This window comes from Chrysemys picta, chromosome 2 (assembly GCF_011386835.1).
Source record: "Chrysemys picta bellii isolate R12L10 chromosome 2, ASM1138683v2, whole genome shotgun sequence".
Lineage (NCBI taxonomy): Eukaryota > Metazoa > Chordata > Testudines > Emydidae > Chrysemys > Chrysemys picta.
In genome coordinates, this window is record NC_088792.1 from 198,878,558 (window position 1) to 199,022,736 (window position 144,179).

The 144,179-nt window shown below is 39.1% G+C and overlaps 1 protein-coding gene across 1 annotated transcript; it reads right to left on the reverse strand.

The window, feature by feature from the left end:
- Positions 1 to 17,420: 17,420 nt before the first annotated feature.
- On the reverse strand, positions 17,421 to 117,530 carry LOC101940684 (cadherin-7). Its single transcript, XM_005282707.4, has 12 exons — positions 117,169 to 117,530; positions 107,789 to 108,182; positions 65,437 to 65,731; positions 58,279 to 58,398; positions 54,621 to 54,788; positions 53,139 to 53,326; positions 37,391 to 37,644; positions 32,805 to 32,941; positions 31,479 to 31,600; positions 29,057 to 29,174; positions 25,940 to 26,191; positions 17,421 to 18,415 (listed from the first exon to the last, which is right to left on the reverse strand). The coding sequence occupies exons 2-12, from the start codon at positions 107,996 to 107,998 to the stop codon at positions 17,922 to 17,924; spliced, it is 2,358 nt and encodes a 785-aa protein (XP_005282764.1). The 5' UTR covers positions 107,999 to 108,182; positions 117,169 to 117,530; the 3' UTR covers positions 17,421 to 17,921.
- Positions 117,531 to 144,179: the final 26,649 nt, after the last annotated feature.

The following is a 144,179-nucleotide window of genomic DNA, read 5'->3' on the forward strand; positions in this document are numbered from 1 at the left end:
TCAGACTCTTTTTTTTTTTTTTTTGTACTGGTTGCTAATGACTTACTTTAGCTTAGATTATGCAGAAAGAAACAGAGATGAAGACAGCCAGAAGATTGATAGTTTACCATTCATTCTCTGTGCCCGTACTGAGAGGGAATTGTGCATGGTATTTATATAAAGGTCTATGACTGAAAAAAAAAATCAACGAAAATAACTAATTGGTATTAGAGATGTTGTGGGTATGAGTGTCTTTCTGCATCCCTTGAAAGTTACAGCTCCTTTTGGGAATGACAGTTCAGAGCGGCACATTGTGTTACCTCGGAAACAGCAGTGGCGGCATATGTATATTTAGATCGAAAGTATTTATTTTCCTGCACATTTCTAATACAGCATTGACTTTTGTTTAAGTTCTTAATGCAGTCAGTCCTTTGCTGTCACAGCTGCTCTTTACTACTCTTTGGTCAACCACTGTTGCCATGTGAGCAAAGTTTTATTTATTTATTTATTTTTACTGATTCACATGCACAGCTGCATCTTTCTTAAATCAGAATGGTTTACAGGAGAAAAAAGAAAAGAAAATTATTTACACGTTTAGGCCCAGAAAGGTAAAATCCATGCAGCATTGTCATGACATGTCAACTAAGAACTGGCCTATACAATGGGGTAATCTGACCGATGGGTGAATGTGTTTTCTAAAGCACACTAACATCCTGAGCATTAATTGGTCCATGTAGACGCTGCTGGCATGCACTAAAGGTTCCCTACTGTGCTTTAACATATTACTGTTTGAAAAAGTACCATGTTAAAGCATACTGTGGAACCTTTAATGCACACCAGCAAGGTCTACACCACCAATTAATAGGCAGCATATTAGGGCACTTTAGAAATCAGCCCCCTATTGAGTGCATTTCCCCAGCATGTAGACAAGCCCTAATAAAAGCATAAAAGGCGGACTCCATTTCCTCTTATTTCACATCAACACTAAGCAGTAGGATATTTGTCTACAAGAAAGATGCTTGGCAGGAAAGAGGGGACAAGGAGCAAGGAATCTTGGGTTCTAATTTATGGTTCTGCAAATGAATTGCTGTGTAGTCTTTGGCAAGTCATTTAAATATTTAACATTGCCCAGTGTCTAGTGGGATAATAAGGCACTAATACCTACCTTACTGTGTTAGGGGAAGCTTGCAAAGTGCTTTGAAATCCTCAGAAAAAAAGCTCAATATAAATGTACAGTATTATGATCTTAATTCTCATACTTATATCAGCCTTTCCCTGATGAAGGTTTACATTATGGTTTTAAAATATAGCATGATTCATCTGTCAGAGAAATAATTTTAATATTCCAAGGCATTAACTTTTTTCCTTTCCTTAGATGAATGGCTTTACTCACAATAAATTATTTTTGGTAAAAAGGCTATTATGTACAAATTAATGAACACTTGCTCAAAGTCAAAAATACAAAAAACCCGCAGCCAATTAAAGGTAGAACAAGTTCCTGACTACCATCCATATCAGAATATATCAGGAAAAGATATTGGAAAAATAAAAACAAAAACCCAAAAAATAAAACATGGGCTCCTGTATAGGTGGTCCAGACCTTCCCATACTGGCACACCAAAAAGCCTTGGGGGAAAAACAATACAAAAATTGCAATAAAATTCAAATGGATCCCAACTATACAAATCTCCTCTCCAACTCAACACCCAGATTCTCGTTTCAACTCAACACCCAGATTCAGCTCAACACCCAGATTTATGTTTCCTCTTTCCTTACTCTCAGTCTATCAGTTTTTCCTACCCCCATAGATCCTCTGCCCTTGCTTTCACTGCTGCTTGCCTGTGGAGCACGGGAGGAAGAGGAAGGTGTTGGAGTTGTGCCCGTCACTGCCGCATGATATCATATACAAAAGGAGCTCTGTCTCCTCATTTCTCTTCAACACCTCCAATTCCACAATGAGCTATGGAGCAGGAGTAAGTATAGCTGAGAAGCAGAGAGCCCCATGCAGAGCTGTGAAAAGGAAGATACTGCCAGGATGACCTATTTCTTGCCTATCAGCTGCAGGGAGTGTGGCCCTCCGTGTCAGGCAGAAAGTGAACAATAACAAAAAAAAAGGTTCTGACAGGCAGCCAGGAAAGCTGGAGGTAGTGAGAGGTGAGCCAAAGTGTGTGTAAAGACAGAGAAAAAAGCCAGCATCTCTGGCCAAAAGCCAGGGACTTGGCAGATATGGTTATATGCAGCCCTCAACTAACTATAACAGCCAGAATATTATTCTTTCATGTCCTAACTTTTGCAGTTTCACACACGTTTCATGGCTGGGCAAATGAATTCCCTTGGGCAACAAAATAGAATGCAAGGGCCTGATTCTGATCCTTGACAATATTTATATCAGTTTAACTCCATTAACTTCAGCAGAGTTACTTTCACTATACGCTTCAGAATGACAAGGGTAAGTAAGACTGGAATCTGGCCCCCAAAGATTTAAAGGGTCTCTACACCCTACAGATCCACAGATATTATCAATATGTTTATATATTATCAGAATATGAAGAATAAAGTATTGTCTAGTGCAGTGTTTCCTAAACTTGGGACACCGCTTCTGTAGGGAAAGCCCCTGGCAGGCTGGGCCGGTTTGTTTACCTGCTGCGTCCGCAGGTCTGGCTGATCGCGGCTCCCAGTGTCCGCGGTTCGCCGCTCCAGGCCAATGGGGTGGCGGGAAGCAGCGGCCAGTACGTCCCTAGGCCTGCGCTGCTTCCAGCAGCTCCCATTGGCCTGGAGCAGCAAACTGCGGCCAGTGGGAGCCACGATCGACCGGACTTAAGGACGCGGCCAGTAAACAAACTGGCCTGGCCCGCCAAGGGCTTTCCCTACACAAGCGGCATCCCAAGTTTGGGAAACACTGGTATAGTGGCTAAAGCACAAAAATGGGAGTCAGAGAATCCAAGTTCCATTTCCTGTTGTAACATTGATTTGGTGTCTTTGCACAGATCAGTCAACTTATTTGTGTGTTTCAACATTTGCAAAATAAACTCAACAGCCTTGGCAGTGCTTGACATCTCTGTTGTTTGGTTGGTAAGTTGGTCAACAACATCTGAACATCTGCAGTTTTTGTAAGTTGAGGTACAAAGCTATAAAAACCAGAGAATGCTGGAATTTTAGCCAACTGTAATAATGTTGTATTGTTTTTTAAAAGTGAAATGGGTCCTTGGCATAAATGCTAGTGACTTGAGGCCTGCCTTAGAACATAACTGCTGGATAAGTTTTGAAAGTTAAGCATGATAGCTGATTAAATATCGGAAGAGTTTTTGTAAGTGACCATAACTTAGCATGAGTTGTCTTGGCCTACTCAGCTGTTTTACTTCCCTTGTTTTTGCATTGCTCATGAAAGATGTTGAATTTACCATCCTTTAGCATCTGAAGTCTTATGTTGCTCTTGCTGAGCAGGGGCTAGTACCCACCAATGACTCAAAAATGAGCTGTAGGGAACAGTTCTAAGGGTGAGAAGATAGTTTAGTCTCTGTATCAATTCAGTACTTTCCCTCTATGCTGAAATTGCCCAAAAGGGTGCAAGTTTCATGGTCAAGTTGTAATGTGGACACTTGTCCTCTATGAACTGGACTCCTACAACAAACATTTCACACAGACCACACAATAATCCCCATGCAGCTCAGAGACTATTGACCAGTGCCCCATTCAAATGAACATCTTATTGTACAAGGGAAGTGCTATTAGGTACCGTAATTATTAGTTTGCTGAGCCATAACCTCCTGTTAGACTGTTAATCATTTCTTCTACAAAGCAGAACTATTTTTGAAAGCCTTTAGGATACAAAGATAGGAAGAAAGGCAAGAGTAGATTGGCATGTATTTTTTAAACATCTTGACTCAATCTTCCACTTGGTTAAAAACCAAATTTTCTCCAGAGTTATACCAAATACAACCTGTGCAAATCTGTGAAGAATTTGGTTCTAAACAACCCTAAGAGAATGCAGCACTTCCAGAGGCACTGATTAAAGGACCCAGGACTGCAGTCTAATTCTGCAGCCCAAGGATTTTGTTTCTGTGTTAGCAAGTGCGCCTGGTAAATCTTAACCTTTATAAGACTGAGTGTCTGTACAATAAAATCAATGTATTATGGGAAAAGGAAAGGGGAATGCAGAGAGGGAAAAACAGAGGGAAGGGTGGAGGCGTGCAAGAGCAAAGGAAGTCTAAGAGATCATGTGACTAGCTATTTATTTTCATGCCACCAAGGTGGCAACCCTATAAAATACTGATGGACTACCACAATGATTGACCTCTAAATTGTCTTCTCATATTACACTGTGTATTTATACCTATTTTAGAGCTGGGAGAAGGTTAGATTTATTTGCCCGTAAAATACAATTTATACTCTCAGTCTCCTGTGCTCCGTTTTACATTTTCTAAAGTGCACTAAATTTAATACTTCCCAGTTAACAGCTCTCTGATGAATACAGACAGATGTAAACAAGACATCCTGTTTCTGTGCTGGTAAGAGTTGTAGCCTCATATTCTAACATCATGTCACCCTCATAGTTCTGCCTGTTGGCTGAAAATGACGTGTCACTCTGACTCCTAAGATAATATGTATAATGGTACTTAATTCACTTTGTGTCTTCGAATGTAAAAGTCAGCAAAAATAAAAGCACTCATTTATAAAAAAACAGCAAAAAAAAAAAATCAACAAAACAAAAATAACCCAAAACATTATATGGAATGGTTGATGAGAGATAATCGTATACTGTACACTTCTAAACCTAGCATGCTCGTTATGCTTCTAAACCAGAAAGATGTTTGATGTTAAAATTTGGCTCACGTTGTATGTCAAAGCGACTAGATTTATAAAAACTGCAAATAAGAAAGAGAGAAGACGTATTATTTGACCTACCATATGTCTCCTCATGCAGCAGCTGGAGAAGGGAAGCAGGGCAACTGAAAAATAATTAGAAATCATAAAAGTTTTCTTTGTAAGCTACCAAAGATCCCCAAGTAAGATCAAGGGAGAGTCTTCAAAAGAATTTTAGGTTATGTGGCTTCAGAGGGAATTGTGCAGCTGAAAACTCATGCAATCCTTTGGACATATCAGGATAAAAGGCTGATATGATCTGTTTCACTATAATAACATAACATGAAAAGGTGAAGATTGCATATGACCTCCCTTTTTTCTACAGTCAGATCTCCTCAGACTGAGAATCTTGCCATATTTAAGAGAGTAAGCAAAGTTAGACTTAGTCAATATTTCGTTGGAAGCGCTCTAGGGAGTGTCGGTGATATTCTCCAGAGCTATTGGCTATTTAGTGTTGGTGGCACTCTGCCTTCTGAGTCAGTATTGAATAATTGCCCCAGCACACAATTAAAGAATGGTATTGCACTACTAAGGGTGTGTTCTGCTGGATGAAATATAAAACCAAGACCTTGTCCCCTTGTGGTTACTAAAAATCCTACTGGACTTTGTGAAAGAGCAGGGCTGTTAACCTCCTGTGTCCTAACCTAAATTCCTCTTGCATTTTGTTTGGATATAATCTTCTATAGAGCAGAGCTCATAATAGAAAACATGTCTTTATGGACAGTCATTTTGATTTGAAAATAATTTTATTTCCAATACTTTTGAGTTCTGTTTCAACCAATATTTGAGCGTTTGAGCTTCACCAGCATGAATCCTCATGAAAAAGCTATTTTTTACCTAGAAAATTTCCCTCAAATTGTATATCTGACTGTAAAATTCACAATTTGAAACATCTGCTGTATTGGCCATGTTGTCAAATCAGAAAACAGATGGGGGGGCATACAACAGCGGCCATGTGCGTTTCCCTCATGCTGCTTGCTAACGTGACTTGTCGGCCCCAGGTACAATACAGTTTCTTTTTCTGGAGAGGCTCAGCTTCCAAATTTTTGGGAATTGCTGATTTATATGACTGAACTGCAGGAAGGATTAAATTATTTTCCTCTGATGAAGTTGCCTCCTCCCTGAATCTTTAATTTATTCCCTCTGAGATTAATTCAACCTGGGGCTTACAAAAATACTTCTGAAGAGCAAATATTTTGGTTTTGGAATGACTTAGAACAAATATCAGATATTACACCCCCCTCCCCCCCCAAAAAATGCAGAGGAGGATACACTCAAACCCTTCTCCCCGGTCATACAGGAAGATATGTTTGCATTCACTGGTTTAGATCACCAATTGAATATTGGTCTTTGTTCATTCATATACTCAACTTGTTTCTTTTTTTCAGGGACAAAGTATAAACTCTTCCTTAACACTGCCTGTATCAAGAAAGCTAGGGCCAGCCAGCTCTGTTCAATTATCAGGCCCAGCTGGGAAAGGATTAGAATGATCCCTATAAAGGGCTGAGAGAGCTCAGCTGAAGGGAGATCTGGGGGAGTGGGCTTGGTTTGGCTTGGCTTGGCTTTGTAGTGTAGTAAGACTTGAAGCAGGGGTCTAGGCTGGCTTCACCTTCTTTCAACATTGAGAGGCAAGGGATAAAGCCTCTGGGAGCTGTAGCTAGTGTGGATAGAGGACCTGCTTTTCTATTGTTCAAACATAAAATTTAGGCAAAAGATCAAAACACTGTATCCTGGGGCAAGGACCTGAAAGACTTGGGGCATAGCATTGTATCCAACTCAGCTGAGCAGACGGGCTAGCATCTGACATTGGCCTTTATACTTCTGGGGGGCCCATGGTGTTGATTTCTTGGTTAGGGACTTGAAAAAGTACTTGAAAGGGAAAACAAATGAGTAGCTATCCCAGCCTCTCACCTTTCCCCTCTGAAAGTGTATGGGACATGGGTATATCAAGGCAAAGAGGGAATTGTTTTGCAGGAACTTTTGAAATAGCTAAAGCACCTCCTTGCTCCTGTTATTTGTTTTTCCCGCTATGTCCCTTGGCACGTAAGTTGCATTCATTTTGAACACAGCCTAAATACCAGATCAGTTCAAGCTATGCACCTTTGCCACTTACACACATTTGCTGCCCTATATCCAACATCTAAATTATACTGTTGCTGAATTTGACCCTGAAGCTGCTTACTCCAGCCTTATACTGGAGCTGAATTTTACCCATTATTATGTCTAGTGGCTTCAGTTAAAAACTTGACAAACATTGTTTATTTGGGGGTACAAAGCCTTAGTATTTCTAGTGTTGTAACTATAATTAGAACACTAACTCATATTCAGAACTCTATCTGTAGATTTGAATATGGAAGACACAGAGGAGGGGACATGCCCAAGGTCCCACAGCAGGTGAATGGTAAGACTGGGAATACAGTTCAGGATTTTTTACTCCAAGCCCAGGGGCCTTGCCACTTGATCATTTTATTAATTGCTATTTACCTAGGAGCCCTAGACATGGACCGGGCCTCTATTGTACTAGGCACTGTACAAACACAAAATAAAAAGATGTTCCGTGCTCCAATGAGCATATAAAATAGGGACAACAGGTGGATACAGACAGATGGGGATAGGTTCTGAAGGGCCTTCAAAGTGAAGACAAGCAGCTTATGTTTGATGCAATAGCGAAGGGGGAACCAAGGGAGGGTTGCAAAATGAAAGGTGATATAGTCAAAGCGATGAGCTAGGAAAATGACCTTTTCAACAGCATTCTGAATGAGTATGAGCAGGGCAAGAATGCATTTGTCAAGGCCAGAGAAAAAGATGTTGCAGTAACTGAGACATGAGATGATAAAAGCGTGGACAAGAGTTTTAGCTGTGTGGATGGAGGAAAGGCCTTACCTTACAGATGATATACAGGAAGAATTGACAAGATTTAGACACAGCCACACATTGTCTCAATAAAGAATAACTACAGATATGCATTTATGTGCTTACAGAAATAGTAGACCTACCACAGTTGTTACCTTTACCTGTAAAATGTTGCGGCAGGTATTCAGTTGCTGTCAACCTGTGTAGCTTGACTGAACTCAATGCTTGCTGATATACACCAGCAGAGGACACAATCATGTTGTCATGTTGTGAACCTTGATGGGCCTAATGACCTTTATTCATACACTATATTAAACATTTCTTACCTGTTACATTTTATTACTGTTTTCTAAAGTGTCCATGACAATTTATTTTTCTCTGTCCTTCTAATCCACCATCACAGTGCAGTGAATCATCCCCCTTTCATTGTGAGGCTGATGACTTTTTCCACTATAGCATCGTTCAGGACTACAATATAATTCCTCTTCCAGCCTCCAGGGGTTCTTTACAATGCTGTTCAACTAATCATCCAATTGCAGCAATGCTCGTAGGGTCAGATTTTGCCCTTAAATATAGATGTGCACAGCTGCCATTGAATTCAACTCCTTACCTCCAACTCCATATGAAACTATTTTCCTCCCTCAAGGAAAATGGAAATCCTAAGGCTGCTGCCTATCTCAGGATCTTTCCATGACATTGCAGCACTTTGAGTTTTGATTCATCACCAGGTCTACTGCTAGCTATTTGAATAAAAGTCACTTCACACAAGTGATGCAGCATCTGGACCAGAATGTCTAGCTTAAACTTTGGCTTCCAGTTATTGGTGTTGATATTTGGTTCTTATCATTGGTACTGGGTTCTGCCATGTCATAAGAATTGGATTATGGTTTACTCATCTATTTTTATGATTAATTATTCACCATTATTAATTTTTATTATTATATTTTTGTATTGTTGTAGGATAATTTCCCCTACATATTTCCATACTGGAAATATGAGCATTTCATTTCCTTGCAACCAGTTTGCCAATATCACCCAATAGTGAAAAGGAAGAAACTATTAAATCCCCTTTCTTATTTCCAAGCTTCAACTGTATTGCCTGCTTATTCTACATTCACCCTCTACACATTCACTGCAAGGGAGAATAATGAATAAGTACCCAAAGAAGAAAAATGATATCTAACAAAAACCTCAATCATATTGTGTCTTGGGGGCCAACAGGAATTGGACAAAAAGAACACAGAAACAGACATCTTTCCACTAGCCTATTTAGTTCACATGAGAGGAAGCAATTTTTAACCTCATACATTGCATGAATCCTTGCAATGTCCTTGGATGTACCATATACCATCAGAGGAAGAACACCTTTTCATCCCTGTGGGTGTTTGCTGTATGCTACAGTCAAACACTGCTAGGAATTGAAGGGAGAAAAAAACAAAACATCAAAAGACATGGAGCTATTCCCTACTAAATATAGAACAGCATGAACAAAATGCATTTCTTCTGAGCACTTCATTCATAGATAAGGATCAGTGTGGGTAAATATCCATTGGCAAGAACTTGTTGCTTTTGGTAATTTCATACTTCCCATTAAGCTTGCTATCTGGTATCATTCCTATTATTATCCATTATTAAGACTGGAAGTGTTTACTCCATAGGGCAATTTCATTTTCCATTGGGGAATTTTACTCCTGCAACACTACTCCCTTTTGTCACTGGATCATTTTTGAAGCAATGAAAGCACCAAGGCAAAACTTTTCTGTTTCATGTCTCTGTCCTCCTCTCTTCACCCCCTTTTATTTATTTTATTTCATTTCATTTATTAGAACAAAAATGACAATAAAGTTACCCCTCTCCCCCCCACCCACACCCACACAGAAAGGGGCAGCTTGTGATACACTTGAATAGTACTTTACCCCACTGGTAGTCCCACTGAAGTAAATGGAATTGCCTGTGGATTACTCAGTGCAAGTAAGGACATCAGAATCTGGCCCTACATGAAGCTCTCTTACAGCATCACAAGGCACATTTTATGGATTTTAGAAAACACTGAACTGCTATTTTCCCAGTCAGCATTGTACATCATGCAAAAATATAAACCTCTTGCAACACTATTCGTATTTAGTGTGTGCAGAGATATCAATCTTCAGAAATGACCTGTGAGAGCAAGTGTATTGTCTGTAACAGCAAGGTTAAGTGTACTCTGTTGAAAGCAACTAGATTATGCCATTAAAAACATCCTAGTAAGATACGTGTAGTACCATAAAATATGTGGATGATGCTTGGTTGATGACAGGACATAGAAAAGTGACTCCTAATAGAGGAAGGGGAATAAAGAGATGATAGAAAGGAGAGAGCATCAAACCTGACCAACTATCCTTTCTCCTGCCACTTTCAATGGTCATTTTATCACTCTCCCTTTACTATCCTTCAGAGAGGGTGATTTTACCCTTCATCTTTTGTGTCTTAATGGACACTTCTTTCTTCCTACCACCACCTCATCAATGTGATATTATTTTTCATGTAGTAGGTTTTTTTTAATCACAAAGGAAATAAAAAGATTTAAAAATTCATACTGCCCAATCTTGTCAGACTCGAATGATCTAATGTGGCTTGAATGTCTAGTTTGATATCACACTTATGCCTAGTTGATGAGTAGTTAGTCCCAATAAGAGGAATAGGGGAGTACTGAGGCAAAGCAGTAATTAGAGGAAAGCAATAAATGTTAGTGTACATAGGGCATTTTGCACATGTGCTGGTTCAGTTTAATTTTATATCTTTTTTTTCTCTTTCTGCACATAGCTAAAGTGAATGCTATAAATGCTAGTGAAGAAACCATGTTAAAGGTAATGAACCTCAAAAAAGCTTAAGGTTTAGTTTTGCTAAACACCTAAATGTTATTAATAAAACTAGTAGAAAATGACACTGTTCTGAAGGTGAAGTATTAGCCCTAGAGTACCATAAGAATGGTGATGTTAATGACAGTTTAACCTTATCAATGGTTACTATAACACCTTGGCATCTGATGCTCTTTTGTATATAGGTCTTTCTCCCCAGCCCCTGAGATGACAGTAGGAGGTGCCTTTCCTCTTACTTCCAGAAGAGGAAGGATGGTTCTTGTGATTAAGGAACAAGACTAGTATTGGGAATTTCAATTTAGGATCTGCCACAGAATCAGCGTGCTGCCTTAGTTACTCAGTACCTCCCGTCCCCAGCCGTAAAATAGGGTTCAAACTTACCTCCCTCCTAGAGATATTGTAAGAATAAGTTCACTAATGTTTATGAGGCAGAAAAGTAGATGGATGAGCTATGCTGACTCATGATCTTCTCTCTCTGGGAACCAGTAGAGGAGAAGTGGGGGTCGGGTTGGTTCTTGTCTTTCCCTCATCCCTTATAGTTGGGAGGAGTGAGGGGCCCAGCAACATACAAGCTGTTGAGTCTTGTAACTAAGGAGAGCTAGGATCTGTTAGGCAATTAGCATTGTGGTTTCTGGAAGAGCGACAGGGTTCAAACCAAATCCCAGTTGCTTCTTCCTGCTTACAATTCTCTTGTAACTTAAACTGTGACGTGTTGCTGGGTGTAAAGTAAAATGGCTAAATCATTCCATCTCAGAGGAACTTCACAGTTGTGGTGGGTAAAGTGAACTACTCTGTGTTCTTAGTTTGAGACTACAGCAAGTATGCAACAACACAAATGGACTATAAATCTCCTGGGAATAGGAGTTCTAGAAATATTTCCAACACTTCTTGAATTCATTTGTGTCAAAAATATTATAAACATACCTGATTTTCCTGTCAAAGGCAATCTTAGCCTTTCTGGGGTGGGCCTGAGATGTAATCATTTACATGTGTTGGTGATTGTTCTTCACTGCTATCACACCATTATGCATAGGGATGGCCTAAGGTTTTAGGGAAGATTCTTTGAACTGATTCTTTGGAATACACACTGACGCTGGGTGCTTTTACATAAAAGAAAAGTGTGTGGGATCGTTAAATGCACATTTAATTGCAGGAGATGTGTTTTCCCTGCTGGATCTAAGGAGAATAAAGATAAGATGCATCATGATACATGACCCCATTGGCTTCCAGTTCTTTAGAACAATCTGTATACATAGATTAAGAAATATTTTCAATATATTTTATTTGACAGCAAATATTCCACTGATTTGAGAGTTTATAGAGAGCAATATCTATGTTTACAATCTTTGTTCTTTCTTGTGATTTCCACATATCCCTTTCTTTTGTTGCAGAATCTTCATAATAATTTGGTAAGTTGATTTCTTCAGGCAATACATGTCCAGTTGTTTTCTGATAGTAACAATATGATCTAAGAGTTCGCAGATTTCATGTAACACCTCACAGGTATTTTCAAGTATCCCACTCATCTTGTAGCAAATGATTCCCTAGCAAGTCAAAACACAATTTAAACTATGACATTTTTGCCTAGTCAGCATGCTTTACTACACACACTGGTTGGTAAGCTTGTCTCAGATAGTGAATTGATCCATTAGAGCAGTGGTTCTCAAAGCCAGTCCGCCGCTTGTTCGGGGTAAGCATCCTGGCGGGCCGGGCCAGTTTGTTTACCTGCCGCATCTGCAGGTTTGGCCGATCGTGGCTCCCACTGGCCGTGGTTCGCCGCTCCAGGTCAATGGGGGCTGCGGGAAGCAGCTCGGGCCGAGGGATGTGCTGGCCGCCCTTCCTGCAGCCCCCATTGGCCTGGAGTAGAGAACCACAGCCAGTGGGAGACGCAATCAGCCGAACCTGTGGATGCAGCAGGTAAACAAACTGTTCCGGCCCACCAGGGGCTTTCCCTGAACAAGCGGTGGACCGGCTTTGAAAACTAATGCATTAGAGGATATTCTGAATAAGGCAGAGTCCTGTTTTGATCTCTGACTCTTGTAACTCAGAGAACACAAGGACAATTAGTCATCCTTAAAACCATTTTTGTGAACAGTGCTGAATGTTTCCTGCTGCACTTGTGATGAATCTGAGTTAGACACGGTTGTTTATATGCAAGACTGATCTATGCGCTGAGATGGAGAATGTGGGAGGGATGTGATGTTATGGCCAGGGCTCTGAACTGGGACTCAGCAGACCTGCATTCTATTCCTGGCTTTGTCATTGACTTTCCTCATCTGTAAAATTGGGATAATGATGTTTCACTCCTTTGCAAAGCATTTTGAGCTTGATGGATGAAAAAGTGCTGTATTACAATTAGCTGAAATAAGGATCACACATAAATGATACCTATCTGTGCTGATGTGAATGTGAAGCTGCTTAGCATTCCTCAGATCAGTATAACTATGCTCAGATTTTTAAAATGAGCATAGCCAGGAGCGCCGTCAGCTTTTCCTCCGCCCTAGGTGGTGGAAGGTCCTGCCCCGAAATGCCGCCCCCCCACAGAGGCGGCGGAAGGTCCCACCACCAAAATACCACCGCAGTCGCCGCCCCCCAAATCGCAGCATCCTAGGCAACTGCCTAGGTTGCCTAATGGGTTGCGCTGGCCCTGAGCATAGCCCTTCAAGGAGAAGTGCTCTATACAAAAAAATCAGCCAAGTGATCAACTACAACCATGAATTTGATAATAGATTTGCTGGAAACCACAGTCAACAGCATTGTGTGTTCCCATTTCAGCTCTGCAATATTCTTACAAGTGCAAACAACTATGTGGTTTAGAGTGTATTTGCTTTTCATGATGACCAGGTTAGAAAATACCACTTGACTTTGTGTCATCCAGTGGTGAGTACTTTGGAAACATAAGTAATTGGTATTTTATATTGCACAACATGGCTTCACCCAGAATCTGTAGAAGAAAAGAGGATGGGAAACGTTTTGATATTGACAAGTGTGCATACACAGAAAATCAATAAAGAAAAGTAATTTAGAAGGGAAACATTGATTCAAGAGAGAAATCCGTAAAGAAAAAAGTCTCAAACAGTGAAAAAGAACAAACACAACAGAAGCAATAATATCTTTGATCCTTAATAATCTGTTTTCGTCACAGCTGATGTCATGACACCTGGTAAGAGTATTGGAGTGATCACGTCAATCCATCTAACAGAATGATTTATTTCAAGAAGGAATGAGATCTATCTTGAATATTAGTGCTGTGTAGATACTGACCTTATTCCTTTGATAATAAGAAATATAGGGTCAGATTACTCACTCCATTACATCAGTTTTACACCAGAGTAAATCCACTGATTACAGTGGATGTACATGTTCATAGCAGAGTGAAGATCCTGGCCCATAATCTCACCTGAGTGTGACAGCTTTACCCAGACTTTGTCAGTAGTCCTGCTAGACCAGGGATCGTCAACCTTTGGCATGCCCTGGCAGGCCGGGCCAGTTTGTTTACCTGCCGCGTCCGAAGGTTCAGCCGATCGCGGGTCCCACTGGGCGCGGTTCCCTTCCCGGCGCCCCCATTGGTCTGGAGCAGCAAACCGCGGCCAGTGGAAGCCACGATCGGCCGAACCCGTGGACGTGGCAGGTAAACAAACTGGCCCGGCCCGCCAGGTGGTTACCCTGGCGGGCTGCGTGCCAAAGGTTGCCGATCCCTGTGCTAGAATATTGTAGAGGCCTCAGGGAATTTCAGCTAGGCATACCCACCATACAACTCAGTTGTGACTTGGTGGGAACAGGAAGGAGTTAATTATGGGTGGCTGGTTGTTTGATATTCTGCCAAATGAGGGCTTCAGTGAACTCTCATTAACTACAAGAGCTAGTTAGAAATTTTCAAAATTCTCATGAAAACTTTGTAAAAAATTGTGAAGGAAAGTCTGTTCAAAAGAGCGCTTATAGGAATGTTCCATTGTACTTGTGGGACACACAGAAAGAAGTAATACCCTTTACTTTCACCATTTAGAACTGGAAAAGTACAGAGGGGCAACAAACATGAATAGGATTATGGAACGGTTTCTGTACGAGGAGAGACTAAAAAGATTGGGACTGTTAATCTTAGAAAATAGATGATTAAGCAGGGGATACAACAGAGGTCTAAAAAATCATGAATGTTGAGGAGAAAATGAATAAGGAAATGTTATTTAGTCCTTCTCATAACACAAGAACCCGGGGTCAACCAATGAAATTAATAGGCTGCAGGTTTAAAACAAACAAAAAGAAGTATTTCTTCACATAAATTAATCTGGGATGTCATGAAGGCCAGAAGTATAACTGAGATAGAAAAAAAATAGATAAGTTTATGGAGTATAGGTCCATCAATGGCTATTGGCTAAGATGGTTAGGGATGCAACTCCAAGTTCCGGATGCCCTAAACTTCCAACTGCCAGAAGATGAGACTGGGTATCAGGGGATGGGTCATTCAAAATTGCCCTCTTCTATTCATTCCCACTTCAGCATCTGGCTCCGGTCACCGTCAGAAGACACTGAGCTAGATGGACCATTGGTCTGATCCATTTTAGCCATTCTTATGATCTTATATTTAGTCAGCCACTTAGTCTTTTATAAGGTTTTCAACATAAGGCTCCGTAAGAACAACAACAACAAACCCCCCTAAAATAAAGAATTTTAATCCAATGAAAAACTATGAAACACCATAAATTGATACTGTGAAGAATCCTTTTAAAAATTGCATTATATGTACTATAGTAACATCTGTCATCAAATATTAGAGACTTTTAAAATATAATAATTTTTATACCCAGCAGACAAATGTGTGTAGTGTAACAACAGAGTTTCAGGATCATCTTCAAATTGTGTAATGGAAAATGAATACATGCAAGAATTTTCAATGCATTAAATAAAGTGGAACAGATTTCTTCCCATAGCAATGCAAGGCAAAGCTGACACATTTTTATGAGAAAGGGGATATAATTTATTTTTATAAATATAAAACAGGAAAAAAGCAAGGCAGTTGTGCTGTTTACTTAAATAACACTGAAATCTCCTTTGAGTGATATGTGCTAAAATCAGCACTTTTGACTTCATAATCCAAATGCATGAATTATTTTATCTTACCACCAACAAGGAGATTATTATAAAATTGTTCTCCCATCACCTTGTTGATTTAACACCAACATAACACCTTACTTTTATTGAACTGCATACGCTTGATACTTTTTTCACTTTCTTTTATTGAAAATCTTACATATGTGACTAAAAGTCATGGGTAATTATCTTTCAGTTCCATTACAAAATCGGTCATCTATCTATCTATATATATATCTATATATATAGATTTAATACAACTATAAGCAAATCTACTGAATCATGAAGCAATGATTGTCTACAAAAATGTTATCCAAATTAAATAATTGTGTTGCAGATGATCAAAATTACGTTTTTAATGAGGCTGAAGGCCACTTTCACATAGTTATTGATAATACTGGATTGCAAGAATTACAAAATCTTGAGGATATTTCCCCCCACCCCCATGTGCAATCCATATATTAGGATTTCACTTTAAGGGTCCTCTTTTCAGAAAGAAGCACTTTCAGAGTGAACCTTATCCACTATGGAGTGACTACTCACTGCATACTTAGGCCCTAACCCTTCAACACTTATGCATGCCTCTGAAGTCCTAGCAAAGTCAAGTCACTGGAATTTAACACATGAATAATGTTTGTAAGATTGGGTCCTTATTTAGGAACTCATCTACATATGCTTCAAAAAGAAAAAAATGGAAAGAATATTAAAAGAATACATTATTATTACTTGAATATATGCCTTATTTTCTAATAATAAATCATGAAAGATGAAGTATAAATATTGTCAGAATTATAAAAAAAAGTCTTATTCTAAGAAACCCTACTTCAAAATTGTACAATATTTTAACCTACTGCAATTGTCCTTCTATTTTGGCACTCCTGAATCAGTGTAGAAATTATGTGTTGTGAAGTTAATTCCTCTGGGGAAAATACTTATGTGAGTCAGGATCAAAAGATGGATTCTGGAGTTTATAGCATTACATTGCTTAACATATGAAAGAAATTTTTAACAGTCTTTTACTGTGATTCATTAACAGCAAAAGAGAAGGGGAGAAAAAAGCACGGTCTTTAAAGTCTTCCAAGCGCATAGGACATGTGACCTTGAAAACTAAATCTCGCACTAAAGACACTCCCAACTACCTCTGAGTCTTCTTTCGAAAATGCAATGTACAAATATTTTATTCAAATGCCTCAGACATGGTAATAGCTCAGAAGAATGACTGTGTGTCCTTGTAGCTGTGCTCCTTTCTGAGAGATGAATGGTGGGCTCGATCGCTTCACTGTAATTTCTCCATTTCCATGCTTCATTTCCTTCATGTATCTGAGACTGGAGAAAAATCAGCATGTTCTGACGAGTCTAATACCATGAGGCAGTAAAATGGACCTGAATTTAGCGGAGACTGGAGCTCCAAAATAAATATAACTCTATGTGTCAAATTAAAAAAAAAAAAAAAGATAAATTCTCCTGTACAAATCAGAAGAGATAATAAAAAATAACAAATAGACAGCAACTTTTTGCATACCTACACAGGCATCACAAGACCATTTTCAACTTTAATAATTCCTTTTCATGGTTTTTTATTTTATCTGATTGTAAATTATTTCAATAAGCTGATGACAAACATTGCAGGTTTTCTTAGCATGGTTTGCAATTATTTTTGTTTGTTTTGATAACCTAGGTATTTACAGAGATTTCTGATTAAATAGCTCTTTTAACCACCATCACCACCAATAAAAATATTCTGCTGGGTTTGGTTTTTTGTTTGTTTTCTGTCTTGTGTTTGTTTTTGTTTTTTGAGCAAGCAAGCTGCATGCAATACTGTAAATAAAATTTGCCAAAAGATTTTGTATCAGAAAAGTACACTGTATATTGTAAGACTGTTTTGAATGGAAGATTGTTTGTTTGTTTGCTCTTCTACTTATCCCTTATTAGAGATTTTACAATCTAGACATGACAGTACTGTGAAGGCATCTATAGGGTATCATTGGCTCATTGAAGTCACAGTGCACTACATACTCTTAGAAGTTAGTTGCCTCTGCAGGTATATGAGGGTTGCTATCTATTTGGATATGGCTGAGCAGCTCATTTTATCAAAAACGCCATCAAATGCTCAGGATCTGTGTGGTCAGTGCAGTCCCTAGGACAAGTCTAATGAAAATATGCTTCACCAAGGCAAAAAAACCTAAAAGGTTAAAAATGGAGAAATATTTACAACTTGCCTTAGTCCAGATGTTGAGTTTTTGTTTTTCTTCAGTTCATTTACATAGAAAGGTTCCAAGGCTATGAGTATAAGCTGTCAGGTCCAGTTCCGTACATATCCGCAAGTCGTTTAAAACGAGGCCCCCAGTCACTGAGGTAATCATAATTCTGATCAGAGTTTGAACTGATGGAATCTAAAGAGCTGAGTGACTCAGCCACTGAGCCATTTCCCTCAAAGGCATATGTCTGCAAGGAATCATATGGCGGAGCACAGGGATCCACATCAGCCTCTTTTAGTCTTTCCCAGATAAATTCCCTAAAAATGACATTATCTGGGATACTTTTAAAAGTTGGTCTGCTCAAGAACTGAATCTCGGGAGTCACATCCCTTCTGGTCTTGGTGTCTCGGATGATGTTGAGGTTTCTCAAGGCAGCCATATCAAAAGCCTCCGTGTCTTCTTCTCCGCCGCCTTCATCATCATATCTGACTATGTTTTCCCTGATATCTCTCTCCTCATCAAAAATGAGTGGCTCTTTTTTCCGCCGTCTCATGGTGACAATCAGCAAGACCAGCACTGGAACACAAAAGACGAAATTTTTAGTGAAGCTGAAGTTTGAATTTATCCTCCGCTCAGATCTTTTCCAGTAGTGGAACTATTCCTCAGTTTATACCATACAGATCCTTTCCTTATCCAGGGAACACAATGTCCACATCATGCAGTTAGATTTCGAATCACTAGTAGGTTCTAAAATGGCTTTTAAACAAAGACCTTTTAGATATTACAGAATCTATTTCTATTTCCACAGTAATTCTGACTTAATGTCTTCATCTTTAATGCTATATCCCACACTATCTGCTAAACATAAATTTAAGAGCCAGTTGAGGCTGATTATTTCAATCTTACAGCCACAAAATGAAAAAAGAGACCTTTTTCTGAACTCCTAATTGCCCAAGCGGTAAAAGCACATTCATAAAGATACTGCATGGAGTTTAACAACCGTAGTTTGAGAAGGGACTGAATTAAAGTATGCCACCATAGGTTCACTGATAAAATACCTGTTCCTTGATTGGGAAACTCTGAGTAGTTAAGTAATTTCTAATATACGCCTGTTTTGAGTTCATGGATTAAAAGCATCTCTATATTAGACTGCACTTTGCTTTAATGTGCAAAATACTATAGTTGGTGCCTGTGAATTATGTCTGATGAGAATTGCTAAGGCTGCTTGTGTTTATTGGATCAACCCCTAAAGGTAATGGTTTAAAAATATCTGATATTTCAGATTTCTATTTTTTAAGCTTAAAATCAAAGATTAATTTATAGAGACTTAACCAAAGTACAAGGAGGAGATTCACTCCAGGCATATAATATACTTGCAATCATTTACAGTTTAAATATGTTTTGGTAAACAAACAGGTACTATTCATAAACATAATTTGAAGGGGCTAATGTGAATACTACATTCATGTTTGAGAGATGACAGACTGTTACTCATCCTCCTAAAAATGATTATTTTATTTTAACATTGAAGCATCTGAATAACTTTGATGGGATTAGTGGGAGCTATAATGTATACTTAAGGTTATAAAAATCAGAAGACATTCAGTATTAAAGCTGCTCTTCCACCCTATCTCATAGCATTGTGCATTGGTGCTATTTTTAAACTCTCCTAAGAATATATTTTTGTAAAAAAATACATGATCCAAGGTTATATTCTTTGCCCCACAGCACTCACATACTTCTGCTGGATGTTACACAGACTTCCTGAAGGGAAAAGTTCCTGAAAGCTCATTTAGATCAGTTTTGGTTTAAAGGAACTCAGTTCTCCTTTGGCTGATTCTTTGCATGCCATGCTTCTTCATGGACTGAACTTTTGTTTCAGAATGCAAAACACTGAATATAAGCAAAAAGAAGAACAGGAGGACTTGTGGCACCTTAGAGACTAACAAATTTATTAGAGCATAAGCTTTCGTGGACTACAGCCCACTTCTTCGGATGCATGCATCCGAAGAAGTGGGCTGTAGTCCACGAAAGCTTATGCTCTAATAAATTTGTTAGTCTCTAAGGTGCCACAAGTCCTCCTGTTCTTCTTTTTGCGGATACAGACTAACACGGCTGCTACTCTGAAACTGAATATAAGGTTTTATAATATAAACAGAAGCACAGCCAGATATGTAGCGATATTAGGGCATACCACAATAATAAGAGTAGTTGAACTGAGATACTACCTAATGAAATATAAATTAGACACCATTAACCCAAAGACATATTATGGGTATTAAATACATAAATAACTACCTTGGGGCACTCCCCAACTACGTGAACTGTCCCCAGGTATTCTCATGTGTGACATCAATGCAGTACATAACGCAGGATTGTCATCCTCATAAGAATATCTTTTCAGGGAAGTATTTTCTACAAAGATGTCAATCTATACAGAGGGCATAATTTAAGATGTGGGTCAGGTGGTAAAAATACCTAAGCAACTCAAAGCCATTCAGACTGCTTTTCTGTTTAGAAGTACCACACCATCTTTCTTATGTAGCTTTTCCAGTCCAGTGTCAAATTGGCCTACAGCACAATCAGACTTCAAAGACGGGTTTTTGCAGTTCCTTCCTGGGCACATTGTGTGTCTTCTAAAAGTAAGACTGAAACAAGTTTTCTTCCTGAAGTTTTCTCTTTTTGACAAATATAGTAAGCAATACATTATTTTTCATGTAGTAGCTACAGGGCACGCAACTAATGATCCATCTATTAGCAGATGCCTTGTGATTGTGAATTATTGCTGCATCAGCCTATATTTTTTGTATGACATCTACTGGCATAAGAAAGACATACATTACTTTAAGGCGGCACTGGTTTGGTGAACACTATTCTGAGCCACGCTTACATCAGTTTGAAATATTAGGAGTTTGACCTTTAAAAGGGATTTAGAGTACTTTCCAAACATTTTTGTGTTAGCAGAATATATGTTTTGTTGTAAATTACAGTATGGTGCACATAATATGTACACTCCCTCTCTCCCTATACACATATATATATCTCCTAGACACAATGGTTAAATTTCACTCTTAACAGGTTTTCTTACTAAAAGTGATATTTTTAAATGAAAGACAAATTATGTTGCTATCAGTGATAAATTTGTGATTTAATTTAAGATCACTATAGACAGAACTAAGGGTTTTCTCCATCTTTTAGTTCTTCTTTTATATTTTTACCATGTCGGTGCGACAATTTTTATTGCCATGTAACAAGCATCTAATCACTTCCTTTACTCAAGTGTAAATGTGTTTTCACACTCCTGTCATGCTGAGCAGACTTCATTTTGAGATTTAAATACCTGCTAATAAGTGAAAAATATGAAACTTAGTAGATATGCCTGCCTAGAGGTACAATAAAAATCAAGATCAAATGAATGTTTTATGTAGTATGCCTTGTACATCCCACTCTTGCTTGAAGCCAAGAAAAATATGAAGTCTTTCAAAAGGTTAAACATTTTAGCATTTAGATGGCTTTAAGAGATTATTAATTTCTAACTACTCCAGCAGCTATGAACAAGAATGTTTAACCTCTAAATGAACAAAGCCTTAGCTGCATTGCAGGGACTGTGGAGATTATTACAGGCCAAAACCAAACATCTGTGGTACCTAAAGCAAGCACGTCTGATTTTAAATGTAGTCTATTTCCCATTATGGCCTATTTCCTTTCCCATGCTCATCACAGAACCAGTGATCAAGGTGGTAAAGTGTGCCTGACTGAATGACTAGAAAAGCTAATTTTATAGATTGTACAGTGGAAATAAAAGTATAGTACACGCATTTAGGTATACATATTAACACTAAACAACGACACAGACAATAACATCACTGGTTGTTATATTTAATAAGCAAAGCAGCTAATACCAATTGTTACAAACAACTAATCCATGAATAACCAGAACAAATAATGGCTGGGACCACACTCGGATTTTGTACCAATTCAATTAGCTTGGTAGAAAAAGCAATTGAGTTAAATTATTACAATGCCCTTATGTGGATGCAGTTATACAGATATAAATGTATTTATATCAGCACAGCTTGTTTGGATACATTTTGTCAAAATCAGCTATGCCGATAATTAACACCTTTCTGTCACTGCAGCCATAGTAAGGGTTGTAACCATTTACCTTAATCTGTTTCCGAACAAATATAGTTCAGTCAATGCAAAAACTGTGTGTAGACCAGTCCCAAGTATATTCCTGTGTAAGTCACTGCTTCTCAAAGCCATTGTGCAATGTATGTAAATTTGAAGTTCTTACTTACCTTAGTAGGCTGTCACCCAGCATGTCTCCCTGTCTCTCTTTTCGTTCTAGACTTTCATTTTGTACTCAAGGCAATTGCTGTATCATTGTAAAGATGTAATAATAACCAACAGACAATCCGGAAGAGAGGACTACAATCAGGGCTATAAAGAACGGCATGTAGCTAATACCCACTGCCATACAATAGTCCCTTTAGCATGTTCTCTAATATAGCAATAAACCACATCAGGCTTAGAATGAGTTGAATTGGTTCATGCCTTGGATGTATTATGAATCCTGGAGTTAAAGGCTGGGTACCTTCAACCATCTAAGAAATGCCTCAGTAGCATTCTAATTCATACACTCTCACGGCTAGTGCAATCAGATAGCTCTTGTGGTTAAAGCAGATTGGGACTAGGAGATCTGTTCCCAGATCTGTACAGGTTTTCTGGGTGTCCTTGAGTAAATCATCCTTGCCTAAATTTTCAAAAATGACTGGCAATGTTGTATGCCCAATTTGAGAGATCTTAGCAGGGGATGATTTTCAGAGAACAGGTTCTTAGCACCATCTGAAAATCAGCCCCCCTTCAAGGTATCTCAGGTTGGGTATCCCAATATTGACTCACCCCAAAACACCATTTACTTAAAAAAAATATAGGCCATAATCTCTTTATGAGTCAGTTTCAGATCCCGTGTCCATTTTATCTATTTAGAATGTAAGCTCTTTAGGACAGGGACTGTTTCTTACTATGTATTTGTACCAAAATTGCACAAAGAGTCTCATATCTCCTTAGGACCCATGCATGGTACAATAATATTAACAATTAATAAACAATTTTATTTTAATTTTTAAATCTACTTTTGGAAATGTAATTGTATTATTATATAATATAGCATATAGTAGTGTATATAATGAGGTGCAAAGACCTTTTTTTAGTATGGGATAGGAAAGTGGGTGCTGGTGGTGGGTTACCGTTTCAAGTATGGAAGCTAAAAGTAGGAAAAGCACATACTACCTCACTGCTGTTTCAATGTAATGGAAATTCCTGAGCTCTGGAAATAGGTTATGTGTAACTTTACATGCAAATACTTCTTTTTGTGAGCTTTTACATGTACATATAATAAAACTGTAGTTACACGCTATGTTAAATGCTTATTATAAAAACAATTATTATTGCATCTGTGAGATGTTAACTGAAAAATAAATTACACTGAATGAAATTACCATATAATTTTCAAAGGAGTTAAAGATTTCCTCTCTTATTTCTTAAAATAATTATGCACAGTATAAAGTGAATGACACCCAGCATGGTACTTTTCACATGTTCTTCGTAGTATAAATTACAGCCATGTTTTTGTTGAAAACAACAGCTCTGCTGCAGAGTTGATACTGTGCAGCTTTTCTAAGTAATCGACTGATTATTGGAACTTTCTTGTGCAACAGAGTTTAGAAATCAATCTTCATTAGTCAAACTAGGGGGGGAAAAGCTCACCCCTTTGACCGCTCCACTTTGAGGCTCTAACTCTGGCATTCACACAGGACTACATCTTCAAAGCCAGCTGTTTAACATGCACCTGCAGCTTTGCATGTAAGCATTCAAATGTGACTTTGTAGGCAGAGAGTGGTAACGAGCTCAGCCATGCAAATGTTCATTTGGACAAGCAAAAGTGAGCTTTGTGGGGATATTCAGATGGCCAGTTTTGAAAGCCCACAAAATGCAGTGAATGTCAGTTCTTTTGACACCTATGCTGCAGAACAAATTATTTAGATAATATGTTCTGAGATTCTCTCCTCTTCTCTTTGCCAGTGCTTGTGAACTGTCTCAAAGGGATGAGAAAAAGCACTGTGGTGCCATAAGTTATCTGCTGCATTCCAACCCCGTTGCACTGAAGAGAATAAACAAGTTATTACCTGGCAACTTGACAACTAACAAGTTGGGTCTCTACTGAATGATTTCCCTGAGAAACACTGTCTCCTGTTTAATAAACGCACACACACACACACACACACACACACACACACACACACACACACACACACACACACCCCAGTCCTGTAAACCATGGAATATTTTTACAGGTCTTTGAAAATAACCGTCTCATTTATTTATATGCCAGAAATGATGGTATGTCAGTGTTGGGTGAAATGGCTTTCTATGAGTACAGAAATACAATTTCTGTAAAGTACTTTGGGCCAGATCCCAAATTGTGCAAACTTGCATTACTCTGTCAACTTCAACCAAGCAATGCCAATTTATACCAGATAAGGATCTGGCCCTTAGTCACTGATCCAAGTGTGCAAATATGGGAGGGCATGTATTCAGGAACTTTCTTTAGTCATGCTGATGATCAGGGTAGTAATATTTTTTTCCATATGGCTCCATTCCATTTTTAACCTTATTAACCCTACATACTGTTCTTAAGTATTGATGGAGCAATTTAAGTACAGCAAAATGAGTAAAGAACAAATTTGAAAAGCTCCCTGCTTTGTTTGTCACAGGCTTAAAACACCAGAAACAGGAAACACTACAACCTGTGTACAACCACTGTGTAAACTGACTGGGTTCTCCATACTGTTGTTATTTTATTGTTCCGTTAATAGTGATCCAGGCAGTCTCTGCCTGTTAGTTTTGAGCTTGTCTGGGCTGTCCAGAGTACCAGAAGATATGATGCCTCAGGGAGGCACAAGGCATTCTTTGGGGAGGTGTGGCCTGCTCTCCACCATTTCACCTAATTCACTCTGCAAGCTCCTGCAGGGGAGGAGAGGCAATGGACTGCATTTAGAGACTTCAACGTAGTCAACACCAGGAAGGGCACACTGCTGGATCCGGTTTGTACACACACAGTGGAGGAAACTACAGTAAAAGCCTATTGGTTGGAGCCACCTAAACTGATTCTGTATTTTAGCTACCTCTGTGTCTACGATACCAAACTGTGGACATTACAATCTCCCCACGCCTTTTGGGATGATACGCTCACCAAGAGTACTCCTACAAACCTTGACTGAGCAAAGCACTTAAGCATGTGCTCAGCTGGGGCCTCAGGAACACTGGGACTCTGACTGCACCAGAATCTTGCACTAGGTGTGAAAATATTAGGGAAGCTCCTTGGTTCCCCTTTCTACTCCACAATCTTGAGTTTTTAATACTGTCACGGCCTACTCAATTTCACTTCAGTCTCCAGGGGGAAGTGAGAAATCCTGATACAACTCAGCTTCTAGTGTGATTTCACAATTTCCAAATCAGTTTTTCTCCCTCTCTTATCTAGTTTCAGTTTTGCCACGGAATGTAAAATGCAACTTTGCTAACAGCTGCAGGTATAACAAAAGGACAGCATGCAAATGCTACTCAATTAAATATGCTAATTCTCATCAAGAAATTAACTTGTGACATTTGCTATATGTCTTTTGCTCTTTGCAAATCAATAAATATTATAAATGAATATCTTTAAAAGAAACAAACTGTTGTTTATAAATTTGCATATTATATATTCAGTAAGTAATGTGAACGCTATCAGCTATATTATGTTCAACAAGAGAGAGACTTCCATAAATGCATTTTTTCACCTGCAATATCTATCTATAACTATTGTATCAGTTGCAACTGATATTATTCCTTCTACCATTACTTTCTGGCAGATTACCTTTCACATTATTTACCCAAATTTGAATAGCCAAACTAAATGGCTTTGTATGGCTCATGTTATAAAATGCCTCTGAGGATATAAACAATAAACTGAGGATATAAACAATAAACAAGGTTTGTTTGTTTGTTGTTACTACTGTACTTTGGGTGTAAATGAACAAAACACCAAAGACATACCTAATAATGTCAGTACACAAGCAAGTATTGCTATAAGTGCACCAGTGCTAAGTCCTGCAGGCAAGATGTATGCTTCTGCATTGCATGTTTGGGCTATGCCGTCGGCATCACAGTCACACACTCTGATAGTGAGGGTATTGGTGCTACTAAGTGAAGGTGAGCCACTGTCCACAATGAATATTGGCAAGTAGAAAACAGACTGTTCCTGTCTCCGGAATCCATTTCTCCTGGTTAGCACAGATGCGGTGTTGTCTAGAGGAAGAAAAAGACAAGTGTAAGACACTCAGAATTTCTAGAGCAGTGGTTCCCAAACTGGGGTTCGTGAACCCCTGGGGGTTCACGAAATGTTACAGGGGGTTCTTGGGAAAACATTCCCTAATGGCGGACAGAGCTGTCCCTAAGGATCCCGGAGAGCACGGGGCCAGCAGCCTGGAGCCTCTGGACTTCCAAAAGCTAAGCAGATCAAAGCATGCATAGCTATCACACTGAGGAGATTTAAACTTCAAGACTCCTTATAAGAAATGGAAAGGGAGGTGGATATCTTTTGCTGTTTTTAAAATTAAATAGGCAGGTAGTCTTGTTTTTAAAATTATGATGAACAAATGTAAGCTTTGTTGTAACGTGCATTGTTTGCCTGGACTACTCAAGACCTGAATGCTTATGTAGGAGGAACTCTTTGAGTTGGCTTCTTAAATACCTTCATGCTGTTTCAAATCTGATACTCCTTGATGAAACATAGGAGCCTGGTCTTATAACAGGCTTATTCAAAGTGATACAAGCTACGGAAGTGAGATCTTGGAAGAGTGTTGCCGTTTTCATAATGTAATAAAAATAGTGTAATTATAAATGATAATTAATAATAAATAGTATGTAATAAGCATGTCATAGAAACAAATTTTATATTTCCAAGATCACTGCTTTTATAATTTATACTCAGGTAAAGGAGAAAATCCCTGGAAATATTCATTTTTAGGAGGGGTTCACGACATTTGACATTTTAGTGAAAGGGGTTCACAAGTTGTTAAAGTTTGGGAACCACTGTTCTAGAGGAATAGTCCGCAAGTAAAAATGCATTTTTTTTCTGTCTGATGGACTTTAAGTTTTATATTATTTTATTAACTTATACTTCCTGGCCATCCCCCATAAAGTGCTGCAATGATATGATCTGCTTGAGATTCTAGTTCTAGCTCATGGAAAAACCATTAAGGACTGTATTTACCAGTAAGGCTTATGCTGGAATTGTGGAGGCCTATAAATTTTAGTCACACTTGCAGTGCCACATTCATGAAGCAAAATCCCAGAAGGGGTGGGGCACAGTAAATGAGATGAAAAAGTTTGCACTTCACTTGTTACTTTAAGTAGCTATACAGTATATCAACACACATTTCACTTCTAATTTTACAGGCTCTGTTTCCTCACCCTAATTGTGCATTGATATTAATGGAAGTTAGATTCACACAGGAAGAGGAGAAGAGTAGAATAAGCCTCAGAAATCCACATTGTCACAGCTTGGGTCACTGTGTATGACTACCAAAAAAAAAAAAAAAAGCATGGCAACCGCACACACAAACACGTATTTGTGTGTGAAATGCACAATTAGGTAATAGCACATCTAATTATTTGTCTGCATGCACAAAGACCCATTAGTGTACACAAATAATGCAAGAATCTGCACGTATAATGGGAGCCTGCACTTGTTTCAGGCTTACCCGGTGTACAGGAGTTTAAAATTGACCTGGAAATGACAATTAGTTTATATATTCAAGGTCACAAGTGAGCTCCTCAAAATGGTGCATCTAGTGGCTTAAAGACATATGCAATGGAACCAATCACTTCAAAATCCATAATCACATCTCAGATATCTTTCATAAGAAAATAAAAAGCTATATAGCCTCTAGTGACAATCAAATAGTAGAATAGCTGAGATTTAATTAACAGCTCACAAGCACCCAAAGATAGGTTTTGAAAACTTTATTAAGCTGTTCAAATAGATATGGCGGTCACAACTGATTTGTAATGTTTAGTACTAAGTTTTAAAAGATCTTTACGTCATGATATAGAAAATCACTTCAGCATATGCTTACTTGACTTCACTATTATTGTTCATATAAGTAAAGTTAAGCACATTGGAAAAACAAACTGTGGACAGCTGAATAAGGTTCTTTATCAACAGACTGATTTTTTGTATTGTGGTCCAGGAAAGACACTTCATTTCATTTTATATTTAGTTTGTATTCTTATTTTTATTCGGGAAAAAGGTGAATCGAAGTGTGGATACAGTTTGAAAAATAGTCCATAAAAATAGTGCCTTTTCACTTAACTTATGTTTAATCATTTATTTTATTAACAAGAGCAAGTTTTTTACTCCATTTCACATTGCAGAGCAAATAGAGGAGTGCAGCAGTGAGATGGGGGTCTATTTTATTCTATTTGCTTCAACCATTAGCTAAGCAGACTGACAATGTCCAGCTGCCACACATATACAGCAACTAATGAGAACGCCAATTAGGAGTGTGTTCTCATCTCTTTTCACCAGTGGGAATGTGATGCCAATGATGGTCCTTTGTGTAGATCTTCAGGGAAATACAGTCCTAGAAAGTACGTGTAAATATTGTAGGTAGCCTAAAAAATGAGCACTCAGCCTTCACCTCCAAAAACATCATTCAGTTGCTGAAAAGGTGGAGGTTTTTTTCCAAAGGAACTCTCATTTTCCCATGTCTTTGGGGCTCATTTCTTTATGCCCTGAGTTATATTAATAAAACATGAGGCCCAGGACATTTTTCAGTCACTGCCCCCAAAGTAAAATCTAATTTGGATAAAGACCTATAAATACAGGGAAAAAAAGTGAAAAAAGGCATTTGGGAAAAAAAAAAAGATTCGAAGCCCTGCTGTTTAGCTCAAGGCTCAACATGATTTAAATAACAGTTTCTTCCTCTTGACAGATAATCTCTAGATAAAAGTTATTTTACGGGGCTGATTGCTCTTTAATTAATGTCCTCACTGGCAGGGAAGTTCGCCTAAATGATAATCACCATGTTTCTGAAAAAAGGGCGGTGGTCACCTAAGGCACCTAAGTCAGTGCTCACCTAAGGCACCCAACCACATTTGTATTTTTACCTTTGTTGTCTTGCAGAGTAAAGTTGTGGTTATTTGCTGCTTCTGCTGTCAAACTGAAGTAGAACTGGTGACCGCTGGGTGGGTCATCTTTATCAACAGCACTGATTTTCTGGATTACCTGAAACAAGAGAGTTAGTTTGAAGTTATATTGGGTTTTACATTTTATATAATACAAAGAAGTATATACACACATGCCCTATACATACAGTGCTCATGGTCAAGTGATAAATTACATTTGTCATGCACCTTCAGCCACCTGACTTCCGTTCTGCCCCCTAACACCTTGTTCTAACATTTCAACCTCGTAAGCAATTTTAGACACCATTAACTTTAGTCTCCCATCTCCCCACTGAACACGATGCAAGATAAATATTTTTCCTTTCCTTTCTCTACCCCAATCTGCACTGGCCCGAGGCACTACGTGGCCAATATTTATCCAGTGACAGGTTAAGATCTACTACATCACCACTCATTAAGGCTAGGAATAAGAGTTTTATAGTGTTGGAAAGGGGACACCTTATGTGTGAAAATAACAGTGGATATAATCTAGCATTAGAGAGAGAGAGACAAGCCTCTCACAATTATTTGTGGGTGCAATTAATGTCACATTGTGTCTGCAAACCACAGGTGTAAAAGTAAAGGCCAGATTTTAGAGTTAATTAAGGATGAATAAACCAGAATTGAGTATTAATTTAATCAACATATTCTGAAACATGACAAACCATACAAAATATAACAGACTAGACCAGGGGTCGGCAACCTTTGGCACGCGGCCCGCCAGGGTGCTTACCCTGGCGGGCCGGGCCAGTTTGTTTACCTGCTGCGTTCGCAGATTTGGCCAATCGCGGTTCCCAGTGGCCACAGTTCGCCGCTCCAAGCCAATGGGGGCGGTGGGAAACGGCAGACAGCACATCCCTCGGCCCCTGCCGCTTCCCGCAGCCCCCATTGGCCTGGAGCAGCGAACCGCGGCCAGTGGGAGCCGTGATCAGCCAAACCTGCAGACGCGGCAGATAAACAAACTGGCCTGGACCGCCAGGGTGCTTACCCTGGCGAGCTGCGTGCCAAAGGTTGCCGATCCCTGGACTAGACCACTGGTGGGCAACGTGCAGCTCATCAGGGTAATCTGATTGTGGGCCGCAAGACATTTTGCTGACGTTGACCATCTGCAGGCCCAGCCCCCGGCAGCTTCCAGTGGCCGTGGTTCGCCATTTCCAGCCAATGGGAGCTGCAGGAAGTGGCGGGCCACAGGGATGTGCTGGCCACCGCTTCCTGCAGTGCCCATTGGCTGGGAATGGCGAACCACGGCCACTAGGAGCTGCAGGGGGTGTGTGGATGGTCAATGTCAGCAAAATGTCTTGCGGCCCGCAATCAGATTATCTTGATAGGCTGCATGTGGCCCACAGCCCACAGGTTGCCCACCACTGGACTAGATTCATGTCTTTGATGTTTATAAGTTATATGTGGTCATGAGTATCTGGAATAATTGTTTAGAGCCAGGGACAGTGTGAGCAGATACTCATATGCAATTTGGTCAGTCCATCTGAATTCTCATGGCTTACAAGACCTCCGCTGGTCCAGTTCTAGGTTTCTTTTGAGCAAATGCGGCTAATCATGCTAATTCATGTTGTAATTTTAAATTTTGTTGTAATTTTGAAAAATGGACAGAACAGTGATGTCTTTCATGAAAGAGGTGGAAGGCTGAGACTCTGGGAGATAGCACAGAGGTGGAAATCCTCCATGCAGAGGGCCATTGCATCCAGGGCGGTGCATGGATGCTGTGAATTTCAGGAATAAAACTGCCTCCAGTTTCCTAGGGGGTGAGGGGTTGGAGAAATGTGAATGCTCTTGGGGTCTCTTTGAGTCTGATTTTCAGAGGTACCAAGGACAAACATTGAAGTCAATATGTGCAAGGAGTGCTCAGAACCTCTGAAAATCAGGCCTTGTGAGGGAAACCTTGTGCAAGTTCTAATACAAGAGAACCGTCACAGGGGATATTGTGGCCCTTGGACCCTTTTTTCCTAACTCAGCCAAACTTGTGCCACCCACATTTAAGTTTTAGGAGTGCTAGAGGATATAGGACTCAGTCATGTGAAGTGCTGAGCACTCTTACTTCGTAGTGGGAATTAAGGGTGCTCACCCCTGCACAGAATCAAGTTCACATAGCATCATTTTGCTATGCAAGGACATCTGGAGTTTTACACGGCTTGTGCACATCTGATTTTTATTTCTGCAGCTCTTTCACTGTAGCCAGTATGGTAGAGTTTTTAGACTTTGCTTAATATTTGTTTATGCTGCGCAGCCCTTCCAAAGTGTCATTTGTATTGCAATACGCTGACTGTCTTTTATCTTAAAGCTGGCATCGTTTCAAAAGAAATTACTGCCTAACCAATGTGAATAAACATCTGGAAGTATTGATCTGCACCTGGCCAGGCTGAGCATTTTCACAGACAGTGGTCTCGTACTCCATGGCAAACTCGGGGGCATTGTCGTTGATGTCAAGGATAGTGATGGCCACATATCCTCTCCCAATCTGTGCTGGGTTCTCTGTGCAAAACAAACAAAGACATAAACAAACACATAAACAAAGACCCTTTACAAGTTTTTGTTTTTTTTGGCTCAATATGCCTTTCATTTGCATTTTTTCTTGTGCACAAACCTGTCAAAATCAATTAAAATACCCCTTAGAAACATAATGTAAAATAAACTCTAGGGTAGAAATCCTGGCCTTTTTTCAGACAATGGGAGTTTTGCCATTTACTTCAGTGGGACCGTATTTCACCGTAGGGGTCAAATTCAAATTCCAATGTATAAACCTCAGGAGCAAAAAGTCCCTGGGGTGATGGGAATAAGGTGACATAAAAACCCTGCCACCTCCTGTGGGCTCACAGCCAGTCAGCATAGTACCATTCACCTAGGATGGGGCATGATTTGAATGGATATGGGACGCATTTATTCAGTTAATTCCCCTCAGTAATTTAGGGGAGGCCATGACAGAATTTATGGCTTCCCTGTAACTGTGTGAAGCATAAGAGAAGTACCATCTACACACTCAAGTCAATCTCCTTGCAATTCCGTTACTATTAAGAGTGAATCTAGCTCTAGGAATCTAGCACCTTTACTTGCAGACATGGTGTAATTCTTCTCAAACCTGAATTACATCCCCAAATTGAAGCAATCATGGATTTTAGCAATATGGACCTCTACTTTCTACTGGTGTACAGGACAATTGCTAATCTGTGGTGAAAGGGGTATTGCACAGTAAACTGATAATCACAGAGTTGAGAGGACATGTGTCTTAATGAATAAAACACCTGTCTGCAATGAGACAGGTCTAAATGACTGCACAAGGTGTTAGGTCTTTATCTATCAGATAAGATATGGAGATATACCTATCTCATAGAGCTGGAAGGGACCTTGAAAGGTCATCAAGTCCAGCCCCCTGCCTTCACTAGCAGTACCAAGTACTGATTTTTACCCCAGATCTCTAAGTGGCCCCCTCAAGGACTGAACTCACAACTCTGGGTTTAGCTGGCCAATGCTCAAACCACTGAGCTACCCCTCCCGCCTATTTAACTATCTATCTATCTATACCTTATTTACAACACAGTCCTCATCACATTATCTATAGTAAGATCAGGTATATAGGTCTAAATTTTCATATTTTTATTCAACGCCATCAAGCAATTATTATAACTGAACCTGTAGCTTGTGTTCCTTCTGTGTATAAAACCTTTAAATTGTAACTTACGACTCTCCATAGCCAAAACAGTGATGTTATGAACAGCATTAGTTTCTCTATCCAAAGACTTGGCAGTTGTAATGACTCCACTGTTGGCATCAATATTGAAATATCTCTCCAGGTCTGTGTTTCGGTCGATTGAGTACCTAGGTGAAAGATTAAAGAAAACTTTTGATTTATGTTCAACTATAGTTTGTTAAAATGTTTCACTAATTTCTCACTAGATTGAGAGAGCACTCATTGTTTCCCCCTTTTTGGACTCTTTTTGTCCAATATCGCTCAGGTTTCCTGGAAGAAGCAAAGCTGTATATGCAGCCTCTCGATGCTACAAAGTGAACTGTGCTGAGAGATGCTGGCTCTGTTCCCATACACAATGCCTTCTTAAATGAGGTTACAGGTATTGCCTTCTCTTTTCTTACTTTCCTCCTTAAGGTAGCCATTCATTTATTCATGGAATAGCATATTCCTGAACCCAACCTAATGTGAATCACAATTGGAAGCTTGCCACAGGGCTGTATCAAATTCATGCAGCTCCCAGCAGAGCTGGCACTGAGAGGAACAGAACTTCTGTCAGTAGTGGAAGAGCTCCTGTCTTCTCTGTGCTACAAGGCTGGGGAAAAAATGCTTGGAGGAGTTCAGGGGATTACATATTTGACTGCCAGCTCCTGGTGCTTTATTGTCATTAGACAAACACATTGAGTTTCTTGGCTTAACATATTGTTTGCTAGGAAGGGGGACACAGCTCAGCAACAAACAGAAAACAACACAGAGGAAAGGGAGAACCTGTTCACTGTTTACTTTTCCTGTGTGAAAATGGGAGATGGGATTATGCAGTTTTAGGTTTACTAACAATGACGCCTTGACATACCATTCTTATTTACTACTCAGTGTGAGATAAAGAATCATCATCTGGCCAGATGTTATAATTACTGCCGTAACAATGCAACTACTTCACTTTTGGTATACTACTGATCAAACCTTTTAAAAATGTGGAAGGTCAAATTACAGTAGCTATCTCAAAGAGATCACTTCCCAGATATAATGACCATATACCATTATGCATTTGTACTATATTGTACTATGCCAGTTTGTTCTGTGCTGTACTGCATTGCTTTCATCTGTCCCTTTAGACTGCAAGTTGTCTGGAGCAGAGACTTGTTATACACTTGGTGTTGCTTTACTGTATAATATTATGTACTGAGGGTGCTACGTCAACAGAAGCACTAATCAAAACTTTTTGGCTTTCATCATTTAGAACTTCCCCTCTCTCATCAGCAAACACTCCTTATTATTTTATTGTATTTCCTGTCTTTTCTATTTCAATTTTCCCTTTTCTCCATGCCAGAACTGCTGTGTACTTGGTCAGCAGTGCTCATCAACTGTTTCATGGCTGGCATGTTATCCCTAGAGAGTATGCTGTACCTGTCATTTTTGCAATGCAGTCAGTCTTGCCAGCAGCAGTGATTCAGTCCCTTGCCAAACCCCAGGTTTTCCAGTTATTAACACTATCGCTGAGCAATCTGATGAGCCAAAGATTTACTGTTTTAGAAACAATGGATTACATAAATTGCAACACATATGTGTAGAACAAGAAGAAAAATGAATGTTCTTTAAACATTCTGAAAAAGAGATTTTCCCTAACACTGACTTACAAGTACTGCATCCATACTCAAATTCTAAAAATCTATTTCAATGTGATTTAATCTTTTAATTCTTTAGTATCAGTTGTATTTGAAAATTAGTTAGGCAGGTCCTTTGTCAAAGCTATTTCAAACCTCAATAATTCCCATTACCTTTTGAGATAACTCCTGCTTTTCTTACCACATCCTCTATTTTTCTTAGATGTCAAGGTTTAGAAGTGTCTAATCTTATAATCACACTATCCCACCCAAAATTTCAAGACATGTATGTTTCTAAGCAATTCAGTTCTTTAGTCAATATCAATTTTCCTTCTTGGAACATACATTGTTGAAATAATCATATATATATAATATCAATATATATATTGATCCATTTAGGAAGTTTATATATATGATTTATATATATAGATGGCTGTTTTATGCTCTTCCAATCCTGGTGAGTCTGATCCTTTATGTAAATTTTAGCAGACTCAGGACACTTTAATTTATATCAGTGTTTTCTCCTGGTGTGATTTCGGCACCCAGGGATTATGATGTCATTGGCACACCCTGGCTATTTCTGTATTGTTTTCTCCAATCACATCCCCTCTGTGGAGCTGAGTTAATAACTGATTTTTTGGTTCACTTGTAATTCTGAAAAACTGAAAAAAAAAAATAAAGTTTTGGGACAAACTTTCAGAAAATTGAAATCAAATAATAAAATGTAATTTCCATTTTGAGCAGTGTTTAAACATTTTTATTTCATTATTAAAATTAAAGGAAATTTCAAGAGGAAATCTCATTTTGAATCGAAAAATCAAAAAAAAGTTTTGTAAATGTTGAAACAAAATGTTTCAAAGAAAGGGTGGTGGGTTTTTTTTTATACAAACAATCTGGTGAAACTGAAATGAATAAGTGAACCATTTTGATGTCGCTGAATCTGCTTTTTTTTTTTTGCAGAAAAAAGTTTTATCTGAAAAATTTTGGCTTGCTCTACCCTTGAGTCCTACGCAACCTTGAGATGCCTGGAGAGATCATCGAGATGCCAATTAAGCTAGTTTTATAGCTGCTTTGTGCTGCTGTAGTGGTGCAAATTGACAAAAGTGAGATCAAGAATTTGACCGTCACCTTTTTACAGGAAAAAAAGAGTACACTGAGGATAGATTGTGTATAGATGGAAGTTGGAATTAACACTAACCCTTGCAGTTCTACTAAAACCAAATTTTATAAACCAGATGCTAACAACACTGCCAGAAAACACTGCCATGGCAGAGAGAGCTTAGTGAAGATAAATTTCAGAAGTAAATCCATGCCAACTCATCCATCTAGTACTTGTTTGTACATGTATTTTGAATCTGTTGCTAATCTATATTGAGAAAGAGAGAACACATATATCACCTCTTCAAGTGAGATACATGCTTTATTTTTACATATTAGGGTTGCTGCATTGTAAATTACAGAGCCACAACATAGTGACAAAATCACCTTTAATAAGTGTAAATAAAAATTAGATAACAGAAAAGGTGAAATAATTAATTAGCACCATATAAGGTTTTCAGTGCGTATGCCAAATGAATAATATTAACAATAATAACACTTAACAGCAACTTTCTCTTAAATAAATTGCCCTATTTTCCACGGACCTTGAATAGGTTAGAATTTCTGTGGGACAGAAATATTATATAAAACTTTTATTTATACTGTCTGTATCCTGTGGATATCATTCTGACATCTAGTATTAACACCTATACAGTACTTAGAAAACGAATTACAGTGATCTGGCTGTGTTTTAATTTATGTGATCATTTTCTGTCCCTCTCTCCCCACACAACCACAAACATAAAATTCACTCTTTCTATATGCGGCTCCTTGTCGTATGCTCATAATACTTGGGTCCCAAGCATGATATTATGGAGGAATGGCAGATTCTCCACCTAAACATGCACAGAGAAGGGAAATACCTGAAATAGATTTTTCATTCCCTCCTTCGTACGAGGGAAATGTGATCACATCTTTTCCTGTGGTGATGGCAGATATTTGACCTTAGTGGGACCAGTCAAAGGCACACAGCCAACGTATCTGAGCCATCCTTTCTATCCTGTTTAGGACACCATTATACTTATTGTAACCCCCTGCTGAGTCTTCATTGCCCACATGCAACCAAATATGTTTCTTGACTCTGTCCATTTCTATGATATATGGACAATCCACACTGTGGTGACGATATGGGGAAATAGTTGAAATTGTTTGTGGAACCTCAGGTCCAAGTTTCTGAACTACAATATTAAAATGTTTTTGTTTTTACTCAGGTATCAGAGGGGTAGCCGTGTTAGTCTGGATCTGTAAAAAGCAACAGAGGGTCCTGTGGCACCTTTAAGACTAACAGAAGTATTGGAGCATAAGCTTTCTTAGGTGAATGCCCACTTCATCAGATGCAAGACATATCTTTCACACAAATAGTTATACAAATATAATTTGCTAAACAAATGAACCTCCAGTTTGTTCTTCTTGTGAATACAAATTCTACAACATACACATTATCAATGCATCCAGAAAATTCATCACTTCTTTTTTTTACATAGTTTTCTCTGTAATAGGTTTGGCATAATTGATTTAATAGAGACATAAGCTATGGTTTGTGGATTCTTCCCAACCGCTGCTGAACTTGGATAATCAAGTGATTTTTTGTTTCAGAATCCTGAATATATATATATATATATATATATATATATATATATATATATATATATATATATTTTAAAGAGATTTAAATAAATTGATCAAAGCTACTGCAACACTGGAGTCAAAATAAGCAAACAGCACATACATATGCCACAAGGGAAAAAAACGAAATAATCCTTTCTGTTACAAATGAATAATCCTGCAATATAGTGGACAAAATGACATCAAAGGACAACATACATACATATGTACGTACGTACGTACATACATACATAAACAAAGCCTTATAATTACCTAACAGGGCTATTCGAGACATCGGGGTCATGGGCTGCAACTGTTCCAATTATGGTGCCAACCTTTGCTGCTTCAGACACTACCATGGAATACAAACGGGAGGTAAATACAGGGGGCTCATCCACATCCTCCACAATTATCTTCACTGTTGTCATATCGCTAAAGGGTCCCAGACTTTGAAAGCGAGAGTCAACATGCTTATTTGCTGCTTCTATCCTCAGTGTATAGCTTGTCTTAGCTTCGAAATCCAGCTCCTAGAAAGAGAAAGTTATTTTGAAATTTAATTACTAGTTAAAGAGATGGTGCAGCAAAACTCTTTCATTGACAAATGTCAGTATGTATATAAAGAACTTTGCCACTGGTATCCAGGCAGCATTTTTGACTGGCAGTTCATAGAAAACTACTGATTTTTACCATTTAGCTTGCCACTATTTGCAGTATCTCCTTCCATCTAATCCAAGATATTTTGATTAACTCCAAGGCTGCCAATTAAATGCTAAAGTTATTTTCCATCAGTGCATTAATTCTGTAGTTATAAAACAACATGCAACTGCCAAGGGAAAGAGCAAAAATTCAACAGGAGAAGCCAGTGCTGCTTAACCAAAATGGAGTAAGAGTACAAACCGAAAAACAAAACTTTACCATGTGGTTTTAATGAATCCTTGTTGTAGCATATAAAGGCAAATGAGATGTATTGTCTGAAGGGGATTTTCAAAAATGCCCGGCATTGGCCTACTCTGCTTCTACTGAAGCTGATGGCCAGTAATGATTATTTTTGAAAATCCCTCTCTAAGGATGAAATCCCCTTGGTTTCCCAGGGCCAGAATTTCACCCAATGTTTTTAATGTGTGTGAATCCTTCATTTTGTGTTATGAATATTTACCATCAATATAATATCACCTTATAATTTCCTTTTTACTGCACTGTCTAGGGCTATACGTTTGGCGGAGGGGTTACTCATTAGAAATTCTCATTTAAAAGACTACAACAGTTGGACAGAATTTTGAGACAGTGTTAGAAAGATACCGACCAATGAGATGGCCCAAATGCAGAAGCAGTTTGGATACAGTGCACCACAGCAAATCAACATCACGCTATATTGTCTGCATCATAGCATATTGCATCTGGATGTAGCCCAGAGAACATTTGATCTAGACTATTTATCAAACAGTCTATGCAAAAGTTGCTTCGCTTGGTTTTGCCTCATCAATATCCACTATATAAATATATTTTTCGCAGACAATTAATATCATATTAGAAGTCACACAGAAACACACAGCACTCAATATTCCAGACCCAATCATCTTTTCTAGAACACAAGGATATGATTTGGAGAGTAGCCCCCATGAAACTAAAGGACAAATTTGACTGATGATGATTTGACATCCTGCTGCAATAGAAGACCCTGGAAGAAAGAAGTGAATTAATATCAGCGATATGCCCATACTCTACAATGTAATGTCTCTGGCTACCCTGAAGGTCTAAGCCTGATGGAGTCAGGATGCACTGAGTGCCTCGCTACCTAGCTACCTTCTACATTACAGAAGTATTCATTTATAGACAACAATGAAGAGACTGAAGCCTTGCTAAGTCTGCAGTTTGGTTAATCAGCTACACTTTCAAACTATGTTCACGAGACTATAAATACTTCCAGAAAATTGGTTTGATTGTACAGATACTGGAAAAAATTGTTAGCATCTGAAATGCCCTGCCACAATAACCTGCTGATATCTGCAAAACATTTTTATACACACTTGGAGGAACAGTGTTTATGGGAATTATTAGCCAAATCAGAACCAAATCTGCTAACCTGCATACACTGTGGGCCAATTACGCTGATATATATATATATATATATATCCAGAGTAAGTCCATCAAAATCAATGATGTTTACATTAATTTTACTGTACAACCTGTAACAGTGTATACACCTGCATAAATAAGAGAAGAATTTGGGTCATTGTGTTCAAAAGGAGCTGATGGGCACCCTGGGAGGCTAATATGGGGGGGAAAGGAGTCAAGGACAGATGGCTCTATTTTAAAAAAGCCTTATTGAGGGTGCAGGAACAGATCACCCCAATGTGGAGAAAGAATAGCAAATATGGCTTAACAGTGAAATCTTCTGTGAGCTTAAAGGAAGCTTACAAGAAGTGGAAACTTTGGCAGATGACTAGGGAGGAGTATAAAAATATTGCTCTAACATGCAGGGATGTAATCAGGAAGGCCAAAGCACAAATGGAGTTGCAGCTAGCAAGGGATGTTAAGAGTAACAAGAAGGGTTTCTACAGATATGTTAGCAACAAGAAGAAGGTCAGGGAAAGTGTGGGACCCTTACTGAATGATGGGGGAAGCAACCTAGTGACATATGATGTGGAAAAAGCTGAAGTAGACAATGCTTTTTTTGCCTCTGTCTTCACAGACCAGGTCAGCTCCCAAACTACTGCACTGGGCAGCACAGTATGGGGAGGAGGGGAGCAGCCCTCAGTGGTGAAAGAACAGGTTAAGGACTATTTAGAAAAGCTGAACATGCACAAGTCCAATCGGCCAGATGCAATGCAACCAATGGTGCTGAGGGAGTTGACTGATGTGATTGCAGAGCCATTGGCCATTATCTTTGAAAACTCATGGAGATCGGGAGAGGTCCCAGACGATTGGAAAAAGGCAAATATAGTGCCCATCTTTTAAAAGGGGAAGGAGAAGAATCCGGGGAACTACAGACCAGTCAGCCTCACGTCTGACCCGGAAAAATCATGGAGCAGGTCCTCAAGAAATCCATTTTGAAGCACTTGGAGGTCAGGACAGTGATTAGGAACAATCCAGGGCAGGACATGCCTAACCAACCTGGATTGCCTTCTATGATGAGATAACTGTCTCTGTGGATATGGAGAAAGCAGTGGACGTGATATATCTTGCCTTTAGCAAAGCTTTTGATACGGTCTCATACAGTATTCTTGCCAGCAAGTTAAAGAAGTAAGGATTGGGTGAGTGGACTATAAGGTGGATAGAAAGCTGGTTAGATCGTTGGGCTCAAAGGGTAGTGATCAATTGCTCAATGTCTAGTTGGCAGCTGGTATCAAGCGGAGTGCCCCAGGGGTCGGTTCTGAGGCCGGTTTTGTTCAACATCTTCATTAATGATCTGGATGATGCAATGTATTGCACCCTTAGCAAGTTCGCAGATGACACTAAGCTGGGGGGAGAGGTTGATAGGCTGGAAGGTAGGAAATTGGTCCTGAGTGACCTAGACAAATTGGAGGATTGGGCCAAAATAAATCTGATGAGGTTCAACAAGAAGAAGTGCAGAGTCCTGCATTTAGGATGGAAGAATCCCATGCACTGCTACAGGCTGAGGAGCGACTGGCTAAACTGCAGTTCTGCAGAAAAGGGCCTGGGCATTACAGAGGACGAGAAGCTGGATATGAGTCAACAGTGTGCCCTTGTTGCCAAGAAGACTAACAGCATTGGGCTGCATTAGCAGGAGCATTGCCAGCAGATCGAGGGAAGTTATTATTCCCCTCTATTTGGCACTGGTGAGGCCACATCTGGAATATTGCGTCCAGTTTTGGGCCCCCCACTACAGAAAGGATGTGGACGAATTGGAGAGAGTCTAGCGGAGAGCAATGGAAATGATTAGGGGGCTAGCGCACATGACTTATGAGGAGAGGCTGAGCGAACTGGGCTTATTTAGTCTGCAGAAGAGTGATGCGGGATTTGATAGCAGCCTTCAAGTACCTGAAAGGGGGGGTTCCAAAGAGGATGGAGCTAAGCTGTTCTCAATGGTGGCAGATGACAGAACAAGGAGCAATGGTCTCAAGTTGCAGTGGGGGAGGTCTAGGTTGGATATTAGGAAAACTATTTCACTAGGAGGGTTACCTCCATCCTTAGAGATTTTTAAGGCCCAGCTTGACAAAGGCCTGGCTGGGATGATTTAGTTGGGGTTGGTCCAGCTTTGAGCAGGGGATTGGAGTAGATGACCTCCTGAGGTCTCTTCCAACCCTAATCTTCTATGATTCCATGATTCTATGTTTAATGATTTGTTGAATCAGGGCCTAAGGCATTCAAAAATCATGTCCAAGACAGTCATTCTGAGCAGTTCAAGTATTAAAATAAAGCAGATTCTCTTGATCTACTGTAATTTTGATATATGAGTGGACTGTTTTTAATTTTTATTATGGAAACAAATAGTTATTTGAGTCTCAACCTCCATTTGGTTTTACATCTGAAATACAACAATCTGAGGAACCCACTTCAATCAGCCATTAAGTATCAGTATGCATGGTGCTAGCAGGGCTGGCTCCAGGCACCAGCAAACGAAACAGGTGCTTGGGGCGGCCAATGGGAAGGGGCACACATCTGGGTCTTCAGCAGCAATTCGGCGGCGGGTCCCTCAGCCCCTCTTGGACTGAAGGACCCGCCGCCGAATTGCCGCCGAGGAATGAAGCAGCACGGTTGAGCTACTGCCGAAGTGCTGCCGATAGCAGCTTTTTTTTTTTTTCTTTCGCCGCTTGGGGCGGCAAAAAAGCCTGAGCCAGCCCTGGGTGCTAGCATGATGTAGCCTGGCAGGAATTGTGGTATGTATGGTATCTAAGAGATGTTCCAGAAACAGGGCAATGAAGCAATTGATATAATATGCTGTGCATCAGGCTTACAGAGAGAACAAGAAACCTGCAATGTGTTAAGGCTATTCTTATTTTCTAGCGCAACTACCCATACAAGTGAAATAAATTAGGTTCCAAACAATGTCATAGAGAGGAGGGAGAAAATGTTAAAGATGAAAAGATGGTATGTTTTGAGCAAAGCCTGGGAACTCTGAGGCAAAGTGCACACAATTCTGTAGCCAAGTGTCTGAATTCTGTGGCGCTGTGCTGTGGCAGTGGCAGCTTCATTTAAAATTAGAAAATTGAGGTTTTAATGAGCTAGCTATGCAAATGAATAATACAGTCAGTACACTAGCCCCATTCTGTTTATTTTGATATTAATTTCAGTTTAACATGTACTGTCCCAACATTTTCAATCTGCTGCAGGTGATTGTACTGACAAGGTTTAACTGAATCATAAAAATTATCATGGGAGTAACTGGAGCTTGGGGCAGCTGGACAAAAGTTGCATATTTCTGCTAAAATTCTCAGAAATAAAAGAATTAACATTGTTGATATTTAACTTAAGATTTCAGAGTTTAAAAACCATAAAGATGACTAGGGCAGCTCACACCCCTTAGAGCTAGTGTTTTAGGCTGTCTGAAGATTTAGGAAAATGTTGATCTATTGATTTGCACTTGGTTCACATTTTCAAGCCTATGTTCACTCTCAGTTATGAGGCCAGAAACACAACTTCAAAACAGAAAGAAAAGATTTTATTCTGGAACATATATCTGTAGGTTTTAAGGCTAGAAGGGACCACTGTGATCATCCATTCTGACTTTATAACACAGCCATACAATTTCCCTGTATTTATTCCTGCTTCAAGTCTAATAGTGGTGCATGAACTAAAGCATACCTTCTAGGGGAAAAAAAATCCAATCCTGATTTAAAATATCCAGTTATGGGAATCCCTCACAGCCCTTGATTTTTTTTAAAAAAGTGCTTTCTTTCTAGTCTGAATTTATTTAATTTCAACTTCCAGTCACTGGTTCTTGTTACTCCTTTGTCTGATAGATTGAGAAGCCCTCTGTCACAGTTCCAGGGTTAACTGAACTTCTGTTGCCTCTGGGATCAGCTCAAGGGCTCTCCCATAGGTCTCATACTTCCAACCATCACGTCTTTGAGTGGGGACCTTCTTCCCTCTCCCTCCAGACTAGGGATTTAGGCTTACTGCCCTCTTGCAAGTCACTATGATTATCCCAGGGGTCTGACCTTAGTCCAGCACCAGCTGTTCTGCTCTTCCAGTTAACAACCAGCTTTCAGAGCACAGTACATTTACTTAGGAAAAAATCGTTACAGAGAAAGTATATCAGAAACAGAAAACAGTCTATACACATATTAGCTTACCAGGTATTACCCATCTTCCACTTGGAGATCCTGGTAAGTTGGCAGTACTTTAAAACCTTCCAGGAGGGTTTTGCCCTCTAGGTTACAAATTCATACCAATTTGAGGATTAAATGAGAGGCCCTCAGACAGTTCAGAGTGACCCTTTATACACAAAGCTCTTTCTTTGACTCCTGGACCTCTTGAACATGGTCTGAATCAGTATATGCAATTACCCCCAGGGGGTGGTAATTCTTTGAAGTTGTTTACCTGTCCTGAGATTTGCAGTAATTACACCCCACTGACTTTAATTCCTGGAGGATGCTTGGTAACTCTCCTCCATAGAGCTAGAATACAATCCCTAGCTCACAAATGTTTATAAATATTCCCTGTGACAGAGTCTGGCACATCTCAATATAAGTCTTTTGAAGTTTCCATGCTTCCCAGGTCTCACATTTGGTACACACACACACCCTTATCAAATTTCTTTTCCTCATGTAAGTACTCACAGATGCTGAAAAAGTCATCCTTTTACCTTCTCTTTGTTATGCTAAATACAGCGAGTTCCTTGAGTCTTTTATTATAAGACAAGTTTTCCAATTAATTCATTCTGTTGGTTATTCTCTACACCCTCTCCAATTTTTCAACATCCTTCTTGAAAGTAAGGACACCAGAACTGGACACGGTGTTCCATTAGCAGTCGCAATGTGGCAGTGTCAAATACAGAGGTAATTTAACATCTCACTCTATAATTCTGCAACAACCAATACATTCTGTGGGTGAAATTCTGGCTTTATTAGAGACAATGGCAAAACATCCACTGACTCCAGCAGAGCCAGGTTTTCACCCTATGTCAAATTCTGATGCTGCAGAATCAAGTAATACACAGGGCCATATTATGAGCTAGAAACACTGGACGCAAAATTTATATGAGGGGTTTCTTCATATACTATATACCACCTATTGCTAACTCTCTGCTGGATGGTACTGGTAGCAGTTATTTAAAAAAATACATTAGTTTTATGTTTCAAATGTCCCTTTGATTTTAGAATTTTAGGTTGGTTTTAGGTGGTTACGTTACTTCAACAATAGAATATGTTGGAGTAAGATGTTTTAGATTACAGGAGGACTTCATCACACATGTGGAAATCTATTACCAGGATGCAGAGTAAAATATCTTTTTATTAGATATTAGTGACCAGCTAACATCACTGCCAAAGTCAGCACTCCAAAGAAAAAAAGGTTCATAAGGAATTCCATTTTAAAAGAAAATGTGTAAATAGTACAATATACTGCATCAGATAAACTCTGCAAAGCCTAATTCAAACAGAGCAGGGCACAACAAGTTAAAAAAAAGTATGATTCAAAGTTCAATTTTTACAGATATTCCTGTTATGATGTGTAGTTCATAAAAATGATTTAAATTAAAATTTCTGGTAAGTTTAAAAATTAAAACACATCTTGGCCTTTGTTTTGCTAACCACACATTAATATTCATTTGACCCACTGACATGTACCTTTAATTTTTTACCATTTATTGGCCTCTTTTCCTAAGGGAAGAAATTTACTTCTCTTTTAGATTGTAATTCAAGGATACAGGAGTGATAGAAGATTCAATGTGAAACAATAAAGGGCAAATAAAATACATATTCATGAGAGGGAGGTATTTCATTACTGAGAAGGATGGATGAATAAGATCATGTAGTTTACATATGTTTTACAAGCTGGCTTACTAGGGTATCTGAAGGGCAGTGAGACTGCAGTATCGGACATTCCGTGCTACCAATTGTTTCCTAAACCTACAGGGACCTTTGCTAAAGAAATATGGTCCAAAAACTTTTAAAATACATTTTTGATGGGAAAATGCATTTAGTAATATAGTGTAGACTTTGTTCACAGAAATAATTATACATTTTTAAGAAAGAAATTGGGCTCATCATTAATTCTTGTGAATTGCCAGTCCTGGAGGGTGTTGGGAACCTCCAATAAGATGATGGAAGCCTTCAACTCTCAAAGAAATCAGTGGTAACTATGGTAACTAAGCACTCTGAAGAGGGTGTTCAACAGTAGACCTGGACAGAAAAGGGCATTTCCCTCCTGTTAAAATTTAGAATTTTTGAAAAAAAAAAAATCATCCCAAATCAAGACAAAAGGTCAAATATTCCAAATTTTTCACAGAATTAAAAATTGTGAAAACTTCTGACAATACGGAGTAAAATTCAGTCCTGAACAGGTGGCCAGCAGAGGAATTTGTACTACTCTACTGTGAGTAGTGCCACACAGACGTCAATGGAACTACTTACAGTAGAGATTAAGATGTCTTGTTTTTCAGGCAATGTCTGGGGCTTAATTCCTGACTATCACAAACTTCCTGTGTACCTGTGGCATGTCACTTAATATCTCTGTTCATCAATTCCCCATCTGTAATATGGAGGTCATAATAACTCTAGTATGAGTATTATATAGGGATAATAATATTGTCTGCCTTGTCTTTTTAGATTATAAATTCTTTGGAGCAGAGACTGTCTCTTTGCATATATGTGTACAATATACAGCAAAATGATACCCCAATAATAAGATGAAGCAGCAGCAGAAGGAAGCATTTATAGGATCTAGCCCTAAGAGTTTGATTCTGACATAGGATATACTTCCCAAACGCTCATAAATAGGACACTTGTGCCTTCTATGGCAGGCTTTAAGGCAGAAAATCAAGCTACACACTTTAGGTAATCTGGGAGGATGGAAAACCCTTTCTCAGTTATGATAGAAGCAATAGATATTATTACTGACCTGGAAGAAATATGTGTTCAAAACAAGGTTAACTTTCAATATAGAAAATGACAAAGATACTGCACATTACAGACACTAATAAAAGGCAGAAAAGTACACTGGAAAGATCTGCAGGTTTGGCTTTTTTCTCTTTCTATCAATCTAATTAGCATTGATGCTAATATTATACAGAGCGTCATTTATCTGGCCTTCAGATTATCCCCTCATTACTGCATGCTATAACAGAAGCACATTTTCAGTAAAAGAATACCGAGCCAAAAGCTTACAAATCACTACATCAGTGTTGAAGGTTAAAAGGACAATGTATACGTTAGCTCTTCCTTCAGTACAGTGAATAGAGCTTGACAGCTTCATTAATATCTGTGCATTAGTGTTATCTGATTAGATCCTGTACAGGCTCCATTCATCTTGTCTTTTTTTTTTTCTTTCTTTCTTTTTTGGGGATAGGGATTTTGTCCTATCTGAAGGAAATTACAAAACAAGTCATCCATAGTACAGAAGCTGGATATGCAGTTATCCTTCACAGTAAGCCCATTTTTGTAATGCTCATTTTTTTACTGTATGGTAACTTTGTAATAATGTACTTTACAGAGGTGAAAATCCCATTTTTAAGCCCAGTTGAGGTCTCATATTGAAAACCACAGTACATCAAACAAATGCACATTGTATCTCAAAGGAACCAAGAACAGCTCAAGTTCTTACATTGTAAACTCTGATACAGAATTGAAAGCAAATTTCCTAGCTGGAAAAAATGGAATGTTAACACTCAAAGGCTCACTCATAAAAGCCCTCTTTTTATAATTGCCAATATTACTCTTAGAAGCCAGCTCAGGTTTTAAAATAATCACTCAACAGCAATACACACACACACATACACACACACAAACTACTTTGCATCACTTGTTTTCAATTATTTTCATATAACATTCAAATTGGGTGGTGATATTGGTGATGGGGGTGTGTATGAGAGGAAAATGAAGACAAACTCAACAGCAGCTCTACAAAGTGAATCTTGCTTCTTGATACTTGTTACTAGACAAAAATCAAGTATGACCATCTTCCAACTGCTTTTCAGGATTTCTCACTGCGGTAAAGGTCTGTTCCGAAGTCCACTGAAGTCATTCCATTGACTTCAAAGGACTTTGGAGCAAGCTCTATCACTTTTAAGGACTTTATTATATATTCTATTTAAATAAAATAAGATATGCACAACCTACCTACTACTACCATTACCACTTTAAAAGCTGTGTATTTCACAACACTTCTGGGGAAGGCAAACTTTTAGATGGAGTGGGATGAGATGGATATAAGAGACTTTGTTATCTATCAGTCATTTTCTTAATGTATTGTGTTATGGGGTAATGTTTTTGTGACTGTAAGATTAACTGTTGCCTACAACATGGGTACAGACACTCTTTTATATATTAAATTAAAAAACAAGTAAATAAAACTGAAATCAATATACATGGTTCTCTTCTCCACCCATTACCCTTAGGTGTAAATGCTTAAGAATGCATATACAATATGGCCTGTGCAAAATTGTATGTATGCTTTTTCATACAGAAAGAGAAGCATGCTCAAAACATCTGATTGTGCAAACAGCCAGTGCAAATTTGTTTTGCAATTGTCCAAGCACATTTCTGTACAGACACTTTGAAAAAGTAAGTTTCCTTTATTATGATTGGGGGTAATAATTGATCAAACCATGATTCCACTTCCACATATTCTATTTCAACTCCAAGGCTACTTCTGGGGAGAAGAATGTGACATAATTTCTACAATTACTTTATCAGTAGGGTCCTTACTAAATAAAATATTAATAGCTAAATGTTGATAAGGCTCATTCAAGAACACCAAAATTGAACAATAGAAAGAACAGTCATAGGGCAGGTCTACACTATGGGCTAAGTCGACCTAAGTTACGTAACTCCAGCTACGTGAATAACATAGCTGGAGTCAACGTACCTTAGGTCAACTTATTGCGGTGTATACACCACTCTGGGTCAACGGGAGAAACTCTCCCATTAACTTACCTTATGCTTCTCATTCCGGTGGAGTACCGGAGTTGACAGGAGAGCGATCAGTGGTCGATTTAGCGGGTCTTCACTAGACCCGCTAAATCGACTCCCGGTGGATCAATCGCCATGGGTCGATCCCCTGATAAGAGGAGACAAGCCTATAGTCATGCTCTCTCTGTCCATTGTGCAATTGCTGCAATCATGTCCCCTCCACTGTCCCTTCAGCTCGCTCTTCCAGCAAATAAAACCCACAATATCAACACAGTCATATCCCTTTTTAAAAAAGAAAGTGAATTTTAAGCATTCATACTTTAAAAATAAAGTGAATTTTAAGCATTCATATTTTTAAAAGACAACAAAAAGGTTAGGAAGACCAACACAGAGAATGTCAGGCAACGTTTTAAAATTCCATGTACGACTGGTAAGTACAGTTGGCACTTTTTCTTGTGAGTGGTGACTCCGTGTCATACACATCTGTAGATTTTAAGCTTTAAAAAAAGTTTCCTATCAATCATAGTTACTGATAATGCCCCCCACACCTCACCATTTAAAATATGTACACTCACAACACCCCTGTGAGGTAAGAAAAAGCTATCATCCCCACTTTAGAGATTGAGAACGGAGGCACAGAGAGACCAAGGGTAAAAATTTTAAAAGCACCTAAGGCAGTTAGGTGCTTAAGTCCCATTTTCAAAAATGACGTAGGGCCAGATGTTTAAAGGAATTTAGGCCCCTAAAGATACATACAAGTGCCTAGCAGGGTTTACAAAAGCACCAAAGTAGGTGAGTTGCCTAACTCCTATTGATTTTACTTAGCTATTCACTAAGGGTAAGAAAAACAGAACCTAAGGCTAGAGGACACACAGAGAAGCAAAAAAAAAACCTCTCCTTCCATTTGCAGCAGCCAGGGGAGTAGTGGAGAGTTAGTCGTGAAGATATGCCCTTACAAAGGTCAGGAAGGCAGTTTTGTGCTAGGAGGGAAAGTAAAATGAACATACTTTTTCTCCCTTCCAGCAGCCAGAAGAATTGTTTTGTTTTGTTTGGTGAGGGAGGGTGGGGGAATCATGGTGGAGAGAAGAAGGGGCTCCAAACTGATCAGATAACTACTAGCCAGGAGTTGCTATGAAAGATGGACACACTAAGCAGGTTGCTAGGACAGCTCCCTGCTACTAGTCCCAGGACTTTCCATCCTTCCAGTAGCTGGGGATAGGTATGGGCTGGGTTTTTCATGAGGCCTCTGGGATGTTGGTAGTGAGTCCTCATTCATTCATTATTTGTACTTGCTTCTGACCAGTAGGTTTTCTTACTCATACATATCTGGTAAATTTTTCAAGTCCTGATTTCAGGCAGTAAATGAAAACTGACATGCTAGGAACAATGTATCAATGTATTGGTATGTGTGTTTCTATATATAAGCAGGATAAAATGTTTGCTCATACAAAGAGTGCATGCATTGTTAGGTAAGGAACGGATTAGTAACTCAAATGCATAATATGTGCCATGTGATATAGAAGGGACTTAATTTGCTGGTTGGTTGGGTTTTTTAAAATGCCAATAGCAATGCAAATGGCTCATTTCTATAATAATTATTATTATTTACTAGATTAAACTTGGTCAATAGCAAAACTCCCATTGATTTCAATTTTCCAAGATTTCACCCATTATTATTATTTAATCCCCAATTGAGCGTTCTGCTTTGTAGAAGACATGACTCTTATCCCAAGGAACGATCTCCAAAATCAAAAGAAAATAAAAACAATTAATTTATGTGACATGAGCTTGAAACAAATTTAAATATTGAATGTTTCTCCTGTTCATCCAGTCCTGGTGTCCAATCCTAGTTTGCCTGGCATGGAGTCGGGTAAGGCATCACAAGCACATGCACACAATCGAAAGATGGGTCTTGTTCCAACCTCTTCCATTAACTGAGGGAAGGGTCCTTCCCAAACTTTCAGAGAAAGGAGAGCTCCGGAGTTTCTACTGATCTATATGCAAGACTTCTACATGGCCCTGCATAGCAATGCTGCTTAAGATATTACTGGCCAAATCCTGCTTTTTATTGTGTTGCCAGGGAACAGTGGGAAGAAGATGTAGGGAACCTATCTTGGAGCCCCCAGGTATACCTGTGCAACTCCACTGAATTGAGCAGGAATGAAAAGGTGTAAATGAAGACAGAATATACCCCATGAAGTTTATTTCTGATTTATAATGTATTGTACACTTTAGAGTACAGCTACAAAGACTACAACTCCTTGTTTTGGAACGTGTGCCCCTAAGATACAGATGTGTATCTTTCTAAAACCCTCCCAAAGCTCATACTTCAATCTCAACCTCAGCAAAGACAATACCCATATTAAATGAGCAAGATCTATTAGATACAAATAATCTCACTGAATACACCACTATAAATTAGCTTCTGAGTCTTAATAGCAGCATCCCTGTGGCTGGCCCTTTCCAAACATCCGCCCAGCTCTTTCCTTAATAGATTATTTTATAATACGCTATTTACATCTTTTGCTGACTTGGGTAGTTTCTTTCATTTTCCCATTCAGTCTTAATATAAACAAGTTCTGCTTTATTTGCTAATATCCCTAAATCTCATTTCTTTCTATATCATTGATATCTTATTTTTAGGAAATATCACCTTCATTTGTTTTAACTAATGATTCTATAAGCTCTGTGTATGATTTGTAATTAAGCAAAATTAAGTCCCTTAACAATGGGACCAAAATTTTAATTATCTCTAAATTTGTGCCCCACTAAAGCCAGAATGTAAAATCATAATTTCTAAGTGAAAACCAAGCAGCAGGAAGCCAAATATTAAACAGAGAGGCAAGTGTAACTGTGCTCCTATATTTATTCTAACAGCAAGTGGTCCTTTGCATGCCCGTTTGCCTGATTTACACAAATGACTGTAGCAACTATGTGCAAAAGCCAAGATGCACAGTTGCACACGCATTTTTGTATTTTGAACACAAGCCTCCCTATTCAGAAGTGTTTCCCATGACATCTGATTGCTTGATATGTGCACAAATGACATCTGCACACACAAACAGATTATGTATTATTAAATTACGGGCAAAAAATTTGGAGGCTGCATGGAGGCTTCTTTGGAATTTTGTTCCTTAATGCATACTCTGATTTTTGGGAAGAAGTCAATGAATTACAGACACTTGTGTAGAATACTTCCTGCAGTTGGTAGCACAGCATTGCTATTAGGTAAGTTCCAAGTTACAGACTTACGCTCATTCCCTTACACTTCTATGCAGAGCTCAGTGATGTTACCATGCAGTGACACCCTCTGGCTGATTCAGTTGTGAGCTAGCATGTTCGTCATTATAGTTGAAATCCACTCCACCTGCATACAGTACCCGTAATTTAATTCTGTATAAGTGGACTGCAGAGAAAGGGAATTGGGAAATGAAATCCTAGCCCCAAGCCTGGGATCAGTCCTGGAGTCTTCCACTGTCAATCCCTCTCCCCCTCACTCAACGTTGTCTGCAATGGGATATGCAAGCTTAGCAAGGAGGCTATTTTGATTGTGCACAGGCACCCCTACATACCCAGCCCACGCTGAGTTCCCTTGTGCAACTCCAGTGTGGAGCTTATGTACTGTGGAGGGTCTTGAGCTTGCCATGTGCTTCAAGGGTAGATTTTAGTGTGTTAGGCTATGCAAATGAGGCCAGGTTGCTAAAATCAGGAAAACGGATGGGATGCTGGAAGCACCCCATACGAGAAAAAAGTCTGACTTTCCATGTTAAAATACTACCATATTTCTGAGATACTATTGTTTGTCCCAAAAAAGGTTTCAAAACGGTTAACAGAATCGAGTAGTAGAGTGAGTCAAAATTTGATAACCTTCTTTTTAATGTGGTTCACCAGACATTTCATGAAACACTTTCCAGACCAAATTTTCAGCACTGAAAAGGACAGGTCAAAACCCAACAATAAATATAACAATGACAACAGAGATAATAATAATAATGAATGGCAGTTATTTACCCCACTCTGCACAACACTGAAATCAAGATTCTCTGAGTCTAAGTTCCATAGCAAAATTAAAACATATGTGTCAGCTCCTGACTTGGATCATAAGAGACCCCAGACTGATTCAATATTGTTCAGTGTGACACTGACAAATGTTCTCCCTCTAGGACAGGCATAATTCTTCCAGAGCTGTACTTGGAGACATTAAATGAGCAAGCTGAAGAAGCCACACTGAATTTCGCTGCTGAACAAAGAAAAGGCTAACTTTTCACTAGCTATATTTCAAATATGTGTTAAGTAGAAATCAGCACAGTATGCAAGAAGTATGCTTGATTGCTTCTGCCTTGAAAGAGGATATTTGCAAATCACATTGCAGTGTTAGGAACTGATTTGGGGGGAAGCTGAACATCCTCACATTGCTCTGACTTCAGGGGAGGTCAGCAGCTCTCAGGAGGTACTCAGTACCTTCACAGGATCAGGCAGTACATTGCAATATCATGCAGAAATCACCTCTTCAACCTGTAAACAATTTGTGGAATTTCCCACAGAATGGAAATTCTGGATCCTACACAGTTCTAATTGTGAATTCAGGCCCCTAAAAATTATGAGAATGGCTTAAAAATCATGAGATTTTAAAAAATAATAAACTTGGGATCCTTTTTATTTGCCTTGTGGCTTTTGTCTGCAATCTTGAGGGCTAGAAAGCTACATGTTTATAAATGAAAGCTGAGATTCTCAGATAATTCTATAGATGCTGGGACTTAAAAAAAATACACTAAAGATCATTGGACTCATGATAAAATCATAAGAGTTTTCAATACAAATGATGTTCAGGCATTTAAAAAAAAAACTCAAATCAAAATGAGCTCTGCTAACATGACCCAGTAACAGCAGGTGAGGATCCTCCCCATCTTAACCATACAGTCTCATCCTTATACCTACTACATAGGTCTTACTCCACCACAAATAAAAAAAAAATGAGTCAATGTTACCTTCTGAATAGTAATGATTCCCTCCTGTGTATCTTTGTCAACAGAAATTTTGAAAACTCCAAGGCCATCACCATCCACAATCTTATATTCCATTTCAGCATTAGGTCCCACATCAGCATCTGCAGCTTTTATTCTGGCCACCACTGAAGCCACAGGCAAGGACTCTGGGACATTATACTGATATGACCCTGTGAAATTTAAAATAATCATTGGGGTCATGACTTATATTAACTTGACAACTCTATTGAAAGTACCACATAAAAATCTTAGTTGAAAAATAGAACAATTGCCCTTTCAGGTGAAAGACAGTGGGTATCATTCCTCCATCCTCCACTCTCTCCCACCAGGTCTGTGGGATTGTTTATAATCATCTCTCTAAATGAAGGTGTGAAGTAAGGAGATGAACTGTTATTAAAAAGGTTCAAGAGAACAAGATTTTTTTGGTATATTTCCTATAATATCAGGGGAATACAGTAAAAGCCAATAGAATGAGTATTAGCCCTAATTTTTATTACTATAAATCTCAAGGAAGCCCTGCCCATACTTGACATGGCTGGCTCTTGAGATGTACTCAGTGTCTGACCCTTTAATAAGTGCATCTCCCTCTCCCTTGAAAATGTCAACCTTGTAGTTCAAGTAGAAAGTGATATTCAATGCAGCTAGAAGGGATTTCTGAGTGTAGTGTGCAGCCAATACCATTCTCACCTCCAGAAATAGATTCACTGTTGTTCTATTAATACCACAAGCAATTGGTGGCAGGAAATCTAATTCTCCTTCTCTTTGGACATATTTGTTTTTCATATACACTTGAGAAGAGGCCAGATTGGGCATGAATACATTCTGCACGTTATTCTAATTTCCTGTAGCAATGAAAGACCATTGAAAGAGAGAAAAGGGATGAGATAAAATGTAATTTATAAACAGGGTGCCTCGAATTTGGTAATATACTTGTTTCTTTCCTCTTCTTGTTTAAGTCAAGAGCCATTTTGGTCAACACAAGTAAATTGGGGGCAGATGGTTTTCTGGTTCTTCCAAGATTGATTTCTTATAAAACACTGAGTGTCTGCACAAGAAAAATCTTGCTGAATTTCCAAAGGAATGTGAAGTGTAGCAAGAAAGAAAAAAATATGCATCTTGAAATCCAAGAAGTAAATGCTGCACTATAAATCTTTTATCTTTCCTTTGTCAGGGAAAGAGCACAAGATATTAATACATGTACATAGTGTGCATCACTTTGCTTAAACTGATCTGAAAAATATTTTTGTGTGGACTGATAAATAAGGTAGATGTTTGCAATGTAATAATACTAATACTACTAATAATATAACCTAGCTGTGATATAACATTTTTTATCAAGAGATCTCAAAGCACTTTAAAGAGGAGATAAGTATTATAAGCTCCATTTTACAGATGGTATGTAATGTACAGCATGCAAGAACATTTAGAAATGGTAGCAATTGTCATAAAGTATCGGGAACTTACTCCGTGGAAAACGTGGTGGGTTATCATTGACATCGGTCAGGGTGACAGTTACAGATGTGGTCCCGGATAGTCCACCATTTTGTCCAACCATATCCTTTGCTTGAATAACAAGTAAATACTGGTCTTTGGCCTCCCTATCCATGTTCGGAAGTGCAGTCTTGATAATACCTGGAGAACAACAGAACACACAATGTCATTGGTTGCATTTATTATTGGTAAATATATTGACATAAACATTATGTTTGCCTTAAAATAATAGTGTTGTAATGAGATACAATGATGACTTGACCCAGTATCTCCATGTATATAATATATTGTCAGGTACAACGGTGAAGGTCCTTGTTAGGTCTACGTAGGACAGCATCAACATCTATAGATTTATCTTTCCTATTGTGAAATTAGTGATCAAGAAAAGTAGTTTATTCATAGAAAGCTTTTACATAGGCATCAGCCATGTAGTGTAAGCTCCTGCTAATTGTTTGAAGCTTGGTCTGAAATAACTACCTCTAGGTCAGTTTCCATATCCATTCAATCCTTTGCATCTCTGCTGAGAGTGCCAAGGTAATTAGTATCAATTTTGTCATGGCACTTTTTCACTGGAAACTGAACTGAACCCACACATTCATTTCAAAGTGTCCACCATTCACTGTTGTCAGAAGGTAACAATTTTCAACCAACGGTACCATGGGCTAATGGCTCTCTCTGCTTTATGGTTTTATACTGCCACCCATCACTGTACTTCTATGAAAAATCAATAGCAATATCAAAGTCCCTAGTGTACTTCATGTAGTTGCTGGCACTTGTACATTTTTTGGGTCCTCAGCCATCCAGTCTCTCATACACCTTTATTTCCCCACTATTTTGGTGATATGGAGAAAGACGCATTTGTTATTGTTTTTCAAGATTCCAAGCTGGGCGAGCAATTTAACAAATGTCTTGAAATTGTCATTGACCAAATGGAGTCTTAGTATTATTAATCTCATATCCTACTAATGCCTTCAAATGAAGCTATTTTGTATTGGCTACTATTTATTTAAACAGTAGCTACTTCTAAAGCACTCCATGTAATGAGGTAGCTTTGATGTATTAACTGAAATACTCTAATATATGAAATAATATTATTGCTATATCCACTTAGTCATTTACATACAATTTGTAATTATGGTTTAAAATTAAAAAAAGCAAAAAATCCAGTGCTTTACCCATTCTGCTCTGTCCATACGTATCAGATAAATAAATATTCTTTCTCAAACCATGATGACTTTATGAATATTTCATGTTTGGTACATTGTACAGCTGCTAACTCTGATTTCCAGAGAGGCAGGCATCTATTCTACCAATGCTTAGTGTCACCAACAAAGGAAACAAACAACTGAAATAAAGGAGAGGCACACTGGGGCCCATATCTCTTCATCGGAGATTTGTCAAATGTTTAGTTACAGTTTTATTTATCTTCTCTTCTTTGGAATGCAGGGCTCCGCATTAAACTTTTCTGTGCAAAAATATTTGCTTTACAAATAGATTTCATGGTACAACAAATTTGTGGAAAAAAATTAATACTTAATTTCACAATATATTTGTTTTTAATTGTTTCTAAATGTTCTGATTTGCTTGCTTTTTGTCATTTATAGCTACTGTCATAACTCTTCCAACATTAGCCATCCTTTCTGGAAGATAATTGTCATGTACATAGAGGACTGTGGCGTCACAACTAATAAAAACATAACAAAACATTTCAGTCTCATTCTTCAAAGATTTTGATTGAGCAGAAGTTACCATGCCACTATCTAAGAGGCTGGTCTACACAAATTTTAGATACCAGTATATCAACTTAGAAACAGGCACAAAACCCCTAATGTGAATGTAGTTAAACCAAAATATAGCTCATTTCCATAAATTCAGGCATTGCTAAAGCATGGAGAGAGGATGGTTTATGCTCTGCACTGGGACTCAGTAGAGTTACATTCCCAGCACTGCCACCGACTTCTTAAGTTGCCTTGGGTAAATCGTTTTATTTTTTTGTGCCTCAGTTTGTGTTAACTGTAAAACAGGGATAGTAAGAATTCCTTATTTCACAGGGACATTGTAAGGGTAAATTCACTAATGTCTGTTGAGTACTCAGATGCTACATTAGTAGGGACCAGATACATACTTAAAGAAAAAGGGCAAAAGTTACTAATTTTGTCTTCATAAGAACTGATGCAATAGAACGGATAATGTTCATAAACTTCAGGAAGACTGTAAGGACATGTGCATGATGGTTTGGCTATAAAAGTTCATAAATTCCTATGAAAACATTCAGAAAATTGTTTTTAGAAATATTTCTTTTTGGTAGTGGCTGGAAGAAAAGTGACAGGTGATTATTGGTTTCAAAAGCACAATGCCTTGTTTTTAGCCCTGGTCAAAGAAAAAAAAAGATAAACATTTTCTATGGAAATTTTTTAATAAAAATTAAAAAGAATTGTTTGACATTTCTCACAGAATTTTCATTTTCACTCACTGAGAAGGAAATCCGGAGTCAGAAGACATCCCAAAGGAGACAACATTTACAAAACGGGAGAAGGGAATAAAAACACAGAAGCGAGAGGAGTACAAAATAAAATCAGGTAGGGAGGCAAGTCTTAATCTGTATGTCTTGTACAGAATATCATGAATGCTTAAATGAAAATAATAATGATAACAATAACTGCAGCAGCTATGCAGCAACTGGTGGCAAATGTTTACCGATATCACAATGATGAATACAATATGTGGATCAAAGCAGAATGGAATAGAATAATGGATCCTTCTGCACAAAATGTTTGCAGGCCCACATTGTAAACCATAGAGTTTATTATAGTCTACTTTTAAGTAAAATAAATGGCACCGATTTGTGGTGTGTGAAGAACACCTTGGAAATTTGTGCCAAAAATTACTTTCTGTGATGCTCAATCTCATTGTGTTGCTACGGATGTGTACTGAGATGGTGGAAAGTGGGAACAGGCTTCAGGTGGAGATGTTGAAATTTTGATCATTTCATCAAGAAATGTCTGAATTTTTTAACCATTTTTCTTGCAAATCCACAACCCTACCCACACACCAGCCTAAACTCCCAGGTTTAATCCTGGACCCTAGCTGGTTTATGGCTTTGTATTGGTCCTGAGCTGGCTACTTGCATGCCGTTGGGACTTCTTAAACAGGCATGCCCAGAGAATTATGCTCATCTGAGAACATCTAGAGACAATCCAAAAATGTTCAACATTTCAAAGGAACAATCTAGGCCAGGCCCCATACAGATATGAAGACTGGTTGAGCCCCACAGTGAAGTGTTTGGCAGCAAAGGGAAGCTGAGAAAGATGGTCATACAGAAGAGGAATCTCAGGAAGCCTGAAGAGGGCTGGTGTGTGTAGGGGCAATGGATAAGGAAGCTGGTGAGATCACAGCGAGGGACAAGACAGATACAAATATTTTCAAGTGGTTATATATTTCAAATGTGTGCTGTTAATTTGCAAACTGGACATGTTCTTGACATATGGAAATAAGAGAGCTAAAACCACATTTCATTTTCTAACAACACACTGCACTAGCAGGTATCCCGTCTGAGTTTCAAACAAATGTAGTATAAACTATATCTCAGCATTATTGTGGACTTATCTGTGGGGGAACCTGAAAAAGTTACCTGTCTTTGGCTCCACAGAAAAGTAAGGTTGTCCTTGCAGAATACTGTACACCACTCTGGCACTGTTGCCGTAAGTAGGGTCATCTGCATCAGTAGCTGTTACCTGAACCACAGAAGTTCCTACAAAAGGTTTAAGACACTACTTTAGTTAAATGTCCCACAGTTCTGAATTACATTATTGCAACAAACTAGACTTACAAACAATGTTATACTTTTTCCATCCCTCTGCTTCCACCTAACATAACAGGTGACAAGCCCACCCTACATTTCCACACTGATCCCACTCAGAATGTTAGCTCACCTTTCTAAATGACTACTACAGGCTACTATGATACAAGTTTGTAATGGCAGTACAGATTAACTGCTGCCCTTTAAAACCTCCTCATGAAATGTATAATAAGTACATAATATTGAATATTGTAATATTTTGCCTTTATGGTTATTTTTCGTTCTGATGAAAGAGCTGGCTTCGCTGTTTTTGTGACGTAAGTGCTTTAGTAGTCCACAAGATAGGCAGTGAGAACTACCCCACATTGCCCCATCAATGTAGCTCAGTCCTGACCTGGAGGGACCAGATTTAAGTATGAGGGACATTCATTCCCTATGACCACTTAATGTTTGACCTCAGTGATCAGATCACCAATAATGGAATGCATTAGGGACCCCTGTGATGGTAATTTGCTATGTAAACACTTGTCCACCCAAAAATGGGCTGAGATCCCAACTCATTATTAGCTATGGCAACAACTCTATACATGCCCCACCCCCACCACCCTTCCCTATCTAGGGCCAACTGGGGAAAGAAAACCTTTGGCCCCTTTAAGGACAGCCTCTCCTCATTTTCCTCTCCTCCTTGTGGGCCCTCAGCCTCCTCATTGGCTTGGGGAGAGGAGGCTGTCTGGCTGGAAGGGTTCAGCAAAAGCCCATTGGCTCCCATGCACTTGATGGGAAGGTCAATAAGCCCTTTTCTTTGCCTGAGGTGTCATTCTGCATCTGGGATGAACAACTCCCACCCTGCCCCTGTTTGGGATCAGAGAACGACTGGGTTTCTGGGTCTTGGGGCATGCATCAGGCTAGTCAGCTTTTGGGAGCTGGGAAAGAATTTTTCTCTCACTGCCAGATTAGACAGGGAATGGTGGATTTTTGTCACCTTCCTCTCAGCAACCTAGGGATCTGGTAGGTACTTAAGACCTTTGATTCAGTACTTTAAACTGGTTTTACAGCTTGAGCTACAATGAAAGCTAATACAGAGGCCTAGTTTAACCCTGCCAGAATCCTTAACATGGGAGTGTATGAATATTATAACCATTATTTGATATTCTGTACTCCTTGTGAATGCCAGGCTTACTATGTTGGAATTTACAAGGTCGCTAAGCATTGCCAATGGAGCTTACAAGGTCTGCAAATATTGCAAGTGATGCTTAAAACATCTTCAGACAGTAAGGTCTTTGTTCACTGCTCATGGTTTTTTCAAGGTCTACAAACAAATGCCTACAAGGAAATGACAAACTCTGCAGCCACAACATAGGGAGCTTGTAAATTCTTCAAATTTAACTGTACTTGTGTACTTTCAAACTCCATTGATGAAGCCAATTGAGCTTCTAAACTTCATGAGAGGAATAAATCAGGGACTTATTAAATTATTAAACCATTCTTTGGTGCACCTGGCTCTCCTCTGGAGTGAAGATAAGTCCCTTCATACAAATATCTCCTGCAGAAAACTTTCTAGGTAGAAAACCTTCATATAGTAACCTTCACACAAATCTATATGTGTGTTTCTGAGCAGATATTCTATAAAGGACTTTTTACAAAAGAAATGTGTGCAACCTACTTATTTATGTATATGGTATTTAGCATGTAGAAGCCTTTGTGTAGCAAATTTTCAGCATAAAATCACCTCAGATAGGAAGTTTTCTATGTGAAGGTTTTGTATAGAAAATTACCCCTGGGAGGAAGATGTGTTCTAAGGGAAGTACAAGACAAGGTTTGGAAAGTAAGTACTTGTAACACTCAGAAAATGCAGATAGTGACAAAAAGCCCTGGTAGTCTTGCTTTTGCGTCTCTCAAGGAGTAGAACATACATTCCCCCCTCCCTCCCCCGCTGTTTTATCCTTATATAAGTTAACAAGATTTTTATTTCATTCTTTTCCAAAAGTTCTTTATTAAAATAATTTAAAATAGAAGTGGAAAGAAATGGAAGTACTTGGAAGTTTTACTTTACTTAAAGAAAAGAAAAGAAAAGAAAAGAAAAGAAAAGAAAAGAAAAGAAAAGAAAAAATTCATTGCCAAAAGTTTGTTAAGAAAGATTTAAGGACAATAATCTATATTACTTAGAAAAAAAAACAGATATTTCTATAGTAGTTACAATTCAAAACCAACACTTTTAAGTAAGGAAATTGGAAGTTAAGATTCCTACACCAACTTTAAAGCTACCTGTTACTTCCTACCACTTTTCCTCATATAATATTCAAATATATGCTATATAACCTCACTATCCCATGATCAGTTCTACATATTGGCTTATAAAGTGTGAACCCACCTACTACTTATAGACCACAGACCCAAACCCTTTCTGGCCTCCAGGTATGAGGTAGGTATGCTACATCTTGCAATTGATACTCCACATACAAACTACACCACACCTTATTCCCATCTGTCACCAATAATGAACTGGGAACCCCAATGAATCTCATTCACCATCCCAAGATTGGTCAGAGACCCCAAATTCCAGATACAAGCAAAAGATTAATCTGCACCATATCCACCTACATAGGTGGGCTGTGGAACACACAGCAAAATACACATCCTCACAATGTCTTGTGGTTTGCCTATACCTGTATAGGCCAAAAATAAGACTGTAAATTATTTTATCCTCTGTACTTGCCAAGGAGGTTTCTTCCTTTTCTTTTAGATGTGGATCTAGCCACAATTATCCATGCCTTAGTCACTCTGTAGGACCTCTGTAATTAGGCTACACCTTAAACTCTTCCAGAAAATACAGCTAGTGCAGAATGGAGCAGTGTGCTTATTAAATGGTGTTTCATGCAGGGAGCAAATATTACTATATATAGAGAGAGAGAGTTATAATAATCTGAAGCATGTGACCTAACTACTCTCTTATTTAAACTTTTGGGGGATAGCAGCAGGACATTTGGAGTGAGGGACTCTTGGCTTTACAACTCATTCCCACTTTGATTTGGTGGATTCCCAGATTCAGGAAATGCTGCTAAAGGTCTCCTATTCTCCTAGGCTATTCATGTTGGTAAAAGGTTGCTTGAGGTTAACTGGTTGTTGCAGAGGAGCTTATTTGGGGGTTTGTAGGTGTACCTTGAGAAAAAGCGGTGGTATGGGAGGCAGGGTTTTTAAATGAGGTTGTGCAAGGAATATTGGGGAGAAGATTGTTTTTAGGGCTGACATGGCCCATTAAGGAAAACCTATTTTTAGTGACTGGCTATGCTTGATAAAGGTCTGGTTTAAAAAAAAAAATTGTAAGTCCCTGCAGAGTTGACCAGTGGCAAAATAACAGATTAAAAATAAATAAATTTAATAAATCATCATACGATGAAAGCCCATCATATATGTAACAAGACAGACATGTTTATTTTATGTGGTAATGGGGAGGATTTCTTGTAAGTGAAAAATTGGCAGAGCAAAGAGACAGAATTAAGGTAGGCGTAAAAATCTTAATTTTCAGTCTCCTTACTTTTGAAGCACATAGGGCCAGATTTTCAAGTGTTCTGCAAATCCACTTTTTTAGATGCTAATGTGGGAGCTTTTGCATACTAAGCCCTTTTGAAATTCCAGCCTACATCATTAGATCCATTCGCAAAGGGGTTTATTTTTTTGTTTGAAATATAACATTCTGTTACATTTTTAAAATAAGCAAAATACATTGTCACTCATAACTCTATCCATAATTTAACATGTTTTATTGTCTCTGACATTCCTATAGGCCATACTTTTGGAGCTTTTTTAATTCCAATGAAAAATTTGCAAGCCATCAATATTTAGTGATTTAGGTTGGGCATTAGGAAAAACTTCCTAACTGTCAGAGTGGTTAAGCAGTAGAATAAATTGCCTAGGGAGGTTGTGGAATCTCCATCATTGGTGATTTTTAAGAGCAGGTGGACAAACATCTGTCAGGGATGGTCTAGATAACACTTAATCCTGCCTTGAGTGCAAGGGACTGGACTAGATGACCTCTTGAGGTCCCTTCCAGTTCTATGATTCTATGAAGATATTCCCCTGCCCAATATTTTCATAAAAGGTCCAATCCAAAGCCCACTGAAGGAAAGACTCTGATTGGCTTCAATAGTCCTCAGATAATGTTCTAAAATATTTGCAAAATGTAATGTAGAATCATCATGCTTACATAATAATGCTATTTGGAAGTGTGGGGTTATAGTTCTCATGCTTTCATAGTTCATTTTGGTTTATAAACCTGTGATCTTTTTTCATTCTGTTTCATATTCAATTAAGGAATCCTTGTCATGGATATAATTTTAGACAAAATAGGAGAGAGATACTTTGTTCCCCCTTAATATTTCACGAATGCTGCAGATGTTTAATTAGAAATTATGTAATATGAATAAACTATGAATCAATGTGACTATGTAAGATAAATGCCACACAAGGGCTTCATGCTACTAAACCCTTAATCCAATATTAATGCAGTATTCAGTATTACTACAATGCAAACTCCGAAGATGTTTAAAATGTATTATTCTAGAAATCTCAAATGAGGTGCAATTCAGACCCACGTAGAGGTCAGCACAAGGCTTCCACGCCACTCAAGTCCCACTTAAATTCCATTTTGAGTAGTTAAGTAGGAGTGAAATGGTATATATACTTTGTGCTGATCCTCTGCTCAGGGGAGAATTTCACCCAGTCATTTATGTTGGTGAAGCAGCAAAGGAATATGTGAAAGTAGCTCACATTAAACAATAGTGTGTGTGTTCTCTACCATATATAATGACACTAGTGTGGGTTGCTATCAAATGGCAAAAGAGTCAGGTGCACAATCCAGTTTCAAACGCACAACAAAAAAATGTTTCCTACTATATTTTGGGGGGGGGAAAGCCCTCACTTTTAGTGTGGCACTTACCATGGTCACTACCGGTCTTCACTACGGGGGTGGGGGGTCGATTTAAGATACGCAAATTCAGCTACGTGAATAGCGTAGCTGAATTCGACGTATCGCAGCCGACTTACCCCGCTGTAAGGACGGTGGCAAAATCGACCTCTGCGGCTTCCCGTCAACGGCGCTTACTCCCACCTCCGCTGGTGGAGTAAGAGCATCGATTCGGGGATCAATTGTCAACGAGAAGCGATAATTCGATCCCCGAGAGATCGATTTCTACCCGCCGATTCAGGCGGGTAGTGTAGACCCAGCCTTAACAATATAAATCAATGTGGGAAAAGGCAGAAGTTACACCAGGAGGAAAGATGGAGATACTGTTCTTCAGTGTGCAAGATGAAGAAGTTAGATGCTTTAAATCCTTACTTCCTGTTGCACTATGAATAAATTTACTTGAGCCAACACTTTAAGAATGATATATATTTAGTACAAAGATGACTGAAAACAGTGATGCTGCAGTAAAACTAGCTTAACCCTGGGAGAGGTCACTTAGTCTGAAACATCGGTATTTTGTTTTTTCTTGGTAATGAATATATTGCTCTTAAACTTTTGGATTATTTGTTCTTAAAAGTCTCTTGAATTATCTGAATTATCTTCTCTTTCCAGAGTGCAGCAGGAAACAGTTTTTAGAAGTATCTCTCCTCTTCACCTTCCCCCTAATATTTTACAAGAATATTGATCTCCCTCTTTCCTTCAAATGTTACTTCTGCCTCTTCTGACTCTGACCTAGAATGAAATGATCATGGACAAATGCAAAATATCAACTGAGGGATCATATCTATGACTTCTGCTAAGTAAAATCAAATGACAAAAGCAACGTTCTACTTATGTTCTCTCTGCTAATATTTTGGATTTCAAGTGAGCCTCCTTTATTTGTAATGGTGACTAATGATTTCAGTAGAGTCCTAAACAAGATTTTTTTTTTTGTTCTCTCTCCTCCTTTCATTCTGGAACAGTAACATAGGGCTTGCCAACATACAAAAGCGAAACTGTAAAAAACTAAAATGATTGTAATTCACACCGTTAGGGTGTGTGGACACTGTTCATTCAGATTGAATGTCCCATTTTGATACAACTTAAATCAGTAAAAAATCAATTTAAATTAAATTGACATAGGGCAGTCTTAATCTGAAAGAAGAGTGTCCACACATACAGCTGCAAAGTAACTGAAGTAACAAAAGCTTTGAATTACAACATATTTTGGGGTTTTTTATTTCAATTCCAGTTTATGCGTAGACAAGCCCTTAGCTTGGAACAAAACTCACTGTAAGTGAGCCAGTTTCTGGACTAGATTGCCAGCTGGTGTAAATCAGCATAGCTCCACTGAAGCCAATAGAACATTGACAATTTACACCTGTTGAGGAGCTGGTCCTTTAAAATGACTAAATAATGGATCTGAATGTAGATAGGGTTTAGATGTGCCTCATTCACGTTGCTATATTCCAGTAGAATACTTGAACTACTTACAAGGCTTCACTCTCTGATTCCAATAAACTTCAAAACTCTTTTAAGTTGGGCCAAGTTCTGCTCTTGGGTCCATGCATGTTTTCCCACAGAGCATAATTTGGCTATTACAAATGAGGTACAGTTCTAACACACCAATATAAGCAACACACACTAAACACTTTGTGTACTAAATGGCTTTTAAAGGAATTTGTTCATAATGGAGTTGATGTATACAAAAGGAGGTATTATCACCTCTCTGTGCCAGAGCGTAGGTGTGAAACTTTCTGTTCTTAATGAGAATTATAAAACAAAGGTTCTGGGCACTGAAATGAGAAGTACACCATAAAATGCCTATCTAAATCCCTATATAGCTAATTTAAGTTTTTCTACATTTTTGAAAGAATAAATATTTTGTAAAGCCTTATTTTCCCATCAAGCCTGCAAACATCCAACTGTTGCAGGTGGCTCATAGATAATTAAATAGCTTGGTATAATACCGTAAAAAAATAATGACATTTTAAAAAAGATAATAAGAACAGATTTCCCAAGATATGAACAATGTATTCTCTACTTACCCACGGGAGACATCTCAGGAACCCCAGCAGTGTAAGGGCCATCCAGAAATTTTGGTTCATTGTCATTGATGTCCTGAATCTTAATGACGAACTCCGACTCTGGTTCCACAGGTTTATTAGTCAGCCTATCTAGTGCTTGTGCTCGGAGCGTGTAGTAGGCCTGCTCTTCCCGATCCAGCCTCTTTGTAGCATGAATATCCCCAGTGTTCTCATCAATAATGAAAATGGAACTTGCCCCTTCGCCTGACAAGATGTATTTGATGGAGCCATCTCCTTTATCAACATCAGAGTGAAGCTGGTGAAAAATTGATGAGAGATGAGATTAATTTACAAGAGAGTCAGTGATATGGAGATATGTAAAACTAATTCTTATGTCATGCAGCAGTACATGAAATTCTATTGTTCTTGGAAAGATAAGCTGACTGTTTATTGTGTGCGGCATGTGAAAGACTATTAGAATCTGTCAGCTTGCTCTTGTGAGCAAGAACATTTCTTTCCTTTCCGTATGCAATCTCACTTTCAAAAGCATTTTATGTCATTTCAAAACAATAGTAGCCTCATGCTGTATTTCAGTTCTAAAATGCTGTCTGTTCTTAAATAGGTGTAACCGTTTAGCAGCTATCAACGCCTGTCCTACAGGATGTTTGTGATTTTGGAGCAAAGTTACTAACAACTAAATCTCAATAATTGTTTCTTTGCTTTTGGGTACCTTAGATCAGCTACAAGATAGTTTTCCCAGTGTTCATTGTACAACATAGTCTGGGAGAATCAGAATAGATTAGAGAATCAAGGAGTCTTGCTCTGCTACTAACATATTGTATATTCTTGAACCAGTCACTTAATTCCGTGCCTCAGTTTCCTCATATGTAAAATGTGGACAACCCTTACCAGACTGCAAAGAGTTGCACTAGTGTTAAAAATTATCATTTCATTGAGATCAAGAAGAAGTTCACAAAATTTCATCCAAAACATGATCAAAATACAGTTTTGTAATACAAATGGCAAAAGTGTAGATCAGTAAAAACCTGGAAAATAGTCACACCTTTCTATGCTCCAGGAATGATATCAGTTTATTCATTATACATCATCTAAAGCCTGTCCTAAAATACAGGAAGAGTATAACCAATCTGCACCAATATAGGTAGTAAGAGCACTGTATGCTACAGCTGCATTTCATGGTGGGAACCAACCCTGCTTGACATAGGTATGTGGCTAGAACATGAAAAGAACCAAGAGATGGCCTAACACCTTTATATAATGTCTACCACTTCACAGAATGAATGTCAGAGCGTAGTTATTATGGGACAGAATAAAGGTAACAGAACCCTCACATGCACATCCCCAACTCCAACTCCACCCCCCCACACACTCACAATAAAGCCCCAAACAAACAAAAAACGCTTCAGTAGGGAACAAGTGAAACGACTAATCATGTGCACTTTAGCACCTGCTGTTTTGTTAAAAGATTATATTACTTGAGGACAATGACAAAGATGTTCAAACTGTTTGCTTCTCTTATCCTCTTTGGAACATCTTTCACCCTATATCAAACGCAGGTTGAGCCTGTTTGTACTTTGCCGTCATCGTTATCATTCTTTCCATCACTATTTTTTTTTCTCAGCTGGGAGTATCACTAGAATTGTAATCACTGCCAGAATTCATGGGCAGAAAATTGCTGTCTGAGTCAGAACTTAATACAATTGCAAAAGGCCTGTGTCATTTCAGCAGTGGAAAATCAGAGACCAATTTTGAATTTTTCAAATGGATAAAGAGCTACACATTACTTATACATTACCTAGCTTATATCCTCTGGATAGCTACTATTTATGCAGTTGCAGTATGCTCCTTCTACCAATCTTAATAGATGGATTGCAGTCTGAACTTTTAGTGGACAACTGATACTCTGTGGACTGAAAGAGTGACCAGCAATGTTCTTTGATACTACAAAATTCAGGCTGTGGGTGAGCTACACTCACTGCACATTTTGTTTTATTAAAATTACAGAATATTTTGTTCTACTAAATCTTTAAAAAACAGTGTCCCAGGCTCAACTAGCTGCAGAAGCACTCCCTACTTACTTAACCCTAGGGAAAACCCTATATCACCACAGAAGGCAGTGTGGTGCTCTCATTCTATAAGAACACCCTAAAAAGTTTGTTTAAACACTGTTTTGAGTATTTTAGTACCAGGATGAGAAAAATGAAAGTTCTGTGCAAGGAACAATGTAAAAAATTCAACTGCACTGAAAGGATCCAGATAGCTGGAGAATGTACACATCAGCCTTGCTTTGGGTCTCTTTAGTGTAAGTCTACTGTTAAGATGGAGGAAGTAACTCAACTTGTAGACTGAGCACTTAGACCCAGGAGTTCTGGGCTCTACTTCCACCTCTGCCACTGACCATTAATGTGTCTGTGGACTAGTCTCACTCTCAGTTATTCAGTTTCCCCATCTGAAAGTGGAATAATGATATTTACCCAGGTCAGAGTCTAAAGATTTGTAAAGATGAATAAATGTCTGCAGAGTACTTTGAGACCCTTGGAAGGGCTAAATATTGATATTTGGCCTTGTAACTGACCTGGGATGATCCTGGGGGATTAATATGCAGAAAGAGATGGTGCCATCTCTGCAGCACTCTTTGCCAGCTGTTTTCCAGGAAAACCCTGCTCTGGAACTCTGTGTGGAAGAGCTCCAGAGAGTTTCTGCAACTCAGATTGTGTGTAAAGTAGAGTACTATTGCTCTGTGGCACTGCCCCCAACAGGCTCCCCGCTGCACTTGTGATTTCCCACATAGAAATCCAAGAAGGACCTAGCACAGAAATCTAAAAGGGGGCCCAGCAAGTAGTAGTGCAAATATGTTATGATTTCAAGGGAGAGGTTATCCAGTAGAGCAACATAAATGACTCATGTCTCTGTAGAGAGGGTGATCCCAAGGATCCAAAGGGTTTAGAAGTTTTGCCCACTCCCACTCTGGAGTTCCCCTAACTCATTGCCTTTCAGGCACGGTTTGTAGGAAATCCAGTGATCTTCACCTCAGAGAGATCTCTTATCCCCACCAGCCACAGATTTCTTTACAAGAGACCATAATTAGGGGGGACTGGTCTTCATTACTTTCTCTGAACCCAAACTTTTTTTTCAAGGATTTCAGATCTCTTCATTTAATGAAGGTACTATATGTTCCCCCCAATTCCTAGTGCCTCCATGCAAGACCACCTTATCTCTATCTTCCAAGATCTGTTGAATGGTCCCAGATGCCTCTCAGCTGAGCCCCAAGCACATCTACTATTAGGCTTTGTAGGTTCTGTGGTTTAATCTTCCCTGGCATGCACTGGGCACAAGAGCTCACGAGAACTAAAAGTGAAGGCACCAGCTCTAAAAGAGAAAACGCAGAATGCATCCTTAACAGTGGGAGGATGTTTCCATAATCAGGACGATTTAGGGAGAACTAACAACTCTAGAAAGGCAGGGTCATGTTAGCCTGTTGGGAATGAGGAGATCTCCAGAGGTTTGGTAGTTTTCTGAACTACATATACACATTTTTTGAGGTTTATGTATCACTAATGACAATTATTTTCACTGTGTGCTTGACACTGCAAGTTGCTGAGAGCCCTTAACTCCCAATGAAATCAACACTTAGCGCTTCACAGGATCAAGCCCTAAAAAAAATCACTTTAAAATATTCTTGTGCATATGTGTGAGAGAGAGATACAGTAAGCTCTTTAGATTTTGACCAGCAAAGACACTACTTCTCTAATCAAAAAATAAACCAATTTTTGCCCTCAGTACACCCATGGGACCTGCTGAACCTGAAGGGCTAAACCTTAGGGTATAGTCAGACCTGCTGTGTTTGTATTTATTTAATTAGGACAACAATTACTCTGCCATTGAGGGTCTAACAAATGACTAGTCCATTTCTTTTAGATTCACTGACACAAAATGCTCTATGCTTTCAGCCATCTTGTAGGTTGCGATTCACAGGGCCAATGATAACATCATTTTGCATTACTTAGCATTATTGTGTGCTGTTGTAGTATCTCCTATAGAGCTAAACATCTATTTCCATCAATAACTATAGATACCTGTGCACTAGAGTCAATTTGTCTAACCAGCAAGGCTCTCCCTGACTTCTGGAGGCATGGACTGCTATTTCCCTGGTTTCAGACTCCCTCAAAATAGGTGGAATGCTAATATTCCTGTCTTCCTCTTTCTAACATTAAATACATTTTAAATCTATATCTGAAGCTGTTCCTCATGGTGACAGGATTGTTAATGGCTCCTGTTTCATTGCAAGGTCCAGAGAGATGCAAAGCCTGGGGCAGGGTAGAAAAGACAGAGACAGAAAGAACATGAGGAGCTGCAGGCTTTCCACCACCAACAGGATCACAAAGGCTGTGGTGAAAAAGAGGGAGAGAAAAAGAGTATGAGACACTGCAGTATTCAGAGATTCAAAAATATTGGGCTTTTGAATCAAATATAGATACTTATTCTCAGTATAACTGAGAGTCTCTTGAGGAGGAGTCACCACACTTCACCCCTTTTCTATCCCACTATGAAAAGTATGAGAAAGGGATGGGGGACAAAGGAGAACTGATTCCTCATCCATAGTGGAGATGACACAAATGTACCTGCTCTCTTGTCTTAACACTAAAACTGAGCAGGGATGATGGGGAGATAGGAGGATGAGGGTTGGGGGAAGCAATAAAGAAAGACAAAATGGCAGAACTCTCTGTTTTGGCTCTACAATTGTGGACTCTTCAGGTCTTACGTCCAGCCAACAGTTTCGATGAGCTAGGTCCTTGGCAGCACCCTTCTCCCCATTTTCTCCCCTCCCACCAACTCATCTCACCAAAAAGACTGGAGATGGATTGTGAAGTGAACTACTTCACAACTACCTGCTGCCATCCCATTGGCAAGACTGAGAAGTGGGCTGGGAGGGAATTTGCAGCCACATGCCCAGATGAAACTAAAGGAACTTTTCAAATATTAAATTGTCCAAAGATGGAATGAAAGTAGGGGGAATCTCAAACAAAATTATCTTAGCAAAGACTGTATTTCCCTCCTTTCTTTCCCATCTTATTCATTTCAATGGTCATGAACGACAATGCTGTTACTTAAATACTTAATATTATTGGATTTACTATTTTATTTGATGGTAACTATGCAATTTTGCCATATACTTTTATATTGTTGTTTGTATTGGCATTTTGAATTGTGATTTAATTTAAAATGTGTTACATATTTCCATAAAATATATACCTATATAATATTTGTTATATGGAAGGGTGTTTGGGGATCATGACTCAGTGAACTGGAATAATTTCAACCTGAGTAGAAGTTTAAATCTGGAATGAAATTAGTCTATGTAGGGCTAGTGTCAAAGTTAAATTTGATTTGGAGACTTGTCATATTCCTGTTAAAATCAGGGTGCTTGCTCTCCCTGGCTCACACTCACTTATTGACCTTACTGTTCTCAAAATGGGTTCTTGAGTATTGAGCACTTTTGAAAATCTAACCATATATCATGAATTGCCAATTTGCCTCATCACAAAATCATGTGAAATAGAAATAGATAATTGTAATACACATAACTGACATCAGCAAAGGCTTGTAATTCGCATCATTCACCTCACACCCCGGAGCTAGCCATAGTACTTCTCAGCTGATAATGATTTTCTTTTAGAAACCTGCTTCCAAAGAACACTGAGGAACAACTCCTGGAGGGCAAATGTTTCCTTTTGTTTTGTTTTGTTTTGTTATTTTATGTTACATTGCTGTACAATGCTAGGATCACAGGGGGAAAACACTATTCTATGTTCTGCTTTTTGTATAAGAATCAATATAGGGAAGGGATAAAGTAAAGAGAAAAGCACCAAATATAAATGTATGTCCAAAAATAACTATAATCTTAATCAGTGAATGTTAAGGGGGAAAACAAACTATTTTAAATAATATGCGTTCTAAAGGCTTGGCTTTTGTCATGGTGTCCAAGCCTTCAGCATCAGCAATGCCATCAATGCTTGAATGGAACCAATGTAGATAATTATGCCACAATGGCACTATTCACCCTTCTGACATACTAGCCACGTGTGTTTGGCTCTGTTGCTTTGGGATCTTGAGCAGAAATGACCATAGTGCAGTAGAGGAAGTAGCACCACAGTAAACACACATTCACTCTGTGTAACACAGGCAGAAACATCAAGGACTACTAAGAATCTGGTCCAACCCAGAGCACAGTATCTGCTGGGCACTGGCCTGAAGATACAATGAGGCGCAGATGCCTACTGGAGTGTAGATGGCAGAAGAGATTAGTATTGGCTTTGCAAAGCAGAGACATGGTCAGAGGTCCAGAGATAATGGAGAGTACAGATCCATATGGGTCAGGAAGGGGAGCAGCAAGATGTGAAGAAAAAAGCCATCAGGGAGAAGAGAACAGAGTAGACATGACACCATAGACCCGGGGTTCCCAAGCTTGGTTCACGGCTTGTTCAGGGTAAGCTTTGTTTACTTGAGCGTCCACAGGTACGACCGCTCGCAGCTCCCAATGGCCACGGTTCGCCATTCATGGTCAATGGGAGCTGCGGGAAGTGGTGGCCTGGCCCGCACCGCATGTATTCTCCCGCAGATATGGCCATAGACCATAGAAAATGAGAGGAAAGCAGATGTCAGACATGGAAGGGGTGGGCACACCAGACATGGAGGTCAGAGTGACAACAGAGGAGGAGGGAAGGCACTGGGGTAGAAGGATATGGAGGGAAAAGATAACAGGAGAGATAGAAAATGAAAAGGAATGGAAGGGAAAAATAAAGAACTATGGAGATGGTAAAAAAAGAAAGAAAGGACAAAATAAAGTAGTGAATGGGGCTGATTTTGCAGTCTAGGGGTGGAGAAAGAATCTCTGGGATAGAATGGTAGCAGCTCACCAGCATTTTTAATATTCCAACTTGGGCAATGGATATCCTATGAATGTTTACAGCATTTTTTGCTGCTGGACAAGCATCAAGTAACTGTAAATGTTTGCTGTAACTACCCTGTGTTTACAGAGAAACTTTGTTCTCCAGGGAAAATTTGTATTAACAGTTACATTATATATTAGGAGGCACAGTGAAGACTGTAGTACATTAAAAAAGATGGAGAATCAGCAGAATCAGGTGCTAAGCGGGGGGTGGAGGAAGGAAAAATGCAAGTGACCACACATGCACAGAGCAGTGAAAAGAATTAGAGTATTTTTCAAAATTTAGAGTCACAGGCTCAGATCCTCAGCTGTTCCAGAGCTCTGAACAGCATAGTTGAGTGATAAAATGGAAGGAAATACGGCCTTAAGAAACTTTTGTGCTTCACTAAGCTTCCGGGCTTCCATGGGTCACTGCAATCCCCAGAGTAATTTAGAGCAGCCCACGGCTGCTCTAAATTATGCCAGTTTTGAGAGCCCTCCTTAAGGGCCTCTGTACTGGCTGATGATTGCCTCACCATCTCCTGCTCCTGCAGCCCTTCTGATACAATGGGCAGTCAGAGAGATCGCATAGGGCTGGCTATGTCAACTCTAGCCAACCAGCTTCCCTATTGTGATGCTGTATGATTGAAATATGACCATTTGAATCATTAATATTGCCACTGTTAGACAATTGCAACAAATCTTGTACAAAGTATGTCATGTAATGTGTCAATGGAAAAGATATGATTTGCTGAGTGTGATTATCCTGTTTATATGCATGTAGCATTTTAGTGTCTGAAGTTATGAATATTTGCTATACAGATTTATATATCAAATGTGTTTGCTCCTGACATAACACCCACAAGGTAATTTATATCCAATCTGGCCAGCACATTGTGAATGAACTATTCAAGTTGATGGCCCATTAAATAACACTTAAATCTCACAATGGGCCACAGAAAAAGCTTCTCCCCACCTGGTGGTCCTTCCTGTGGATGCTTTAGTCAAAATATGGGTAATGCCTGTGTCGATGAGTCATCAAAGCATGCAAAGTTATGTGACTTGCTCATGCGACCCTGAACTCCATCTTGTGCCTGTAATTTTCCATAAACTAAGCAGTCCCTCCACATGGGAGAAAGTATAAAAGAAGGACCCTGGAAGCATCTCCACTTTGCCTCTTTCCTGCTCTGATCTCTGGACTATGGATTTACACTAAAAGGACCATATTTACTGTGGTCAGAGGACCTTCTAATCTTTTGGAAGTTACCACACACTTTACAAGTAAGCAGTCTGTAACGTCACTGCTACAAACCTGATCCAAGAACTTTGCAATGATTGTATGTATAAGACTTCCTTAACCATTTTAAATCTCTCCTCTTTCTTTTCTGTCTTTTCTTTATTTTCTATAAATAAGCCTTCAGATATTATATAATAAAGGATTGGCAACAGTGTAGATTATTGGATAAAATCTGAGTTAAATATTGACCTGGCTATGTGGCTGATCTCTTGGGATTAGAGGACCCTATATGTGACTAAATTGGTTTTCAGTAACCACTCATCATAGAGTCCAGTGTCCGGGTGGTAAAGCAAGGACTGGAATGCCTAAGGAGACTGCATTTTAGATTTATTGTTAACCGGTGTGGTGAGACAAAATTTACTTTTGTTACTGGCTTGTTATATCCTATGATAGAATAACCACCAGTTTGGGAGTGATTCTGCCCTATTTCTCAGCAGTTTGTCCTGAATCTGATATTTTCAGCTGTGACCCACTGTGACACATATGCCAGCTTACTCTTCACTGATCCTGTTAGGGAAGATTTCTGGCCCTTTTTGGTGCTAGAGCAACACAAAGGGTCCGGAGCTGAGAGTAGGCACTGGGTCACAGATATCAAAAAATAAGAATTTTATTCATTTCCTCACAGGAAATATAGTTGCTAGCTCTTGAGGCCAAGTTTTGAATTGACAAGAGGACTCAACTGCCTCTCACTCCTACAAGTCAAGGGTTGAGACATTTGATGGGGCAGTTTGGTGATGCATTCACTGCAAAAGCCATATGCAGTACCTGTCCTGTGAATAAGGAGGACTTCACCCTTCCACACTGCCAAGCCTCCAACTTCCACAAGCATTATAAATTTCATTTTAAAAGACTCACTTTTTATTTTAACCTTTATATCTTTAAAGTAGCCAAAGAGCTTTTATGAAGCACAGAACCTGTCTACCCTTCCAAACTGGTACTATATAAAGTAGCGTAGCTAGTGGGGTGCAGGGGAAGCAGCCGCTTTCCCTCAGCACGTTTTCAAAAAGCGGCGCGCCTGCCAGCCGGCGCTGAACTCCTGTGGGCAAGGGGGGGCAGCACGGTAGGAGGAGCCGTGGGGAGGGGGCGGCATGACCGGAGGAGCGAGGGGGGGGCGCAGCGGGGCGGCGCGCAGCCAATGGGCCGGGGTGGCGAGTGCAGCCGGAGGAGGCAGAGCGACAAGGGGTGCAGCACTGGCAGAGTAGCTGTGAGCTTCCTTGCACAGGCCCATTATCCCATCGGAATAACTCTTCTTTCCTTTCCTTCGCCTGCTGCTCTAGCCCCCTGGTGTTCGAGTGAGACACAAGCTCAGCCCCGGCGCGGGCAGGTCCCCCGTGGCCCGAGCCTGCTGCAGCGAGCTCCGCTCCTGCCCCAGCCCTGGACACGCCTGCCCGCGTCGCACTGAGACACGGAGGCAAGGGAAATGGCAGCGCCTGTCCCAGGCCCAGGGGCCTCGATCAGGACTTGGGCAGCTCGCAGGGCTCGCGAGAAGCAGGAGGCCCCCGCCCCCGCCGCAACCCTCTGCAGCCGCTGGCTGCCCCCCCCGGCTCTGCAATCAGAGATGCAGCGCTCAGCTGCTCCCCTGCCCTAAAATCCCGCCTCCCTCCCGGCACGGGCTTGTCCCGGAGAAGGGTGGGGCCGGGGATGCCGCAGGAGCAGGGGGCAGCGAGAACCCACCCAGGGCCGGGAGAGCCCCGCAAAGGAGGCACAGACACACACCCCCTTCCACAGCGCGGCCAGCAGCCGTGGCCGGAGGAGCAAGGGGTGGGGCGCATCATGGCGGCCGGCAGCCAATGGGGGGGCGGAGCCCATGGAGGAGGAGACATGGGGGGCGTGACCAGAGTAGGAGCCAAGGGGCGGGGCGCCTTTTTTATGTTTGCTCCCCCTGCTCTTAGATCCTGGCTATGCCACTGACTATATAGTGCTAATATCACACTGTGTAGCCCATATCAGATTTTTAAACACCCTGGGATCCAACTGAACATTCATTGAACCAACACTAAAATAAAGAAATGTTGATGCAAACACATCTGTAATGCTTGATAAAACTATTATTCAATCATAATCCATGACAATATTCTTAAACTTACTCCTCAAAAAATTTCAGTTATAATCTAAGTAAGCCCTCAAGGTTCCTGAATGAAACACCAAGTTCAGATGTCAGGGTCCTCCTAGGAATATGAGGTACTGTCATCTAAGGACTGGAGGTTGAATAATTAATAAGAACATACAGAAAATTGGATGTGATAAGAGCAGCCAAGTCACACACATGTTCTATAACATGTGCACAACTTTTTTCCTCTCAAGCAATGTCACTCAACTAAATATATACATAATATATAATGTCATACAGAGATATAAATCTCCTTGTTGGGTCCTCTCAATTCTCTACATGTCCAGATGCTGCAATCCTAAACCTCTGCCTTCCTCTGCCCCAGTTTTAATAAGAGCAGGGATGCCCTGTGGCTGCAAGGAAATGTGCAGCAAGCCCATTAAGATTAGCACAGTTAGAGGAAGAGCACAGAGGCAGCTGCTGTTGTAGATGGCTGAGTGGCATATGCAGTCCATGAGTATTCTTGAGGAGTTTTAATGGGCCATCATCATGGTATGTCACTCCTCAAAATGGTCATTTGTTATCCGCGCTCTTAAATGACAGTTTGGCAGCTCTGAGTGGTAAAAGCCATTTGTATAATGTGCATCTTCACATACTAATTGCAAAATATTTAATTTGAAAAAGCAACAATTCTGTACTGTAGCACCACCAACAGCCCACAGGCAACATCACACTTACATAAAGGAAGTGGGCAAGTAAGGAGGGGTAACTGTGTGGTTACATACATAGAACCCAATTTTGCCCTCACTTATACACATGCAACTCCACTGAAGTCAATCAGGCTGTAACTTAGAACAGGGAAAATAATGTACATTCAACAGTGCACTGGATGAAACATGCACTGAGAGGTCTGTGTTTACTGTGAATATTCCTTCAAGTAGGGTTACCATACGTCTGGTTTTTCCCGGACATGTCTGGCTTTTCGGCAATCAAACCTCCGTCCGGGGGGAATTGCCAAAAAGCCGAACATGTCCGGGAAAATGCCAGCTGGGCACTTCCCCTCCCGCGGCTGCTCTGCTCCTCCCCTGACTCTTCGGCTCTGTTTAAGAGCCGAGCTGCCCGAGCGCTATGGGCTTCAGGCAGCCCCCTTGCCTCCAGACCCCAGCCGCCGGCCGGGCACTTCCCCTCCCGGGCTCCGGCGGGGCAGGGTCCGGAGGCATGGGGGCTGCCCGAAGCCGGTAGCGCTCAGGCAGCTCGGCTCTTAAACAGAGCCGAAGAGTCAGAGGAGGAGCAGAGCCTCCGGCCGCGGCGGCTCTGCTCCTCCCCTGTCTCTTCGGCTCTGTTTAAGAGCCGAGCGCTACGGGCTTTGGGCAGCCCCCATGCCTCCGGACCCTGCGCCGCCGGAGCCCGGGAGGGGAAGTGCCCGGACGGGGCTGCAGGGTCCGGAGGCATGGGGGCTGCCCGAAACCCAAGCGCTATCGGCTTCTCCGTTTGCCAGGCCGCCTCCAGACCCTGCGCCCCCGGCTGGGTGCTTCCCCTCCCGGGCTCCAGCTGCGCTGGGGAAGCGCCGGCCGGGGGCACAGGGTCTGGGGGCTGCCCGGCAAACCGTGAAGCCGGTAACGCTCGGGCAGCCCTTTTCGCGTGGCTGGGAGTGGGAGGGAGGAGGGGCGGAGTCAGGGCGGCGAAGGGGTGGAATTGAGGCGGGGCTGGGGGTGGGAAATGGGCGGGGCCAGGGCCCCGTGGAGGGTCCTCTTTTTTTATTTGTTAAAAATGGTAACCCTACTTCAAGTACTCAGTATTACTATTTCAATATTCAAACTGTGTAATTTGCCAGATAAGTTATATGGTATTGTTTCTTCTTTCTGACCTAACCAATATAAATTACTTCTGTTTCTACCCAAAACCGATTTAATTCTGTGATCAAACAAATCTCAGTGATCCAACTTTGCTCATACAAGTGCTTACGAAAACAAATAGTGTGAGAATATGTTTGAAGCACAATTCTACTTAAATAATTGAACTGAATAATTATTCTCAAGAGCTGGAGAAGGCAAATTTGAACCTTTTAATTTACTTTTGATGTCAAGATAGAGTCACACCTCTCGTCCAAAATGCTACAGGTTTTATCACATGCTTCATGTCTATTCACAATGCATCATGCTTCCTGATATTATTTACTATGCCAATGTATTTACTAGTCCAGTGACTTGATTTATTTTGTTGCCAGGAAGCATTGAAGCTGTAAAACAAAAGCCAGCTACTCTCTGCTTCAGTTTTCTAATCAAATTGTGTAAGGCTCTACGCTCCCTGTATTCCACATGTATAACTCCTATAAAAGTGAATAGGCATTATGAATGCAGTGTAATACATGAATACCATAGACCCCAATGCTGCAAGGTGTTCCATGTAGAAGGAGCGCTGTGTTTGCACAGAGGTCCACTGACTTCAATGGGTCAGCTCACATAGAGCAGCTTGCAGGATTACAATGTTCGTGTGCAGCTAGAGGTATCAAATGCATTTGATAGGGTTAAACTATTTGCCCCAATTATCTCCCCCAAACATGTCAAACAAATCCCATTTCCCACCTCTACTCCCACAGTTGGAAACCATCCAGAAGCACTAGCTAGCATAATGTAAATAGAGACTAAATTTGCATGAGCAAACTTTCTTCCAGAAACTGCATGATTTTATTGCATTATGTAGGTCATCTATTTTTTATGGAGTTTGCAGAATATTAGAGGAAAAGTGTTTTTTTTTCTTCCTTCTATTAATTATTTAATGTGTAGTACTCAGATTTGTTTTTGACATTACAAGATTCTGTTCTGTACTTTGGAGTGTGTGGGGGGGAAATCTACATAGTACATGCAACTGAAATTTTGCAAAATTAATACTTTTTCCTCCCTCCTTCCCCCCTCCCTCCCCGCCCACTGCTTTTGGGAATACATACAAGGAATTTTTTTTTTTTAAAGCACACCTACCTATAGGAAAGCTAATTCTGCCACAATATTTATTCTGATAGTTAGGCATGATATTTGAAACCTGAATCAAATACCCAGGAGTCTGGGGTACATAAAAAAGTATATTTTTTCCATCAACATTTTGGGAGCATTTAGACCACACAAAAAAAGGAAAGAAAGACAGACCTCAGAAGTAGATACAATTGTAGCATCACTCACAATATACAGCATTTTTATGTAAGTAACTGAAGAGTGGATAGATAAGCATACACTGTACCTGTTTGTCCATGTCCATAATATCTAATTTAGAAAGGAAAAATCATTTGGCATAAAACATAAAGTCTTATGTATGGCCAAATACGTACTTATAGCAAATCTCCATTTATAGAGTATAAACCGTATTATATACTCTATATGGTCTTTTTTTGTCAAATTACTGATCTACAGTTTAAAGAGATTATTCTTTTTCCGTTTGAACTATCTAAAATAGCTTGCAGCACTATTTGGTTGATAATGATTTTCTCATAGGAACCTGCTTTCGAAGAACATTAATCCATAAATACAGAGAAATAGATTCCTGGAGGGTACATGGGTTTTTTTGTTTTGTTTTGTTTTGTTTCAATGTTGCATCCATTTACGGACACTTCCTTTGCTTTTGAAATTTTAATGTTACTGAAAATTCTCTTGTAATATTACAGTGCACGTCAGTGGGTCTGAGAAGTGCTGAAACCCTAATAGGATGGGTGAAAATGGTATAGTGTGTAAATGTAAAGCAGTCAAAGTAATTACTGTGACTAATTGTCTCTGCAGAAGTCTATAAAGTGCTGGACTGCAGCACTATGCGTGATCTGATCATTTTAATGATGAAAGATTTATAATGCAGAACAGATACAATAAGCCGGGTCCAAGTCCACTCTAACCTTTAATTCCCTGAAAGCAGTTAAAGACTAGTTAAATAAAATCTATGAAACTATTAAAATAAAATAGCATTATCATCGCTTGTCTCCCTCCTCTTACTTTCAACCCCACTCATAACACACATGTATCAAGACATCTTGCTCAACTCTAGCTGTTTTGCTTAAAAATCAAGTTACTATAATTAAATATAGCACCATATAACTGTATGGGTGATGTGAGCTGAACAATGAACAAGTCCCTGCCCTGACAAGCCTATAGTCAGTTACAATCAGTGCAGTGCTATATAGTATAAGGAAGTTATATGGTTATACTTAGAATGTTCCACAGACTAGGTTTAGGAGGGTTGTTCATTCCTTCATTCATTTAAAGAATGATCTTTAACCAGGAATTACTAAAGACATTTGCTCAGTTTTATTCCTATGAGTATTCCCACTAAATTAAATGGGACTATTCACAGATTTAAAATTAAGCATGAGATTAAGTGCTTTCCTGGATCAGGGCCTTAATGTACATACAATAGGTGGCTATTCCATGCTTATGGCACATCACTGAAAAATAGCAAGGAGTTGAAAGTGGGCAAAGAAATTTTAAAAAAGAGAGTAGCAGACAAGCATGGGTAAAGGGTTTTAGCATGGGTAAATTATTTAATAAAAAAAAAAGGGAACCAATGAAAATCTATACCATGCCATAGACACCCCATTCCTAATATATCAGAGGGTAACACATGAAACCAGTGCATAGCTCAGTTTCTTATATTAGTGAACCTCACAATTTAATTATGCTCCCTTAGATGCTGGTGTTGTATTTTAGTGCCAGTGCTGGGTAAAGTCCATTAAAAAAAATAACAGCAAAATCCACTGCCGTTGTTTAGCCCATCATTTCAAATCATTGTTGCCCATTTAATTTAATATTCTTGCTTTCAGTGAATATATATATATATATATATATATATATATATATATATATATATATATATATATATATAATTAGGGTGGGTAGTGGTTCTTCACTGCTACTGGCTTGGTTGATGTTCAATCATAACACTTTTTTAGTGTTCTCCACCAACCACCACTAGTGTTTGTTTAAAGTTGCAGTTTCTGTAGGGCAGACCACCGGATGGAAGGATAGATGAGATATCCCTTTATGCATTCAGAAGTTATGGGCAAGATGGTACCATTTTACTTCATCTTTTCTCATCTTACTCAGTTTTTATTTATACTGATTTTCCATGTTCTCTTCTTTCCCAAGATTTTTCTTTCTTTCTTTCTTTTCTTTTTTTGTCAACCAGTACATTGCTGAAACTTTAACCTCACTAACAACAATGAAGTAATTTAATCCAATATTACACCTGTGACGGGTTGGATCACAGAAACCCCCCTGGGAGCTGCCACCTGATGTGCAAAAGACTACCTCTGCTCCTGTTTTCCCTGCCAGCTCAGGACTCCAGCACCCTGTCTTGCTGAGCCAGACACTCTCGTCTGGCTCCAGACACAGACCTAGGGTCTGAATCACTTGCCCTAAAGCTGCAAGTTTACCTGAAAACAGCTCCCAGAAGTGTGCTTGTCTTTAGCACTCAGATGCCCAACTCCCAATGGGGTCTAAACCCAGATAAATCCGTTATACCCTGCATAAAGCTTATATGCAGGGCAAACTCATAAATTGTTCGCCCTCTATAACACTGATAGAGAGATATGCACAGTTGTTTGTTCCTTCAGGTATTAATACATACTCTGAGTAAATTACTAAATAAAAAGTGATTTTATTAAATACAGACAGTAGGATTTAAGTGGTTCAAAGTAGTAACAGACAGAACAAAGTAAGTCACCAAGCAAAATAAAATAAAATGCGCAAATCTATGCCTAATCAAACTGAATACAGATAACCTCACCCTCAGAGATGCTTCAGTAAGTTTTTTCTCAGACTGGAAAACCTTCCAGGCCTGGGCACAATTCCTTCCCCTGGTGCAGCTCAGGTGATAGCTAGGGGATTCTTCATGATGGCTCCTCTCTCTCCTTTGTTCTCTTCCACCCCTTTATATATCTTTTGCATAAGGCAGGAACCCTTTGTCCCTCTGGATTTCCACCCCCCACTCACTGGAAAAGCACCAGGTTAAAGATGGAATCCAGTTCAGGTGACATGATCACATGTCACTGCAAGACTTCATTACCCACTTGCCAGCACACACATATACAGGAAGACTCGCAGGTAAATACAGCCATCTGCAGACAATGGGAGTCATCAAGATTCCAAACCATCCTTAATGGCCCACACTTTACATAATTACAATAGGCCCTCAGAGTTATGTTTTATATTTCTAATTTTAGATACAAGAGTGGTACATTTCTACAAATAGGATGATCACACTCAGTAGATTATGAGCTTTGTAATGATACCTTACAAGAGACCTTTTGCATGAAGCATATCCCAGTTACGTTATATTCACTTATTACCATATTTTTTCTACAACTATCCCAGTTACATTATATTCACTTATTATCATGTTTTTATAAAACCATATAGACTGCACAACGTCACAACACCTTACTAAATCTGTGTCAATAACACTCTGATTCAGGAAATCAGACATATTTGTGAAGGTTCAACACACGCTTAAAACTCCCATTGAAGACAATGGATCTTAAATGGATGTTTAAAGCTAAGCACCTGTGCAAGTGATTTCCTTATCTGGGGCCTTAATGTGCATGCAGAGCAAGGGAATTTTAATGAACAGAAATGTGGTTACGAGAGGGAAACACTGCACAGACTAATTGCAAGAAGCAACATTAAATGTCGACGGGATTCTATTATATAAATTCATAGTGTAACTGTTCAGTATTCAGAACAAGCTGAAGTACGGTATGCACAGTAAATATGGATGTTTCAGAGTCTGTCTTAAATTGTTCAGATCATTTAAAGTGATCCCCAGTGAATAAGTGCTTTAAATGGTTTGGTTTCTTCTCAATTCTTTTCTTAACGTTAACATTTGCAGGTCTACTGGGACTTCTGGATATAACCAGATTGGTCTCTGGGTAGTGATTTGGATTTTGATAGGCACTTTTACTGTAGGTGACAGAGTTGAGTGGAAGGGGACAATACAAAAATAAACCACCTACATATGGTATGGATGGCCAATATCAGACTAACTGCTTATAGTACCTACTGACTTCAGTGGGAGTTGGATTGGGTTTATAGTGAATCGTCTACTCTGGTCTGGTAGTTGAAGGGGACAGCATTTATTTTTTCCCCTTCCTATTCCTTTGAGTATGCAGAGTGTTACATAAGTATCATCTCATCTCACTCTTGTGCTGTCAGTACATCTTGTTTTCTTAAAAGAGCACCCTTTAGCATTTAATATGATCAGCTGAGGACATTAATTGATTAAAATCAAAGCTCGCTCTGTATATATATAAACTTTTCTGACCTAGGTGATTAATACCAGAAAAATGACATGATTTTTATCTATTTTTCATATCTGTGCCATTGTCTCCATGTTTCTTGTAAATTAGCCTCCACTGTTAATTGCTGGTGATATAATGGATTTATGTTCAATTTACAACCAAATGGTAAGAAATTAGTGAAATGGCATGTGCTGTTTTACTATGGATATGTGGGGTTGCTGAATCTACATTAAAATTCAAATTGTGCATTCTCTGTGAATCCTGAAAGCTGTTTGGTTTCTACTGGAAATGTTTAAAGTTTCAGTTCAGAAGCTCATTCCTGATGGTTCCATTATTCCACGTCACTGGGATCTTCTGATTTACATAAATATTTATCTGATTATATGACACAAATATTTCATTTTACCATAACAAAAGCTTTTCCATGGTATAAGCAAGTTGAATGTACAAAGACTCCCAAACTAAAATTGAGGAAATTAGAGCACTTTTATCTAATCATGCTGTTTTTCCCTCTGAATGAACTCTGGTAGGATAAGAATAGAAGTGCACACCCACTATACCAACAGGACACTCCATGTATTTTAAGAATTGTGATCATCATGAAGGTAGAGGAGTTATTTCATTAACAGCAAACTAAATCAGTTTCTTTAAGTTTCCTCCCATCTACATCAACTCTATTAAATTTACTGTTACTTGCATGCCCGTGATACTTCTTGATTGTGTATATCACCAACCATTTCCTAAAGGAAACTTTTATTACAGTGTCTGAACACTTCATTTTTAAACCTGAATCCCCAATGTGTTGTTTTTGAAGATTAGAGTTTAAATCAGTGTAATACTTGCCCCCAGCGTTCAAGACTGATCTTTGCTAAGTTTCACTTGACACAGCATGTAAACTTCTCCACCAGATTGTTTGAGCACTCTCAAAGCTTAATTGATCCAATTTGCATGTCTCATCTTGGCAGAATTGTGTATCATTTCTATCCTCTTGGACTAAGTGATCGCAATCTAATTACTTTGTATACAAAGCATATGGAATGTTTCCAACTCCTTTGCTATCCCCTTCCGTGCACCCATGTTAAAGCTTTCTAATTCTACAAGCAATCTGATCTTCCGGTATTTTTTACAGGATTATTGTCTCATTGATTGGCCTTCTGTCACCAATTATAGTACCCTAAAGCCAATGTATTTTTTTTTTTTTTTACACAAAGCATTTTCACTTTGTATAACACCTTCTTGTGGGCTTTTTTATAACAGGTGTTTTATTTAACACTCTGTTCATATTAATTAACACTATTTAAGGGGGCAGTCCCTTCGAGGCTAGATCTTCTGGTGTAAATCAGCATTGCTCCACTGACTTCAATTGAAATATGTAAATTTATACCAACTGAAAATCTGTCCCTATATTTTTAGGGAGGAAAATAATCTATCATTTCTCCATTGCTCCGAATCCTGTATATTTGAAGGTAGTTTGAAGGACTGCACCAATTTTTCACCCAATTTATAACTTTCAAAGGGAAAAAAGTTACTTTCAAACATTGATATATATCTTTCAAATATTAATTAAGCTTTTGTACCTAAGAGTAGTTGATCACAATATTTTTCCCTACCTACATTAAAAATGTTACAGTAACCATCCTTAAATACCAAGGTAATCTCTTCAGAAATTGCATTACCTATGAATTAATGAGATCTAGCTGTCTAAAATAAAACAAATAAATAAATTTAAAATAAAAACATTGAAAAATCTGAAGCACACTGGTCAAATTAATGAAGACCAAGGATGAATAAACTTTGGACATAATTAAAACCAAGTACTAGGCTTGATCTTGATTCCCCCTATGTCCCCAATCACCATTACCAAAATTCTACTTTAAAACATGAGTATTATGCCCCTTTTACTTGGTGTCCTCTGTGCTCAGTTTTCCTACCTCGTGTCCCTTCCCCCAGGATCCATAGGCAACTAATGCCCAATATTCCTGCACTAGTAGAATGCTGGGTGGTTGTTGTTGTTTTTTCTCCCTATGTTCTGCCTTGCTGTTTTATCTTGTTTTTCATGCACCTCTCCAATCATATTTGTTAAGAGGAGAAGACAGGGAGCTTTTTTCTTCCATTTAAAAATATGTTAATAGACTTAAAGTATGTAGTTTACAACACATGAATAGTCTTCAGGATTAGAGTTGATGGCTAACTACGGAGTCATCTAAGAGGGAGCTGGGAATCATTGGGTCCGCTATACTGCTGCAGATGACTAAGCAAACACAAGGAGACTAAATAACTCCAGTGGAGAATGTGTAGATGAATTATGAAGTGTCATAGATCCAAGTGAGCATCGCTCCCTATCCACACACTAAGACTGCTGTGAGAGGAATCCAAGCCTCTGGTGTTCTCAGTCCCTGTTTTGTTTTATGCTCCTGGAACTTAAAGGGAATCCAGCTACTGCCCCAACCTGAGGGTTCCTAGGTGCACACTCAGGATGCAGGCCTTCTATCTGGCATCTGCCTCTGAGTGTTGGAACCTGCTGTCCCGCCACCTAGCCCCTCTGGGTGCAGTGCTACACTGTCAGAAAACTGCTTCTTAAACACAACCCTCTGTCAAAACTCCGCCCCAAAGGTGTGAATCTTTTGGTTTTCAGTTTAAGGGTATGCCTACACTGCAATATCCCTCACTATCTAGCTCACCCTTCCCTTTTGAGGCCTGGGGGGAACCACTGGCATCCAGGCAGCAAGATGTTCCCGCCTCATGCAGCTATAGCTGGTCTTTCTCCCTCATGGAGCACCTTCCCCACTTCTGTGACCTTGTTCTATCCTGCACCACACTTAAGGTGGCCACTCATGCATTTCTAGAATTCAGGACATTCTGGGAATGGTGTGATGCTGCCCCCACTGGCATGACCTTGATCTCATGGTGCATATGAAATCATGCCACATGGAGGATGCCATTTTGAAGAGTGTGCCGCTCTGCCCTGCTGGCGTGACTTTGCACGCATGGAGCATGTGAGGTCAGGCTGGCGGGGGCAGAGCGGTGCGCTCTTCAAAGTGGCATCCCCCATCTGCTGCTGGACAAACCCCTATTTGGTTTTGTGACAGTACCGAACTGGAGGACAAACCCATCCAAAAAGAGGACTGTCTCGTTTAAAACCGGACAAATGGCCTGGCTACCCACATTTTCTCTTCCTGTCTTCTCCTCCTGTTCTTGTGTGACTAGCTGCTTAAACCCAACTGGCTTCCTTTGTTCTGTCTTTGAGGTAACTTTCCACTGCTCCTGCCTCCCCCCTCTCTTCAAAGGAGTTAAACTAAGACTAGTTTTCTAAGGATGCAGCTCATCCACTGTTCAAGTGTTTCTGTCTAAATAGGATTGTTGAATTAGAAGCACTACCCCATTGTATCTCTGGTACTACAGAACTTGTCAGCACTCATGACACGGCAGTTTTTCATTATGCAACTTGATATTATGAATCTGAATTAAAAAATAAGACAGATATAGCCCCAATTCATCACACTAAGCTGGATGGATAAGTGGATAAAGAAGCAAATGCCATTTTTTGTCTTGGGCAACAACAGAGGAGTGCCAGCCTAGTAACAGAGCCCTGGAAGGCTTTGAGTCTATGCAAATGGAAAAATATTGGTTTGGACAGAGGGAAAATATGAATGTATGAAATGTCCAAAACAAAAACACCGTGAATTAAATACTGTATTGTTCAAAGAACTGATTCAATCAGCCCTACCAATTAAAACAAAAGTAATAATAAAAATATTCAGAGGAAAACAGGTTTGCTCTTAACATGCATTGTACTCTGAAACTTGACTGGTTAAAAATGGCATTGTGAAAATCTGTATTTATTGCTTCCCAATGTATTGCATATCTAATGGGCTCAGTGGACAAGTGAAAAGCAAACTATCTTGCAACCTTAATCAAGTCTTGTAAAGCTGTGTTCTACCATTCTGCTGCATCATCACTAGAAATAAAAGTCCTGCAGTTATACCAGGAAAAACTGTCTGATTTTCAAATTCTGCCCTCATCAAATGTATCGTCCCATTGCCTGCAACTGGATTACACAGGATTAACTCATTGGAACTTTATAAAGAATTCTGTAGATGGTACACACACACACACACACACGCACAAATAGAAAACAGCTCACTCTCTCTCTCTCAGCACTGTTGACTCAGTAGGGCTAACAGAAATAAAAAGCAGAAAAATTATTTTTGTCACCAAAGAAAGCAGATGTGATTCTCACAGGGAGCTGATCTGTTGTGTAAGCAAGTACCCCATTTTACACAATCACTTTTCAGAGTAAAATCACACTTTAAGCAAAAATAATATATGGAAATATACAAAAGCCTTTGAAACATTCTAAAAGGAATCCACCTAAAGGTATTGACTTCCTCTCCTTAATTATCAATATCAAAGAGCTCTCTGAGCTGAATTATATGTGCTAGTTCATTATTATTAGTAATAGTAGTAGTACATCTTATTTGTATTATGGTAGTGCCGAGGAGCCCCAGACGTAGACCAGGACCCAATTGTGCTAGGTGCTGTACAAAAACGGAACAGAAAGATGATCTCTGCCCCCAAGGAGTTTACAATCTTAGAATTGTACTGTTTCTTTGTTCACCAGTTCAATAAACTTTACAACAGATTTTAGGGATACAAATACGGACAAACAAATTTCTCTTTCCAAGATTTTGTAAAACTGTATGAGTCAAAATAATATATCCTGGCATTTATGAATGTTAGCCTCTTAAAATCTCTGCTAAAATATCATTTTATCCTCTGTAACATATTATTAAAGAATCTCTTATTCTTTTGGACTGGAAAAACCTATCCAATCTTATGTGATATAAACAACTACAATTCCTCCATTGTCACCAACTAAGCTAGCAGCATATCTTGGTTTTGTCAGTGAATTAGGAAAGTGTTGAACACACTGTCCATCATTAATTGTACTCATACTTTCAACAGAACAATCTAATCATTGGAAAAACAGTCCGGTTTCAGTCCATTATTCTGTACAACCACTCTCCTTGAATTCACTGTACACATCTGTTCTGTTATGGATAAAGGGCTATTTACAGGTGATATAATGTTGGACTCAATGAAAACTTTTAATATTGTTAATCACTCCACTCTTTATTACAACTTTATTCTTCTGATCTTAATGATCAAGCCATAATTTGTTTCACATGATATCTTGCTAATCATTCTGTAAAGTAATTTTCCAGGGAAGTGAATCTGAACTACAACTGTTAATTCTTAATACTGTGGTGCAAGGCAGTGTTCCTGTTTCCTCTTTATGGCTTAAGAATTTCTCCAATATTTGTATGAAAAGCATGAGAATGTAATCCACTGGTGAGTGTGTACGAAAGGTCCCCCTCTGTGCCTAATCCACGGAGAATATAAATTTGTCACAGCCCCCACCCAACAGTGTTGGCTCTTCAGCTCAAACTATCAAGACTCTTGCTTTTAACTCTGGAGGTTCCTGGTTCAAACCATGGTGCATCAGCCAAGATGGCAGCTTTCCTAAGAGGTCAATAGGATCTGATTTAATTAGTTTATTTCCCTCTTTCCTTTTATTTTGTAATTAGTAAAATTAGAAAAGGTTCTGAATTAACTGACTTGTAGAATGAAGTTTTGACTCGGACAGTGACAGCAGAGGCTGTGATAGCGTGTGCTTTCTTAAACCGGTATATAATAATACTGCCAATTATTATTATTTTAATTGTTTTTTAATAATAAACAATTAGAAACTAATGAAGATTGTGTGCAAATAACTATTTTTATAAAAATGGGAATGAAATCTTTGGAAAATTTGAGCATGCAATAAATAAATCACCTGATCTAGACTATATGCATTATGTGGGCGTTGAGAATAATAATGAATAGAATTAGTTGAAATTTGTCAAGTTTTGAGAATTTAAAAAGGATTTACACTATTTTTAATTACCTATATTGATCCATTGACAGCAGAAAACTCATTGATATTAGAAGAAAATTAGATGTAACTATTTTCAAAGAAAAGCACAGAAAAGAATAGAGATCCTGATAGTGACCAACCTGTAAGTCAAAATTCTACACCTTGTACAATAATGGAACAAATTTTAAAATGGAAAACCCCTAAACTTCTAGATGAAGGAATCAAAACTTCAACAACATGGGTTTCTAAAGAACAGTGCTGTTAATCAAAAAAACTTTATTATTTTTTCCCCTTTGGATAAAATTATTAAATTAGTTGATTGTGGGTAAGTAGTAGATGTAATTTTTGATTTCACATAGTATCTCAGAAAAAAAACTAACCGCGAATGTATCATTATCAGTGGAACTGGATTTAGAGGGCCCAAGTGCCCTGGAGGGGACACCATTGGAACATGGAACACAGGGAGATAGGCTGAAAGCAACTCAGCGGCATGGACAGAGAAGTCCACAGGGTTTAATAGAGTTCCAGTTGTTCAACTTAATCTGCATTCAGCTTCACTCTTTGTGAAAGAAACATGATGGCAGCATCTGAGCTGTGAGTTCTCTAAAGTACAGTAGCTGGTAACATGAGCCATGGTACTTGGTTTGACGCCCCCTGGATTTTTCAGACAAAAATCTAGCCTAGCAACGGACCCCAATGGAAAGAGGAATTTTAGATGTACATAGACCTGGCCATGCAGGAGGATAAACACTTGCTGCAATCAGCTTGCATACAAACTCACACACATAGATTGAAAGCCAATTGAAGGACCTTAAGCAAAATGTAATGATTAATGCCAAAGTATCAACTTGGGGAAAGGTATCTGTTGAGGTACTGAAAGGAATCAGTGTGAGATCTCAGCTAACATTTTCAAAAGCACCTAAGTGAATGAAAAGCCTAAATCCCATATTCAAAGGTAACACATATCTAGGAGCCTAAGTCCAATTGAAACTCAATGAGATTTAAACTCCTAAAGGTACGTCTATACTACCCACTGGATCGGCGGGTAGTGTTCGATGTATCAGGGATTGATTTATCACGTCTCATCTAGACGCGATGAATCGACTCCCGTACTCCACCTCGGCAGAAGGAGTAAACGGAGTCCATGGGGGAGCCGCGGCGGTTGACTCGCCACCGTGAGGATGGCCAGGTAAGTCGAACTAAGATACTTCGACTTCAGCTACGTGAATAGCGTAGCTGAAGTTGCGTATCTTAGTTGGAACCCCCCTGCTAGTGTAGCCCAGGCCTCAGTAACTTAGGGACTTCTGAAAATGTTACCTGTGTTTTTATTAAATAGCTACATGATCTGGAATAGGATGAAAGCAACATATTCGTAAAAGTTACCAATAATAAACTAATGGGAGTTGAAAAAACTAATAAGATCAAAGAAATAATAAAAAGGGAACTAGAGAATTTCTAAAACATTAAAATGAAATTAATCTTAGAAAAATATAAAGTAATACTGAATGAAAACCCTATTCCACTAAACAGCACTATCTGGCTGGTCATAAGGGCTTTGGGTTTCTAGGCTGGGATGTCATTGACCTGGTTTGCTATGTCATTGGTCTAGCAACAACTGGAATTGGGTTAATAATCAAGTGGACTCAGAGTGTTACCTCCAGCTCCCTGAGGATGTGTATAGAGATGGTGTCAACCTGCCTCTGACAACTTTCTGAGAAAGTTCTGCCTCTGAAAAATCCCAATGCATAATATACACAATGTTCTAAGTAGAAACAAACAAAAACAACCCTCCCCCCAACTATGATAATAAATACCTCCAGGTACAGGAAAATAAGGGGGATAAGTATACTGGGGGAAAAGGACTTGAAAGGAATAGATAATAGTCTATAAAACAATCAGTTTATCCATTAACAGACCCCCAAACCCAGCTGTCTGCTCCCTTGGGTCTCTGAGGCTTCTGCATGTAACCCTAATGGTCCAGCTAGTAGATTAATGCTAAAATAAGATTTTTAAGAGCTCCCTTTGCTTTTGGCCATTGCTGGCGTACAGCTGGTCTGCAAAGTGCATCCAATGGATCAAGACCAACTTTAAACCATTTTCAGGAATACAAGCCAAATGAAAATGGCATGTTGAAGTGGTTCTTGAAGACACATAAGCCCACAGTGAATCTGTGCTTAAAATCCAGGGGTACAAATACACATAAAAATCCAACGCCGCACCTGTCCTCTCCCCAAGGGTTCACTGACTAACTAAACCATGATCGAAGGAGCATCCCCTGGGGTATTCACACCAGTCAGAGGGTGATGTACATGGGCATCTAATGGATCCTAGCTAGCTAGTCAGTCCACATCAGGCAGTCTGAACTGTGGAGCCCCTTGTAGTCTTTGTTATTATTTTCCCCTCCAAGAAAGTAATCTGATGTCCTCCTTTCCTTATTTGCTCTGTCATACTCAACATGGCATTGGCTGTGGAAGAGAGAACAGAACAACTGGTTGCAAGAGCTACTGTTTCCATTGCCAGGGAAAACTTTATAATGGTGCAATGGACTTCACTCTCTCAAGAGCTCTGGCCATATAATGTTTCTGACATAAATCTGTTGCACCCTCAGGGGGTGACTCAGGAGGAGGACGCTGCATTCAGTGTGGTGGGGGGGGGGGGAGGGAATCCTGAAAGGCAGCTATGCTTAACGACCTCCACCCAGGGGTGGCAGTGGACATAAGTTTGCAATATAGTATGGTATAAAAAGGGGCATGCAACTTTTGAGTTGTAAAATCTGCATAGTATAATGGAGCAGGAGGTAACAGTTTCCTTCTGCAGCTCTTGATTAGCTGAAGCTATAATATACTGTTCACTTCTGGGCTTTTCGTTACCAGGAAGAGACTGAAAAATTGGATGGAGTGAAAAAAGAGCAATAAAAATTATCAGAGGGCTAGAGCAGTGGCCCTCAACCTTCCCAGATTACAGTATCCCTTTCAGGAGTCTGGTTTGTCTTGCGTACCCCCAAGTTTCACCTCACTTAAAAACTACTTGCTTACAAATCTGACATAAAACTACAAAAGTGTCACAGCACACTATTATTGAAAAATTGCTTAATTTCTCATTTTTACAATATTATAAAATAAATCAATTGGAATATAAATATTGTACTTACATTTCAGTGTATAGTATATAGAGTAGTCTCTATGAAATTTTAGTTTGTACTGACTTTGCAAATGCTTTTTATGTAGCCTGTTGTAAAATGAGGCAAATATTTAGATGAGTTGATGTACCCCCTGGAAGACCTCTGCATACACCCAGGGATACTGGTGCCCTTGGTTGAGAACCACGGGCTAGAGGGCTGATTAATGAGGAAAAATTACAAGAGTGAAATATACATATTGCTTGACTAAGCAATAGCTAAGTGGTTGCGGGAAGGGGCATAATAACAGTCTACAAATATTTGAAGAATATAAACACCTAGGCATGCGAAGAGTTAATTAATGATCTTCAAATAAACCCCATACAGTATCACAGTTCTGTAACTTAAAAGGGAAACATAAAAATGCATAACACAATTTCAAGGAAGTTTATACCATGTAACTTAAGCACCTTTAATGGAAAACTAGTTAAAACTATTTACTCATTTATGGTATTCTATGTATGCTGCTGTGACATATCTAGGCAAAAAAAAAATGGGTATATGCTTCCCAGATTGTGATTGAAAATCTTTCATTGTTGTAGAAGCACAAGCTAAAATTAAATTAACAGAACACTCGTGTAACCTTATAGAAAAAAACTGAACTGGCTTTGATTTACTAGCAGGCAGGAACTTCAAGTTAATACTTCAGTGAGAAATATTTTAACAGCTTATCCTCTTTGTACTGTATCTAAGGCTACATATACTGTATCTAAATCTACTGCACCCAGAAGCATAATTTGCAGCTCATGTAGAAATCAGCATGCTAGCTTAAACCAAGCTAGATTGCTAAAAATAGCAGGGAGGACATGGTAGAGCAGGATTCAGAGTGGGCTTGCAACATGAGTACAGACTCAGGCAGATTTGCGTAACCCATGCCATGTACACGTCGCTGTGTTCTCACTGATAACACTGCTCTACAGCCAAAATGCTTCTGAAATAAATGTAGTCAAACTTTACTAATTCTGGGACACTGAGAATGAAAATGATGCTTAAAATTGTTGATAGGCTCTAGTTTTCAAGATATGCTATTGGGTCAGTATATACGACCCTTGACTTTGGAATGACGGGGGATAAATGAGTTATAAAGGGAAGGGATCTCAATTTAAACCAGAAATGACTAAAATACATCTTTGACTGGATCTAGGAATAAATCTATGACTGGGTTTGGACAGTACTTGCTTTTTAGGCAAAACAATGAATGATGCAATCTGAAGCTGGTATTGCGTCATACATGATATGAATTGCATCATGTTATTCCTAGAAGTCATGGATGATGCAATCATACCAAAGCTTACATCACTCTGCTGAACAAATTGCCCTATATCAGCTCTAGAAATCATACAGTGTCGTGCTCTCTTATTTGTCAGTGTTTGATTTTGCAAAGGGACACATTTCTGTTTAGCCAAAGTGAGCAGAGATGCCTCGTACTTGTGTGAACAGTGCAGATAACTTCTGCTATGTTTGTGGTGAAGTGACTTTTCCATCACAAAAGCATAGTATAACCACTATGGTTAAGAAAGCCTATCACCTTTTATTTTGGCTGCAAAATTGGAGATCAGGACAAGAGGTGGGCCCCACACATATGCTGCAACATGTGCAACAAATCTTGGCCAGTGGTTGAACAGGAAAAGGAAATCTATGCCTTTTGCAGTGCCAATGATTTGGAGAGAGCCTACGGATCATACCAGCAATTGTTACTTCTGCATGGTGCCTCCAGTTGGGAAAGGTGTGTCAAAGAAGAAAAAGTGGACTGTGCATTATCCAAACATTCCATCAGCTATACACCCAGTACCCCACGGAGGAGGACTGCCGGTTCCTGATGCACCAGAATCATTCTCACTTGAGTCAGACGAGGAAGAGGATGAAACTTCTGGTCTTGAACCATCAATGTCACAGGACCCACATTTTCTCCCATCCTCCTCCTCTGAACCACACCTCATAATACAAGGTGAACTGAATGACCTTGTCAGGGATTTGGAACTACCCAAGAGTAAGGCAGAGCTGTTGGGCTCCAGACTGCAGCAGTGGAATCTCCTGACAGGTGATGTTAGGGTTTCCATGTACTGTGACCGTCAAAAGGATCTTGTCCCATTCTTCTTCATGGAAGGTGATCTTGTAGCCTGCAACAACATCGATGGTGTGATGGCAACCCTCAACATCGTTCACGATCCAGATGAGTGGAGACTGTTCATTGATTCATCGAAGACGAGTCTTAAAGCTGTTTTACTGCATAATGGCAATGTTTTGCCATCAATTCCAGTTGGTCATGCAGTCCATATGAAGGAAACCTATGACAACATGAAACAACTTTTGAGGTGCATAAACTATGACCAACATCAGTGGCAGCTTTGTGGCCATTTGAAGGTTGTTGCTCTCTTGCTTGGTCTGCAGACTGGATACACAATGTACTGCTGTTTTCTCTGCGAATGGGATAGTCGTGCAAGAGATTCCCACTACATCAAGAAAGATTGGCCACTCCGACAGTCATTGGAGCCTGGGAGGAAAAGTGTTCAGCATCCACTTGTTGAATCAAGGAAGATTTTGTTACCACCCTTACACATCAAGCTGGGTCTGATGAAGAACTTTGTCAAGGCCATTGACAAAATACAAGCAGCTTTCAAGTACCTCCGTGGAAAATTTCCATGGTTAAATGAAGCTAAGATAAAGGAAGGTGTCTTTGTTGGTCCTCAGATTTGTTAACTTCTTCGAGATGATGCATTTGACCATGCACTGCATGGCAAGGAAAAGGTGGCCTGGAAAGCCTTCCAGTTAGTGGCAATAAATTTTCTCAGAAACAACAAGGCAGACAACTACAGGTTGTTGGTGGAAAACCTCCTCAAGGCATACAAAAGCCTTGGTTGCAATATGTCACTAAAGATACATTTTTTGCACTCTCATCTAGATTTTTTTCCACCGAACTGCGGAGCAGTGAGCGACGAGCACGGCGAGCGATTTCACCAGGACATTGCAACAATGGAGAAACGCTATCAGGGCAAATGGAGCCCATCAATGCTTGCAGACTATTGCTGGACAGTGACAAGAGATGCTCCATTTAATGAATACAAGAGACAAGCCAAGAAGCGCCGAGTAGACACTGAATAGGACTAAACTATGTACATAATAGTTTTTTGCCTTTTGTTTCATAATAAATTTTATTTATATAACCCTTTTGCTGATTTTTAAAGTGTTACATAAACAGGACAGGTGAAATATGATCATGTAAAGTAACCATAAACACATGAAAAGACCTAGCTTTACAATTTATGATTAAAACTCTACTATCTACACAATATACATAGACATAAAATGTAAAAACTTAAATATCTTAGAAACAGTAGCCAATCAGTTGTTTTAATTGTCATATTTGAATTCAGCACATCAAAATACATAATAAATAGCACATTTTATCTCTGAAGCAGACGACTTCTCAAAAATTGTAGACCAGTGTAATTTTAGCAACCTGGCTAGAACAATGCTTTCACACAAGATAGCAAAATACAACCTGACTGCAGTGCAGACATAGTTTAAGAATCAGACTTGTTCTTAATTTTCCAATGCATTACACAGAGACACAAACCTGTGGGCTCAAGACTCCTTCCACTCACACCAGTTTTACATAAATGTAACTCACTAGCTCCGTTGACATGAATACAGTTGCTCCTGATTTCCATAGATGTGAAAGGATAATAACACCATGTGACTCCAGTTCATTTTAGGGGAAGTCAGAAACTCAGATATCACTTGACAAATGTAGGGCTTTATTCATTTCTCACAGTCCACAAAAAAGTAGTAGAATTTTTTGGTCCAGATATTCGTTTCCTGTTCCTAAAATTTATCCTGTTCATCCATGGGAAACTCTATCAAGCACTAAGATAAGCTGCAGTCTACCAAGAACACAGAACTTTAGGAAGTTAAGGCATGCTTTTTCCACTGCTAAACTGTGGAATATATTGCCACCTGTTGTCCAGCAATTCTCAGCACTCTTTGTTTAATAACTTGTAGAGTTAAATCTTGTGACTGGATTTTAAAAAATGGACTGAATAATTTTATGGCCAAAAATAACATAGGTAATTATGCATGTGCTGTAACAGAGTCAGTAGCACTTATGCTTCAGAGTGTAAACTGATCATCTTAGTTTGTGCCTCTTTGAAAAATGGCAGGATACACCCATTTAACCAGGGCTGCAACACCCACCCTCGGTGACTGGGCATCCGGCCACGTCCCCTAGCAGAATGGCCACTGCCCCTTATATCTCCAATATAATACAGGCATTAGGACTGAATCTTCAGTTCTACCCCACTGTACAATCAGCAAAGCACATTACAGAGTATTCGCCTTCTTCTGAAGCATTCAGTATTGTCCCCCCGGAGGCAGAATACTGAGCAACACAGACTGAGAGTCTGAGACATTATGGCAAATTCTGTGACCTTTATGTATCTTCAAAAGGTACATGTACATATTACAAATTACTGTACTGTACTTGTATCAAAGTGATTCCTGTTCCATTAGTACTATTTGTCTTCCCATGTATTTTAGGATTATATATCGCCACACATACACAAGGACAAGGTCTCTACCGCAAGGGTCCAGTCTTTCAAAACACTATTGAGCATTGGAGCTATCCAAGGCAGCACATGCAAAACTTGTCTCTAAACATCTGGAAGATTGAGTCTTGAATATACACTATTATTTAGCGCACATGTATTTTCCAGTTTGGGTTTCCCCTGCTATTTTACCACATGATCTTTCAATATTTCCAGTTGATCTTCCTCCTAAACTAAAATGAGTTATCCTAAATAATGATTGTACAAAATAAATGTTAAACAAGTGAGGTATTTTTTGTTTGTTTGTTTTAAACTGGAAGAAAATATACTTTGGTAAGAAAGATAGATGTTTTCTATATAACCAAGAAATATAAAGGGAAATGTTTTGAATTTGACTAACAAAAGTTCAATTGTTATACAAATATGTACTGCAAGCCATTAATATTATATTTAGGATATAAGACTGATGGTTATTCTGCACTTTTTTGGATTTGAAAAAAAAATATTTACCCTAAGATAAAAATCCATACATAATCATTCTCCTATCAATGTTTTGAGGACAAAATAAAATATGCATTTTATGCTATTATAACCTGCCAGCCCTTTCATAGCGTATAGCTTAGCAGCAGCATATTTATGCAATATATTTTTTGTCCAAAGCAAAAGGTACAGCAAAAATACTGATGCTAATTTAAATTAACTGTATGATTCCTTTCTTCCTCAAATGAAAGTACTGAAAAATATCTCCAATATAATACAGAGCATATAACAAAATAATGGTTGTTCTTTGAAGTTTAAAGAATTAGAAATAGAAAATTTCCAGCTACGATAGTTAATTGAACTATAAAATTATTAAAGTTAATACTACCCACTAACCAGAACATGAACATAAAGAATATATAAGCAATTAGGGCCATGTCTTACTTCTACTAAAATCAATGGGAGTTAGGTCATTGACTTCAGTGAGAGCAAAAGATAGGATTTTTTTCCTTTATTAAGAAGTTGTTTAGGTGTTGGGTTTTGTTTTTGTTTTTCCTTTTCAGACAGCACAAATGAATGAGACAAAAGTAAATGTATCTTCTGATGTTCCATTTCATTTAATACAAAGCAAACAGCAAAATAGATAATCTGGGTTAGGACACAAATATTGAAATATAAAGGAATGTAGACTTTCACCAGTACTGACAAATATAAACCAGCTGTAGTGTTCCTGAAATACAGTACTTGTGGAATGATACAATATAACTACTTTGAAGAACTTAGTTATTACTGTGTGCCCAGCTAGGAATGAGTTATATGCACACATGGGTTGGGACAAAGTGAGATACAGTGAGGGATCTAGCTTTACATTCCATTTTTGATATTCTATGCATATAAAAGGTTATACAATATTTTTAATTGGAACACAGAACCTCCTATGCCCCAATTCCCCATCCAGATGTAGTTGGCAATAGAAAATACAGGGAACTGATTGTTGCTCATTGATCCTCATCCATCCAGCCTCATTGGAAGCTAGAGAAGCAGGAGACCTTCTTTAACTTTCACCATTGGTGGAAACTGGAACTCATGTGATGGTCACCACTTTGGCTGACACATTCAGGACTGAATCAGAGCTGTCCAGAGCTAAAAGCATTAGCTTGTATAGCTTGCACTAAAAAGTCAATTCCCTCTAAGTGGGGCTTTATCATCACATATTCTCTGCAGATCAGACACAAAGGAGGATCTGTAATACACGCTCATTAATGGGAAGAGGAGGAAATCAGGCATAACAGAGCTCAGCTCCACCATACCTCTACCTGCCCCTGACATGCACCCCTCCTGCATTCTGTGCACCCTCTCCTCTCAAGTATGTTGTCAGTGTAGAGGAGATGTACACTTACGCAGGGAGAAGCAGCAAAGAGTTCTGTGGCACCTTATAGACTAACAGACGTATTGGAGCATGAGCTTTCGTGGGTGAATACCCACTTCGTCGGATGCACCCACGAAGCTCATGCTCCAATATGTCTGTTGGTCTATAAGGTGTCACAGGACTCTTTGCTGCTTTTCCAGATCCAGACTAACACGGCTACCCCTTTGATACTTACACAGGGGAAATTCTGCAACACAAATCTCCATTATGTTTAAGTTCACTTGGTTGTGCACTCAAAGCAAACTTTGAGCCTTTAATCTTTAGAAACTAGAACATACAGGATCTCCAAGTGTCTTTAAACAAGTCATAAATGCTCTGTTTAACAAAGAGGGAAAGTTCATACAGAAAAAAGACCCATATGCACTCACACATAAACATACACCCAGGAATATGGTTTGTGTGTATTAGATCTTTCCATAGAAACATTTTGTCAAGTCTCTAGAATGATGGAAGAAACAAAGGGTTGTAACAAGAAAGCAAGGTTATTATTTAACAGCTGGAGAAACAGAGCATAGAAGAGATGGCACAAGCACTACAATGCAAGTAATAGCCTATAGCACAGCAATATGTCCAGCATTACTTTATGGTTGTGAGAGATGAAAAACACTTAATACCTGGAATGAAAGCCTGATGGGTCTGTAGATAGACATTTGTGTCAAATGCTTCAGGAAGGTTTGGTGAAAAATGTCAAAGTAAAGAGAAAGATTGCCCGGAAGAGATGCACTATGCTAGCAGATTGTAAAAGAATCAGACTTGCTAGGCATGTTTCTGATATCACCTCACGAGGGGCATGAGCCAAAGCCCATTAAAGTCAATAGAAGGACTCCCATTGCATCCCCCGGACTTTGGATAAGACCTATGAACAGTTAGCTAAGCACTGGCATGGAGGACAAGAGGTCCAAACATACATCCTGACTTATCGTTGACCACAAATGAGACAAAAATCTTAAAGGTGGGACAAACAGTTATCGGTTCATGAAGTTTAAAATGATGTAGGATTCATTTTTTTTTAGGATAAACAAAATTACCAATAACCTTCATTTAATGGCTCTGCATTTCAGATTTCAGTAATTTACAACAATAAAAGTATATGACAGAGGTAAAACTGCACAATTAGTGATGGTCAAAAGCTATGGGTACAGAACTAAAGAACAAGTTCAGAAGATGAAAAGGAGGTGAAATGCTAGCGCAAGACAAAAAGAAAGGAAAGCAAATAAACTAAAAAAAAAATAAGCTGAAGTAGCATGAGCTTCACTGTCATCAAAATTTTAAATCTGCTCATGTCCTCATGCTGAAAAGGCATTTTCTGATAACTAGCCAAGCATGCATGAGACCTGCATCTACAGTAGGTCACTGCAAAATTAGCTTTTACTTTTCTATATTGTTAGAGAAGCCCTTATAACATAGTTTAAAATAACTTCCTGAAGAAACATTAAGCATAATGTTATTGGTGAAGGCCAGTGGCCAATCAAAATGCAGAACTGCTATTAAAAGATTATCTAAACAGCATGACTGTGTCACTGAAGAAAAGGTTCAGGTGAGGGCAACAGTGGTGATGTCATCACTTCCATAAAACTTTCCCTTCCACAATACCTCACATTAAATGTCAGTGTTCTATCTTATGCTAAAGGATCCAAAAAGTGACACTGTCCACTTCCTAGTTGAGTAGGTATCCCATTAGCTCTTTCATTCACACTATCTTTTCTAATAAATAAATTGTTCCTGGCCCTTGTGTGGGTGCACGAGTGAGATTGTAAGGAATCTTCTTCCCATTAAGTCCCCTCCAGAAAGAACAATCACATTCCCTATGCTTAGGGGACTGCAAAGACTACTTCCTCCTCTTGTATTTTGGGAGCACAACCCAGCCCTAAGGTGGTGGGGAGGAAATAGGGCCATGGCCCATGCCATTTATCACCACACAAGCCCATAAACCTGACCAGGAACACAGAGGGGAGCTTGCAGCCCCTTGTATGCCCTAGAGCACAATGGGTAGTGTGTGCAGCCCCCTAAGACAGACATGCTGAGATATCTAAGTAGAGTTTAGATTCGTTTTATTTCTCATTTGTTTCAAATAGCGGCAGCACTTGCAGTGCAATATCATTGACAAGAATGGTGGTGTCCCTTTTTACTTAAGGGATCAACTGTTATCACTTTGTATTATATGAAGCAATAAAGAGCTGCTCAGACTGATAAACTTCAGAAGCACAATAGAATTGTTTTATCAATCTCCAGAACAGTTTATTGTGAATATACAAAGCAATAGAGCTTATACCTATTATGCAACAGAAAAAGGCATAGACAAGAAAAACTTGCAAATATACATATTTCCTCCATGTGAGTCTGAAATGACTGTGTGGCTACTTTTTCATACCTCCCAGAAAGACATGGCTAGGAAATATAGTGCAAGAACACTTAAAGTATTTGGGAGCCCAGATGTAAGTGGCCATAACTTGGCATTTGCTTGCAGTTTCGGGGCTCAATTGAGAATTTGTCACACAGTGTCAATGACAAATTCTTTGGTGGTAATTTCTAATAATTGGTGAATAGCCAATATTTGTATTAAGAGGTCTTCAGCTTTCCTACATTACTTTCTTCACTGAAGAAATCTCCTCAACTCTTCAGGAACTGGTGTACCATCATATTGGTAGGAGTTAGACCTGAAAGGCCAACATTTTCAAACTGTACTAGATTGGGCACCCCAAAATTAAATGGGCACCCCACAAAATAAATGGCTACTTCTGAAAATGGTGGGTTATGCTCTTTGGGGTAGCTCTTTGTTGCTCTAGTCTACATGTTCTGTACAGTGTGCTGTATGTTTTTGGAACAGTATTAATAATGTATGTGAATATCATCCCTCCTTCATCAGGCCTCCATCTCCTACCTTTACAGGGAGGCGAAAGAAATGTCCTTTACCCTAATAAATCTCCTCTCCTGGCCTCAAAGAGAAAGGGAAAGAGTAACCACCCCAGTAACCCTCTTTCACAGGCCTGACAGGGCTGGAAAAAAAACCACTACCGTCTGCCATTTGGTCATACAGAAAAGAGAGGAGACATTTGGATCATTCCATTCCCCTACCCATAGATTCCCTTTCCCAAATGGTACACTGCATATATATACACTCTCTTAAATGTACTGGCCCTCTAGGCAGTGGGCTAATGGTCTTCTACCCACTCATTAGTCCACAGGATTCTGGCATGTTTCAGCCACAGAGAAGTAAGAGGCCTTTAGCAGTAAGTGTTTCTGAGACAGTGTAGAATGTAGGGGAAGAGATGTGGATTGATTATCTGGCTCCAATTAAGAACATTTAATAACCATAGAGTATGAGCCTATTTGCCCAATCTCCCTTCCCCAAAACTGTAGATAGGGTAAGTAGGCCAGCTGACCACCCCATTATAAAAATAGGAGGAAGGAGAGGAGCAGGTGATTGTCCCCTGCACATGTCAGTAGAGGAGATAGGACAAGTGGAATAGAATGATACAGGACTACACTTCAAAAGAAAGTGTGAGTTGCATAAGAGTTCAGGCCTAATGGATGACAACTACTTACCACCATCTCATCCATGGTGGTTTCCACAGGCTAGTTGTAAGATTAGGGCCCTAGTTTTTGAGTTCTCTGGGGAAGGGACAATGTCTACCATGTTGTACAGCATCTAGTACAACAGGGCTCTGATCTTGATTGGGACTTTAGGACACAGCTGCAATATAAATTAATAATAATAATTCCATTTATATATCTTGGCCCATATTTGAATATTGTGTCCAAATGTCTTTTTAACTTCAAGTAGTTAAGAGGAAGCACCAAGAGGCTATCTAACAAATAAGCAAAATGGGGCTGGGAGCCAGTAAGTCCTGAATTCTAACTCCAGCTCTGACACGCTCTAACTGAATAACCTTGGGCAAATCATTTAACTTTTCTTTCTCAGTTTCCTCATCCGTAAAATGCCACTTAAAAGTCCACAGGGATTTTTCTTTCTTTTCTTTCCACTCATTCATACCTATTTTCCTTTGTGTTTTGTTTGCAGAATCTTTCAGATCCTATTGAGATGGTATTAAAAAAGAATGGATCTCATTAAACATATTGCACATAACTGGAGATGGACAGCACCACTCCCATTGCTCTCAAATTTGGAAGATTTTAGAATCCAGAGCTGGGTTTGGATCTGATTTTTACAGCTAGTGCCTCTCTCTAGACAAACACTGATTAAATTAGTGAAGCCAGAAATCAGACTGTAAACTAGTACACTCCGATTCACAGTCTTCTTCTCTTTTCCTGATTTGTTTGTTTGTTTGTTTAGACAGGCAAAAAATGGAAGAGGTTGCGGCTGAATGAGATCTGGTGTCATGCAATTTCTCACAATGCTCTGGAGGAGACTGAAATTCTTATCAGCATTTTATCCAAAAAAATAAAATTAAGAGAACATTAGGGTTACATGGTTAAGCAATCAAGAAAATAGAAAATTCCCAAGTTATCATTGCACGCACAATTTTAACTCTGCCCCCTGGTGCATATATGTTTCCAAACAGACTTTAATTACATGATCACATATTGGTTCTCAAATAGTACAATATAATAGCATACAATTTTTCTACAGCTTTAGGCACACATGCATAGAATTGTTTAGTACTGTGCACTATTATTTGTATGCCAAACAGGCTTCATTAAAGTAATTTATATGGAAAATACACAGTAAGGCATTTTTACACAAAATACTGCAGAGTAATAGTAAACATTTGCCAACAAATATAAGCCACCTAAGTTTCCAGATAAATTGGCTTCAGAGTTGACTGGCTTATCCCCTACATTTCACCTCTGGTATGCATGAATGCTCAGCTCGATTTGCTAAATAATTTTGTATTCAGTTAGATTTGCTAAATAATTAACTGCTGCATCCCCTGAATTGTACCTGTGCTGTGCTGATGGATGGAAAGAAATTGTGCCGTATATGGCTAAGCACCTTATCCTATTAGGTATTAAGCACATCCCAGGAGGCACTGAACATAATGCAGGATTGAGCCATTGTGATGGGGTGTCCACTGCACACAAGGCATGAAGGACTAAACAATTCTCTGCATGCCAGTATAAAGCAGTAGAAAAATTGTATGCTATTATATTGTATTACAGGGATCGGCAACCTTTGGCACGAGACTCATCAGGGAAATCCGCTGGCGGGCCGGGATGGTTTGTTTACCTGCAGCGTCTGCAGGTTCAGCCAACTGCAGCTCCCACTGGCCACGGTTCACCGTTCTAAGCCAATGGGGGCTGCAGGAAGCGGCACAGGCCAAGGGATTAAAGTCTGTGTGGAAACATATATGCACCAGGGGTCACCGCTTCCCACAGCCCTCATTGGCCTGGAACGGCAAACCACAGCCAGTGGGAGCTGCGATCGGCCGAACCTTTGGATGCTGCAGGTAAACAAACCGTCCCAGCCCGCCAGCAGATTTTCCTGACAGGCCACGTGCCAAAGATTGCTGATCCCTGTTGTATTATTTGAGAACCAGTATGTGACCATGTAATCAAAATATGTGTGGAAACACGTATGCACCAGGGGGCAGAATTAAAATTAACCTATAGGCTGCCACTGGAGCAAAGCCAGGTAGTGCTAAGACCTAATTTGCTGATGAAGTTCAGCTGGGGGAGAAGGTGGGCCAGATTTATAAAGACAGAAAGCTGGCAACAGAAAGGGGCTACAGGGAGGTAGTATGTCATCACTGCCTGGGAAAAGGGAGGTGTTGGGGCTACAGTGCCAGGTAGCCTGCAGTTAATCCCTGGAAGGGGGGAAAACCCAGAGAGGCGAGGGAGCCAGAAAATAGAGCTGAGATGTAGGAAGGAGTCCAGGAGAAGAGCAACATGATCTGGGAGTGAGCAGGCCACCCTTGCTAGAGATAGGGTCCCTGGACTGGAACCTGAAGTACCGAGTTGGCCCAGGTTCCCCTACGAGCCACTGGGGAAGACTGAGAAGACTGTCTAAAGCCATTGGTATGGTAAGTCTTTGATACCCCAGAAGGGGAAGACTATAATGACCTGGCCGGAGGACCAAGCCATGAAGACAGAGTCACAGGGATTGTGAGAAAAAAAACAGGGTGTGCAGCGATCAGCACAAGGGGGTGTCAGACCTGAGTGGAGCTAATCCCCAGATGCAGCCACCAGGAGGTGCCCCAGTGGTGAGTAGTGTGCCCCTGTGACAGACCTGAACCATTAAAATTCAAATCTTGGAGAGAAAAGAATGTATATAAACAGGTTAAGGGTCTCATTCTCCTCTGACTTCTAACAGTTTTAAACTGATGTACCTGCCCCAACAATAGTGAAGTTACACGTGGTTTACACCAATGTGAGAGAAGAAGCAGGCCCTGTTTCATACAAAAGTATATTGATCTATTATGGCAGTGAAAATCGTTCAAGGATACAAGAATGCAATATTACAAAACACTCCATATATTCATCTAAAGTCTAGAAAAACTATGATATTATATCATTTGAAAAAATATTATGGGTGAAATACTGGCTCTATTGAAGTCAATGGGACTTTGACCATTGACTTCACTGGGGCTATGACTTCACCCTCTGTCATCATGTACCTGATGTGTCAAAATGCATACAAAGAAGATGACAAAATTAATATTAAGCATGCATTTAACGCTGGCACTTTGTGACTTTGCATGATTTCCCATGCAACTCTAACATCCTCTAACACTGCTTTTTAAACTGAAATGCCTATGGCTTCTTAAAGAAAATGATAGGAAAACACATACCGTAATGTGGATCTATTTGCCTAAATGTTATTGAAACACTTTATCCCACACAGTTTCTGAGGGCTGCAGGAAGGTGTCTTGTCCTGTGCAGTTAGACCTGGACTGCACCTTGCAATGCATTTTGAACAAGGAGCTATGCACAGCTGAGCTGTCCCAAGAGCAGAGCAGATTGGAATGTGACTTGAGTTTGGTCCTGTTTCCCCCTTGCTATCCTAACTATCCCAACACAGCTTACTTCCCACTCTCCTCGAACACTGGGGTGTAAGCCTCACCCAGTCACCACTCCCACCTGTCCACTCACCAACCATTTGCATGGAGGTGGAAGCAGCAGCTCACCTGTGCCTGCTCACTCCACAATGTTACAGTAGCCCATACAGAAAAGTAACTCTGCATTCCTTCACTCCCCTGCATGGAAGCATGGCTAACGTCACAATCTGACCCATAGGAAGTCCACACTACAGATCCCCTTTCCTGTTAACATTATGATCTGTGCATCTTATCTTACAATATGCACAGCAACGGGTATTTTTCAGTAAACCACTGTCCCTTTTCCACATGCAAATTTATGCCTATATTTTCTGCATCTGCAAAATGATTTTCTAGTTCAAATATGAGTTCCGGTACCAGCAAATCATTTTGTGGATGAAAAAGAAAAATAGGCAGCATACAAATTGTACCTAGAAACAGAGAGCTCATACTGTAGTCCGACTTCTGAAAATGTACCCCTAAATGAGACAAGAGTGCCTTTGGAGGCCTGCCTCATTCACTATGCACCTTCAATAAATACCTCACTGTACCACTAAATTAGCCATGCACGTGTGGTGTGGACTTCTTTACCTGTGCACGGTACTGCTATAATGAGAACTCGATGCAAAATGTACTAAACATGTGCAAAATGTGAATTGCAATGGATCAAATCCAAACCAACTTTCTCTAAAATAGCTGTAGATATTTCTCAGCTAGGACTATTTTCAAGCCAAACTTCAACTTTCTACTACCAGTCAAAAGTGGCTGAATATTTAAACAGACCTACACCTTCAGACAGAGATCAAGCTGGAACAATTTCAACCTCAAAGGTTGAAACCCATAAATGACTGAAAATAGGATATCAGAATGGAAACTCTTACATAACCTTAAATATAGCAGGCCTTTTTATGACTCCTGTAATAAGAAATAACTGGAATCTGATAATTTCATCATCTCTGACCTTAGTAAGTCTTTATGGGCTCAACTGTGCAAGGTGCTTAGCACTCTGACCCCTGCTGAGCACAGCACTTAAACATGTGCATAACTTTAAGCATAATAACCATCCCTCTTCTGATCTTTTTGGGTCTACTCATGTGGTTAAAGCACCTGGCAGGATCAAGGTGTACTTAACTTTGCAAACACTTACAGCAAAAGTAATTTTGACATCACTGGGACAGATCACATATATAAAAAAATTTCACATACCCAAGTGTTTGCATCAGTAGGCTTTGAATTATTTTATTTGGACCCTGGATCTTCTTATCGACTTATAAACTTATAATTTTATCAGAAATAATTATTATATTGTATTTTATGTTTGCTTTAATTCAGCCAAGAAACTAACTACTTCTATTAATTTGTATATATTTCTTAATAAGAAACTAGATTGTAAAATAGGAGAAAAATGTTTCTTTCAATAAACAATTACCAGAGATATTAAATAAAACCTAACCATTTCTCATTTGGAAAGGTACTGATCAAGCTATATTACATGCCACCACAAAACAGTGACTAAGCTTAGGCCCCGCTTCACAGCTGCGCTCAGTATGCATCAAGGGGCTACAAAAGAGCCATTTGGGACTCCCTGATGCTGGAGGTTGTTTTATACTGGCACAGTATCCCCTTTAGTGTAGTCCAGCATTTGGATTGCACTAAAGATTACTGGCCAGCTATGCCCCCAAAGTACCAGTATGTCAGTCAAAGAAGACCAGGGCACAGCAGAATTCCAGACACTCCCTCATTCTCCTAGCCACCACCTACAACCTGCCATTCTGCCCTTTCACCATTGTCTTCAGTAATGCAGACCCCGATCTTAAGACTGTAAGCAATATAGGGCAGAAACTCTGTTTTCTGTTTGCCTTTTTTCTTATTTCTTGTAAAGGACTACGGACAGTTATGTTGCTATATAGCTATGTAACAAATAAATGTCATATTGAGTGTAATGAGCATCTATTAACTTTATATGAATAATTAAATATCATATTTGTGATAACAATGGTAAAATGCTTAGGTTATCCTAATTCTTTTTTTAATAGCTACAATATATGGCCCTGGAAAAAAAACTCTAAATGAGGAATCAAAAATAGAGTGTATTGTTACTGTTTTTTGTAGTTCCAACAATCTTTTTATTTAAAAAAAAAAAGTATTCTATTCTGGCCTACTCCTACCAAGTCAATAGACTGACAAATCAGAGTCATACTGTAAAAATGCATCAAGAAAACAAGCATCTTCACTTTCCAAATGCTGATCAAATCCCCTACCTTTCCTACATAGAGAGGGTCTGTACCCATGTATTCCTCCAGCACAAAGAATTGATTCCACACCCAGCTGCGCTTGGTTCTCGGCCTCCCTGATTGAAAGTAGGGCTTTGATCTGGACCTTGAGAGTTCTGCTTGATTCATCCCAGAAAGACACAGGAAAAGAGCTATTATCTGCAAAAAATGGCAGAACTCCACTTTGCCCAACTTCATCTTTTTTCCCCTGTGTAAGAAAAAACCTTGATAAGAGTGTGGGCGCAATTCCAGTTGGCTCAGTAGCTCTAGCCTCCGGCAAGGTATCAGCTGGGAGTCCAGAGATAATAATTCGTGGCGTGTTCGATTGGAAGAGGTCACCACTGCTGAATAGCCTTCACCAGTGAAATGGTATAATAGGTACCTATCAGAGGAAAAGACAAGAACTATTGTCAGGAAGTTAAAAAACATACATTCGCTTTCAGCTTTCACTTGCTGCATCTTATACTTTACTAAAACTTTTCTCATCATCGTTAGTAGTATTAACAGACTTTAGCTTATACAATAATGCTTTGACATTTTATATTGTCTTACTTTGATTATATTAATCTTGCTGGTCGATCTGCATCTTAATCATAAAATCATACAAAGTTTTATATTTTTCTGATGAACGTTCTCTTGATTATGCAGTTTTCCTAATACAAACACCACAGTCTTTTCTCTTTCCCCCTCCTTCTAATTATTTTACATTTACTAGCTTTGATTTTTTTACTCCTCTCTGTTACAGCTAATTTTACTTGTCATCATTAGGACATAAGAACAAAGCATCTAACAGCAGTGATTCATACCAAAGGATAGGACATATGTTAGCTTAAATCTCTTGCATTTAGCAGGAAAGTGATAGAAAGTAGTATAAGGTGACGCAGAACTCGATTGATTCTGAGTCACAGTACACCAGATGTTTTGATGTGTTCTGATTTGAATCTGATCAGCTAAAAAGCCAGGAGTTTCCCCATTCATTTTTTTCCCATTTCAAAACCAAGTGTCAGATATGATATGAAGCATGTTACGCAACGATTTATATCTTCAAAAAGGTCAGAAAATAATTTGATTTTATATGTTCAATGCAATGTTGGTGTGAGGCTGAATGATTCTTATGTAGTAACACAAATAAACATTTTCTTATACTGTATGTCCTCTGTTTCACTTTCAAAATTCTGGTTATTCAGGAGCTGGCAGAATTTACTAGGAAAGATGACCAATCCAAACAAAATGCCTCAAAATAGCATGGGAAATTTACTAAAACATGGATTTAAATCATTCTGATATACTTTCTGTCCTCTGGCATTTATTAAATCTGTTTTGATCTATCAAATAAATATATCATTATAACGAAAAGAGGTTATTTTCCCAAAATCTTTAACCTAAATAATTAAATAAAAATAGAGTTATTTGAGAGGGCCAAAAGTAGGTCTTACATTGCAGAGATATCATCTGACTGCTTTAACTCTATGTAAGCAATGTTTCCTCCTGCAGTAAGGATTTCCGCTCCTTATCTGGCCAACGTGTCAGGCAGTCAAGATGCATTAGAAATGTGTCAAATATAAAAGGGCAAATGAGGATGAAGTTAAAATGGTTACCAAGTAATTCATACAGAGTGAAATAATGTGATCTAGGAAGCCCTGGAAGAAAAAAAGAGTTAATCTTTTGCATGTTTTACTTAACCGAGTGGACTAGCGATTACACAGTAAATGTTTTAGGTAAATTCTTTTATTACTAACCATCTTTATTAGAGCTGAGTGAAATACAGTTTCTGATAGTTGTGCACAGTATCCACAGTATCCAGAGGTGGTTTTTTTTTTTGTTTTTTTTTTAGCTGTGCAATTTCTATATATCTCCCAAAGGTAGCTAGAGGGCAAAAAACCAAAACAAATAAAAAGCCCTTCTGATTACAGTCTGTATTTAATGCCTTTTTATAGTAATCCCTTATGGGTACTGCCTTGCAACAGAAAGGCTCTACTTAGAGACCGGTGGGATAAACCACAAACCCACTAAGCATGTTCACTAAGCAGCAGTAATTTGAAAGCTCCATATGTAAAGAGCTAGCGCCTTGCTACAGGCAGTGAAGAAAATAAGCAACTTATTATCTCATGACCCTGATTTCTAAATGCTACAATTCTGAAGCATCTCTGGAACATGGAAGATTCCCTTTGCAGTGGGACTAACATAAAGGTGCCAGTTTCAGCTAACTGGTGTATGAATTATTTGTTATATGTTTGAATGATTACTTCTGAATAGCCATAGCTCAACTTTGATGTGAGCCTTAAATTAAGACAATAGTCTGGTTAAAAACAAAACACAACCAGCAAAAATAATAGCATGAGAATTCAGGAAAGGATTTGTTCGCTGGCCGAATGACATGTTTCTCACTCCACCACTCAGTTCAGTTAAGAGACGGTTCTCCAGAGAAGTGCTGTTCATACCAGAAATTGTAAATACACCCTTAAAGTACCAACTCAACATCTCTGTTACACCAGGTTAGTTGCAGATATCTGATATTGATAAACTCTCTGTTTATTTCAAAGAGGCAGCACGCTAATATCTATCAGAGATAAAAATATGAAATAGATTTTCATTAAAAATGTCAGTAAAACATTTATAGTATGTTAGAGTCTCTCTATAGAGCACTCTGAAATGTCTTTGCTCTGAACAGAAATTTAAAACCTAGCATTTCTGTAACCTTTATCTTGAACATTTTCTGATCCCTGTTCTTTTACACCTGAAGGAAAGTATGAAAACCACCATATGGAGTGCTATCCTTGTTGTCCCTAGCCACACATCACAGCATGGAACTGAAAACTCACCCAAATTACCAGCTGAAATACAGTCTATATCCTAGAGAGCACAATCTGATAAAAAGCAGAATATACAATACTCATGTACTTCGGAAGAAATCATTCCTTACCCATTCTCAAATAGTTTTATCACACTGTCTCATTGTTCCAATTACTTTTATTCCGTTAAATGGCAACACGCTTTTTCCAATGGATATTTCATTCCTCTTACTATTAATATATGTTATTTTATCTGAACTAATTTTTTGGGGAGCGGGGGGTTTCAGTCCTTCCAGCATGTTTAATAGTTCAACATGATAATTCCTTTAAAAAGATCAATATCCAGTGCATAATATTCTTTGCTTCCTGGCAGAACAGACAATTATTTATTAAAATGATTTTCATTGTCTCTCTCATTAATATCTCTATGTATGCACAGATATACAATACAGTATATTCATATATATCATATCTTATATTCTCTCTCTCACTGTATGTATATAGACTAATATACATATGGGGAATAACTATCTCTTCTGGATCATCTGATGCATCTATCTGGAATATCATTTTGATAGCGCCAAAAGGTAAACTGCAAGGCTTTTTTTCCTGCCAAGGCATAAATGTAGGGTTTTGTGCTTCACTTGAAGCAAGTAACATTGAGAGCACTGTATGGAATGCAGCTCTGGCCTCTGATTTAAGTGTCATTTGTGTCATCTGCTGTTGAAGGACTGGGTACCAAGTGAAGGAGAAACTGATTCTCAATTATTGTCTATCGTGTTTTAAAATGTTCTTGTTTTGAATAAGGTTGTCCACACAGTATTCTGGGTGCAAGTGACTAAGGGAGACATCATATGCAGATGCAACTAATGTAAGTTAAACATCTAAGCACCTAATTACACCTTCAGATAAGGTACAGTAGTCAGACATCCAAATGATGTAGGTTGTGTCCACACAAGGTTTGGGGTGCAAACCTGTGTCCTCAAATTGTGGGTGCAGAAAAGCAGGTCAGATTTTAAATGTCAGGGTGTGAAATAATTTGGGATTGTATATGTTTTTAAATCACTGCAGTTCATTTTCAGTGAGAGCTCAGCTTTGTAATTTACTTTGTACAAAGCTCCCTGGTCTCCCAAAAGTGCCAAACATCAGTAAAAACATTCAAACTGTAATTCAAGGGATAAATCCTGTAATCTAAGGGAGTATATTCTGTGACCGGGTCTTTAATATTTCTGTTTGCTACTGGCATATCTCACAATAGCTGAAATGTGTGCTTTATGGAATAAGCCCAAAGAATCAGAAAAATCCATAAGGAGTAACCATTGAACATTTACTGTATATTGTTTGTGTTGTCACACAGACATTTAGGTGGTTGATCTGTAATACATCATGGCATAAAAAAATCACAGGTCTAAAGGAATCTTGCTACTGGGATTTTAACTGCATTTGAGCTAAACTCTACAAGCAAAGGAGTTTCAGTGAACACTTTTAAACTGAGAAATGATATGCTTTTATGTTGTGAGCACAATCTGATAGTGTCAGAGTGAATAATGTACATTGTTTCAGAAGGGCAATCCTGACTGGAAGAAAAGAGCCAGCTCATGGGTCCTTAGCTGTTCTAAACTGGCAAAGGCCATTAACGTCAAAGCAACAAGGCCTATTTAAACCAGCTGAAGATCTGGCTCAATATTTTGTTTCAGTTGCTAATGTCTGTACCAGTAATAAAACTTTTTTCTTGTTGTTTGTGGTTAGGGTTGAGCCTACTTCTTCCCCTCACCTTTTTTAGATATTCAGGTGTAAGTTCTTCCTTTCCCTGCTTTCCCCAAGCCTCCAGGCTATTCAATAGAAGATCCTCGGTTCCTCCCACCACCTCCTCTGTTTTACAGAGAAAATCTATCTCATTAGTTTCATAGGCCTCCACTCACACATTGCTACTACTGTATCGTTGACAGTTTAGTTCATGAACCATGTTGCTCCTCCTATCCCACCTACTCAGCCCCACCCTAAGTTCCTTGCCTTTCACATCCCAATACATGTGTCCTAATACTTCTAGGCTGGGAAATGATAGACTAAAAGCTTTTCTAATCCTACATTTCTTCACATGACAGTGTAATGCTCTGCTGTGAAGTCTCCCAGCCAGCTGATGACAATTTTTTTATGTGTGTAACTGAAGAGTTTTACCGGTTCTATCCACTTTTTCTTCCCCACATCTATTCTTTAAATGGTTTTCACTTCCCAATACCATGGCAATACACAGGGGTTAACCCTGATCTTCACTGTCTCTGGAAACATCCCTGAAGTGGGACCAAGACAATACTATCCAGTAAATGATGCCCGAGATGGGTTAATAGTGCAAAGTTGTCCCTTAATTTTCTCACTACAGGTCAGTCACTCAATAAAGCAACACCCTCTGTGCTGAGATAATTGTAGAATTGACTATTGCCACTGGAACTTGAACCATGATCCCTTGAATACAGTGGAATCAGCAGGTTAGCCCCTTGGTAGCTGAGCTATTACAACTGAAATATTTATGTTTTGACATTCTATTTTACAATGCCAGTTGGAAATAGTCCCATTTTCTGTGCAAAATAAAACTCCCTTTTAGTGACTGTGGCTCTAAAGCATGTCACGCATGGCTTTCCTATCACAGGAGTCTCTTTTACATTAACTAACATTAAATCCATGCTTGTTTAGACAACTATGGGTGAAGATATGAAAACAAATCTAGATAATTATAGTATACATTGCAACTGCTGGCTTTACCTTTCTTCTCAAAAAAAGAGAGCTCCTTTGAGCAAGTGAGGTTCTACAAGTCAAGCCAGCATGATCATACCCATTAACTCCCTGTGCCAGATGACATTACAACTACAGACCACAACCTCCTGCCGCTAACTGGCCTAAATATTCACATGGGAGCACTGTAAATGGAGTGCGCATCCTGTAGTCTGCATCTGGTTATCAAGCAAGAAACTAACACTGCTCTAAACATATGGCACTGTTACACAAAGCTAGCTCTAGTACCCTCTGACTCCGGTGAAAGAATTTGGCAAGACAACAGAAAAACAATGGGCAGACTTTAATAAATAACACAGTCTCACATAATGTACACAGAAAGCAAAGTGATTGTTACTCAGTCTTCCATGGTATTCTGGAGTTGATTATGTGACATTATATGGCTGAAATGCTATATTTTTAAAGCATACTTTTAAAAAGTCTGTCATTTTCTCCATATGCAAGTTCTTTGTAGCCTCCCAATCTGCTTATATTAAACTGTTGCTGAAAAGGATCATGCTAACTTGATCAGTTATGTAGATATCTGAAAATAAATGTTTAACAATATTTTTACAGTTGTGACTATACAGCACAAATAGTTAAATTTCAGCAATGGCCTTAGTTTGATTTTTGCATTCTCAGTTATTTTGTAGAATTTCATACAATACCTAGGGAAAGAAAATACTTTGTGGTATTTCCCTGTAGAACCACTAAATCCCTAGAGGAGGCACTCCTATATTACTGCTTATGGTTAAGCGTGCTGTGACAGACAGGGATTGAGGGAATCATCACATATCTTATGCACCCTCCCTCAGCTAGAATTAACTGATCCTTTATTGCCACGAGAAAGTAATACCCAGTAGTGACATGAACGCAGACATGAACAAATTGTATGTGATCAACTAAGGCGAATTAGATGGCTAAGGAGTTGGATCCATTGAAAATGGTATCAGAATATCAGGCTTAGAAATAGCCAGTGAAATGCAAAATGAAAACTTATTAGCCAACCCCGCATTCATAAACTAACTCCTAAGTAGCAAATTTAGCCCCAAATCACATCAAGTTGAAAATACTCAACTCACAATTTTCTATACACAGAGGATGCAATTTGTGTGTTGAGAACCCTTAAGAAACCCTCAGCAATGCTTGTTTAATAAATAAGGACTTTGGCTCAGGGTAAAGTAACATGGAGTTTTTTTAATATATATTAATGAAGATTTCCTCAAATCTTTACTGCCTGACTGCTAACAAGATTAAACAGAGAGAGATGCACACAACATACACATAAAAAGTTGCAATGTATTGAGCATATATATGAAGGATAAACAGAAGCCTACACTGAAGCTGCATCACTTTCTGTTCATAGGACATTACAGTCAATTCAAGGATAAATTGCAGTTATACAGATGCTTTACAATTACCCTTTTATACAGAAGGGTAAAAGCACTTTGCTATTAAATCAATAAAAGTAAACTTAAAAGAGTTGTGAGGCTGTCAGCTGATTGTTAACACAGTCCTAATGACCTATAGCAACCCTTAATTACAATAATATCTCACATTATAAGGGCACAATGCCCTCTGATTAAAACTGCAAAGCTTAATGGCTTTTTTTTTTGCAGGAAAATGGTCTGCATTACTGATTATTGTTTTTTTTTTCCCTTCACATTAACTGACACATTTCCAAGGTATGCAGTATTGTTTAGCTGTGTTAGTCCCAGGATATTAGAGAGACAAGGTGGGTGAGGTAATATTTTTTATTGGATCAACTTCTGTTGGTGAGAGAGACAAGCTTTCAAGCTTACAGACCTCTTGACCTGAAGAAGAGCTCTGTGTAATCTCAAAACCTTGTCTTTCTCACCAACAGGAACTGGTCCAATCAAAGAACACTTCCCATGTACAGTACTAGATCAGACTATTGACTCTGATATTTACCTAACACTATTAGAAGTTTGTGTCTGTTAAGTTTTCAAGCCAAAGACAATATATTTTTTTTAATATAAGAAGTTGTCAGAGTCAGCTCTGAGCTCTTTTTCTGTTCTCCCCCTTGCCGTGGGCTTTGTTTGTTTGTTTAAATATTTTTTTCATCTTTTTTCAGTGTTCCAAAAAACACAAAAGGTTGTATAGATTAGATGCCCTGGTAATTGCAAGCTGGAAGGGCTAGAAAGTCTAGACAAGGACTTTCAACAAGAAGTCACATTCGGGCCCTAACTGAATATTTCAAAGGTAATAACAGCACAGTCAAACCATGCTAGTTTTAATGGCCAGATTATTTCTAAACAGACTAACTACACTGCTGTCATTTAATAAACTGTTTTAATGTTGCTAACAGCATGCCAGCATGATCTTTCCTAACTAATTTTTACCTGCTGTATCTTCAAAACCCTTATTCTAGACAGCAGTTAAAGCAAGTTATAGTTACACAACTTTTCTGCTATTAATGTAATCTGTCAATCTTGGTACTTAAATGACCCTCATCACCTTACCTGGCTCACATTAATGACCATGCAATAAAATACATTGTCATGCTAACTTCAAAGCATTTGGCAAAGAGAAAAAAAGTATTAATCATAATAAAGTCTGAGAAAAGTAAATTGTCTACACCTCATTACCAAGCTGAGGTGCTTCTAGAGATTGGCATTCAAGACAGTTTAGCTATAGGATTGGGGAGGGGGGAGGTTGTTTGCTTATTTTTTCCCCTTCCCTGAGAATGATTTTATTTTCTACATGTTTTATGATTACCCATTTTGATTTGAAAAATGGCAGGGCAGTATGTCTTGTGAGAGGGACTATAAAGTATACGCTGCCCTTTCAAGTCTCTGCTTTGACTTGAGAAGTTATCAATCAAACAGAAGATTTTTCTTTGCACTGGAAACAGATTAAAGTATCAACATTTCAATTTGCAGAATCAGAAAGCCTCAGTAGCATTAATCCTTTCCCCTGCTTCCCCCCCCCCCCAAAAAAAAAACCCTCCCTGTATCACCAGGGAAGTTAACATAACATAACCCTGACTCACCTGAACTACATCATCTATTGAAAGCACAGAGGTAAGAACTGATCTTTAGGGAGGGGGGAAAGCAATTTTCTCCGTTTATCAACTTGAAGCCTGAGGATCCAGTCCAGACCATGAAACACTTACCAGCAATGCGTGTACTCTGCTCCAAGAAAGCAGGATATGCTTGTATGTGTATGGATGGGAGAGGGGTCAGTATCAAACACTCAAGCACTGCAGAGCTAACCTTACCAGCTGAATACTAATTAAAGAAATAAGCCTTTCTCATTTCCACATTTGCAAACCTGATGCTGGATTTTGGGTGCAACAAAGACAGCCACTTGAGTTTTGCATCAGTTAATGAGAAAAGACTTGCTCCTTCCTAAATGTTGCAGAAGTATTTCATTTTCTCCCTTTTGTCTGCGTGACTTACGTGCAGAGACAGGGCGACTGTCTTGCTATTTTCTTTTTTAAATCGTTATTACAGTTCTCGACTATTTCTGCTGTCACATCTGGTGTCTGTATTTCTGATGGCTTTTCCAAACCGCACTGATCTCTCGCTCTCTCAGCTCAGGCTATTTGCATATAGTCTCTTTCCCAGTACACAGACCGGAGAACACAGCGAAAAGGAAACTTCTGAAGGCGAACAACGCCAAGCCACCTCCTGACTCTGCAGATCAGCACCATCTGACTTTGGACTGGGAACAGTTTAGCGAGGGAGAACGAGCGGATGAAACCAGAGACAAATATCGTCCCTGCAACTCCTCAGGCTCCCCGCCCCCCGAAAACACCCGCACCCAGTCTGAGCCGGCACTTACCTGTCTCCTCTTCCCCTGGATCGGCTGCTGCAGTGAGGCTTTTAATCCAAACGGCTGCGGGTGGCTCGCCAGCGAAGCCCTCGCTGGATGCTCTCGCACATGTGCCCGGGCGGCTGCTAGCTCCGCTGGAGAGAACTTGCTCGGCCAGCCGAGTCTGTCTGCGCTTCGGGCAGCGCCAGCGCGGGGGGCTCCCCTCCCTCCAATCACGCGGCGCAGAGCGCCAGGCAGCGCCGCGGGGGACTCCTACCGGAACGCGATCCCCCACCTCGGTCCTCCCCTCCGAGCTCCCGCGTTTGACGTAGCGGAGCCCCCTTGTCCGCGGCTGCGAGGGGCGCGCTCCTTCCCCGTGCCAAGCGCGGCTCAGACTGGGCGCGGAGCTGGCGGGGGGAAGAGGAGCATGGGGCGGGGGCAGAGGGGGGCGATGCTCTTGCGGATGGGGGATGTCACCGCTCAGCGGCTGGAGCCTGCCGTCACTTCCATCTGAGGCTGTCCAGAGGAGGCACTGAGACTTTGCCTCCCTCCCGGAGACCCACTGGTGGCTACTGGAAAGGAATCCAAAGAAGAAGCCGTCCTCCCCATCCCCACAACTCCCCCCACTCCCCGCTCCTCCTCCTCCTCCTTGACAGGATATACAGATGGAGTCCTTTGGATAAAAATCAGGAGCAGGGCTTAAAGGGGGTGGGGCTGGAGCTAGTCTATCTCAGGGTGAGCTATTTGCATTTGAAAGCTTGGAGCTGGAGGAGAGAGTTTAAGATATTTTTTTTTTAAGCTTGTCATAGGAGCCATGATCAATTGAGCTCCTGAGGCATGAAGGCAAAGTCATCAAACTAATCAGAACTTCTGGCTTTTGAGTTGTGCCCTTTCAATCTCCTCTCAGCCTGTCCCACTTCCACTTCTCTGGGCTTGGAGACAGACTCCCCTCCTCCCGCGCTCCGCTCTCTGGGGGAAAACTTCGCTTCGGTGTGAGCGGCTCCCCGTGTGAACCAGGCACCTGCGCAAAGGGGGAGCGCCTCGCAGCCAGCTGCTGCTGCTCGAGCGAGGAGCGGCTTAGGAGACAGTAGGGGGACGCTTAATGATGTGAAGAGATTCTCTCCTTCAAGGGTCTCTCCTTGGATGAGGAGGGCGATAGGCTTGTAACAGGGTGGCGGGGTGTTGCGGCTTTGACAGCCTAATTACACCGCGCTGCCAGTGCCTTGGGTTCAAAGAACTTAAATACAGAGGGAATGTTTGGAGCGGGCTTAGGCTGTCATTGCGATCACATTAGGATCCTAGAACTGTAGCTGCCTTAGCCTATAAAGTGCAACTGCTCCTCCTACCCACCGCAGGTTTCAAAAACCAGAAGGGCTTATCATAAACCACATGGTGGAAATAGAAGATTGAGTAAATGGCAATGTTTCAGTGCTGAAGCTGTATGTACTGGAAGGAGAAGGAAAACACATTGTCTCTAACACACATACATATAAAATGTACACACACATTCTAAATCTCACAGCTCACAAGCGAGTTGACAAAAATGTAAGATATGAATCGCTGACGTACTGTATTCAGTTAATCTTTGAAAGCAGAAGTACAACTTTGTTTCATTTCAACATGCTTTAAACATTTTCCTCCCGCAATAAAACAGGGTGATATTCTGGTAAGTGATATTACCAGAAAGTCAGAATGCTTCCTTATATAAATGGCACAGGGTACAAATGATGTAGTAGGTTGACATTTTCCTTAGATTCAGAATATTTTTAACACTAACTGCTTTTAGAACAGTGAATCATATCAAGGGCAACTGTTTGAAATAGGCCTGAGCCAATGTTGTCTTTTGATTTATAGCCTTTTTCTTGAAAGCCTTCTCGAACTTTCAAAGAGCAAAAAAACAGTGTAGTTTTTTTTTAATTAAATGTTGCTCTCTGATAGATCATACTGTGAAGTATGGCACTATTTATAACAAAATACCTTGATAGTAGAGTCATTTGCTTATTTTTACAAATAGAGGGCTATTTTAAATTACTATATTAAATAGTGAAAATCTTTGGATTTGTTTGCAGTTTGCAATAACTAAATTACAAACACAAATGTTTTAATAAATGCAAAATGGAACAGTTGCTGTGGCAGTATGTGTGTCTTGTCGTTTAACTTCATTTTTAGGCATGTGTTTTCTGAAGTCATCCCACTAGGAGAGATAGGCAATACAGCATCATAGCATTTGTGAATTGAGGGAGAAGTGGTTTAAAGATGTAACTAGAAGCAATATGCTTTCTGTAACCTACATAGCTCCTGAGTACACCGTCATATTCTAATACTGTAGGATGAATTCAAGCAAGAAAACCGTGGTACATAACTGTACAGAACTATTCAAAATTTGTCCAAGATTGCAATAAAGGATATTTTAATGCATCTTTCATGATTAAGGGGAATCAGGGAGGTTGGCACTGATTTAAAAAAACAAGGTTCAAGAACAGAATATTGTTTAAATCACCAAATACAATAAATGCCTGGGCTTTGCTTCCTGTCATATTTTATGAGATTTAATCAGAATTTTGAATCCTTATATTTTCATACTTAATTTGATAGCCACAACTACAAGGATGAAAATATGTTTTAAAAAGAATCTTTCATTTTTGAACATGGGCCAAGGAGGGGAGGTGAAACAGTAGGAAGGAACTAGTATTATAAATTTTAACTGAAAGCAACAAGCTTTGTCCTGTTGTGGGCTAATTAATTATCTGATAATTTTAAACTATCCATGAAACAAGGGCTCTTTCACCTTTATTTTGATTCTGATATACTACTGAGGCAGAATACTAATACTCAGTATTAGCCAAGTTAAAGGGTTTCAATGTCTTAAAAAGTTTAAAGGCACACTGTCAAGTATATTGTGCCAAAGATCTACACTCTGTAAATCAAAACATGAATTAATAAATGGAAATGGAATAAATGGAAATAGTTATATATTTTAAAAACAAATTATAATGAAAATAGGCATTTTTTTCTTTTGTGTTAATTTTTACATTCCCAAATTGAAATTAAACTTATTTAATCAATTGATTTACATGGGAGCAAAACTGAGCCCAGTGACTCCAAAAACAAAAATGAAAATGATTGAACAGACCAGTTTAGATTCACTGCACAAACTGAATAAAATATAAAATAGTAAATTATTCTTATTCAGTTTTAGAAATCTAGTCTTATTAGTAACACAAGCAAATATTTAAATATATATATAAATACTCTTCACTGACCTATTGATGAGTTTTTGATAGAGAGGCAGGCTATATCCAACACATTGGCTAGTTGAGTTTGGCTGTTGCCTACACTTCTAGTGATTTTGTCTTTCTTTTTACATGTTTTCTATGGAGTGTAGTGAGTGTGAGAGCTATGGGTCTGAGAGTTCTCAGTTTGTCAGAAAAACAGGCGTGGCAGGGGGAGCAGCAACATAGGTTGGATCACCCTATGAATATGCCTTGGCTACATCCTGAAGGAACCACTCCTACATGTGAGAAAGTACCTTGATCACTATGTCCTTTTACTTCTTGATCTGTCTACTAAGGCTTGGTCTACACTAAACCCCCAAATCGAACTAAGGTACGCAACTTCAGCTACGTGAATAACGTAGCTGAAGTCGAAGTACCTTAGTTCGAACTTACCGCTGTCCAGACCCGGCAGGCAGGCTCCCCCGTCGACTCCGCGTACTCCTCGCGGCGAGCAGGATTACCGGAGTCGACGGGGAGCACTTCTGAGTTCGATTTATCGCGTCCAGACTAGACGCGATAAATCGAACCCAGAAGTTCGATTGCCTGCCGCCGAACCAGCGTGGTAAGTATAGACAAGCCCTAAGACTTCAAATGGGGACGCCTTTTTTTCTTTCATACCAGTTGTAATGGGTGATTTTTGTGCTGCAGACATTTGGTCTGAACTGAGATCACAAACTCATTTCACATAGACTCTCAAACAGCCATCAGATGGTAACAACTTTTGGACATTGCTGCTCAGGGCTGGTTCTGAACTGATGATATAGACATAAAAAGTTCTAAAACGTATTACTAGTCCCCTAAGCTGTCCGGTCTCCCAACATTGTTATTTATATCCATACTCAAAAGTATGTGCTTTAAAAAGCAATGACTAGATGCTGGTAGCTGTAGCTCAGTGACTGTGTAGGCAAAAATAACAGTCATTATGTGTTCAGCAACAGCTTGCACAGTGCCTTGGATATTAGAATATATTACACTCAGAGACATAATGTTAACTTTCTCTTACTATTCCCGAAAGTAGAAGAGTCTACTGTTTAACATTTCATCTGAAGGATAGCACCTCTAATAACTATACCATATGGTTTGAAAAAAGCACCAGTACAACTATAAGTACCTTTAGGAAAGCTCTCTTCCTATTGCCCAGAAGTGCTCTGAGAATAAGTCCAGGTGTATGACTTTAATTTATGACCTTCTATCTCAGAAGTGAGATTGTTGTCGATTTCCATATCCACGCTGATATAGTTATAAATCAAATACAGAACCGTGCACTGACTGTCTTCAGTCTACAATTATTTCCTTCATTCCCATTTCTCAAAACAGCAAAAAATACCTGTCAAGACACAGCAAAAAGCTTTCTGGTAGCAGAGAACCTAACCTCTATTACTAGTATAGTCAACATAAGGATATTCCTGGCCTTTCTGCACTCCTGCAGCTTCCATTAATTCATTATCTATCAACACTATGTTTTTTGAGGTAGGGACTTTGTATTTCTACATGTGTGTAAAGGGCCAGACACAGCTTGGAGCTATTGCAAGCATGCATAAATAAATATCTACAGTACATTACACTGATTTGAGATATAAGATATTTTGATATACATTTTTATAGGCTATTTAGCTCAACTTTTTTGGTTTATATTGTAGCACACATCATAACAATTTTCCAACAGACTGCAAGAATGTATGCATGGCCCTGCAAAGAATGAAGTATAGGCAGCCCCACTGACTTGAGTGGGACTCCAGAGGTCTGCTGCATACTTCTTTTTGAGGATCTGAGATGAAGTAACTCTTTGTGAGTACTGACTGCATTTACATATGATACAAACTGTTAAATACCCATATAGTTAGATATGGTGTAGTTATATGTCTACAAGACACAAGGGGCTAGATGCACAAAGGAACCTAAGTATGGTAATGCCGAGCATTGCCATGACTCACTTTTAGGCACAAAGCCTGAGTTCAGGGCCAGGCTTCCTATCCAATGAATGGGGAGAGACATGTGCCTCACAATGAGACTGGCAAAAACTGCCATGGTGGCTCCTAAATTAGGCAATGGCAGGTGCCAAGCCAAGGGATGTGTGCTCAGTCCTGCCCCTCTCTCAGAGATAGGCACCTAATCCAGGCTTCAGGGAAGCATTGCCCAGATTCCCAGCTGCAAACCTTCTCTTGGCAATAGGCACTTATACCATTTTAGCAAAAAGCCAGGGTGGGGAGGAAGGACCTCCCTTGTAACTTTTCGTGGTTAAGGTATTGACCTGGTATGTGTGAGACCCATGGGGCAAGTCCCCTCTCCACCTGAGGGGGAGAAGGGATTTGAAGTAGGCTTTGCCACCTCTGGGCAATGGGATATTCTGAAAGGTATGTCCCTCCGTTTCTCCTGTTGAAGCTGTTCCACTGTGGTAAATAATTTTAAAAACCCATTGGATGCTGCATCTCCCAACTTCTAGGTGAGTGCTCTAACTATCAGGCTACTGAGTCTCTCTCTTGCTCTCACTTCTCCGCCCCCAATGATTCTTTTATTGTTTATTAAAGGCTCCACCCGTTCTCTTCCCCCATGTCCCCTCCCACTCCTGCCTGAATATGTGTGTAAGGAGGGATAGAAAGTAGCACCCCTGTGGAGCCTGGAGGAAGTGGTGGTACAGTGCACTGGTGATAGGAAATAAAGGGCACCTTAACCCTTTTATTCCTTTGCACTGGTACACAGGATGGGCCATCAACTGGCTTTCAGAAGCACCAGATGTTGTCTACTGCCAGAGCCAGGATGCTGTACTTGCTGGCCCACGGGATGGCTCTAGTGTTGTCAATCCTAGGCTCCTTTGATTTTTAAATAGAATTACTACCATTTTCTCTGATTCATTAGATTTTGTATTACATATATGATATACTACATACACTGTGTGGTCTTTGTAGCAAGAACTATCTTTTTGTCATGTGTTTGGGGATAACCACGCTATCATAATACCAATAAATACGAATAAGCACACATACATTGATATATGTAAGTCACTTTAAGGTATTTTGTATCATCTGATAGTTTGAAATATTTATAGTCAAAATATATATAACCTATAAAATTTATATGTGTATGCTATTTATTTAATGATTATGGCATGATTAAAAAAAAAAAGAAGTTATAAACCCTGAATAGCAATATACTTTCTTGTAAAGGATTGTTGAACTCTCCTCTTTGTTGAAACCTTTATCTTTATATCTACACATCCGTATTGTTAATCTACATTGACTGAATCTATTGGAATACTTTTGAGTAGTTTTTTATTTAATGTACTCTATCTTCAAAATAGTGGAACGGCTGTAAGAATGGCTTCATATATGAGTTACATATACATTCTCAGTCCTAAGGCCAACTAAAAAATAGGTGCTCTTTGAACAGCAGATGCCTGCAGGAGGATAATATACCCACTAGTTACTCAGCTGCTTCATATGTCATTTTTATGAAGGTGTGTCATGGTTGGACTGAGCAAAATTGCCTGTGAAAAGCAATGTGGAAAAAAAAAGCTGGTAACCGTTTCTTAGTGTTGGCTAAAATTAATGCATATTGCAATTATTACGAGGGGGAGAGGGGAAATATAGGTGAAAATGGATATGAAAACATCCAAATACTTTAAAAATTAATCTTCATATACTATCAGTCATGGCAAGTGTTAAAACATTGCAGTGCAATCATTAGTCAGTTTAAAAGTTAACTTAATGAGAAAATTAGAAAGTAGCAGATATGAAACAATGTTAAGCATGAATTCCTTCATACTTCTTTTCAAGTATGTTTAAGATTGGGCTGTCAAACACCTTTTAGTTGGAAGAATAAAAGCAAAAAAGGGAAAATATAACTGTTCTTCAATGCTATAAGCCCAGTGAGTTTGGTAATTGGCTGAAGATTTGTCTTCTGACAAATTTTCCAGAAACCGGAGGAAAAGGGATAAAAAAAGTGTTTTTCCCAACACATTCTGACAGACACCCATAAAAAAGACCCAACTGTGCATGTTGGGAAACATGTCCAAATGCTTCTCTATTTAAGGCTTTTTTCCTTTCAGTAAAATGTCAGTACCTCTTTGAAAAGATATTGTCCTCAGCCAAGACCTGAGTGAAAGGCAACAGATGTTGCTAAGATTGTACCCAGTCTGTCCTCGATCCTGTTTCATTTCTAAAAGGGAGAAAGAGAGAAAGAAAGAAGAAAACTTGCTTTAAATCACTGGACCATTTTGTACTTCAGCAAATCTGTTTGCACATGCTCGACTGGCCTAGTAGAAAAGGCCGAGCCTTTTGCATTCAGCCTGAGGTCAGTCCTAATGCTCTGTTCAGTGGTCCACGCTCCTTTCACATGGAGCAGCTGCCTCTGATTGCTAGAACAAATTGAGGTGATTCAGGCCACCAGCAGGGCAACAGTATAACTTCTATTCACCAGAAAAGGAGGAAAAGTCTTAGAACAGGACCAACTGGGGCTGTCCACAATAAACCGTAGGATTAGATTTGATACACTCAATATTAAGACATGCTCCTGTTGAAAAGTAGGCTATAATGACATAAACTACAAGACAGTTACATGGAGGAGAACAGGGGGGAAAATGGAATTTAAACATTTATTAAGTTACACCTAATTATTTAATGTGTGAACATTTCAAATTGACACACTAATGATTCAGGTTAAGGAAACAAACGGCTTGTTGGTTAACACTTGGAAGACTATCCTAGGATCTAAGTGTTGAATGTGTGATCAAAGATCAATTTCCCCCCATAGCATAATTAGAACCTTGCCTCTAAATGACACCAGAGAACTTTTTTTTTAAGTGGTAAACCACCAGTTCACACCACCTTATCAGTCTGTTTCAGTGCTTGAAAACAGCATGCTACATAATTGATACACAAAGAAAATGTAACATAAGACAAATGCTGAGGATTTGGTATTTTCCACCTATAAAATTCTTTCTAATCTACCAAATGAGACAGGAACACAAAGCAGGCATTAGCAGGGAAAGATGAAGGCATGACCCTTTGCTTAGTGCAGACAAGCTCCTGCAATTACTCACTTCAGTCCCAGATTTCTCAGATCCCAGTGTTTTCTGCTGTGCTAAGGATCAGACCAGCAATTCTCTGAGACCGAGGCCAAACAAAACAATCCACTAATGCATTAAGCCAAAACGCCAATTACTTACCACTTCAAAAGGAAATGCTCTTTGATGGCTCCAGAATGAAAGTGAAATCTGTGCTGACACATAGGTACGTTCACCAGATTGGTTCAAAAGAAGTAGCTTGAGGTTGTGGCTCACCTTAATTCATAAAGCTGTAAATTTAAGACCAAGTGAAATTGGGTATTACTGCATTTATTTAGTCTCTGCACTCAAACAGAATGGCTGGGCATAAAAAACTGGTCTTTGAAATATAGTTATACATGAGGTAGGGTAGTAATTGAGGAAGAAAGAAGATGGGATCTCACTATTTCATCACTTAGATGGTACAGAAGCCAGAAATAGGGGGAAAAACATGTATATTGATTCAGGCCTGAGGTGGGTGTATAGAATGGTATGTTGGAGTCCTGTGCTGTGTAATTTCTGAGGTTTGACCCCTGGAATAGCAGACAGAGAAGGCCAAGTTAAGCTCTGGTTTGATTTCAGAATAGCAGCTGTATTAGTCTGTATCGCAAAAAGAACAGGAGTACTTGTGGCACCTTAGAGACTAACAAATTTATTTGAGCATAAGCTTTTGTGGGCTACAGCCCACTTTATCAGGTGCATAGAATGGAACATATAGTATGGTTTGACTTCATTAGAATTTCAACCATTAGGCTAGAGTGTAATTTGGCTCTGTGACATCTAAAATGAATGCTGCATATTCAAACAGGCTTTTTAAAACAAAATCTAGAAAAAGAGTTTCCTGAGAGGATGCACTTTAGTTTTAAGATAAACCTTTTTCATCACATTTGTCTTCTCTGTAAGGTGTTGGGACACAGTAGGTTCTTAGAGTTTTCATCATTACAAAAACAGTTTTGAGGTGATCCTTCTGAAAACACAGATAGTTACATTACATAGCCATAGAAAGAATGGATACTAGAACTGATAAAATGTGTGTAAATTGTTTAAAGGGGACTTAGTGTAAATGAGAATCAGGTCCAAATACTTCAGCATTGGCCACCATTTTAAGATCCCTTCATGTGCCCAGAGCCTAAATGTAAAGGATAATCAGGCCAAGAGTGTGTGTACTAAAGACATTTAATACTATCCGTCTCACCTCTTGATTGCTTGATATCCTCTTGTGCAGGACTTTTTAAAAACTCTTGAAAGTCACAATCTGCCCAAAAGATTTTACATGTAGATATTGAATAGGAATGGGGAAGGTATAGAACCTCATCAAATTCTATAAGTGAAAGCTCTTGAGGTGGAGATAGGGATTTCTGGCAGGAAGGATCAGTCAGTTCTGTGTACTTCTGCCTTTGCATGCCAGAACTCTATAGCAAGTAAGTTGCACCACATGACTGAGTGGCAAACATAACTGAGAAAAACATTTTGTTTTGATAATATTTTTATTTCAACATTTTTAAACCTTGTTTTATTGTAAATTAACTTAAAATTTGAAACAAAAATCATTTTTCATAGAAAAAATTGAACTTTTTAATTTATAAACTATAATTTTGAAATGAACTCAAATAGTCAAATCTGAAAAGGAAAAAACAAACAAACCACCTACAACTTGCTTTTCCTCCTAGTTGTGGCCAGGAGTATTTGTTCCATGCTGTCAATCTTGGACTTGGTCATCATACATTTTCATATAATGTGATTAAATATAGAACTCACTGACACAGGAAGTCATTTAGGTTAAGAACGTAGGAATTGGATAGTTATATGAATATCAAGAATGCCCAGAATTATAATCAGTGACAACCGCAGTTCTGGGAAGGATATTAAACCTTGTGCTTCAGTGCTTAAGCATATCTCTAACTTTTAGAGACCAAGATGAGATCTACATGAAGGGAAGATATGCCTACAATGGCATTTTTACACTGTACTCTGAAACATCATGTGTTGGTCACTGTTAGAGATGGGATATTGGATAAGATAGACCTTGGATCTGATCCAGTATGGCAATTCCTATTTTTCTCTTTAACATAGGAGGATACAGTGACCACAGAGGTAACTGGAACTCATGGACTGCAGTGTTTTTGTTGTTTGGGGGTTTTTTGGTTTTTGGTTTTAGATGCATTTCTAAGTAGCTACAGACTGTTTTCTGAGCTAAGGATATGGTTCCCCCATGGCCCTTGCAGAACCACTACATCCAAAGCTCTTTCACTCAGGCTCTGCATAAGAAGGAGGGCTTATCAGTTACTGAACGTCAAGTATCAGAGGGGTAGCCGTGTTAGTCTGAATCTGTAAAGAGCAACAGAGGGTCCTGTGGCACCTTTGAGACTAACAGAAGTATTGGGAGCATAAGCTTTCGTGGGTAAGAACCTCACTTCTTCAGATGCAAGAGAAGAAGTGAGGTTCTTACCCACGAAAGCTTATGCTCCCAATACTTCTGTTAGTCTCAAAGGTGCCACAGGACCCTCTGTTGCTCTTTACAGTTACTGAACAATGTGAATGAATATATTGTGAAACTTTATACTGACTGGAGGAGCCGAATGATATAATACATAATAATAATAATAAATGATCTGCCACTCTTTTGTAACACTGTACTTCTTCAAAGCACTTTACCAACATGAATTAATTAACACATTTAAATTATTCTATGGAGACAGAAAACTAAATGTCTACTATACTGTATCTTTCCTATGTGAATTACCCTTAACTTCTTTTGCTTTAGTAGATAAAACAAATCAGCATTAACAATTTTCTTACAAAGCACAACTGCATGTCTTCCACATCTTCCCTGATGGAATAATATCACAAACATCCAGGAATAAAAATATTTTATTGCTGTTGAATTTAAATCTCTCTTCTCCTAGCAGCCGACAGGGTATATTCACAGTTTCTTCAATCTGACACTCCTATCATCCTTAGTTTTTCTCTACCTTTGCTCTATTTCATTTCTCTGATTGTGCAATTTGATCACTCCATGTAATATATATTGAATCCACTATTATGGCCACAGTCCTGCACTCCTAATTCAGGCACAATTCACACTGGAGACTGGGAGACTTTGGCCTAAAGATGGAGTGTAGGTTTGGGCTGAAGATCTCTAGTTGAGAAAACCTGGATCCATTCCCTAACGAATTTAAAAGAGTAATTCCCCCTAACAATCTGCTGGAGCTTTATACACTGGTCCAACAAAGGTTGACAAGCTGCTGTGGGACCACTCAGCTCTGCAGACTTTTGCACCTTATGAGTCTGCCCTGTAGTTTGTCTTGGACCTTGGTCACTGGGATGTGTGTTACAGGCAACCAGCTGAAGATTTTCATTCTAAATGCCTTCTGTAGTAATTGTTCAATAATTTGTTTAACTAAATACAAAGTTGCTGATGTCTCCTGTCTTTGCTGTTTCCTTGATTTGAACAGGGGGTTCTCTTCTCTTCCTCAGGGGAGAATTTAACATACAGAACGTCTCCCACATCTCAGGTGAGTGCTCTAAACACTGGTCCAGAAGTTGTAAGATGTACTCCTTCTCCTCTTCCTGTTTTGTGCTGAGCAAGGAAGGCATCTAACTCACTCTCACAAGAAACAACAAAGCCTAAGCCACCTGACTGTCATAGAGGGATTCCCAGTTGTGGATCCTTAGCAAGATAGGCACCTGCCTGCAGCCAAGATTCCGTGCCTATTTCCATGTAGGGATCAGGTTTAGGAAACACCCCTCTTGCTGACATCTCTCATTGGTTATCTTAGATAGCTCCCCACACTGGCTTTTGTGGATCACATTCTTAGTTGCCTCCTCTCCCCATTCATTGTATAGAGATGCTAGGATTGCAATATTGTTCTTGTGATTTTTCTAGGTGCCTAAAAGTTAGTCTTTGTGATACCGAGTGTCACAAAATCTCAGTTTCTTTGTATATCCAGGTCAAAGACACTATTACAAACGGAACTTAGGTTTCTGTGTCACTTAGGTACTTTTGAAAAAGTACAGGAGTAGTCCAGTGAAAAATGGAGCATAAACAGTCAGAGAAAGGAACAGGACTGAGGCCATAGTTTACAAACATTGCAGACCCCAAAAATAGTTGCAAAGATCTGCAAAATCTCAGTGTACATAATTAATTTATAAAATTAGTATTAACTTGAATTTTGAATTCAGTTTTGGTCAACACTTTGATTGGGTGTCTGTCCCACACTGTCATGAAAGAGGTTAATAGAGCTCTAGGGAGGCTGTGCAGGAAGCAACCAATAGGAGAGGGGCTGCAAAGAGCAGCCAATCAGGGCCCAGCAAGCCCATATTACATATTCATCACTCCTTACATATTGATTACATATTCCTAAGCATGAATACAATTGGTAGTATAGGTTTAAGGAAGCATGTGACATCAACGGGGACTTCCACTGTAATTTGTGGTTCAGACAGGAAACTGTGCAACTGCACTTTTAGACATGATAGGAAGTCTACACAGACACAGGTCGACCTCATTTGAAAAAGCAAAAAGGGGGGGAGTAGATGGGGGGAATAGGCTGCCCCTACTCCCCAGGAGTAGAAGTTGTTGCTGTCTGGGGAAGGCTAAGCCATGGATGGGGCTGCGGCCAACTACAGGTGTCCCATCACAAGTACATCTAAAAAATGAGAGGAAAAACTAGAAAAGAAAAGGGCTACCAAAAATAGCAGTTATGAAGTCTTTGATATAGGTTTACATTAAAAAAATAATGATTATTTTGTGTGAAAGGGAAAGAGTAAGAAGCCAAACGGTAGCTGATTTTCTGGGTTCTGGAAGCACATTTCTCATTGAAAGAGAAATCTGTGACATGGATTCTGGATATTTCCTTAGTGTAGTTTACATACAGTACATACACGAGTCCTTGCACAGAAGTGGTAACGGCATGTAGGTAAATCCCTCTTTCAGAAATCTCATTCACAACACCAATACCTAGTTCTGCCAAATCTGCCCCAAGTATTTTCTCCAGTTAGAGAGATTAAGGCAGAGTGCAATTTCTGGTGTTTGCAACAGTTTTCCCCCAAAAGAAAATATATTACAAAAATAACAACCACAGCATTTTTTGAAAGACTAACCATGCTCACATGGTGGGAAAAAGAAATCATAGAACAGTTTCTAACAATGCCATCTGGTGAGACTGGAATTTTCATCATTCACAGGGAACAGAGTAGGGCATTTAATGCCCTCTGGCCACTTGAAAATCCCAGTCTTACATTATATAATGAATTCTATAGAGAAAACCAATTTGCCACACTTTTCCAGTGATATAAAACCAAGAAGGTCCTCAATGAAAATAAAAGGCAATACACTGCAAAGATAAAAGGAAATATTATAATGCAGTATGTGATTAACCCATGGAATTCTATGCTTATTGAGGCAAAAGGGAAGGAAGACTCAAAAAAGGATCAAACACATGAAAGAGAAGAGAATCGGACATTATAACACCTACCTAGGCTAAAATTACAAGAGCTACCATAAATCCTAATGCTTCCGGATATTGACAATCAGTTAAGATAAGGAATCCCCCCCCCCAGCACAGTTAGGTGCACTTTCACGGTTTTATGGAATCCTGTGAAACTTCAGTCACTGACCATCACCAGAGACACAAAGCTGAACTAAGTGTACTGTTTGTCTGTTCTGCTATGGCCATTCTTAAACTACATTCCATGCAAAATTGTTCAAAATAGTGATTTGATAATAATTCTGATGAGAAGATTGACAAAATTCTGAGGCTACCAGAGGCATTAGGATAGAGTGCTATTTATTTTACTTAAAAAAAATTGAATAATTTTGGGTATAATTCTCTGTGAACAACTGTATATTGTATGGGTATGATCAAATCTTATAGAGTAAGAAATAAAAATAAGTAAAAGAATTGTGATGTAATGAATCCTTTCTTTCTATTTGGTGCATCAACATTTGCCAATAACCTGAAATACAATTAGAATTGCAAATGTGAATTCACTTATTAAGAGACTTCATTCAAATTTTGAAAAACTATCAGTTTGGTTCCAGTAAAGCTTTTAAAGTTAAATCAATGAAGCCACACCACCCTGCAGTGCAAGGGATGTTAAATCAATAAAAAGAGCAGTATGTTAGAGGGTTAAAATTACAATACACAACATGGATAGAAAAATAAATTCAGTATAATCAATATACACCACATCTAAAATAGATTATAGCAGAGTGATATTATTAGTATTATCTATTACAGTAGTTCTCAACCTGTTGTCTGCGGACCCCTAGGGGTCTGCAGACTATGTCTAAGATTTCCAAAGGGTTCTGCACCTCCGTTCAAAATATTTTAGGGGCCCACAGATGAAAAACAGATTGAGAACCACTGATCTATTACATATACTGGACCATCTTCGTAAAATAAGACCAGAGCTCAGATTTGGTTGAGAATGGTAAAAGACCTGTATCTCAACTTCTATGAGTACATTTTTGGCATATTAACAACTCTGGGAGTCATTTTCTGTGATCCAAGTAGTTATCCTCACCACTGATGAACAGCTGCCCGGAAGGTACAGTGCATTGCTGGGCAGAACTCCCAGGGAAGACATCATAATAGCAGGAGGGTTTGATGTGTGATAGAATTTTGTTTCCACCAATCTATGAGGTCAGCTGTCTGTGGCATAATGGGCTGAGAGTGATACGAACAATACTTGTTCTTCACTGTATTTCCATTGTTGGAGACTTGGAATGAGCCAGTATCTTCTCCCAACAGCTCCACATATTTATTGTATCCACTATTTGCAGAGGGCAGCATAGGCTGCTTTTGTACAGGTAACAGTTTGCTTTATAGGTTGATTTTTTTGACTCTACAGTTTTGTTGTTTCTGTGCATTCTTCTATTCTGACAAATTCACAGTGACATTTCCTGCAGCAGCACATGCTGTATCTGAATTAGATGGATAGACCTTAAGCTGTGGATCCACAGGCAACAGGATAGCATCCACTTGCTGTGTTTCAGTATGGATGGACTTGTTTGAAATGGATTTTAAAACTCTTGATTTAATTGTTTGGATGCCTGGATGTAGAACTTCTTGGTTTATGGGAGCTACCAGTGTTCAAGCAGCAGAAACTTCCAGAGAAATACTGTCTGGATAGAGCTTTCTTCTATGTTAGTTCCTCAAATACCTTTAGCTTTTGGAGACACCATTGGAACATAGTCAGTGCAGCCACATTAAGATCCTGGGAGTAAAAGAGAGTGAAAGCCCATTTTCCCCCCAACAAATATGTATGTTGTAAATGGAATTCTAATCACTCATGACTTCTTTAAGTCAGTTTGGTTGCAACCAAGCCTCATTCTCATTGTAAGTTTTGCAGCTGAGAAATTGCAGGAAAAGAGTGTCTAAGGGCTTGTCTTCACTACCCGCCTGGATTGGCGGGTAGAAATCAATCTCTCGGGAATCAAATCTCGTCGGGACGCGACAATCGATCCCCGAATCGACGCACGTACTCCACCAGCGCAGGTAGGAGTAAGCACCGTCGACAGGGGAGCCGCGGCGGTCGATTTGCCGCCGTCCTCACAGCGGGGTAAATCGGCTCGGATACGTCGAATTCAGCTACGCTATTTGCGTATCTTAAATCGATCCTCCCCCCCAGTGTAGACCTAGACTAAGATGCCCTGCTGACTTTCAGCTGATTGAGATCAAGTTTGTTATACCCGACTGGTATAGTAATGCAGAGCTGCTGACTGTGTGTGAAGCACCCTAAACTGTAAAAGTTAATCATTAAAAGCTTTTATGTTAGATTCATTGTTTTAGACCAGTCATGTACTAGAGGTGGTTCTCTTGTGGTTGCTGTCAAAGTCCCTGCAATACATCACAGTTGTCCTTTAGAACCCCTTGTTCCTTCGGTGTGCTGTTAATCCCAGAAAGGACCATGCAGTGTCTCTTTCAGTCACATGCCTGTAGTAAGAGTAACAGCTGATGGTTTTTATCAAAACTGACACTTGCTGCTGAACATTTTCATTCTTACTGGCTACAGCATTGTGAGCAAAACCCCAGAGGGAGGGGGATCTTCTGTAATAATGAGGATCCAGTCCTTTAATGAGACATTCAAAACCAGCACTGGACAAATAATAAGCCGTGTTTAAAATTCACTATGAATTTGGGCATTTTTTATGCATTATCCACAAATATTTCTATGATTCACCAGGCTGTACCCAAGGCACATAGCCTCTAAAATGTCTATAGTTAGCTGTCTTTAGCCATCAGCTCAGCTAAGGTCACGTGAACTACTTTTGTTGCTGGGACCCAATCGCTATCTTGATTATCACTTCAAAAGTTTTTTTTTCCTCTTACTTAATTGGCCTCTCAGAGTTGGTAAGACAACTCCCACCTTTTCATGCTCTCTGTGTGTGTGTATATATATATACTCAATATATGTTCCATTCTATGCATCTGAAGAAGTGGGCTGTAGCCCACTAAAGCTTATGCTCAAATAAATTTGTTAGTCTCTAAGGTGCCACAAGTACTCCTAATCTTCTCCTTTAAGCTGCACATTTGTCTGTAGTCCTCAGAAAATGAGACGTTTTCCATCTGAGGAGCTCAAAGCACTTTACTACTCGTTACTTTTTACAACACCCCTCTATTGTAGGGTAGAATTATCATCATTTTACAGGTGAAGAAACAGAGGCACAGCAAGCTCAAATGACTTGCCTAATGTCATACAGGAAGTATGTGGCAGAATTAGGAATAGAACACAGCTCTTAATTGATTCAGCCATATGACTTAGCCACAAAACCAAGATCAGGACAGTATCTCAGCTGGCATAAATTGGTGTAGCTCCAATAATGTCACCAAAACTATGGCAATGTATGCCTTAGGATTTGGTCCCATATTCTTAGGCTCAAGAAGCATCAGACTGAGTTCATATGACTGCTTAAACACATGGTTCTCCTTGAACCTTTGCACAATATTTTGTCACACCTCCATTTTTTTCTGATTACCATTTCTTTCTGTATGGGTATTGAGGAGCAACCAAACAGTGTGTTACCCTGAGGGAACCTAGCTTAGCACACGTTGTTGTCAGTTTTTCTGGAATATGATTCACAAACAGAAAAAACCCATCCCAGGCTGCTTTTTTTCACTTGTATCTAAAACAAAGTGAAAATGGATTCACTCAAACAAAGCTCCGAATGAGTATTTGTTTGTGAGAACTTGGAGACCAATCATATGACTTAGGAGAGTGAATGATGTGACATCATTGTGATATTTGGTTGGTTGTTCCTTTTAAACTTGTACAAATAATCTGAGTGACTCTGAATATGTCAATACCTCTGGATTCATGTGCAACTAGATTCTGAACTGGGTATTATTCCATCTCTAGTAAAGTTGAAAAACAAAATAGTGATGGCAAAATAATCTTGTTGAAGAGATTATGGGCTAGATTCAGATCTCACATAGGCTGGTGTATATGTGGAGTAACTAGATTTACACTCATTTAAATGAAATCAGGATCTTACCCCTTCAGTATAGTCTACCTGCTGCTGGGAAAAACAAGAAGTTTAGTGAAACAACAATACAATCCTCTTCTTGAAAGTCAATGATATCACTTCAACAAAAAGGAAGATAATGTTTGTGCTCTGTAAGAGGAAAAATGCTAATGTTTTATTTTTTCTACTGAAGCTAAGATTAATTCTTAGTGTTTTATATTCACATGCAGAAATATATATGTACACACATTCACACACAAGCACACAGAGTATATATAGTTACAACTTGTGTCTAAGTGAGGTAATTTACAAGACTATGATCTGGAAGCTGAACTGAACATGAAATCTGGAGGAGTCATAAAGCAACATGGTTTTGCTGATTAAAACTTGAATTTGATTTTATTTTGTATTCATTTTTGCATTTGACTGTTTTTATGGTGATTAATTTGTGCAATTTTTATTATATTAACTTTAGGCCTTGAATGAATATTTCACTTGCAATTGACATTGATCTATTGAATATCACAAGTTGTATGTATTACTGTATTTAATTCATCATTCTATTTTGTTTTCAGGGTTGCGGGGCAGCACTGCTTAGCAAAGAACTGGGAGTCAGGAGGCATAAGGCTATACATACCTCTACAATTAACTTACTGTGTGGCCTTGGGCAAGTCACAGTCTTTCTTCATCTCAAATTCCTCATCTGCATGGGATTATATTTACACATCTTTATTAGGTGCTTTGAAATCTGTGGATGAATAGTGCTTTATGAGCCTAATTTAGCTCTAATATAAAAATTCACAGCTTCTGTTTACTGCAGTGAGAGGTATGCTACTTACTTCCCAGCAGTATTTAGTCTCATGAATATTAAGTATTAATAACAATATTCATTAGCATATATGAGTTTGAAGGGTTGGCAGCTCAGGATTGTGATTTTACACTTTAGAGAAGTATAAAGTTGGTCTTGTGGACCAGTATAAGGTACTGGATTGGGCCTCAGGTGATCTGGACTCAATTTGCATTTTTATCACAGACCTCCTTTGTGATCCTATGCTAGTCCCTCAATCTCTCGGTGTGGGACTGTAGCCTTTATGTTTAAATGTTCTCAATTAATATTAAGTTGTTAAAGATAAGGGTGCAATAAACCCAACTTAGTTTTCAGGTTTGAGCCTCGAGGTCAGTTGCAGAACATTTATTTAGTAGAGGACCACTAGGGGACACTTTGAATGAACCCACCAAATGTTATTAAAAAGGAAAACAAATGATTAGTTAAGCAAACAGGAATGAAATTGCTGCTTACACAAATGTTACTATTATTCTCACACTCAAAGATGAAATGGTGTAACAGTGGGTGATCAGTCCACTGGCAACAGAGTGAAGTACAGTCTTATAATCCTGCAACCTAACAGTACACTTTGAATATTAATTGGTGATCTCTTCCAATTTAGCAATGCTTACTCCTTTTATATTCCATTATAATACTAATTGACATTGAACTGTCCTTTACTATAATTATAATTCCACCACCTTCTTATTGGCTCTTTACATTACACATTATTTAAATTAACATCTGCATCAGTTTCCTTCCCACGCTGTCAATACAGGTGACATTTTAATAAAACATTTGCAATTCTCAAAAACACTTATTAAAAACTTTGCTCAAGCCAGTTAGAGCATAAACATAATGGTAATATAAGCCTGGGTCATGTGCTTGTCTTCCTATAACACTTTGGGTTTATCTACACTTACAGTGCTGCAGCTGTGCCTCTGTAGCACTTCAGTGAAGATGACAGAGCTTCTCCCATTGTCATAGTTAACCCACCTCCACGAGAGGCAGTAGCTATGTCAATGAGAGAAGCCCTCCAATCAACACAGTGCTGTCTATCCTGGGGGTTAGGTCGTTATAACTGCATTGCTCATGAGTGTGGATTTTTACATCCCTGAATGAAGCAGTTATGCCCATGTAAGTTTGTGGCCTTAGTGAAGACACTACCTACAGTGATGGGATAGCTTCTCCTGTAGACATAGGTACTTCACCTGTCTGAGGGATGGGGATAATACCTTTTAGACTTTGCTTGTCTTGTCTATTGTTGACCCATGACCATGTCATACCTTTGTAACAACCCTTTTGGGCTATAATATTGATAGGTTTTAATTTCTATTAACTTGAAAAATTCTGAAGGCATGTAGGAGGACACAAATAACTGGGTTGTTGGGCTTTGCTATGATATAAAGCCTGTTTTATTACTGTGATAAGTTTATGCTAAGATTTGACTTTAGATGAACCAAACAAGCTCAAGGTCTTAAACATAAGCATGAATTATGCCTTCTCATTCCATGTGACAAATAAGTGACCACAGAAAGACAGGTACATGGCAAGCTTGTAAAAGTTATTTGAAACAGGGGGACAGTTTGGGGACTTTTGCAATATTTTGCAATTTATTTGATAGGGCAGTGGTTTTCAACTTTTTTTCATTTGCAGATGATGACAGGCAAAAAATTTGAATTGAGGTGCAGATCCCTTTGGAAATCTTGGATGTAGTCTGTGGACCCCAAGAGATCTGCAGACCACAGGTTGAAAACCCCTGTGCTTGGAAATTATACTGTATTGATAGATATAATCTATTAAGAAACTGATTGACTCTCATGCTTAGGTTAATGATCAGAAACATTAATATGGGCACTCGCAATGCCATGTATGGAGAAGGGTAGGTACAAATCTTGTTATCGTCACAGAATATTAGCAAATATGGTTGTGCATCTCAGGAATTAAATAAAGGAGGGGGTATAAACAATCTAAATTTTGGGGTCCTGAGGGTCTTGAAATGGTGTCAAATAGTTTGCGACCTGCTTTCTGATGCCCCCCACTCACTGATTTCTTCTACTGTGTTGCCCCTAAGCCTTAGGAGTATGCCTACATGCCTGAAATCCTAAGAGCTATCTCTGTGTATGTAGCTTTAGGTTGTTTGACTATATTAATGAGTGGACTCATTTGGATGCTAAGTAAAGCTTGTACTTCTTTTTATCATTTCTATTGTATGGCTCATCAATCCCAATCAGTCAATCAATTGATTCCAATTAACAAGAATTACAAAGATCTTCTGAATTGCCATCTAAGGGGAAGGGACCAGTGTTAAAAAATAATAACTCTGTTATATATACTTGCAATAATTGGTTAGGCTACAGTATTGACGTAAACTCTATTGAGTATACATTGAGCATGTACAGCAACTAGCACAATAGGGCCTCTAGGAACTACTGTAAATAGAAATAATACCTCACTCTTACATAGCACTTTTCATCAGTACATCTTAACACATGTTATATAAAGGAAGGTAAGTCATTATTCCCATTTTACAGATGGGGAAACCGAGGCACCGAAAGATGATGTGACTTGCCAAAGGTCACCCAGCAGGTCTCCTGAGTCCCATACAGTGCTCCATCCACTAGGTCACATTACCTTTCCAACTCATAAAAAGCTTGTAATTTTGTTTTGTTTGGGGGGGGGAGAGGGGTTATTGGTTCGCCCATTTGCTTTGAAGTTGTGTTGTGTAGTTAATAGTTACTAATGTATAATTAATTGTGTTATCACTATGTGTTGGTGTTTTTCCTCTTTATTTTTTTTCCTAATACTTATAAAATGGACAAGATTGACAACACTTGAAAATGAAATCTGCTTAACCTCAGAACAAGGATAACATGGAGAGCAAAAGATCATTGTTTCTCAGGTCTGTTCAGGTGTGATAATTTCTGAAGGGTAATTTGGTCTCCAAACCCTTGACTTCTCTGCTAAACCTGCTGTTAAGGGTGCTAATTAGCAATATTTGTGTTGGTGGTTGGTTTGATGTAGATGCCTGGCCCATTAACAGCAAATAGAGGAGTAGCAGGGTGTTCTGCCTCTCTAACAAAGGTTAGTTTAACAAAGCTCTGCTTAAAACAAAAGTGCAGCAAATTGGCAAATGGATATCCACCTTAGGAGTTCTTGGGCGGCAGCGCTTTAACGTGGCTTGTGTGGTCGTGACAAAGCGCTGGGAGAGAGCTCTCCTAGTGCTTTAAAAAACCCACCTCCATGAGGGGTGTAGCTACCAGCACTGTCTACACTGGTGCTTTACAGCACTGAAACTTGCTGTGCTCGGGGGGGGGGGGGTTATTTTTTCACACCCCTGAGGAGAAAGTTGCAGCGTTGTAAATTGCCAGTGTAGACAAGCCCTTATTTTGGGGTGGGAGCGGGAATGGAAGTAGGAGATGGGTAGTGGACACACGACTAGTGAGCGATAAGGACTTTTAGTACAAGAGCTTTTTTTTTGTTGTTTTAGTGGGGCATCTGTGGTTCTTCACAGAGAAATAAATACATTTTATTTTTATTTCTTCATCCCGATTTTTCTGAAGCACATTTATTTGTATAAAGTCACCCAGCTGATGATAAGCAAATGACTGTTGGTTATATCTCAATTAATGGCCTTGAATTTGGACTCTGTAACCCATTTCCTATCCTCTAAACTTTACAATCCCCTTCTCCCCCCTCCCTTTTTTTTTTTTTTTTTTTTTTTTTTAATGCTTAGAGCTAATGCACTTTTCGTTCCTCACAATGTAGGGGATATCTTGGTGGTCTAGATTTTGACAACTTCTTTCCTTGACATTATATCTATAACCTAACTCTTTCTGCATGCAATATACACCTTAACTATCAGACAACATTCCACTGAGACTGTCTTATAGAAAGCTGTGTATCCTGTCTACTGAACTTATGACATAAATAAAAATACAAACTTGTTTATGTCATAAAGAGCAGAAGGATTCCCATCTGAGTGATTTCATTCTAATATAGATTATGGTAGCCATAAGGGAATCAGGAGTAAGAGGAAGAAAAGAAGAAGAAGAGAAATAAATCACTAAAAATAAAATTTTTGTTTTTTTTTTTTACAAAAAGCTATGTGTGTCTTGTAAGAGGAGCTTGTTTCTCCTCAGATGGAAGAGGAATAGCAATACACTAGCTCTGATTTCATGCTGGATAATCACAAACCTATCTTTTTTTAGGCAAGTTCAGTACTAACTTGTGCAGAAAGTGATACTGTCACATAGAAAGATGATCAGGGAGGAAAAAAAAACCTGATAGCCCTTCAGCAATCTACAAAAAGATGAAAGTTTAGGAAAAAATACACTTTTGTTCATTGGGCAATGACTAGTTTTACTAATGAAAGAAGCCCATCTTTTCCTGTTCCATATGCCCACCTTTTAACTACTTGCTGAATTTTGGCCAAGAACATCCCCTTCCATAGTAAAAACCTAGGAGAAATATAGTTATAAGCGTGTGTGATGGAGAAATCTTTTCAAGGATCCCCCTGCAGAGCATCTACCCTGTTATTCTTGTAGGCAGAGGCAGGGTTTGCCTCAAGTAGAATAGGCTGTAGCAGTCCCCAGGGATCCAGAGGAGGCTAACACCATTTGTTTTCTAGAAGCCATTCGCTCTGTTCTCCCATTTCTGACAGTAGAAATCACCTGAAGCTCCACATTTTGAGTTGCCACTAAGACATGATTATAGGATACTGTGCTACACGTACTGCTTTACATACACATTATATTATGTGAAATCTTTATGGAATACCAAGCATTGAGACTGAGGACCAGAAGGAATGCATTTGTTAAAATATTACATCCCAGGTAAAAACTACAATGGCAAATTCTTACCTTATAGTAACTACCCAGACTTCGCTATTAGAATATATTCCACAAGAGAAATAGTCAACCCACATTAGCATGTATTTTGCACAGCTTTTAGAAGACGGCTCTTTTGCCATTTTACAATGTGAAAATGCATATTTCAATCAAATGTGTAAATGTAAATAACCCTTGGAAAGAGCAATGCAAATTATGGAAGATTACCTGGTGTAAATTTGTACATATCCTATGGTCTTAGTGGCACAAGATCCTTCAAAACAGAGTTTTGTGGTGTGTGACCTGGTGAAAATTATTGTGGAAGCAATATATGTAACAATGATTTTAAAATATAATGCTTAGGAGTTATCCAGAGTTTCTGATATTGCTATAATTTAAGAACATTTTTAAAAAATCACTTGGACATTTAAAAATATATATGGTACTTTAAAATTCCTCTGTATTGCTGTTTTCTAGATGCCAGCAGCATCCTCCTTTTAAAAAAAGGGGGCACTTTTGCCCCACCCAGCGGCCACCACCTAAATTGTCAGCTTTGCTTGTCTTTAAAGTAGTCCCCATGATATGCTGGATGGATATGTGACTGAAAACTGAACAAAGGCAGCAGCTGTCCCCTGTTGCTAACATTAGTATATTAGGCTATCATCATCAATGACACTGCCATCTGTAATGTGCTCTGGGGCAAACACAGAGAGTGCCAGCAGCTTCAGCACCACCGGCAGATGCTTCATCATGCAAGGAGATATATGAAACCAGACTATGCTATACATGAATCCAAACAATTGGGAAAAGGAGGAAGGGAAGGAGGGAGGGAGAGGGCAGGCAGGAAATAGCAGTCCATACTCCTCACTATTAATATAGCACTGTAGAAGAAAAAAGCACTGATTATTAAAAATAACCTAGCCACTCTTAAGGAGTAGCAGGGTTAAACAGGACCCTTAATTTTAATTCATTTTACTAATAAATCTGAATGACTGGACTTTCCCCTCCTCTTTTCTTTCTTTTTTTTCTCTTTGATCTCTTCCCTACTCTCCCATACAATTCACAGAAATTGTTTACAAGTAAAACTAATAAGTAGTGGTTCTTTTCCTGAAATTCCAGTGCTCTCTTAATTCTCTTCTTCCCAAAATGCTGACTCTTCATGTGCAATCTCACCGTACTCTCTCTGACACAAGGTTAGTGTCCTTCTCTAACATTAGGATCCAGAGAAAATAGTATTCATTTTTTGGTTGCTGGCTTCACCTCTGCAGGGACAAGTTCAGAACAGCTCTAAGTTCCTTTAACAAACAAATAGGAAGGGAATAAGGGTCCAATTGTATTTGTTTAGTGTATTATTATTATATACACATTTTATAGAAAGACACAAAATTGATTTGGTTGTATTAGAATGTAGTTACATAGATTATATATATGAAGGCACAGCACTGTTTCTCACATTTGGTAACATGTAATCCATTATGTTTTGCTTATATTGTATAGAATTTATTTGCTTATAGTGTGTAGTGTCCTACATGGATGTCTTCCATGTAGGGTTGGGGCAGTGCAAAGTCTACCAAATACATCCTTAGTAGAGAAGTCCATCTATGTGGACAGCATCTCAGCTGATCTCCACAAGGTCCTTGGTGTAAGTGATAGAAGATCTACCTTTTAGTGATGGCTCTTTTGTATTTCATTTGTTCTCTGTTTTGGCTCCTAAAAAGCCACCTTGCACCATAGAGTACAGAGAAGCAGTGTAGATTATTCAGGGGTTGCATTGAATCTAATGCCTACAATTTATATTAGATTATAAATAATTATTTTCACCATTTCTCTCAATATAGTTTCAATTATTCTTCAAATATGGTTAGTTACCATTGTACATTTCTCAGGTAAAAATGATCCAATTCATACAAAACCATCCCTCTAAATAATTTCTACTAAGTATATTTGTAGAACTCCTGCATCCACAGGAATTACAACATAAAACATCAAATTATAAAATAAAAAAATGTATAATGCTCATAGGTTATATGTTTAGTTTATCTTTTATTAATTAAAATCCAGTTCTTCAGCTTAAATAAAATGATATGGACTCATCAGAAATTGTACAGTTTAATAGAGTTAAGAGTATAAATGGGAGAGCCAAGACCTTCGAACCCAAAGAAATCTAAAGATCATGGGAAATTATTTTCCTTTTTCCTTAAAGAGCCATTCTATGAAACACAAGAAAGTAAAATGGTTGGTCCGTGATCAGAATTTCCCACCTCTCTCTCAAATTCAGAAAGCTCAAAGACTCCATTTGGGAATCATCTTTAAAGAGTGAAACTCTTTCAAGAATTACATATTGCCAAATGTGAGAAATAGTGTTGTGCCTTCATATACATAATCTAGGTACCTAAACTCTACAGGGAACTAAAATAATTTTGTGTCTTTATATAAAATGTATATATATGAGAACCTTAGCACAATTTTGTCTGTTTCTCAAACTGGTTCTACTGTATGTTTGCAGTGTTATGATTCTCAAATTATTGGAGGGTTGATATTAAAAATGCATTTACTCATCATGAGGGATAAGGTGTCACTTGAACTGTCATCTTCCTCAAAAATAGAGGTAGAGGTTTTAAAATGAATTACTTGAGTTGCACAACTAGCTTTCAGTTGACTAGGACCTTGTTTGCAATGGTGGGCTGTTCTAATAATGTATCTTCAATGCATAGCTGTAGACTGAAGCATCTCAAGTTGTATATATTACAGTCACCATTAGTCCTATTGTTTTAGAGCATTTGCATAGCTAAACTTAGGGGAAGGACTAACAAACCTTACATTTAAGTTGTCTAATGTTGTCCATTATAAAAATGCTTCTGGTCACTTTTTTAGAAGCTCTAGCACCTCCAGGTTTTGCAGCAGGAACTTTGAAATTTGGCAAAGAAATAGACATGGGATAAAAGAGGTGATTTTTGTTATAACCCTAAAAACCCTAAAAAGCCAAGTTATAAACTGTCAAAAATTTCCATTTCTTTTCTCTGTGTTCTTCAGTAAATCTTGCTAGAGATAACAGCTAAAATCCTCAAACATGTCATGAGAACAGAGCATGCACCATCTTGGCATCTTGCTTCATGTGTCATACTTAGCTGAACCTCTAGCATAGAGACAGACAAAATGGATCCTTCTTGTCCTGTCAGTGCCTATTGAAATACCTTTTGGTACAGAGAGGAGTGAGACCATTATCTAGACCATCAGTTCTAGACTTACTTGTAATGATGACTTAATAATCCTGTGTCTTTTGCATATGATTTTGTTCAGCAAGACCTCAACCCTGATAGAGTTTACATAACATGGAAATAGAACATACATTGCTAATATGCATAAAACTTAGCCCCATAATGATAGCATATTTCAGAGAGAATCGGCCAAATATAAATACCTAGCCGTTTAGTATACTGTTTCATTGTATTATACAGATATCAACACATTACAGACCTACCTACATGAATATTACAACTGCTCAGGAATTTTGTGACAAAACATTTTTTTAAAAGTTGATTAATCAAAAATGAACCTTTTTTCAGGAAAAGGCCAGTGTGGCAGAATTTCTCAACTCAAA

Coding starts and splice junctions, on each gene's coding strand:
- LOC101940684 (XM_005282707.4), bottom strand. CDS start 107,998: ATGAAGTTGGGCAAAGTGGAGTTCTGCCATTTTTTGCAGATAATAGCT. Junction 54,789..58,278: donor TTCTGTGGAGCCAAAGACAG/GTAACTTTTTCA, acceptor GTTGTTCTCCAG/GTATTATCAAGACTGCACTT. Junction 29,175..31,478: donor AAAATGCTCAGCCTGGCCAG/GTGCAGATCAAT, acceptor CTCTTGTTTCAG/GTAATCCAGAAAATCAGTGC.